Here is a 126,471-nt window from a genome sequence, read left to right on the forward strand (position 1 = left end):
AACACCGAGTCTATAACAGCTGAAATCCAGACTCTCACGGAACAGAAGGAGGCTTTGAACGAGAAGATCAATGAATTATTGGCCAAAGAAGACCTTTATTTTCCACTCAAAGAAAAATATTCGATGCTAATTGAACGAGCTGAGGAATTAAGGAAGCATACTGACCATCAGGCCAAACGTCATGAACAAGAAATGGAAGAACTCAAAAAGAAGTTGCATGTAGCACACTACAACACTATATCTGAGATGGAACAGAATCATGCCAAAGAAAAGGCAGGCCTACAAGCAGCCTGTGTCAAAGATCAGCAGCTATGCGCACAAAAAGAACAGATCATAGAGAGTCTGTCGCAAGACTTGAAAGAGCTGAAAGAGCTGAAAGAGCTGGAACAACTAAAACAAAAAAATGAGATACAAGAAGTGAAAAAAACCACACACGAGATGGAGGCACAAAAGCACAAAATCATCGTGGAGAAATTAAATAAACAGATAGAAGAACAGTCAGTAAAGATAGCCGAGACAGAATCGGTGACTAAACACAGAGATGGTCTGAGGAAACACTGTTATAAGCTATATGGTGAACAAAATGATATTAAAGCTGAGAACAAAAAACTCGAAAAGAAGATCATTGCCCTGGAAAGGAGGGAAAACCTTGCTCCTCTGGTGTGGTCATTAAGGGGCACTGTTGAAAATAAAGATTTATATATTAGAAACCTTAAAATGGAGATATCCAATTATCGCGCTGATTTGGACAAACTGGCAGAACGCTATGAGGCGGAAATATTAAACACAGAAATTTTGAGGAACAAACTGAACATTAAAGATCATGTAAATGATAACCTCAAGCTTAAACTTGGGCAGGAAAAGTCTGCTCACCAAAAAACAACAGAAGACCTAGCTAATAAGAACAACATTTGTAACAACTTAAGCGACAAAGTAAAGTTCCTTAGTTATCAGACCAAGGAAGCTATGCCTACCATAAGAGCTTTGAAGGACAAGAACAGCTGTTTAGAAACTAAGATAATGAGAATGAAGGCGGATATACAAGACTGCGTCCCTTTGATAACGAACCCCTGTGAATTAAAAAAAAAAATCAGAACTTTAAAAAAACACCACTTAGATTCTGATAAGGAATTTAAGGGTGATGAAACCAGGGACGCGCTCATGAGTCAGATTGACAGTCTCCAGAAAATGTTAAATCACGCTCAAAATACCATCAAGATTCAAGCCGGGACACTGAAGAGACTTGATTCTGAATTAACGCACACCCATGAGTACTTCACTCAAGAATTAAATGACAAGGTTAAACAGATATGCATTTTAGAGAAAATCCTCCGAGAAACAACTGAGCAGCTTGAAAAAGCAAGAAAGCCATCCTCCCAAAAGATAAAATCCTGGGTAAATAAAAAAGTCCTGCGACGTACCACAGTTGTACCAAAAGTTGAAGAGGAGCCACCAACACTTCATCCAGAGGACTGGCAGCTTCCAAGCTGTCCAAATGTCACTCCTACATCAGATGATAATTACAGTCTCATCTCACACGACGAGACAGACCTGCCATCTAACAGAGATGTCCAAATGGTTGTAGAGATTTCATCGCTCTACTTGGAGGACGGGGAGATACCAAGCGCCCCAAATGTCATTCCAGAGGGCTGGCAGCTACCAGGTTGTGCAGATGTCACTCTCCAGTCAGATTCGGTGACACCAGCATTACCCCAGCTGCCAATTCCTGCTTTACATGATTTTGGTGCTGAGGACACAAATGGGCTCCCAATAGTTGACTAAAATTCCTTTAAACCCGTCAATCACATCCACTCATGACAATCATCATCCTCTTTTGACTTATGACAGGACTGGACAATGGCTTCCCCTCTGGCAGCAGAGAGCAAGACAGTGGCATGAAAAGGCCTGTAAAAAAAAAAAAAGAGAGAACCTACTCCCAAAGGAGTGGTTCAGGGCAGCACGGGTGCACAGTGATTAGCACTGTGGCCTCACAGAAGGTCCTGGGTTCAGCCCAGTTCTTTCTGAGGGGAGGCATTATGTCCTCCCGTGTCTGCGTGGGTTTACTCCGAGTGCTTCGGTTTCCTCCCACACTTTAGGGTTATTTGATGTGGGGTTGTATGAGGCACTTGTTAATAGTGTACCTCGATGTACCTTGAGTAGAAATACCTCATACAACCCCGCATCATAAATATACTGACATAATATTGACAATGTATAGAGGTGTCACGATTCTCCAAATACACAATCTGATTTGGCTTCTCCTCTGGTGGCAGAGAGCAAGACAGTGGCATGAAAAGGCCTGTAAAAAAAAGAGAGAGAACCTACTCCCAAAGGAGTGGTTCAGGGCAGCACGGGTGCACAGTGATTAGCACTGTGGCCTCACAGAAGGTTCTGGGTTCAGCCCAGTTCTTTCTGAGGGGAGGCATTATGTCCTCCCGTGTCTGCATGGGTTTACTCCGAGTGCTTCGGTTTCCTCCCACACTTTAGGGTTATTTGATGTGGGGTTGTCAATAGTGTACCTCAATGTACCTTGAGTAGAAATACCTCATACAACCCCACATCATAGAAAACAGGCAGCACAGGTAGGTGCATGGAAATGACTGGAGGCAGCAAGTTACCATAAGGCATTCAAAATTCATAAAATAAAATTAAAGCTGCAAGCAGCGTTGAACAGGTCCTCGCACCCCTGCGCCACTTGGGGCCTGTGGCACCCACGACCGTGTTGCAGGACGCCGACTGGTCCACGAGGCACTGAATTTTCACATGCATTAGACACCATAAGAAACAATAGGGTCCTCGCACCAGAGGTGCTCAGTTTTGACTAATCAAAACTGAATTACAGATATCAGCAATGACGTCACTGAACTGACAATCGACTCATCACACATCCTAAATGACAATTACAGATATCTGTGATTCAGTTTTGATTAGGCGGAATGACAGTTAAAGATATCTCAAACACAGTGGTGGACAGTAACGAAGTACATTTACTTGAGTACTGTACTTAAGTACATTTTTTGAGTATCTGTACTTTACTTGAGTATTTGTTTTTTTGGAAACTTCTGACGTTCACTCCACTACATTTCAAAGGCAAATATTGTACTTTTGACTCCACTACATTTCTAGGAAGGTTGTTGTTACTTTTTGACTAAGCACATCGTTGTCAGCTGTTGGTGTTTTTTCTTTTCTAAAATGCAATTGGTCACATGATGTGTTCCTCACAGAAAGAAACCAATCACAGTAGCTCCTCTCAAATGGGACTGATGTTGAAACAGAAATACGTCCAGGTGCACTAACAAGTACAAGCAAGCTCTCCCTCTTTCATTAAAAAAAAAGTGGTAGTGGTGACGGCAGGAGAAAGACAAACTTAAATCTCAAGATGATATTATAATTATTAATTATTCCAGGTAGCATCCCATTCGTTGTTCATTATGACAAGGTTTCCATTGGATATTGGCTCAGTAAACAATACAACTGAACAGTGTTAGCAGAAGAAATCCACAAGAAGAGAAAGCAGATGAAATGGCGGTTGCTGTTATAGATAAAATAGTTAGAAAATGCCATGAAATAGAACGAGCATATAACCAAGGAATTTGTGGCAAACAAGTTTCGTTCACTTGAGGCTGGAGAAATACAGTTGCAGTGGTCGATGGTTAGATATGGCAAGCCGTTTTAACATTTAATAGTTAGGCTGGATATGTATTGCAGATATTCGTAATTCAATTCTTCCCATTTAAAAATAACATTTCAGATATCCACAGAAACATTCTTAGCAGGACAAATGACGTCACTTGTCCCATTCATGTATATGGGGTTTGTCATTACATATAATCATAATTAAGTTGCAGATATCCACAACTCACATTGCAGATATCTACATCTGAACTTTGACTAGTCGTAATTCCAGTAACTCTGCCAAAGTGTCTCTTCTGGGTCACTTTGCCGGTCCCAAGCCCGGACAAAGGAGGAGGGTTGGATGTAGAGCTGGCAATTCAACCCCACATAACAGTCTTTTCATTAAATTTGACATTCTAATATTTAACAATACAGGACAAAATTGATTTATGTAAAACGGGTCTAGACAAAGCATTTAAGTCATTAAGTTATTTTGAGAAGTGATGGCCTATTTCAATGGCAAAATAAAAACAATCCAAGACTCAATAAAAGAAAGTTCATTTGTAGTTCTAAACATATTATGGTTTTTTTTGTCTCTTCCACAACGTTATTCCTCTCTCCTACAGTGTCCATTACAATTACATGCAAATTGACAATTAAGGAAATTAGGTGATAATGTCATTTAGTTTCCCCTGAGCTCTTCATTTTCCTCCCACACTTTAGGATTATTTGATGTGCTGTTGTCTGAGGTAGTTGTCCATAGTGTAAGTTTAAGTCAACAAACTGAAGCTGAAGGTTTGTTTGAAGTGTTTGGCATAGCCGGTCTGACACGTTCACTATGTGAGAGACTAGTACCAATTATAAAGATATCTGAACATTTATATAATCATCACATTTACATCATGTTACATCATATTTGTCTTGTTAAACCTTTTCCAATGTTGACATCTTGTTATCTCGTATTTATCTTGTTTATGTTATCTTGTTATATTTTATGCTGTTTTTGTTTTGTTACGTCTTGTTACATCTTGTTACATTTTATTTGTCTTGTTACACTTTTTACACCATTTTCATGACGTTGTGTCTTGTTATATCTTGTTACTTCAGTTGTCTTGTTACACCCTTGATGCTTGTTTTTGTCGTCTATTATGCCAATTTTGTCTCCCTGCATTGCTTTTTATTTGCTTTAAAACTAAAGAAATAAGCCTGTTTTGAAAATGTAAGGAAATATAGGGAGTAAATTCAGTAACCAAGTATTTGTGCTTATTCACTTCCCATCCCTGAATGTAGTGAAATAAAACAATATCTGTCTCTGGAGAAGAAGTACTCAAGCAAAGGATAAGACCCCGTAAAATTGTACTTAACTTCAATAAAAATGTACTTTATTACATTCCACCACTGCGAAGGATGAGTTTGAATTTGGAGCTATTTTAATCAGACCCATAAACTTGGGAGAATAAAGAGGTTGAGCTTTCAACTGGTCACCATCTGGTTGTGTGTTGGATCAGCAGAACAGCAGAGACTCATGATCTCATCTGGTGAAAGCTGTTGATACGACCTAAAGTAACTCATGTGGCTCCATTCACTTGTTGAACCAGGGAGACCTCAGATCAGAAGTCACTGCTCGTCCTACATTGACAAGAGTCAGTCACAGTTATGCACATTTGTGAAAGAACTGAATGCATTACTATTGTAACTGTTGTTGTGACCTGTTAGTTCATTGCTTAAGATCTCAAAAACAAACAAACAAACAAAAAAAACTTCAGTGGTTTGTGGTTTTGTGTATGCAGTGTGCTGTCAGTGGAGGTCATTGTGCACCCCCTGTTGGTGAAACATTTTATTTCGCATGATATGACATTTTTTGCATCTCAGTTCCTTTAAATGCACAAACTATCATCTAAATGTAAACAGAAAAAACCTGCCCTATTATCTTAATTTAAAAAAACATTATTATTACTGTTATTTTTATTACATCAGCAAAATCAAAGTTATTAGTGGTTTCTAACTCCTAAAGGCTAAAGGTTTTATTTCAGGTGAATTTATTATCACTATATTACTACTATATTACTGCACTACATTATCAATAGTAAAACATGCCTGTAATTTAAATGAACAGCTAAAAACAGTAAAAGGCTTAGTTTATATCATGAAATTAAAATCTTCAGTTGTATACTCAAATACACCTGCAATGTATACAATCTGAAACATACAAACACAGACCTTCCTGAACTGCAATTCAGGAAGCGCAAATCATGAAGAAGCTGCACGCATACCTGGAATGGTTTTGTTCGGCGTAGTAATTATGACAGAACTGCCTGCTTTGAAATAAATTTTCCATTCAACTTTTATTTAAGTTTCTCTGAGAAGTCATTGTGGTCATTCCTCTGGTCAATCATTGGGTGACCCTACTTTACAATGACACCAAGCTGACGTCATGTAAAGTACAATTATACAATCTCAACAAACAGACTCGGCTAAAACAGTCACAGGCGGTTGTTAAATATTTTCCTACTGTGTTCAAGAGGTCTAAGAGTAATTTTAGGTTAGGGTTAGGGTTAAGCAGAATCTGTTAAAATAGTTACCATGGGAAATACAATCATTCAAATCAATGAACAAAAACATTTAAAACAGTCACAGACAGGTAGTGAACAGTTATTAAGTACATTTCTCAAGTGTCCAAGACATACAACAGTATTCAGTTTAAGGTCAGACTGCAAGAGATTCCATAAATCTGCTGCAGTAATACAACATTCGGTTCTGGCACAATGACTATGATTTCTGTAATATTCAACTACAAGTGCAAAAGTTTATTCTATTTGGTGACTTACAAGACTGCTGGGCACAGAATCTTCAAAGAAATTCAACAAAAATGGCATCTTGCTGTCTCCCATTGATACACCTGGCAATAAATGGTGCAACTACCTAACTAGTTTCTACTTTAAAATGCTTCTAAATATTAGTGGATGCATTTCTTAACCACATATAAATGCTTCCAACACATGGACTCATAGATGACTATACTGCCCTACAAAGCCAAACTGCAATAACTACACATTTAGTCAGTATTCAGTTAAGACCGAAACTGACTTGTTGACATTTATTTTGCCATGCAACGTTTGCGTATACCACCTGCTAAACCTAGCTTGAGATACCCAAGATTAGTCCTGACTGAAGCCCATTAACTGTTAAAATGTTAAAATGGATAAATATATCAATTTCAGTTAAGTTACATGTTGGTATTTTTTAAATAAGACAGAAGCTAAATCTAGTAATGGATAATACAAACAGCTAAAATAGTCCTCCTAAAAAGCTAATTAGCCCAATGCTAGCTTAGCCAAATAGCAGTAACCAGATTAGTTAGTGGAATTCACAACTTGGTGTGGTCAAGCTACTTTTAAATGACTTATTTAAACTTATTAAGGTGTTAATTCGTTTATTATATTAATTTCAAGGTAAGTATCATTATTATTTTAAAAAAATAGTAGAAGGAAAGCTGCTAAAACAATTTTTGTATGTTGATTTTTTGTTTCCCCCTCTGATCATACTTTCTGGGGTTTTTTCCAAAGGCTTAATCTGTGTCAATTGTGTTTTTGCAGTAAAATATTGAACACAAAAATACCTGACGTAAAGGAATTACATCCTATCCATCTGTTACAGTTTACCCAGTCAGCTTAAAAAAAATTTTAAACCCTTTTTTTTTTTCTTAACTTAAACATCTCTGCCTTTGTAGGGCAGCATAGATCAGTCTCACAGCAGACATTTTCACTTATCACAGTGGGAAAAGCACCAGGTGTAACTCATCAAAGTGTCTCAGTAAGCCATGTACAATCCCAGGGCTGTGGGTCTGACACACCTGAAGGGCATAACCACATAATTGCAGCAACAGTTACTTTGGCAAGTCTTCAGTGAAAGCTCTTTACCTCCCTGGATTTCCTTCCTCTGCGCCTCAATAATGCCCAAGTGGTGTCTCTCAATTTTGTCCATTTTTAACCACTAGATGTCAGTGTTGTTGCAGAAATAATTTCCATAGCCTCAACAATGATTTGATCACTTCATAATTTCTTGCTACGTTTACGTAATTATTCTCATAATTAATAACAACGATCGTGATGACCTTGATGATGACGATAGACCTTTTCCACAGCAGCCATTTTGACATGAAATAGCAGCATAAATACATGTTATTTTACCAGTGACACTAACGAAGACTCCCTTATATTCAGGTCAAACAGAGTCAGGGTGCTGCTGATGTGTATGTTGGCTCACTGGGAAAGCCCTGCAATGCTACACAGAATGGGACATTAATTAGTATCATTAATAACTCCGGTGTTTATTTCACACCAATATGGCTGCTGTGAAAAAAAGCTGAAAAGCACATTTGTTTTATTTTCTGGGTGAGATGCAGGTCAGTAAAAATGCAGAATGCTGATGTATCTGATTTTATTCTGTACCTGATTTCCACTGAACATGGACACTATTTGAGATCCCTTTGTTATAACAACTTGACATTAACCAAAGCAACTCAACCTGTCAGCGTCTTTGTCATATCGACTTGACATTATCAAACTAGCTGAAGTCCAGGAAGTTATTCATGACACCTTTTAAAAAAACATTTGACAGGGTGATAAAAACTTAGTGACGTTTCATGACCCAAAATCCAATCCAAAATCTACCACTTTACTTGAGGTCAAGGAAAACATTCATAACACTTATAACAATCAGTGTCAAAACCAACCACATACGACATGAAAGACATTTCACCACGTGGTGAAATGCCTTCATAATGCTGTTAAGAATAACTTCCTGAACTTGAACAACTTGATAATGCCAAGTTGTCATAACAAAAATATTACTGGCTCAATAGTGTCAAGTTGCCATAATAAAAAGTAATGTCAGAAAACAACTTCTTCAAAACTTCAAAACAAACAACTGCTGGTGAAAAGCCACATCCACCACAAGTATCACTAGTACCTGGGAACAACCTACCACTGAGAACTATAAATACAAAAAAATATAGTTCTAAAATTGTTCTAACTGAAGTGGATGGATATATGTCACCACCACAGCTATAAAGCTGCGGTCAGGACTCCCCCATCCAGCTGAGTCAGAATTATTTTAGAGCTTTATTTTTTTATAGTTAGTTATAGTCCTTGATGTGGACCGTTCTTAAGTACATAGCTTTTGCACAATTAACCCTATGCGGGACCTAATCTTGGGATTAATTATGGAGGGACGCTTCAAATGTATTCACAACTAGTTTTCCATATAGCCGTTATCAGTTTTGAATAAAAGCTTGTGCAAGGGACAGAAAAGCAGATTTCTGTCACTATATGCGATGTCACGTTTCTCAGCTGCCTTTTTATCTTCTTATTCTTGGTGCATCAAACTCTCTAAACTCTGCACTTTAATGTCACATCCTGCAGCTTTTTCAGGGGCAAATGTTAAGTAAATCTTTGGTGCTGCCAAAGGCGTGCACGATTACTTCAGGTCTTATCAGAGAAGAGGGTAAGAAAAGCAAAGGCAGAAAGAGAAAGTGAGGTCGGTTGCCCAAGAAGTTGGTATTAAACCCTCTAGGGGTATTCAATGAAACATCTGCCATGGGTGGTGACCTTTTTGAACCCCCCCCCCACCCTGCACACACCCCTCCCACCACGTTCCCTCTGCATTGAAACGATCCTCCTCATCAGTTCAAACGCTCAAGCAGTAGTGACCGACTGACTGACTGAGTGAGCACCGATATTTGTAAAAGCTTTATTGGACAACCCTGCAGAGACACCCCCCCCCAGTCCCCGACTGGCCTTTTTGGGTTTTTTTTCCCTCCTCTTCTCTTCTGGCGTGCGCGCGCTCAGGAGCAGCTGTCATTGGGTCGAGGCGGGTGCCCGCGCTCTGCATATAGCGAGACTATCGTGTTTGAAGATTGTGCTGCGGCTCCTGGCCATCTTGTATCACACAGACAGGATGAGACGCTGAAAAAAAAAAAAAAAACGAGAATAGGAAGCCCACGCTTTTTTCTTCCCCCCCTCCAGAATACGGTCGAACACCACAAAGGCTAAATTGAAAATCACGCCTGCCGCTGTTGTGTGCTGGAAACACCTCAAACGAGTTGTGGATTATTCCGAGGACATCGTACTGAAACCATGAGCTGGGGGTCAGAGCTATGGGTGAGTCTCGGTGCACTTGTGTCGTATGTTCGCGAGCCCGTGCGGACCTAACGGTTCCCCTCGTATCAAAGAAACGCGTGACAACACCGTGGAATGGAATGTTTGCCGCTAAAAAAGAACGCTGGTAACGTTCGATGCGCTGCTTTGCGGTCGTTCATTCTCTCTGACGTCAGCCAGCTAATTTTTTTAGCGCTAATAATCACTGAAGATGATTTGTGTTTTTTTTTGCTCCGTTCACTCGTGTTGCATTTCGTGTACAAAATGATGTGTGTTAAGTAGTTGACAAGGGAGGATACAGCGAGCTAATCATCCATTTTGGCTTACATTTGGGCATTTCAAACCACGCTTTGCACACACACACACACACACACACACCCCCTCACGATACAACATAACCGAGTTGTCGAGACTGTACGTTCATGATGCAGTGACACTTGGTCTGTTTTTGGTAACGGTTTCACAAACGTCTAACAAGCACGTACATTTACGTGCATCTCACAGGCTGTATCATCAGTAGAGGAAGCAGATGAGGTTAAGTTCTCTTATTTATCTGCACACACGCACACGCAAGGGGGCTACTGAAGCACTGCTGTTTCATTACAAACACTGGTACAAAAAGCAGTGATGGAGGAAGTATTCAGATCCTCTACTCAAGTAAAAGTACCAGTACCGCGTTAAGAATACTCCATTACTAATAAAAGCCCTGCATAAGACGTGTAATTAAATAAACGTATATATTATAAGGTTAGTAAAAAGAAATGTCTCATGTGACTCTTATGACATTATATATGGTATCATTAGTATAGTTAATATTATGACTCATATAGGGCTGCAACTAATGATTATTTTATAGTTGATTAATTGATTAGGTCTTTGATCTTTAAAATGTAAGAAAATGGTGGAAAATGTTGAACTGAACTGAAGGTGACGTCCTCAGATGTCTTGTTTTGTCAGCAACTCAAATATATTCAATTAACTGTCATAAAGGGATAAAGAAAGCAGAAAATATTCACATTTAAGAAGCTGAAAGAGAATTTCGACTTTAAAAGGAAAAAAAAAATACTCAGAATGATTGCTCAGTAATCAAAATAAATGGCAGTTAGTTTCATAATCAAATAATAATCATTGTAGCGATAATATTATTTATTACATTATGGGTTGATTTTTTGATTATTTTCTTCATTAATCAATTATTTGATGTTTGGTTTGTGAAAAATCTGAAAATAGTATAGGTTCATAATGTTTGTTTTTTCCGACTAATTGTACAAACCTCGAAATTGTCAAAAATACATTAAAATCATTGAAATAATCCTCACATTCGACAAGCTGGGACCATGAAATGTTCTTGCATGGAAAATGATTATGAATTAAGTAGCGAATTAGTTTTCTGTCTAATTGTCTCAGCCTGTTTTATGTGCAAAAATCTTAATTTGTAAAGTAACAAGGAACTAGTGCTGTCAAATAAATGTAATATTAGAGTAAAAAGTGCAATATTTCCCTTTCAAATGTAGTTAAGTAGAAGTCTAAAAGTAGCATTAAAAGAATATACTTGAATAAAGTAGTACCTCAGAACTGTACTTTGTACTATTGTTAGCCTTGATTGATCATTCCTTGTGAGTAATAATAGAAGAAAAGCTGAGGCCCAGTGACTTTACTACAATAAATTCCTGTGCAATGATGTCACTTTTCATCCCAGTTAAATTCACTTTTAAGGAATTAACTTCTTACAGGACAACCCAGCAGTAGTCCTTATCAAGCCAGCTACGATATCAGTGGTATTTCCCCATATTCAGACACACAGATACTCACACATAAACTAAGCTACAACATGGGAATAATGAAGATTACAGGACTGTGTCAAACTATTTTTACGACTTGATAATAGGCAGTTGTGGCCAGAGGAATTCCTGTTGTCAGAGGTTTTGTTTCAGTGGCTCGTGTTGTTATTTTGTTGTGGAAATGATCCACTGGAAAAGCAGTCATTCTGCTGTCTGTGTGCTGACAAACTGCCTGGCAGAGGTGCCGGCTTGTTGTTACAGGATTCCTTGCACGTTTATCATGAACGGCGGTATGTTTTCAGTATAGGCTCTGTGCACTTGTGTGTCAGTGTGTGTGAACATGTGTATGCTTGCAAGTTGCTACATGGAGTTCCCATTTGAACCTGCAAGAAGGGTTAGATTTGATTGACTTAAAGGGATAGTTCGGATTATTTGAAACGGGGTTGTATGACATACTTTTCTACAGTCACGTACGAAAGCTTTTTAGCCACTTTAAATAGGTCTGCCTAAAAATCCCTGTCAATTCAAATATCACTCTCTCCAAACCAATCAAACTTCACAGACAAAATCAGTAATTTTACCTCGCAGAACACAGAAGTTGCTGGTCTACTGATGCCTTGATCTGTTAGTTTTCTTGTGTTATTGTGTGACTTTGGTGAATCCTAACTATACTTATAAAACACCAAAGTCACCCAATATCACAAAAAAACAGATTGAGGCAGCAGTAGACCAGGTAAAATCACTGATTTTGCTTATGGAGTTTGGTTGTTTTGGAGAAAGCAATATTTGGCTTATATAATGGTGGTTTCCCAGCAGAAAAAGCTGCCTGATGGCAAAGTAAAGTGGTGAAAATATTCTAAGTGTAATATAAACTCAAACTAATATTGATTGTTTTAGGTGTACCTTTTAAATACCTTTTGTTGCTGACGCTGTCCACAGCAGTTCTCCAAACTGGGGCCATGCTGACCAACTAATACACTGACTATTGATAAGTACATCATACAGTCTCTCTTGAAATAATCCAAACTGTTCCTTTAAACTCGGGTTACACCCCTCATAGTGTAAATGTACAACAGAACAACTCAGTTTGGAACGGCAGACCACCTGATAGCAATATTTGCAGTATGGAGCACTTTTTTGTCTGATAAAACTTCAGTTTTAGCTAAGTCAATATTATGAGTTAGATTTTGTTCTTCTCTACCAGGCAGCAGAGGGGTCTGGAGATAGTTAAATCAGGGGTGTGTTTTCCTTTCTAAGAAAAGAAGGAGGGAGAGGCACTCCCCCAAATTCTCAAGTAATTTACCTGGTCCAAAGTTCACACAGAAAAAAAGGCCAGGACTCCACATTCTTTGCATTTTCCCAGTGATGTCAGTGTATTTTTGACTTAACTTCTGCAGTGCTTGAGCGAGACACGCCGCTGCCCAGGTAGTCATGCACAGCAAACATAGCCTGAAGGTATTCTACGGGCTTTCATGTGTACCTTAGGTCTGGAAAGCATTTGAAAGTTTTTTAAACAGACTGGGGTTTTGCAGAGAATAATGTATTACAACCAGATGCTTGCTTTTTTTCTTCCTTAGCAACCTGAATGGAATCCAGACACTCGTTCCTTTAATCTTGGTCCCTGCAACAGGGCGGCAGACAGCAACGCTCTACAGGTGGCTGTTGCCACTGGAGAATGCACATGTTGTCCCAAACCAGATCAAACAGCAAAAACATACAGAAACACCAGCGCTGTTACTGTGGCAGCACACACACTTTTATGCAGAGCAGAGGCAGGATGTTGTGGGTTAGACGTCAGATGTCTTGTTTTTGCCTGACTAACAGTCCAAAGGCAGATTATCAGTTTGCATTGATACAAAACAGAGATTACCAGCAAATCCTCATGTCTGTAGAACTGAAATGTTTGCCATTTTTGCTAGATAAATGACTAAAATGATTCATTGGTTAGTAATAGTAGTTATAGTTTTAATAGTGTCTGACAAATTTTCTTCAGATAAGCTGATTAATAATTTGACTTTTATGGTGTTAAATTGGCCGTCAGTGCATTTTAATCCACCTTTTATGCTGTTTTTAAAAGACAGTTTATGCCTTAAATTACCTTTAATGTTTTAAATTGATTATATCTTCAAATGTTTTTTCTTTTTTTGCACTTTGTGCTATAGCTGCAATTATTAGTCAATTCTTAATATTTTAGTCTTTTTCTTTAAAGAAAAAATGTATAAATTCTAGCTAGAAAGAGTCATTTAAAAGTGTATTATTATAATAATGATTATTATTATTACTTATTGTGGCAGCTTCAGTTGTTAGCCTGGCAAAGCCCCAAATTAACTGTCATTAAGACGTATCTGATTAGTAAAAGTAGTATTAAACTCAACATTACCTCTTGTGGATTTCTGCAGTTAAAATATTTTAGGGCTGCAACAAACAATTATTTACATTGTCGATTAATCTGTTGATTATTTTCTCAATTAATCAATTAGTTGTTTTGTCTATAAAATGGTCAAAAATGTCAATCAGTGTTTCCCCAAAGCCCAAGATGTCATCCTCAAATGTCTTGCTTCGTCCACAACCTCAGTTTACTGTTGTTAAGGAGTAATGAAACCAGAAAATATTCACATATAACAAGCAGGAATCAGAGAATTTGAATGTAATTGTTGCAGCGATAAATTATTTTCAAGGCCAAGGTTAGTTAGCTTAAAAAACATAGATGATGCAACATGACAGATGAAGGATTTGGCACCACATGCACAGCACATTTTATCATGCTCATCCTGTTGTTCCTCGTAGTGAACAGGAAGGTAAGTGATATTTCAGGAAGTGAAGTCACAGTCGAGCAAGAGTTTCTCAACCTCTCACGAACACCACTGCTTTGGTGCAAGTGCACCAGAATCAAATTGTACTAATCAAGCTGTTTGCATGACTTGGAATTTTGAATGTTGGGAAGGTTATGGCTGCAGTGGCTGTTATGTAGGCTCCAAAATGTCGAATGCCTTTGGTGCAACATCATAGCACTGATTATAGTGATAGAGACTCTAGGAATGTTTGCTCCCATCAAAAGTATGACCATCAATGGCCTGTCCTTGTAACATCACCAACAAGCTACCAACAGAAGTGTTACAAAAACATTCTTGCAAATGTTCAGTGTTTTAAATCTCACTCTTCTATTACTATTTCATTGTAGGAGACTGAAATGTACTGGAAAATGTCAAAGTTTTGGGGGAAATCCCAGTTCTTTTCATTTTGTGCAGACAGTGAATGAATAAATGCATCAGTATGCATCAACATGCATGCACAGCAAGGCCCCCTAAACCCCTTCCAAAAGAGGCACTATGTACAAATGCAACCAAGTAAGAAGGAAGTCAACTGTGGTGAAACATGTGACTGTTTCTAAGTAGAACAGGGCTCTGACAAAAAGAAAATCATGAACAACCATTTTAAAACTAACTATAGAAGCATTATACTCCAAATAACCATACTAAATCAAATAAGCTATGTTTGTTCAAAATTCTAAGACAGTGAGACCGTAACATCTCAGAAGTACTTCCTCTTGGGGCTTAGGGTGTTACAGCTGGTGCTCTGAGCAGCAGAGGTGCCACTAACAAGGCTAAGTTATTTTGTCAAGGAAGAGATTAAACAGATTAGTGGTTATACCATGCTAGGGTTGGGTCTTGTTGGGGTTTTTATCCAATATCAGTGCTAAAACAATACTTTTGAAATGGCATTGGTACCTAAACAGTGCCTGAACCAATACTTTGTAAAAAAAAGAAGCACAATTTGCAAATTTGTTCTTTGAAAGTTAAGTTTCTCTTCTGTGTCGCTTTTTGTGCTTTCAGGTGTCTACCTTGTTTTACTGTTTCTCTTTTGGCCGTTTAGGTATTGACTAAAACCCAACATTTCCTGTTTTTGCTGCTTCATAATAAAAGCTTTTAGATGCAAAAATAATGGAGGGACTTTTATTGCAAACAGCCACTTGACTCAATGTGGGTGTGCCACACTTTAGACTGTGTCAGCGTTTAAACTGTGTTTACGGTAGCTGTTAGCGAACAGAAGGCTACTTGCTGCCAAAGCTATGTTGAATCAGTGCTGTCGTTGTGTTAACTAGCGGTTTGGTGAAATGTCTGTAGCATCTGCAGCATAGGGCAGCTATTTCAATCAACAGCTCGGGCACGTGGAACTGAAATGAGGCACCGCATTGTGATTTGGTGTGTTAGGAACCATTACCATATTGGCACAGCGTTTTGGTAACCAACCCTTTACCACACGCACAACATTCAAAGGTTAAATATTAGCAGTAGGAGTGTAAATCACAAGTTTCATCATGATATGATATTATACCCATACTTTGGAGAACAATACAATATAACACAATTTGTTGATATCACAGAGTCTGCTACAATATGTTTTTGATTAAATTCGATTCACAAAAGGCAACTTAACTATTATTCAACAATTTTAATTGCTGCATTAAATCAGTCATTGATTAGGATAGATGAAACCCTCTTTAATCATGGAGACTTTTTTTCTGACTAATGATGACATTATTTGGATAGAAGAGATCTGTTTCCATTGCTTTATTCGTGCTTTCCCTGATGACGTATTAGGATTCGGATTAGGTTTCAATCTGAGTACATAGTATCTTAAAATTAAAAAGAAGTTGAGTCTTGTCCTTTACATTTAAGTGACCTCCACACTGTTCCACTCTGACACACCTTGAATGTTTCACTTCTCTCGTGTGGCTTATTTGGAAACTGAATGTCAGCTTCTTTTCTCACAGTTGTGTGCAGGAGTGTACTAAATCACCGTAGTCAGTAACAGTATATTTTCCCGTCCTAACTAATGAGGCAGCATGGACAAGGCTGAAACTTTATTCAAGGAGCAGCAGCTTAAGGTGAGTTAAACTGCACAGGTTTCTTCAGCATCAGTTTCAGAATAGTTGACAAACTGGAGAAGGAAATTGTCCTCTTATTCAGGTTATTCAGTGTCTGTGGAGGCATGAATATCTGTAGTTGTCTTATCATAGTGGACAGCTTTAGAGACTCGCTCTTCACTCTTAGAAATATGGGTTCCAAAAGGGTTCCTTCTGAAGGGCTGAAGTTCTACCCAGAACCATTTGCTTCTGAAGGACTTTTTTTTTTTTTTCAAAGAAAGGGTTCGTTAAAGATTCTTCGTAAGACTTTGAAAGACTTAGAACCTCCTGAGTTTGTTCTAGATAAAACCCTTGTAATATAAAACGATTCTCTGTAGAACCCAATGAGTATATTCTAGATGAAACCCACTGAATATAAGAAAAAGTTCTCAGTAGAACCCCCTGAGTGTCTTCTAGATAAAACCCTGGAAACAGAGAGGTTCTTGTTTGAACCCCCTTGGTGGGTTCTAGATAAAACCCCTGGAATATAAAAAGAATCTCTGTAGAACCCTCTTCTTAGGTTCCAGATAAAACTCTTTGAATATAAAAAGGTTCTTGAGAGAACCCTCTGAGCTGGTCCTTGTTGGCGCCCATTACACCGGATTATCTGCAGGACCTCTCATGGGGGGGTTCTGGGTGCCACCTTTCACAGATGGTTCTAGGTATAACCATTTATTCTGGGTTCCAGGTAGAGCTCTTTGAAAGGATTCCAAGCGGAACCTTTATAAAAGTTTCTAACAGGAACTGGAAAGGCTTCCCCAGTGTGGGCAAACCAAAGAACCCTTTATGGTTCTAGTTAGCACCTTTATCTCTAGGAGTGTTGCTTAAGAGACTGCTTTAGTTATAGTATTTTTAATTGTAAGCACAGGCCAACCTGTTAACCATCGCCCTCAGTGTAATTGAGAAGGGAAAGTGTCTTTGTCTGCAGAGACCTTCTGAGCGTCTCTTGTTGTCTCTTGTGTCGTTAAGTGGTGCTCCAGTCTTTGCCGGAGGGCACACAGACGGAAAAGTTCCGTCAAACCCTCATGGTTGTTGTTTTTGTGGATTTCAGTCATGCGTACACTGAGGTGAGATATCAGGAATTGATCTCCTGGTGGTGTTATCTCGAGTTCTCAACAGCCCATTGTGGTGTTAGAGTGAGATTTCCTCTGTGGTTTCTGCTGTTCTGCATTCTTAGAAATAAAGAACTGGAGCCATAAGGAGTTCTTTGGCTTGGCCCTATAGTAGAACCCTGTTTTTTTTTCCTGATGGAACCCTATTTAAAAATCCACTTGGAGCCCTTTCAGAGAGCACTACTTAGAACTCAACATAAAGAGTTCTATCTAGAAGCATCTGTGAAGGGTTTCACCCAGAACCCCCTATGGGAGGTTCTACCCAGAACCTTCTCTAGGAGTTCTTTCCAGAACCTTTCCACCTTCTAATGGTGTTAACAAGAACTCAGCCAGGGGTCCTACCGAGAACCTTCTTATATTCCAAGGGCTTTATCTAGAACCAACTAAGAGTCTATGAAGAAACCTTTTAAATTATGATGCAAAGAACCATATAAGGTTCAGTGGCTTGGCCCCATAGGAGAACGCTGTTTGGTTCCTGGTAGAACATTTTGTAAGAGTTCCCTTGTGAACATCTTTAGTTCTTCCTAGAACATAAAATAACCAAACAGAAAAGTTTATACCTAAAAGCATCTGTGAAAGGTTCCAGAAAAAGTTGTATAGGGAACTTTTCTATGGTATAATGGTTCCACCCAGAACTCTTTCTGGGAATTCAGTCCAGAACCTTTCCACCTTCATTGAGTGCTGATGAACTCAGCCTCAGTTTTACCAAGCCTCAGTTTTTATATTCCAAGGGTTTTAACACCCAGGGAGTTCTACCAAGAACCTTTTTCTATTGATAGGGTTTTATAGAACCCACCTACTGAGAACCCGCTTTTATTATGGCACAAAGAACCCTGGATGAACTGGCTCTATGGGTGAAAGATTTTCAACCCTTTTCAAGACTTACAAAGAACTTTTGACGAATACTTTATTCAAAAATGGTTCTTCGAAAGCAAATGGTTCTTGGTAGAACCTCAGCCCCTTGGGAAGAACCCTTTTGGAACCCTACCTTGAGTGAAGCGCGTATGCCGTCTTCGCTCAGACTCCCCCTGGGTCCGGCCTCATCCCCTGCCGTTCACTTGACATTCAGAGCACTTCCAGGATTGAAACCTGAGCTGGTTTGTTTCCTTCAGTCAGTGAGGAGGAGTGTGAGTGTAGCAGACTGTGACTGACATCCCCCACCCCCCCACCCCCATTAAATCTTACAATCACTGCCACCCACCTGCTGACTCAGTGGTAGCACCCAGAGACCATTTTCTCTTCACCTCTCTCTTTGAACCTCTGTGATGGTAAAATAGTGATGAATGGATCCAGAGCTGATCTATAGGCCCCTATAGACTAGTCCCTGGGGAGCGAGGGGCAGAAAGAAAAGAGGACGAGGGGGGCGGTGGGTTAGAGAGGCATTCAAACAGGGTAAGGTCACATTGACATATGTAAGACATGCAGATGAAATAAATAAATAAATAGACATTTCTGTTTTATCTGACCTTTTGTAATCTTTACAGACTACCTGCATTTTTAAAGGGATAGTTCTGATAATTTGTATGAGGAACTTATTTATAGTCAGTGTCTTACCTACAGTAGATGGTGGTTGACACGCTCCCAGTTTGGAAAAGCAGAGAGGAGTACCAGCACAGAAGCTAAGCAATGTGCTATGGAGAGTGTCAGCAATAAAAGGTATTTTAGCCACATAAAAAAGGCCCACCATTAAAAATCGATGTCAGTTGAAGTGTACGCTCTGAGGACTCAACAAAAAGGATTGTCCACTTGCCCGGGGCAAGTTAAATGTGATATTGAGTGAGTAAATCTGACATAAAAATGGACCGAGCGTTGGTAAAAAAAAGACTATTACTAACTATTAGACTATTCTGATAATTGCTTTTCTTTTCTTTGTGTATTGTCATATTAAACTGAATATTTCTGGGTTTTAGACTGACATTAAAGATGTCGCCTTAAACTGTAAAAAACTGGGATGGATTTTTTAAAATGATTTTTTGACAATTTATAGACGTATACAGAAGTGGTGAAAAAAATCAATAATCAATTATCACAATTATGTTATGGACGAGTATGAATCTAAGTATTGAATTCTTTTTTGCATTATTTTATTTTGTAAAAATGTTATCCCACAGTCAATGGAAGTTGAACGTCACGCGAGCGCACCCAGTTCCAATTCGTAGCGTAGTTGTGTATTTTACTGTACAGTGTATAATGATCTAATATATGTATAGTATATACATAGTACAGCACTGTATAAGTTTGAAGTTTTTAATATCATTACCATTATCATTACTATTATCATTATTATTACATTACATAACTATGGTGATAATTACAGACAGACAAAGATCAAAGACAAGTGCATTTTTAAAATAATTTAACCCTAATCCCACCACTTTTTTCTTTTTTGCTGATCTGAAAAATGATAAGCCTTCCATTTAATTGTTGTTGTTTAGTACAACTTGATCAGTCACAACACAATGTGTTGTGTTCATTTCTGTGTTCTACAGTATATAAGTTAGTAAAGCTACAATAAGTTTTGCCAAGTTAAAACAAATAATTCCGAAGTTACAACTACACTACACAGGAAGTGCTTTGAGTTGTTACTCAATAAAACAGTTAAGTAATTCAGCAACTGACTGTTTTCTTTAATGGTGCAATAACTTGGTGGTGTATTTTGGGTTACTGTTGTCAAATGGAAAATCAATAATCGCTAATCGAGAATTGTTAATAATCAAAAACCGGTTGGTAATCGAATCGGGACCTCAATAATCATAATCGAATCGGATCGGGAAATCAGACAGATTAACCACCCCTAATTGTATAAACAGTATGAACATGACAATTAACTGTAACTTTTGTTATTTGATAACCGCTAATAAATAAAACAGTTTGTGCAGGGGCAAGTAAAAGCCAGTTGTATAACTGGGCAGGTGACAAAAACGTTGAACCTTGGCTCCATTTGCCATCAGACAGCCTATTCCAATGGGAAATACCCGTTAAGAAAGCCAAATATTGCTCTCTCTTGCTCAACCAAAACCCATAGGCAGTATCATTCATTTAACCTCTCAGAACACAATAGTTGCTGGTCAGCTGCTGCCTAAATCTGTTAGTTTGTTTGTGCTCTTGTGTGACTTCAGGATATTTCAGCTTCACCAAAGTCACAAAATAACAAAACCAAGCTATAAGGTTGAGGTAGTGATAGACTAGAAGCTCCTGCGATCTGTGAGGTAAAATTACTGATTTTGTCTGTTGAGTTTGGTTGGTTTGGAGACCGCAATATTTGTCTTCTCTAACAGTGGTTTTCTGTCAGAAAAGGGTGTCTGATGATAAAGTTAAGTGGTTAAAATATTCTAAATATAGCGTACAGTTAAATTGGTTTTGATCTTTTTAGGTGAACCTAATCTCTTTTGTTGCTGACCCTGTCCACAGCAGTACACACCCCACTTTGGCTTCTCCTAAGTGGGTGACAACTACCATCCACTGTAGGCAATACCATGACTTTTTAGAAGTGCCTTATTCAACACCACTTCAAATTATCCAAACTATCCCTTTAATTTGGCAAAAAATACATCCTCTTGAACAAGGTTTGGTGGAGGTTTAGGCCTTCACAAAGGGAATGTAGCTGTATCTGATTTCTCAAATGTAACAAGTTTCTGACTGACTTTTGCTGCTTTTTGATGCTTTATACACCAAACGATTAATTGAGATGTCCTGTTTTGGACGTTTTCTGACCACAAGTGTTGTCCTTCCGCTTCCTCAGAACTGAGTAGCCGAGGATGGAGCTGTTTTGTCATCTTGTCCCTGCAAAGGTGACTCAATCTTTCCCACCACAGACTGTTGCAGCCTTTAATCTTCAGTCACTGCCTCTTCTGTTATTTGTAAAGTCGGCCTCTAATCACTGCTCTGACCGTGGACATTATTGCAACTGTTGAGTCTCAGTTACTCACATGAGCTCTGGCATATTGTCACCTGAGCCTCATAGCCTTCCATGTTCTGCTAATTACTGCTATATTGTTCTACATACTGTCACTGTTGTTTGTTCAGCATTGAGTTTCCCTCAGCAGAGTGCTGGAGAAACACTAGCACAGAGAATTGGCTGCACTGATAGCTGTTTTACGACTATTCAAGGTGAAGGATGGTGAACAAAGGGCTGCAGCCTCTTTTCTCTGCAACGTCTCCATTAACTACAAATGCTTTCAAGCCTAGTTGTACCTCATTGCCGGTCAAACTGTGTAGCTTGTAAACAAGTAATGATAGCGGAGATAGCATGCATATAGAAAGAAGAATTGAAATAATAAAATAATAATGAAAAAATTGGTATTTATTAATTGTTCAGCCTGGGCAATAAAACAGTAGTGATATGTATCATCAATAGCAATAAGAAAAGTAGCAATAAAATGTTCAGTACTTTCACTTAAATGCAAACCTTGAAAGAACATAACGAAGATGCACGGCTCATAAACAGCCTATAATATCCCTTGATAATGGAGCATGCAACACACAAATAGCCAATTATTTAACATTTTTTATGTCTATTAAGTCTGTATGCGTAGGGGTGTTAATCACGATTTGATGGTATATTGCTTTTTCGACCATAGTAAGATATTTTCTGATATTGCGAAGTCTGCCATTATCTAATTTTGGTTTGATTCACTGGATATGAGGTGAAATCATGTGCACATTTAACCGAATCAGTTACAGGAGAAGCTGCCGCCCCTTTCTTTTCTGCTTTCGGCCACAAACACACATAAAACATACCTTAACAACAAAAAGATTGCATCAATCAAGCATCAGTGGTATTAGATTGTTGATCGTTGAATTGGTACAATAATTGATCCAGAATAATGGGTTATAACACCCTAACAAATATAGCTGTTTCAACCTTTTTCCTCCTGGTCTAACAATGGCCAGTGCAAAATAAACGAAAACTTTAAATTTAAATCATGGATTTGGAGAATCGTGGCACCCCTAATAAATACCCAGCTCTACTACTAATACTTTCAAGCCTAAGTGTACTGTATTGCAAGCCAAACTGTGTAGCTTATAAACAAGCAGTGAGAACAGCGATAGCATGCACATAGAAATAAAAGTTGAAATAAACTCAAAAAATGTGACAGCACAGACGTTTGCTGCAGCTTGTGCACACACATCAGCTGCATGTGTGTGTATGCTGAAGATGCTACTGTAAATTTTATCGCCTGTGTTATATCAGTTGTCCATTTGTCCTCTTTTGTGGGGACTTTTCCGAGGAACAGGTGGGTTTGCTGCTCTGTTATTTTGCTTGCTGAAATCCCTTAGTTCTTTAAGGGATACCAGATGTGGTCAGTAGACATGGCCTGAACCTTTTTTAACAGTTAACTTTACGGCTGCTTAATGTTCAGTGATTCACAGCCATGATGAAAACTGGCTCGTGCAGCCGTGCAGTTACCACACATTTGTCTCCCACTGCTTGAAATTATTCTAACTGCTGGAAGAGATCGGTCCAGCTTTCACTGCAGCCCACTCTTCTTGCCTTTCTTTACATTTCCTCATTTTGCTCTGTTTCTCCTTTCTTTTCTCTGCTTGCATTGCACTGACTCACTGGCTTTCCCCTCTCCTGTAATTGCTTTTGTGAGGCTGATGTTAACGGATACAATCATGTGTGTTACTTCAATACAAAGCCTGTTGTTCAAGCTTAGATGTTTCCTCCCAAAGTGGAAGAATTAAACTCACATTTTTGTGAATATTGAGAGGCTGTGTGGGCTTGAGGAGGCTTCCTGGCAAGACAGTACATCATTGTGGTCTGTTTCTGCTCTCCAATCTGCAGGATGCTGCATCAAAAACCATTGTGCTTTAGCTGGAACATCTTACTTAAAGGGATAGTTTGAATTATTTTGAAGTGGGGCTGTATTAGCTACAGTAGATGCTGGCCCAGAGCACAGAGGCTGTGAGAATGAACTTCTATGGACAGGGTCGACAACAAAAGGCATTTTAGCAATTTAAAAAAGGTCCATGTTAAAAAAAAAAAAAGAAGATAGTTTAAGTATTTTTACCAATTTCCTTAACCATCAGACAGCTGTTTCTGACAGGAAAATGCAAATCAACCAAACTCTTTTTACTTTGCAGAGTATAGGAGTTTCTGATCTATGGATGGCTCAATTGGTTAGTGGTTTTTGTGTTATGGTGTGACTTTGATGTTTTAAGACATTCGCCTGGCTTCACTGAAGCCACAAAATAATGCAAACAAACTCAACAGATTGAGGCAATGTTTGACCAGCAACTTCCGTGTTCTGCAAAATAAAATGACTGATTTTGTCTATGGAGTTTGGTTTGTTTGGAAAGAGTGCTATTTTGCCTATAAAACAGCATTTTCCCGTCAGAAAAGGCTGTCTGGCAGCAAAGTAAAGCAGTGAAAATATACTAGATATAGTGTATACTAAAACTTATACTTACTGTTTTTTTTTAGATGTACCTTTTCGAAGTGTTTTTCCAGGTATGTTTAATCGTTGACCCTGTCCTCAGCAGTACATTGCTTAGCTTCCCAGCTGGTTCTCCTCTCTGCCTCTCTAAACTGGAAATGCATCCACTGTAATTCACTGAATATGAATAAGTACTTCATACAACCCCACTTCAAATAATCAGAACTGCCCCTTTAATGTTCATGATGCCTGACAGAGAGGGCGGAGGACTGTATTAGTAAATGGTTTTGGCAATAAGTGGCATTTTGAATTATATCCATCATTTCCTGTAGTGAGGTCTGGCTTCATTCAATATCAAAGTCTGTCTTCCTTTCAAACTTAATACGTTTCCATGTCTCCCGGAGTAGGTGTTCCCCCGCACTATATTGTACATTAACATGCAGAAAAATACTGGGTGCACCTGCTATGAGAGATCTTCCACGATTAGTAAGAGGAGTGCCATTTTTAGTCATATCCTGAGATGAGACGTCATGTCAGGGAGGAGCGAAAGTGCTGCCACACAATTTGGAGAAGTGAACAAACTGTTAGTGATGCCAACAAGAACTGGACCACCTAGAGATTACAGCTCATTTTGATGACACAGTGAAAGAATTTACAGTATGTATTCAAAACCCTGTGAGGCCTTCCCCCTCCAATAAAAAAATGATTGTGAATATTCTAGCATCAGCAGAAAACCTTTTGCTGTTTGCAAGAGAGAATAGAACTGTGTTCTTAAAGTCCTTGTGGGCTGTTAGCAGGTTAAAGTGTTGAGCAGCTGAGGAACTCTGTGTGTGGTGTAAGAGGAGGAGATGGAGTAATAAAGAGATAGAACATGTCTTCCATTACTGGAGGCTCTCAGGCTTTTGTTTGTGGTAAAATGTTCTCTTATTCTACAAAATCATTCTTCAGCAAATGTGAGCAGATAAGTTACCATACACTCTTTGAAATAAAGATGCTAACTAGAGCCATAAAGGGTACTTTGGCTTGTCCTCATAGTAGAACCCTAACTATTTACACCTGGTACTAACATGTGATCTGTATCCAAATAAGTTACCCAGATAAGGAAAAAAGCATGTCAATGTAAGGAGTAAATGCGTCGTAATGGGAATGTAATCAGATCTGGAACCCCTTCAGAGAGTTCTACCCCAGAAGAACCATTACACCAAGTTCTAGATAGGAACCAGTTTCTGAGCTAATTTAGTTTTGCTGGAAATGTTCAGAACCTTTCAAAAGTAGGTGTCTGAACCAGAACTGTGCTGGTTCCATGTTGGTGGAAAAGACGTAGCTGAGGTTTTATCCAGAACCTTTACGCCTTCTAAGGGTACTAACAAGGGGCTCTATGGAATTTATCTAGAATCCACAGAGGGAGTTCCACTGAGAACTCTTTTATGTTATAGTTCAAAGAACTCTTGACAAACCCTTGATTAAAGAGTTCTTCAAGAATTTCAACTGTAGAACGTTATGTGCCCTCTGTGGTTCCCATGGGAAAACTGCTATTTTTTTAGGTTCTAGCTGGGAACCAACTTTCTGGGTTCTGAATCAGTTTACTTTAATGCATAGAATGGTTCAAAAATGGGTGCTTGAATCAGAACTGGGCCAATTCCATGTTGGTGGAAAAGGCCTGTCAGAGGGTTCTGTCCAGAACCTTTCCATCTTCTAAGGGTCTTAATAAGAACCCACCCACGGGCTTCTAATTAGGACCTTTTATATGCTAAGTGTTTAATCCAAAACCAACCCAGTGGGTTCTACCAAGAATCCTTTTGAATTCCAGCAGTTTTATCTAGATCCCGCCCTGGGGTTCATTTGAAAAATATTTTATATGCCAAGAACCTTCTTATATTCCAGGATGAAACCCTGGATTTCATCCAGAACCCACCCAGGAGGTTTATTCTAGAGCCTGTTTATGTTCCAGTTGTTTCATCTAGAACCCAGACGGGGGGGGGGGTCTATCCAGAACACTTTTAAATAATAGTACAAGAAAGCCTTGATGAAAGAGTTCTTCAACGATTTCATCGATCCGTGAAGCATTCCTTTTTCCAAAAAAGAGTTATTTGGATGAAAAGGGTTCTTAATGGAACCCTTGATAAGCCTTTTCTTCAAAATATGGGCTCTTCATAAACAAGGGGTTCTGGGTAGAACCTCAGCCCTTCTAGAAGAACCATTTTCTCACTGTAATTTCAGAGTGTAGAGTTGCCCAATCCACTGCTGACTCCAAACATGAGTCCATCAGAAAACCACAGCAGCTACATGTTTATCTTTGTTAACATCAGAGGATCATTCTAGTGAAACACAATGCTCTGGTTTAAAATAGCAACCAAACTCATTGGCCTTACGAGAGCCATTCTCTCCTGCATGACTTTTATCTTATCTCATGGCACCTTTCTGCACTCTTTTCTGCAGTTAAAGTAGGTAAATACTGCATCAGCACCACAAACAAAGAGTATCACACACTCATGTGGTCTGACAGTCAAAAGAGAAATGTAATACACAGCTGGCACTAGGCCTGCCACAGTAGTAGGTGTCACCAGTGATACATGGTGCTCAGGCATACACTGATTACATTACATTCCCACCATGTCTGTTTGTGTTATAATAACGGTGCTACAAATGTAAACTGAATGTGTCTGCTCCGTCCAGCAGCAGCAGAATCACAGGAGTCAGATTTAAAACATAACGTTGTTGGCTAATTACAGCTTTACATGATGCTTGACATGGATATGGTTGTGCAGACTGAAATCAGCTGTGATACAATGCAAATTCTGTTGTTTACCACATTACCATGAAGGCGTCAGCTGGTAATGTTGTGTCTCAGCAAAGGCTAACTTGGCTAAAGCAAGCTAATTTTGGTTTAGCTGTAGATGACGTCAGCAATGAAAGGTACTTTTAGCCACTATAAAAGGTCCACCTTAATTTTTTCTATGGAGTTTGGTTGGTCTGGAGAGGGTGATATTTGGCTTATATAACAGCGGTTTGCCATTGGAAAAGGCTGTCTGATGGCAAAGTAAAGCAGTGAAAATACTCTCAATATAGCATACACTTAAACTGATTGATTTGTTGAGGGGGTGGACCGTTTTTAAGTGGCTAAAACACCTTTTAATGCTAACACAGTCCACAGCAGTTACCCCCTCTCTGCTTCCCCTAAATAGAGACATGCTGACCGCCATCTACTATAGCTAGTACACTGATTATAGATAAATACATCATACAACCCTACCTCAAATAATCCAAACTATCCCTTAACATCAGCGTTACTTTAAATATCATCTGTAGACGTTAGCTATAGTTGTTGGGGTCAGCATGGGGGATAGTTGACAAATCTGGCAACCAGTATTTGTTTTGTTCAAAGTAAGGGGAAAATCTTAAGATCAAAGTAAAAGCTTTAATAGCACAGATATTGAATATTATCGTTTATATTTTTTCTTGTAAAATGTCCGGTGTAATCTGAAACACCAGTGAGGTCACCAGTTTTTTTTGTAACTAGTGGGAAAATTTCCTCACTGTGGCATCCTATTTGGCATGTAGCTGAATGCGGTATGGTATGATTAGATCCCCAAGGTTATTTGAGTCTTGTCATCTGAGGCTAAGTTATAAACCTGTAGCTGCAGCGAGTGAAGAGCCGCTGCAAGAAGAGAAGCCTTATGTGACACTGACAGACAGAGGCACAGCTCTTCTTCACACAGATCTATTTATGAACTGAAACTGTAAGCTAGTATGACACTTTGGTGTAAGTGTAAAACACATAAAAAACAAATATGTTTAATGCAGTCTCTCATTTACTACCATCATGTTTGCCAGCAGACTTAATTATACGCCAGTGATGTTTGTTTGTAGGTTGTTTTTTTCCCCCCTCAATGTTAAGTTTCACAGCAGCTACAGTATGATTAAACTCAAAAGACTGACACCTATTGGCAGGGAAGTATAGTAATCATAAAGGTATTACTTTGAACATGTAGTTATTATGTTCAAATCATGGTAGTTCTTCAGCAGAAAACGTTGACATGAGACGTGTTACGGCAGCACATAGCTGAAGTGTCTGGGCAGGAGATTCACCTGAACCATGTATAGCATCGACACTATTAGTGGACAGCTGAGCAGGGGTGTCATTTACAGAAACACTCAAGTGTTAACATACCAGTTTCACCACGTTACACCTTTCATGCTATGTGTTAAAGTTTACCAAGTGGACGAGACCGTGATCTTGGCCTGTCTGATACTGGATGTTTGGGTCTCCTCCAGTTATGAATTGAAGCGAATCCAATTTTTGAGTCAAAACATTTCAATTCAGAACCATAAATCCCTTTTTATAGCATAAGTCTCACACAGATTGTTAATGTGAAAAGAAAAGAAGAAAAAAGTGAAATATAAAGTATTAATAGAAGCAAAAAAAATGGTATACACAGAAAAAATAAATATATATATACATGTCCATACAAAATAATCATATCAAACTACACAAATTGTTGGAAAATAAACTGGGATTTGTGTGCTGTAATTTCTTGTTGGCTGACACACACCAGTATGATTTATCTGCATCCAGGGAGTAAAAGGGACCGAAGCACACTGATTGGTTCACAGCCTTAAATTGTGCAAACAGATCAACGTTTCAACACTGCCTGTGTCTTCATCAGAGTCAGAGTGGGTTCAGTCGTGAGGCAAACAACATTAAGTGTTGCAAGATGCAAAATATAGCAATATGCAATTTTGAAATGATTGTATTTTAACATAAATTATAGTGCATACAGAAACAACCTGGGAAGGGGCCAGGATACCACAGAGTGGCAAAACTGTGCACCACCAAGTGCACCGTATACTACAGAGCCTCACCTGAGCGGGATGGTATCTGCTTATTTAACTATAGCTTATATAACTTATTTAACTGCTTATTTACACTGAATCAATCTCAGCTCATCAGACAATCTTCTTCAAGTTTTTACTTGACAAAATAAAAGCTCCAGACTGTTTCACAGCGCTCTACCAGCGGCTTGATCAGTGCAGTGCAGATGTGATTTGATTTGTGAGGTTTGTGGAAATGTCCGAATTATTGCACATTCAGCCTTTTTTTTTTTTTTTTTTTTGAATTATTGGATGTGTATCATACAGTTGTCAACATTATGGTACAACTACGATAATTATCAGAAATCTGGAAACGAATATTGACAACTATAGATTGCACAGAAAGTTTGGGTGTTAATTTGCTGCTTGATGCTTTGAAATGCGACAGACGCTTCATTGTGGTGTGAACCCTGTCATCATGCGGCGGCCTAGACAAAGGATTAGAGTACAAAGCTAAAAGTACCAAAAAATACAGGTATATGCATTATAAATTCAGTTCTTCATTTAAGCCAACGGGCCTAACACCGTGTCAGAAACAAGAGAACAAAAGAACATAGACCTCTTTAAAGTTACAAAGATAAACGTGCTGGTAGAAGCGTATCACAAGTGTGACAATGACAGATTCAGTTCTTCATTTAGGCCAAAGGACTCCACTGTGCTCAGTGTGTGAATCCAGTACGCCTCTCTGCAGAGTAACGAATTGATGCCACCACCTCGCAGAACTTTAATGATGCTGCAGAGCTGTGGTTAACCTGTCCATAATGTGGAGTGATGACATAATCATGAATCTGTTTTTAGGGTACTTATTGCAGTCTTATGTTCAGATATGCAAATGTTTAAATCTCCTTTTGTTTGTCCAACATAAACCAGAGCATAGAAACATTTCAGCATGAAGACAACATGTGTGCTGCTGCAGTTAATGATTTAATGGAGTATCTTTTACTGATATGTACATGCAAAGTACTTGGTGTCCGACTAGAGCATTTTGCACAGTTACTACAGAGGAAAAAACCTGTAGGTTGAGTAGACAGCCAGGAGACAGACTGACTGGAGACAGCTGGGTGGTTTTCTAGTGCCAGAATGAACCAGACGGTCTCTGCAAAGTTTGCTGCAAAGTTTGAAAGTGATCAGGAGAGAGGCACAGAGATTATATTATTTACAAATGGATCACTTCACTTTTGAGCACTTTCCAATGTTTAAGGGTAATATTTCTACATATATTTCTGCGAGGAAGTAGTTCTAAGTGTGCAAACACTCACTTTCAGTCTGTGTTATTGTACTAATATGGATAAATTTCTCCATCAATGCCCCACTTGCTTCAGTCACTGATATGTAAACAAACTTGTGGGATAAGAGATGACTCGTCTCAGGCTGATCTGAATCTTTTCCAACTTGTTCACTGATTAAATCAGGGATGAAATTGTTTGTTATTTTGCTGCACTTAAGATCTATTATCATTGCAGTTCTCTCATGTTGGCCATATTCAGAAAGTTCAAAGTTTGCCTTAATTCCTCCAGAGAATGTGTTATATAAGAGTTAAAGAGCTTTAGCCTCCAAAAAAGAACAAAAACAGCTCAACAAGAACAATGGCTAATGTGTCTTTGCTGCCCTAGCTGTATTAATCCACAGAACGGCGGCTTCCCATTGGGTGGTTAAGGTAGTTAGCAGGGAGGTGTAGTAATCAGATTAATTACAACGTCATTTAATCAAGTTCTGTGCTGGTTACAGCACTCTCTTTATGCTTTTTGTTCAGCCTGTATTTGGTGTGTTTGGGTTGATGAATATACTCTTGGATTACCAGGATATATGATGCATTTGGATCCAATATTTGCATTACTATCTACAGGATCTTAAATCTGCTAACACTCCTCTATTTGACCAAAGTCTGCTCTTTTGTCGTGTGTTACTCCTCTGAGATGGATTAACGTCGTCTTGGGCTTCTTTTTCTCTGCTTTGTTGTTGTTTGAAAACCTCGACCATGTTGCGTAGAAGAAGTGAGTTTTTCGTTTTCCTGGACACTGTGCGTTCTGTGAAAGTGGAAAAAGAAGAGCAAAAGGAAGAGCACCACATGACTCCTTATGAAGAGTATCTGCAGGTGCTCCTCCAGATGAAGATGACGAGTGCTGTAAGTGGACAGAAATGAATGTTGCAGGATTTTTCTTTCCATTCAGACACGCAGTATCATTAGTCAAGCAGAAGGAACAAAGGCGGTCTGTCAGTCATAGATTGTCTGTGGTTTATACCATTGTGTCGGCTTTGTAAAAGTAAGAGCTTGTTAGATGGCAGCTCGTACTGTCAGGGTGGTGCAGTAAAAGTTTCTTTTTGATGTCCATGAATGAGTTGACCAGCCTTCCAGTTACTGTGACTCACAATTGAGAGGCAGCAATATCCTGTTGCTAAACAAGGGTGGGTATTTCTTATTGAGTCATCTGACTACTCATACTCTTCATGACTACTAAAGGGACAGTTCGGATTATTTGAGGTGGGGCTGTATGCTGTATTTATCCACAGTCAGTATATTATGGTAGGTGCCAGTTGGCACATGCCCAGTTTGGAGAAGCAGAGAGGAGCACCAGCACAGAAGCTAAGCAATGCACTGCTGTGGACAGGGTCAGCAACAACATATATTTTAGCCACTTCATAAAGGTCTAGCTAAAAAAATCAATGACAGTTTAGGTGTACGCTATATTAAGAATATTTTTGCTGCTTTACTTTACCATCAGACACCCTTTTCTGGGAAGAAACCACTGTTATGTGAGCCAAATATTGCTCTCTTCAAAACAACCAAACTCCATTGGCAAAATCTGTAATTTTACCCCACAGACCTCAGGCATACCGCTGCCCTGATTGGTTAGTTTGTTTGTGTTATTATGTGACTTTCGTGTTTTAAGTAATTAGTTTGGCTTCACCAAAGTCACACAATGACAACAAACAAACAAAAACAACATAGGTCAAGGCAGCAGTAGACCAGCAGCTCCTGTTTTCTGTGAGGTAAAATTACTTATTTTGCCTATGGAGTTTGGAGTTTGTCCTGATACTCCTCTCTGCTTCTCCAAACTGGGAAATTACTGTAAAAAGTGGGTAATACATTGATTATAGATAAATACCTTATACAACTCCACATCAAATATCCCTTTATGTGATATGGACAGAGGTGGGGTGATTAAATAGCAGCTGGGGGTCGTGGACAGCCAGGCTCATAGAAGAAATGTTTTATGAGCGCAGGAGCATGATACACGTGTGCATACACCAACACACATTCTTAAATTTCAGACCGGTGGAGGCGTTGTTTCTATAAATATCTACATGGCATGCAAACAAGAGCTCTTACACATAAGGTCACCCACTGTGCCAAACAGCTGTTCATATTTTGCAGAAACTTGGTGTGTGTGAGTCTGTACATTTGTGTATATTTTACTGTGGGTATGTGTGTGTTTGTTTTTTTGGTTTGGTTGTGTTGGTCTTTAAAAGTGCAGTATTCCAATTCTGTAGAAAGGTAGTTGATTGTTAAGTCTGATTCCCAGGTCGTCAGATATTTAAAATTTTGGAAATGAGACTCAACAATCATCTTACTGACTTGTGATTGGTCAACATTTCCTGTCATGGGCTAGATTTTCTAACACATGAGGACTGAGCCAAGAGGAGAAGCAGTGGCCTAGTTTTCTCTCACACTTGAATTACAACCACTTAAAGTTCCCATGAAACGGTTAGTGGAGCGCTTATTGCTTATGTATCTCCTGAAAAAAACAGGCAGCTAGCCAGACATTGATTGGCCATCGACTGGTTTACAGTAGCCAATAGCACTGAATGTGCGTTACGCCTCCCTTCATGCTGCTAAAGTGGTCTATGGATGCAGAAAGGAGAATGGTCGTATTAGCTGACTCTTCCTGGACTTAGAGCTCCTAGTGAACACAGTTGGACCAGGACCAAAAAAGCCAGTGTGGGTTTTAACAAGTTCACTTTTTAAGACCTTTTTAAGACCATCATGAATGCAATTTTTGACCTTTTTCATGTCTATACTGGCAAAAAAAAATGTACATGCATAGTTTGCATAAGGGTTTATTAGTTCAGTTATTGTGGCTAACCCGAGCTAACAGCAGTTACGAGGTTACTTTAGCAACAATTAAAGCTGTCTGTCCATCAGGTAACTCTGTAAACAACATCAGTGCTGTATTCTTTGTCGGTCTGGAGGTTGTGTTCCCTGTAGGGCTGCTGTACCCAGTTCTGTTCACAGAGTAGCTAACAGTTATGATTAGCTGCTTTAGCAACATATAAGCTGCTCAGGCTGTCTGTCCATCAATACTGGGGTGGTTTTCTTGGTGGGTTTGGCTCCTGACACCCTCAGTCTGAGTTATGGCTAACCAGGCTAACGGCAGTTAATAGTTAGCCCCACCAGCCCCAGAAGCTGTGTTCATCATGGTTCACTGGGAGGGATTTAAAGCATTTCATTGGACACAAATTTAGTGACGCCATGAGTGCAAGATCAGTCACTGGTAGTTTTTAACTGTTTTCCAGGAAAAGATAAACTCTGAAATACCCTTAAAAGTACCTGAGAATATCTACAAAACAACTCTTTTGTTATTGCTGGGCCAGAGACGTATCACACAATACATATGTGATAAAAGACTTCATTGGAATTTTAAAAGTTATTATGAAACTTTTGCCCAGTGAAGTCAAAAATAAACTGCCTACCCCAGCTTTAATTAGCATACGAGACAAAAGTTTAACAAATCCTACGCTGCCAGATAGATCTATGTGCTTTGGTTTAAGTATAAATAGCCTGAGCCTCTCACACAGAGAAATAATTTGTTTGCATTCATGTGTTAAATCCTCATGTAGGGTGGGTGGGCAGGGGGGCTGACAAACCCTCCTCAACCTTTAATAACCCAAAGAGAAATAGCTGAGTGCAGCCATTCAGTGGTCGAGCACATGATCGTCAGTCTTTGTTTACGTGTGTGCACGAGTGTGTTTGTGTGTGTGTGTGTGTGTGTGAGGCTACTGTCCAGTTTTCCTGTGACTCCTCTCTGACTCGGGGGGTTACACCGGGCTATGGAGGCATTGTTCCGCCCCGCTTTCTTGCACAAAGCGTGGTGTGTGTTTGAGAGAGGGTTTGGCATCTCCCCCCAAATATTTGTCCTTGCTGCTGGACGCCCACTGTCCACCGCGAGACACACTGAAGCATTGCTACACTGACCAGCTCATGGACGATAGCAGATTTCTCTGCTTTTACTGAGCTTGCCGCTTCTTGCGTGTGCCTTCTTATCTGCTGTGGTCAGTAAGAAGCAGTTTATAAGGGTTTTGGAGAACAACTCCAGAGCCTCAGTTATTTTCTGTGTGCTTTATTCGGTGCGGCGGGATTAGTTTTGCGAGAACAATCGGGCTGTTTGTTTATTATTTGACCTGGCAGGACCCTCACAGCCTAATGAACAGTTTGGTTGAATGCAGTTTCTCACTGCAGTTTGGGGTTTGTTAGCTAATGAGGTTCCTGAAATAACTCATTCATCTTTGCCGTAATTATTCCAACAGACGAGAACATTTAATGCACACTGGATTTTTAAGGTAGTTGGCAAATAGGGCTGCACAATTAAATATAGTGTAGACCCATGAATTTTACATCATCATGACTTTAACTTTTTTTTTCAGTAAAAATAAGATTCAGTGTTTGTCCCACAACGGAGAAATTTTTATGAATGAATGAAAATTGTGATGCAAAAATGATCATTAGACTAGATGTGAATCTAGTATATATATCTGTCATGGTAAGCATCAACTTTCTTATCACATTGTGCAGCCCTATTTGCAACAAATTTTCTTTTGATCGATTATTAGATAAATCAACTAATTGTTGCAGCTCTGACTCCAGGTCAGTACATGCTCCCCCTTTCCAAAGTGAGGTATGTGGGGTTTCAGTTGGTCTTAACATAAGCCTAGACCACCAACTTAACCTGCTGTCTTTGCTCCTTTCTCAACACATTGAACCATTAAAAGAAAGACAAAAGTATCTATACTCCTCCTGTCCCATTGTCCTTCTTCCAGCAGAACATCTGTCCCCTCAGCCTCTGTCAGTTCCTCCCTCCTCTGGCGTGACATCTGCTTTTTTTTTTTTTTTTTTGCTTTTTTTTACCTCTGCAGATTTCCTGTCAGGGGACAGAAATCATATAGAAACCACTGACACAATCTGAAAGTTTGAAAAGTATAAAACTTACTTGTGAAAGCTTGAATTCAACTTTTGGAAGATTAAAAATAAGTTTTTAGTTTTTATTACTCCCAATTTCATAGACGCTATAAATCTTTGCACACTGTATTTGGCAGGATTTTATTTAAATGTTTAGAAGTTAACAGTTATATTGATCTGATTTGGTTTCATGAAAGTAAAGCCACAACTGCAGTTTATATCAGTTACATGTTTAGCATCAGTTCATTTCAGTGATGCAGAAACTTATCAGGAGCACTGTGCAGTGTGCACCCATCTGTGAAATCCTCAATAATAACGTCCATCTTGAAATCTGTTCAGTGTTACGCCACAAATTAAATTAATGTGAGGTCTGTTTATTGTGACCTTTCATGCTATATTTATCATTTGTGCAATTGTAAATATAATAAATATAATTTAAACTCTGATTTAAAAGGCATTTGCCAAAAAAAGGGTGTAAAATTCATGATTTCATTAAAGAAAAGTTATTTTTGCTCAGTTGCAGGCTCGCATAAAGAGGCCATATTTGGCAGTGAAAGGCAGAATCTCACAGAGAATCAGTGGAACATCACTGGCTCTTAAGCTCATAGCTTATTAAAGAGATAAATGATGTCAAACAAAATCGGGATATGTATTTTTGAACCAGAAAAAGACCAGCAAAAGCCCTGGTAAGACTGGCAACTGGAACACACAGAAGATTGCTTTAAAATGCTTAGAATTAATTAATTAAGTGTTAAAAACATAATTATCTACTAAAACCACAACATGAATAAACTTTATACAACCAAAAACAATTTTTATAGCCACTGCATGTATTTAGAGTTGTTTTAGGACGTTAGATTCACATCTGTATTTACATCTTTTTAACATATTAGTCAGCAATTTCCTGTCGTCTGTTCATTCCCTCAGTCGACCGGTTAAATAGTTCCTTTCTTCCTCTCCTCTCGTGTCTTTAATAGCGTATTGATTTTTGCTGTGATCACCAGAGCAGCAAACCGACCTCTGCAGAGGTGGCAACGCTGTAATAAAACAAGAAGTGTCCCCAGGAGCGTTTGTACGGAGGTTTTAAAAACGGTGCAGTCCTGTTATCACCAGGCACTCGCTCTGCTGCTGCTCGCTTCCTTTGCGCCTGGCGTCCTAACGCTGGATATGTCTGTTTTTTGATGATCCATGATCTCATTATCGTCCCGAAAAACAGAGATGACCACGACAAATGTCTCATTTAGTGGCGTCTGCATTCCTGCATCATGAGCCAGTTTGCTTGCGAGGTTGACAGGTGCATTATTATGTGAGACCATCTGTATTTATCCGGACATTTGTGGTCAGGTCACAGAACAGTTCCTCCACATGCTCCATTTATTGACAAACTCTGTGTCTTGGAAACCCACTAGGAATAAAAGAGCTGGAGATGATGAGAGCTACTTAAAGGGTACCTTCAACTCGGACACTGTTTTCCCACGTTTTTGTGTCTAAGTGTCTAATTGGGGACAACAAGGTTTGAAGCTGGTCCAGTATTGAGGGATGAGGAGAACCACTGACAGGCTCAGATTGTTATTCTAAGTGTCCGACAACATAATGGAAAGAATCCCTGCAGAGAAAGGCATTTTTGTTTAAGCATAAGATATAGAAACAGCTGTTTTATTGCTCTCACCAAACTCCCTTTGCAAAACCATAATTTTAAAATCGTCCTCTTCATTCAAACTCAACCGAAACAAAATAAAACTCACCAAAAATGTCTTGGCTCGTCATTCCACTGTTTCAGTAATCACCAACTCTTGTTGTTTGATAAAAATAAACCCTCAAATTACCATGTTAGATGTGAAAGTTTCTCCCCGCTGCTCCCAAGCTCCCTCTTGCTCGTCTGTGGATATTTTCACATCTAACGCGGTGGATTAAGGGTTTATTTTGACCAAACCAGAGCTGATGATTGTTGGAACAGTGGAAAGACGAAGCAAGACCTTTTCATAGAGTTTTATTTTGTTCCTGTTCTTGTTTGAATGAAGATGATGATGACAATGTTTCAGTTATAGTTTTGTAAAAGGAGACTGTTTAGTTTGGCGAGAGCAATAAAATGGCTGTTTCTGATTAACAAAACGTATGTTGCCCTTTCCAAAATGTTTCTCTCTGTAGGGATCATTTCCATAATGTTGTCAGACACTTCAAATAACAATCTAAGCCTCTTGCTGGTAAAAAACAAACACTTTTAGTGGACGCACTGTGATGGTGTGCAGATACAGTTGTGATAAGATTTGGAATATTAGAGAGCATTATTTTTCTTTTCATTTAAAAAAAAAAGTATTAAAATGATTATGGTGGGATTTTTGCAGGGATCTGTACCAAACAAAGATGTTTTTCTTAAACACACAATATGTAGATTCTGCTGCTTGGCGTCCTGCACATCAAAAAATGACAAAATGATGTAGAGTTCTTGGGGTTTTTGTCTTCACTTTTAAAACAACCACCACAGCTGATATGATATATCTGACATGACTCAGACAGAAATGTGGCGATGCCTGCAAGATAGTTCAGGAAGTCAACTCGAGCTGCACTGCCAATCACATGTGACATGCCTCACTCTCAGTGGTACATGCCAAACGCACCCTTCCAGTCTGGCGGCCTGTTTAAACTGCCAAACCTCCCTTTTCCTCTGCCTGCCAGTGCATTGCTGCCCTGCACTAGTGTCGCTGCCTGCCCTTTTAACCCCACCACCACCCCAGCATCCCCCTGCAGGTCCATGGATGAATAATGTTAAAGTATCTGACGTATCCAATGTATCCAATGAGTAGGAAATGCACTGTTACAGATTTCTCTGTGTTTGAAGATTGTTGAAGTGCACAAAATGACAAAAGTATGTCTCAGGTTTTTAGACATTTTAGTGCAGAAATGTTACATATTATAGCTTTAAGGCTGCAGAATATGATGTAAATGCCAGGACGTCCCTTCAGCACAACGCTGTTTTATTTGAAATTGTATTTTGACTAGGCTTTAGCAATATAGCCGAAAATCTATAATGATAGTGAAGTTTCATATTGGTCATTATCAATAATTGTTGATCATGTAGGTTGTGACCAGCGTTTTCTCCAAGAGGTGGAGGCAGCTGAAGTGATAAAATGAGTAAATATCACAATATTTTTGACCAGATATCATGATATTGCAACAATATTGTAGGGATGACTACCATTAAACCAATGAGATTCTTTGATAAATAATCATGTGGATATAATGACGAGGTGGGTAAAGACAAATAGGCAAAAAAAAAAATCAGAAAATTACATCACTTATATCACACTTATTCTATATCATGATATAACAGTATGCAAAATCTAACCTTTTCTCATATTATGATACGATATAATATTGATATATTGCCCAGCCTGACTTTTGACACACATTTTCTCTTTTGCAAATGTTGCACTTCCTGTGATTTGAAAATTGCAGTTGCGCTAAAATTTTTAAGCCCTAATTGCACAGAGGGGTTGTGCTGTAGCTCGGTTTTGCTTTTGCTCACCCTCAATGCTGGAACAATTTGGAAAATTGTCGTCACCCATTAGTCACTTAGAAACAGAACCATGGGAAAATAGGGTTGAAAAATGCTGAAGTTACCCTTTAATGTGCTGGCGATGTGTTTTGTAATTGACCTGACTATATCATCCTCAGCCATTTGCACAAAGACGTCATCATACTCTGTCATTTCCTTCTGATGTTGACCTGTTACCAGCAGTATTATTACTCTATGCTGCCGTCTGTGGTAGAAAAGAGAAGAATGGGACGCCTCATAAGACTCAACCTGCTTTAACTGCATTTGGTGTCAAGCATCTCTTATTTTTTCTGACACTGAAGAACACTCTGTCAGGCTACTGGTGTATTTCACACTCGAAAAGCTATGAATAGCAAGGAAAGGAAGGTATGAATATTTTATCGTCTTCAGGTGCTTGTAGGTGGGTTTCGGGGGAAAAATATTTTAGTGCAATAAGTCCAGTGGTGTTTAGATTCCAGTATTAGTTATTCTGTTGACGAGAGGAGAGAGAAAACAGAAAAAAAAAAAACAATCTGTGTTGCAGGGAAGCAGGTCACTGGGCCTTCAGTCAGTACAGGTCAGATCCAGAGATCAGATCCTGAATGGAAGCTAAATAATGTGCATTAGTTCAGATTAACTGGCAGTCTAATACATTAAACTGCACCATAATCTCCATCAGCAGTTGGGGAGGGATGTTGGGGGTCATGAGGCCGATCCTTAAACAAGCATGTGTTTGTTTTCTTACAGCACATGGACAACCTACATATATTTAGTAACTCTAAGTGTCTCCTTTGTTCTCTGTTTGAACCTGTTTCCCATTTCCTGGATAATAAAACAATATTTAGATACACGGTGCTATTTATTTTCTTTTAAGCACTACCACAATAGTGCATGCATCACAGTGAGTGGGAGTGTCCTGAAATAACAAGCAGAGAGGGGCTGGTTTGTCTCCTGAAGGGGTCTCCCCCCCCCCCCCCGTTCACTCCCTCCTGCAGGAACGAGGTCAGGTGTCAGGGGCCGCACATGACAGAGTGGAAGCAGGAGTTACTAGTCTTTAGTACAGGGGCCGGAGGAGGAGTTTTTACAGGAATTTCTTTGCAGGTTTTGAATATGAGTCTAGTTACTGTTCAGCCAACTGTGACACTGTATAATTTGCATGCGGTGCGCACATGCTAAGTACCCGGAAAGTGGATTAATTTTACAGTCTGAGTTTTGAAATTCATCTTCTCCTGCTGAAAATACTTTTCCCAAAATGAATGAGTCATATCTATTTGTTGCATCCTGCTGCTTTGAAGTTTTTACCTCTGTCTCTGGTTTGTAATAAAGCTGCAACACTTAGTTGATTAATAGATTAGTTGTCAGGTATTAAATTAATTGCCAGCTCTGTTTTCAGCCTCGCAAATGTGAATATTTTCATTTTTTTGTTTGTTTTTTTTTACTCATGTATGACAGTAAACTGAATTTATTTGGGTTGCGGAGAAACAAAGACGTTTGAGGACGTCATCTTGGGCTTTAAGAAACAGTGATCCACATTTTTCGATAATGAAAATACTTGTTAGTTGATTCTAGTTCAGCCACGTGGTATCCTGCTTTTCTTTTCTTTGCTCACAGATTCATGTCATTGGATCTGTTTTCTGCGGCCAGTGCCAAATTATTGACAAACTGAATAAAATGCCCAGGATATTTTACAGGAAGTGTGTGTGTGTGAGTGTGAATGGACACTAAAAGACTCTTGTCTGACACACTTTCACATAATGTGCTGTTGTCTCTGATATTTGCCTCGCTCAGATTCATAATTTATTAATCTGCTCTTTCTCTTGTGTTGTTGTTTGCAAAGATTCATGAGCTCAGAGTGACTCATCATAAACTCCACTTTATACAGTGTATTTTATATGATATATGATATAAAGTGAGGCGTTTAAGAGGTCCCTGCAGTGTAGGATATTCCCCCCCTTCTTAAAATGTAATCCCCTCCCATTGTAATCCCGCCTCTTCTGTCATTTCAACTCCTTTCAAGCCCCCCCCCTCCACCTCCCTCTGTTTTTCTCTCTCACTATCCTCCGCTCCCATCCCACTTTATTCCACCTTACGCCTGATGGAGCATTAAGCCTGAATGCTGTGGGGCAGCCGTGGCCTCAGATTCAGAGTGTGTCTGCGCGCGTGTGTGTGTGTGTGTTTGTGCGAGCTGCTGCTGCTGCATCGGTTCCTCCCCTGTGTGTGCTCTCCGGGATTCTTGCTCCTTCCAGACAATCGGGATTTACTTGCCACAACTGTGCAGTTTCTTTGTTACCGTGTGGGCGCGGGGGTCAGCGGACATTGTTCCCAACCCCGGCCACGCTCTCCCTAATCTGCTCCGCTTTGGACACCTGGGAAATGTTGGAGCGTGGATGGCTTCTGTAATCTAACCTCAGCCCTTTTTGTTGGGACATTTTCTGACTTTGGATATTTGAAAAGAGCACAGATTCCACACGGAGACACACTGGATAAGATGGTGCCCCTGCAAAAAAGGGTAATCTGAGTTATGTGTGTTGGAGAGAGAAGGAGGGTTTTATGTGTGTGATGTGGCTGCAGTGACGTGTGCTGATTGTTGTCTGTTTTCTTTCAACGTAGGTTGGATCCTACAAGTTATAGCCAAAGTATGGTGTCTTAGGTGCGGGAAATCCTTAAATATACTTGAATTTTAATTAAATGCTTTCAAGGTTAGCACGGTTCAACATTAGTGGGTTTTTTTTCCATTTGCCTGGTTAGGTAAGTGGGTCAGAAATGCCCCAAGTGAATGTTTGCTTACCTCTGCAGAAATTAGCTTATTTATTAGCGGTTATATTTAATCCAGGCCTATATTTAATCCTGTAAAATGTCAAAAATGTCTCATTTTGTCAGCTTAAAACCCCAAAATATTCAGTTTTGTATGATAGTAAACAAAGAAAATCAGGAAATTTCCATATATGGGAGGCTGAAAACTGCATGTTCTGCCATTTTGTATGAAAAATTACTCTAACAATTAATCAATTATCAAAGTAGACATGGCAAAGTGCCTGGATTTTAGATAAATTGGTTAAAACGCCTTGAAATTATAATAGCATTAGTTTCATAATAAACCACTCTCTCATTGAATAGTTAGAATTTTAGTTAAAGAAATAAAATAATTCAGAGAGAGATGAATTTCTTTGGCCTTTTGCAAAAAATGAAGACGACTCCGCTCGAGTTTCGATTGCCACTAGTGCTGCACGTGTGGCTGCGTTTAGTGTGATCTGTCAGTCTCTGTTTAGGTCACCGCTTCAATGAGCGTTGGCTTTTTAAGATAATCATAAGACAGGGTCAGATAGTTTTCTTCATTCAACAAATGGCTGTGTGTGTTAATAGATGAAATTTGTAGCAGTGATTCATTGATTAATGATTAATCATTAACATCCTTAATAATGTGGCCAGTATCATGAGCCAGGAAGCATCTCTTGACAACATCAGCCCCTCAAAGACATCCAACATAAGGGACAAGAGCTCAAAAAATATGCAAAATACAGCTAACTGCAAGGAATGTAAAACTTAAAACTATAAACCAGCACAAAATGACAATTACCAACATAAACCACCATGTGCTTAACAGACAAACACTAACAAAAACGACCATTAGCATTTTGTGACACAAACTAGCAAATCTAACAAACTACTCATTAAGCATGATGGGAAATGAGGGCTGTGTTTTAGACTGGGGAGTGGTTTTATTACGTGACGTCGTCTGTGGTGTGGCGTGAGTATGGTGGCTTTCATGTGCGATTGAGAACTGCTGGTTTATGGCACAATAACACCTGATTTAATGTGAAGAAGAAATGAAATGGGGCCTAATCATTTTGCGCATATATGTGGACATGAATGTGTTATTTAGGTGCTGGAAAAGCTTGAAAATGCGCCTTGAATAAGCTTGAAAAGTGCTTGAATCTGACTTTGGAAAAGTTGTGGGAACCCTGTAATTGACTGCAGTTTGATAACTTTAATTGGCACATGCAGCAGGTCTGAGAGTGAGCGGGCTCTTAGGGGATTAAAGAGGAAGAGGAGTTTGTTGTAGAAACAAGAAAAAACAGAGTAAAGGTGTGTACTGGTAGAGAAACAGAGGGGGGAAACAGAGAGAAGTAACGAGGCTGAGGATTTCCCTCTTGGTTTCAGTAAAAATTTTTTGGTTTTTATCTTGTCACTCTGTTGCTGAGTGGCTCAGTGATGAGTGATAGATCATTGAAAACGACTAACAATGCAGACTGGAAAGTCCCTCTCACTCCAAACACTCTATTGTTGTTCTTGAGTGCTTCAGTCGGGTCGTTTAATTTGATTCAGAGGTGTTTCACAGATATTCATCAGCGTCAGAACGACATGATGTGACCTTCAGTACATTGACCATTGATACATTCTGAGAAATGAAACTGCTAACTGGAACCACTGAGGACTCTTTGGTTTGTCCCCACTGGAGGTCCCTTTTTGGTTCCTGGTAGGACATTTCTATAAAAATTTAACTTGCAACCCATTCAGAGAATTCTATCTAGAACCCAATAATATACAAAGGGTTACACCTTAAACAATCTGCCAGAATCTCTTATAAGAGGTTCTACATATAACCATTCTGATGGTTATATGAAATGGTAATGGTTTCACCCAGAACCCTCTTTGGGGGTTCTATCCACATCTTCCCATATTCCAAGACCCAGGGGGTTCTACTGAGAACCCTTTTTAGCCCAAGTGTTTCATCTAGAACCCACCCAGGGGGTTCTACCCAGATTATTTTTTATATTCCAGTGGTTTGATTTAGAACCCACTTACGGGCTCGACTGAGAACCCTTTTCCACTCCAAGAGTTGCGTCCAGAACCCACTCAGGAGGTTCTACTGAGAACCTTTTTCTATTCCAGTGGTCTTATCTGGAACCCACTTGGGGTGTTCCTCAGAGAACCCATTTATATTCCAATGTCTTTTTTTTATCTAGAACCCACCCAGGAGGTTCTACCAAGTTCCCTTTGATATCCCAACATTAGAGCTCACTCAGGGGGTTCTGCCAAGAACCTTTTACTGTATCAAGGGTTTCATGTAGAACCCATCAAGAAGGTTTTACTGAGAATCCTTTTAAATCCCAAGGGTTTCACCTAGAACCCACCCAGGGGGATCTAGACATATATTTTATAAGGGTTTCATCCATAACTCTGTTTTCTTCTGTAGGTTCTGTGAGGTTGTGCTCTGGGTTCTTTCAACAATCCTTGAAGAACCCTTTCTTCCAAAAAAGGGCTCCTCGGATGAAAAAGGTTCTTTATTGAACCCCTGGTCTCACAAAGAACGCTTGACGAACAAATTCTCAAAAAAGCGTTGCTGGGAAGCAAATGGTTCTGGGTAGAACCTCAGCCTTTCACGAAGAACCCTTATCTCTGAGAGTGAAAATGTAACAACCGAAGTCAGCAACACTTGAGGCACCTCAGAGTGCTGCAGACTGTGTAGGCTAAAGGATCACTCTCAAACTTTATCATCACCACAACCGCTTCCTGTGAAATGAAATGCGCTTTTAGTGCAGACATGCTTCCAGCAGTTATCGAGTACACTGCGTGGTTTGTTCAGAGAATCAGAAGAACCTCATCGAACTGATGCTCCACATGCTCATGAACTGTTAGATGAACTGAGGAAAACTCCAGACATGGTGGAGGAGAGGATGGGGGACTGTTGGAGCCACACCAAGGTCGTGTTTTTGGTCCATCTTTACGCTCACGTTCTGTTTTAGAAGTAGCCTTATCATTGTCAGTTAATATCAGCTGTGGAGTGTACGTGTGTGTGTGTGTGTGTGTGTGTGTCTGTGTGTGTGTGTGTGTGTTTTCATCGGTATCCCAGCTGAAATTCTCTCCTCTCTGACCTCAGCCAACGTGAGGCTCATTTTTTCCTCACAAGTCAGGAACAAATCATGAATAAAGAGTTCAGCTCCAACAGCTGTGTTTGGTTATCAGTAGTGGAGTCTGCTGCTGCCTGTTTTTACTGCGAGCCTCTCTGTGACAGACCTCACTCTCAGGTGATATTAACTTGAAATGATTACATCTCGTGAGGACGGCGTCAGTCGTTCACTTGGGAGGCCGACTTTGAACGGGTTTAATGAATGAATTGAGGTTGGTCAGATAGTTTTGTCTTATCAGTGGGTGAGAACAACCGCATTGTCTGACACCTTTTTGCCTAATTCCTTTGGTTCAGTGGAGGCAGATGCACAATAGGGCTGCACAGTTAATCAAAATATTATCAAAATCTATGGTATGTTGCAATATCCAAGTTGCAGGAATTGCAGTGTTTTGATTAAAAAAAAAAACAGCTTTATAAGGAAGCACTGTGGTGCTGCAGAGATGCCCTGCTCTGCAAATTTCTTCTCCAGGTGTTAGGTGCATGTTTGTTTGGTACACACCCAAACAAATGTTGCATTATTTTTTTACTGGAAATTACAATTGTGATGCAAAACTTATGATTCCCACTAACTGAATCATATTGCAAACACAATATCTGTCTAAATAACTGCTATATTTTCAATATATATGTTTAATACTGGACCATGCGTTTATGCAGCTTCCTTGACTATATCCAGTGTGGTACTACATGATAAATTATTTTTATTTGATTATTGATACTGACTGATGCGTTGTATGGTATGGTATGGCAGTTGTGCATATGATTTAAACTTTCATTGCCAAAGACAATTTGTGCCATTTTTTGCACATGCTTTTGTCTTGGCTGTTACTTTAACTTGGTTTACTACTCTTCCTGTCTCAGTTTTTCTTGTAACATTAGAGTGGCAGAGTTAAATTCATCAAATCATAACATGCAAACTACTGCAATTAAAAATGGAAAGCGTTTAAACAGTATCACAAAACATAATATTGCAATACTGAAGTGCATCTTTATTTTCGTACCCCCCTGCAATACAACGTCCTCATCAACTTGATTTAATCTTTTATCTTTTATCTCTTCCTTTTTTCTGCATACTTGATGATAGATTTCTATCTCCCCTGTATTTGAATGATTTAATCATTACGTCTTTTTTGTCTTTTCTGCAGGATCAGTTTGACAACTTGGAGAAGCATACACAGTGGGGGATCGAGTATCTGGAGAAGTACACCAAATTTGTCAAGGAGAGGTCGGAGATCGAAACCAACTATGCAAAACAAATTAGGTGAGTGCTGGAGCTGAGTTATGAATCCATATTGAGGGTTGCGGGGCTGTAATTGGGGCGACTGTTTTCCATCCAGATGGTTTAGATAAAGAAAACCCCCCTCGACAGCAGGAACTGACCCACTGAAGTGTCCTTGAAACAAGAGACTACATCCTCACCAGCTCATTATGTAGCTGACCGTGACCTCTGACCTCCCTCTGGAGGGGGAAACTGAAGCGAGAACTCCCATATGGGAGGTAGTACATGAGTATATATTAAAGGGATAGTCTGGATTATTTAAAAGGGGTTGTATGCGGTACTTATCGATAGTCAGTGTTTTTTAGCCACATTACAAAAAGGTCCACTTAAAAATTTAATATCAGTTTAAGTGCACAATATATTTTGAATATTTTCACTGCTTTACCTTCCATCAGACAAGCTTTTCTGATGGGAAACCGCTGTTAAAAAAGCAAAACATCGTTCTTTCCAAGCCAACCAAACTCCACTGGAATAACTGCTAATTTCACTTTGGAGAGTTTCTTCTCTACTGTGGCCTCAATTAGTTAGTTCGTGTAATTGTTTGACTTTGGTGTTTAAAAAGGATAGTTTGGACTCACTGAAGTCACACAACAACACAAACAAACTAACCACTTAAGGCAGCGGTAGACCAGCAACTCCCATGTTCTGTGAGATAAAATCGCTTATTTTGTCTATGGAGTTTGGTTGTTTGGAGAGAGTGATACTTGGCTCATGTATTGAATTAAAAAATCCATATTAAATAATAATAATATTAATGATATTAATAATCTAATAAACTATCCCTTTAATAGAAATACATATTTTCACAGGCCTTGTGTCTCTTCAGAAAGGGGTAATTGCTTTATGCAAGTGTAGCGTTAAATCAACAGACCTGAAGAGGATTTCTGTCTATCTTCCCTCCATCTTTCTCTATTTTTTAAAAAAAATCTGTAAAGAGTCTCTCTATCTGCCTCTCGCTTTCTTTTGCATGCACGCTGTCCGTTGTTGTTGTTAGCTGCTGCTTCAGGCAAGAGGAAGTCAGGTTGTGGGGGGATGGGGTGGAGCTTGTGTTTCCATAGAGACTAGTAGGTATCAGCATTATCAACCCCACGTCTGACCCAGATTTGATTTTTTTTTTTTTCTCCAACCACAAGTGTCGGCCCCGCCCCCTCCATTTCTCCCTACACAAACTCTGTTTTGGTGCCGTCACTGATTTTTAAAAGCAGTGGTGGCAGCGTGAGAGGGTCCATCTCCTCAGACCCCCCTTCATACCCCATATCACAGTAGGAGATACCCCCCCAAATCCACAATCCTCATCTTTTAAAGAGGCCTGGCAATATGGCTAATGCTCTAAGTATTGACCCCAAGCCTCCATTTCATAGTGACTAGCCAATACCAATAGCAGCCCCTGGTAACACACCCTCTGCAGGCGGCACCCCTCCTCTTTTTGAGAGTTAAGTCAGCTTGAGATAATAGGACTAGTAGTCTGTATTTACACGCATCCTTTATCCTGCACGCACCCATGAACTTCTCATACTTAAATCCTCTGAAAAATTTGCCTCTCACTAAGCATCCGCAAAAATCTGAGTAAAAATAAATGTTCATAACTATTAGGCCGTATTCAGACAGGAAAACGCCAGTTGCTTTATTCACTGTGAACAAGAGGTGGGCTGTGGTGGTGGGGGCTGCACGGGATGCTGGGAAAAAAACACACAAAATGCCTTGTCATTTGATACCAAATTTTGATACCTGAGGAGTTTTCACAGTTGTTTATATTGTTACTTAGTCCAGCACTACACAGATTTTCCATCAGTTTCTTCATTTTAGTCCAGTTATCCAGGTTGGCTGAAGTGCTCAAAGTCTCTCCAGCTGCTTCCAGGTTTTTGAACAGCTTCTTCCTTTAAAGCGAGTAATTATTTACCCTGGATTTGCCAGGCTTCAAGTTATCTTCTGCACCAAAAATAGTGCAGCCAATCAGCAGGTGTGACAACAGTGAGAGGCGTTCATAGAAGTGACTCGTCTCGAGTGAACAATGGTGGCTCCTGATGAGGTTAGCGTAAATACCGTGATGGCATCAGTTTTATCAGAACTGGAGAGTATTTCTTCACTGACAGAAGAGCAACAGCTCATTTTGCTGTGTGGACTATTTCTCAAGACTGTGTCACCATCTTAGATTACATTTTGGTTGAGATGTGGACCAACATTTTAAAGTTTACGCTGTATTTAGAATGTTTTCACTGCTTTTCTTTGCTGTCAGCCTTTTCTGACAGGGAACTGAAGCCACCAGACGTCTTTGACAAAAACAGCAATTTTACCTTGCGAATGGGAGTTGCTTGACTACAGCGACCTCGATCAGCTGGTTTGTGTTATTGTGCGACTTTGTTTTTTCAACATGTTAGCTTGGATCTGGAGTAACGTTACTTGCTGTGGATCGAGGCAGCTGTAGTGCGGCAAGTCCCGTGTTCAGCGAGGTGAAATGTCAAAGGAGTCTGGACTGATTTGTTTGGGAAATTTGTTGCACTCTCTTGATTGGGACAATTGACGTGGATTTTTTTTAATTATTATTGGTTTGACATCTTTCCTTCTACACATATCCTGAAACATTTTTATTAAGAAACACAAAAACAAACAAGAAACAGAGTGAAACTAATGAAAAGCAAATGATCGATGTGTTTAGATTAGCTTTTGATCATGTGTAAAACTGGATCATTCTTAATTTTTACTCAGATTTTATCCAAATGTTTTGGCCCAAAAACATGCACCGACAGACTGGCTTTTGCATTTGGACACACACAAATATCCCATGATTCAATTAGTCAGCATCTGTCTACAGTATGTTTGACAAAAGAACGGGGGGCATCTCATCTTGTCAGAGCAGGTTGGCCTTTATTGAACTTCAGGCTCCACAGATGGTGCGGATGTTTTCACTCACTGTGCTTATACAGAGGTCCTGCTGTCACACTGGACACACACACACACACACACACACACACACACACACACACACACACACACACACACACACACACACAGGCGTAACACTTGTCAGAAAACGGCTAAAATGAGTATCAGGATGTACAGACAGGATAGGTTGAGTCATCGGGTTTTCCTGTGTTCATGACACACTGTGCGTCTTTGTTGCGGTGCTACTTAGCCATACCTCAGGACTAATTATCCTTAGTAATCAACTTAGCTCATGAAATCAGGTTTAATCTAACAGGCACAAACCTAAAGAAACAGAGAGCTGTTAGATCTAATAAAGTAATTGAATTGGTCCCTTTGATCTGGTCCTGTCTTCTCCCATCTTTGTTGTTGTTGGGTAGACTTTAACTTCTGTTCTTAACTGTCCTTACAGAAGTAAGACGACCTTTCACCGAAAACATTTTGACGTCTTAACATGTTAGGTACAGGTGTATTTAAGAACATCCCATATAACTGCTAATTTCACAGCTCTAGTTTTGTTAATGCTGCCTTACATGACTCAAGTCAGAGGACATTTGGACTTTTTCTCTTTAAAAAAAATGACTCAAGCTGCAGGTGTACTTAAAGTGCATTTAAAGTGAAACTACTGAATATTTTATCGAAAAGTTTTCTCATTGCGAATGATGAAGTGTCCGCAGGCCTGCCTCTGAGAAGACATGATTGTAAAAAAAATGGACTTTTCACAATAATTTGATTAATAGACCAAATGATTGATGGAAAATATATTAAGCAGATCGAAGATGAAAATATTTCTTAGTTACTAGTTACTAGTTATTTTGGTGATATTATTTTTTCATACCTTCGTGCCTTCCTGACACTTCACATGGGACATATATGACAGGATTTACGTGAAAAAACAAATTCTTAAAACCTGTTGGCGGTCATTATAACATATATGACACTATCTAGCTAATTTGTGTTTACAAGACAAGTCTTGATGGGTTTAAATAATTAATAAAGTAATTTAATGAAATATTATATAGGAGACAGGTGCCCTTATTCCATAGATTCTTGCCAAAGCATCCAATAACTCTTGTTGCCATGGATACCACCACATCATTTGGCTGAGCAGAGATGATTTACAGATGTATCATGTGGCTAATAAACTGCTTTTATAATTGGAGGATGTAATCTCAAAATAAGGCTATATGTGGCAACATTTTGTTGATTTAGTCATATTTAGTTATTATTATTATTTATTTTCTGCCTCCAAATAATTCTTCTGTTGACTGAGTTCCCTATTTTGATGAATATATTTCATTCAACAGCTGCAACTTACATGTCTCAGATAACTTTATTCACAATGACGGTACTGAAAATCAGACTTTTTTTTTTAATACCCTGGTATACCGTAATACCTTGATACTGCAGAGGCCTAGCAGTTACACGTGTGTTTTCCCTGCTGCTGTGAAAGAGGCCGACAGAACTGGGTCAGTTAGACTCGTAGTAATTATTGATCACAGCTGTGCAAGTGTAACAGTTATCCATAAGTTTTTAAAACAATATTGAATAACCTACATTCCTCGTGAACTGAACGTCATGTACGGCTATTTACACCACTTTGCACCATTTCTATCACCATACCAACCACACACACCACTCTAATCCATGAATAATCCTCTTCCACTGCACTGGTGTAAACATGCACAATGCTTCAGTCTCGTCGTTGCAGGGTAGTGCATTAATGCCTCCTCCTCCTCCTCCTCCTCCTCCTCCTCCTCCCCCAAATTCCAGTCTGGCATAATCCATAACACAGTGGGAATAAAGTCCAGCTAACAAAGGAGACTGGGTGAGGGTAAAAAAGTGTCTGTCTTTACTGTGGTTACAGTATCAGGCACTACTGTATGTGGAAACTGTTCCAGCCAGACACAAATATACGAAAACACTCCCAACAATCCTTATTTAATCCTCCCAATTAAGTGCCTGCTGCCGCCCTAATTTTACCCTCAAGTTTGTTGAATATGTTACTGAGGTGAGCGGGTAAATACAACCTGACATTTGACACAAGCCTGTGAGTGAATGAATGAGTGAGTGGGAAGCTGCTCTATACTTAGAGATGAGGTGAGAAGGACATGGAAAGAGAGATAGACAGATAGATCTGCCTAGCAACAGTGCAAACACCACCAGGGAGGAGAGGAGAGGTGTGGGGGATGTTGGCAGAGAGAGCTGGATGTAGTGTAGACGCACATTATTACATGTAGTTTTTTTTTCTTTTACATGTGCATTATTTATTTCAGCAGGAGTTTTGCATGCCCTTTTACAACATCGAATGAACAGCGAATGAACTCACAACAAAGACTGTGACCTCAACCGACTGTTATCAGCTCTTTGACAGCAGAACTGCTTCATATTAATCACTTATATCTTATATGAAAAGTGGACAGGATTATTGTGTTCAATGATGTGCATTTAAAAAGGCTGTCGCAATTTTCCAAATCCACAACTCGATTTGACTTTTGTTATTCAGGTCAGGTTCAATTCCATTTTATTTAGTCTTCAGATCAATTCAGATGTTTGGTTTCATGCAGTCACAACTGTTGTTTACATTTTCAAATTCATTCTTTAAATTCTTTAAATATAGTCTATATGGTACCAAGTGTGATTTTAAGTTAAGAAGTTTTACAGGAAGGTCCAAAAACAGTTATACACTGTGAGATTTTTTTAGTCACAGACTAAAGTTGACCCACGTGAAAGAAAATGTTGCGATGTCTTTGATCGTGGCTCCAAAACAGTGGTCCTATGTCGCACTGTGAGAGAGGATCGAAGACGCCCGCAGTGTTGTGATCAAAGACAGCCTGGGACAAAATTCAGACAGAAGTGTCTGAAATTTAGGATAACTATCTCACAATGTGAGTGCTGCTACAACCTGTATCCACCAACCAACCATTAGGAACGCAGCATGAAATGATGCACAGACATATTTTTATCCATCAAATTTAGGAATTTGTTTTTTTTTTTAGGGTGATGATGTCATAAAGTATGACAACAGACATTTAAAGCTTTGTAAAACGTGAAATTAAAAAAAGCCCTGATTTTGGTAAATGCACTGCTACACTCTTAGTGAAAATACGGACTGCTTGTCCTGTCAGCCTGCTTTTTGTGTTCTTACACCACTTGCTTGTTTTTAACTTGACAACAAAGCTTTTTAATTAGTCAGAAGATCCTGAAGGCATCAGTACACAATGAGCAACCAAACCCATCAGAACGTGGCGCATGTTATTATGTTCTGCTGACAGAGGAGCCATCGAACATCTGCATCAGCAGTGTTGAGTGTGTCACACTGCCATGATGAAAGACAACATGATGACATGACGAACTGTCGCCTGTCAAACGACACAACAGTTGCAAGGTTGAGAGAAGGACATTGAAAAGCCGCCGTAACCATAATAATACCCGCTCAACCACAGCCTGTAACATCTGTTATCCTTACATTTTTCATTTTTTCCTCCTCCTCACGCTGCACTCATGTCGTGCCACTGACATGCGGCCGGAGTCAAAACAAGGCCAACGGCTGCATGAGAAAAGCATGCTTGTTTCTGGTGACTGCTCCTGCATGTATGCATACACTCCTGGGGGCGATGATTTATGACCTGAAGAGAGGAAAGGGGACGTAGTAGCGGGAGCAGAAAGCACTCCGCCGGATTGAATGGTGTACAGGCGGGTCCATAAGGGCAGCGTCAGGGAAACATAATGGGGCTGGTGCAGACTGTGCTTTCAGGAAAGATACTGTAAGAAATGTCTGACAAGGCTGAATCTTTTGTCCCCGCAGGAATTTATCAAAGAAGTATCAACCCAAGAAGAACTCGCGAGAAGAGGAAGAGAGCAAGTAAGTTCCTACACACAAAATATATTAAGAATATTTGAGCATTTTGGAAAATACACACATACAGGTTTTAGTGTCTATAAGTTGTGTATATTCTTTAAAATCCAATGAAAATCCAGTAAAGTTGGGGGTAACGTTTGCCATCTTGTATCTATATTTGTGAAATTTCCAATGCAGGATCATTTTACACTCAAATCTAATATTCTGGTTAGTTTTGCATGATATATAATCATTCATTAGAGTCCAAAAAGTAATTAAATTTATACAATAATAAGATAAGTGCATTAAAGCTAAATTTGCAGTTGTTTTAAATAAAATATTTGGAGGGCTGCAGATTTGTTGGATATATATTCTGAAACATTTTGATATGTACTTTAATATTATTGGTGATACATAATTTGTATGGTATTGTCCCAAAGTGTTTGGGAGTGTTCCTCTGACATCACTTCCTGTGTCTCACCAGGTACACCTTCTGTCGAGCCTTCCTGACGACACTTAACGAGTTAAATGACTACGCGGGTCAACACGAGGTCATTGCGGAGAACCTGACGTCTCAAATCATCGCCGAGCTTTCGCGCTACCTGCAGGAGCTCAAGTCTGAGAGAAAATCGGTGAGGCGTCTTGTTTTATTTCTAGCTCTTTATCCGAGTTTCGTCCCCAAACATCATCATCTTGTTATTCTCCTCATGTCGGTGCTTTAAATCAAACATTTGCTGGAGAAAGTAGGACATGGATTCTGTGAAGGAAAACAGAAACACTGGGCCTAAAAGAAATTAAGTATCCCGTTCCCTCTGCCTGCTCTATTCTGCATGAGCTGAGGTCATCGCGGAGTAAATATAGATACACCCAAAGGCTCGCCAGAAGTGCAGAACGTGACTGACTGAGTCCTTTTTATGGAACAAAGTCGTCGTCTCTCTATCATTACAGGCGTATTTCTCTCTTTTAAATCAACTCACAAAAGATTGGTGCACCACACACTATTCTTAAACGTTGAAGTCACTTTCTTTTCCATCATGAAGTGATTCTGGACCTGCTTCTGGATTCGCAGATAACAGTACGGTGCCCATTAAATCCATAGAGTTTGTGGAGGAGCAGAGAGAAAACTGCCCAGCTAAAAATCTGTCACAGACTCTGGTGTCACGGAAGTCCAGCTGAGGGAACTGGAGTGGAAAACCAGAACCAGAGGGCTGCTCAAAGGCACACTGACCTTTTTTTCTTTTTTTTTTTAAGAGTATGTTTTGATGTGCACAGATGGTGACATCCGTGTCGCTGCACTCGTTACTCTACCTAAATACAGGGAGTCCTGGGTGACATTATTAGTGATCAGTTTTGATTTTCAGCTCGGTTTTAGTTGCAGCAAACCCAGAGAGACAGAGAGGAAGGGGATTTCCAGCAGTTCTGAGGGGGACTCATCCACCCCCTCCAGGCCTGTTTTGCTCTTTTTTGATTTGGATGGTTACTGTAAAAAAAAATCATACAGGAATTTTGTGGTATCAACTTTTCTCATTAATGTAATGTAAATATACAAGTTTTATTTGTTTAAGTGAAACATCTAGTATTTATTATCAGAACACTTCAGAACTTATAAACATGATTCTTCTAACTTGAAGTAAAGTGGGGGTTGGAGAAAAAATCCACTCACTTGAGTATCATCACTCTTTTTTTTAACAATTCCTGAATTGAGTTTTTAATTGCTAAAATGATTTTATACACATATAAAAAGCTAGGGCATAATCCGTCATATATAAATAACTGCCAGCTAGTCCGTTAGCTTTAAGCTAACACATAATGGGAATTACTATAGATGTGCTAACAGAATTTAGCATCTAAATAATAGACAATAATAGTAATATTATCCTAAGTACACTCCTAGATATAAGGAGTTCATCCTGAATGGCTGAGGTTCTACACAGAACCATTTGCTTCTGAAGACTCTGGGTTCCACTTAGAACTTTTGTCATTTCAAGAACCCTTTTTGGAAGAAAGAGTTCTTCAAGGATCCCTACAGTCCTTAAAGAAATCAAGGGTTCTTTGTTCCATAATGTGGAAGGGTTCTGTCTAAAACCCCCTGGGTGGGTTCAGGACAAAACTCTGTGGATATAAAAGGGTTCTCAGTAGACCCCCTGGGTGGAACACTCTTTGAAGGTGGAAAGGCTCTGGACAGGCCCCCCAGAGAGGTTCTGGGTGGAACCATTACACCACAAGGGTTCCACCATTTGTTGGTGAAACCTTTCACAGATGGTTCTAGGTACAACACTTTGTGTTGACTGCGAGGTAGAACCCACTAAAAGGGGCATTAACCTTTATAAAAAGATCTACCGGGAACCGAAAAGAGTTCTCCTATGGAGACAAGCTAGAGAACACTTTATGGTTGTAGTTAGCACCTTTTCTGTTTTCTTAGAGTGTAATGGATCCATTTTCCTTCACACATTTAATATAAAACAACATGTGCACTCAGATTTTAATGCATCTATTTCCTCTGATCAGTGGAAACAAACTAACAGCTGCTGACTTTACATTTTTAACTCAATCTGTTGTCTGACTTAAACACTGAGCAGCTACAGCAACCTCAAAGGGTCAAAAGTCAAACTCAATATTCCTATTTCATTTAAAAATGCAGCCAGAGGCTCTGCCTTTGTCTGATTCAGTCCATCATCTTATTTTGTGTATTATTTTCTCACGGCACCAGCTTGTTGAGCAAGAACAGCCAAATCTAGCAGTTTACTTCAAGAAGTATTTTGTATACCACTTTCACATCCAGTGCAGCAGTGATGCTGCTAAAATAAAACACAGACTGACTGACATGTGATCTGCATTGTTTTTGGAATATCAGTTATGATATTCAGTCTCCAGAAGTGTATGATTCAACTGTTTCACATGGTCTGGTGTTAAAAAAGTAAACAAAAATCACAATAAATCTTAATATCGACTTGCAATACTTTGTACAATTGCAATGCAAAGAGAATCAGCAATTATCAAATTAGCTGCTTTCCCAACATGCAGTTTGAGAGTTGAAACTCTCTTGAGACTTTTCTTTTTTCATAGTTTGAAGAAAACATGTATAATAAAAACTTTACTGTAAGACACATTTAAAGACAAGTCATGGTTGTTTGTCTTCGCAATAATAAAAACACTGTTAACCATAATGAGGTCAATCTAAAATTTCACGGCAGCCTGAACTTTTTTTAAGCTAAAATGAATAGCTTGTTTTTTACAGCATCTGGGTCCATGGACTCCTGCTCCCGAGAGTCTGCAGGATGTCACTCTGACATCTCTCTTCCCCTTCATTTTGCTGCACTTTTCCTTTATTTTATTTATTAATATCTCTGTTTCTCTCCCCTCTGTCCTTCTCGTTATCTCCCCATCACAACCTTTGCCCCCGACAGTTTCTCACTTTTCCCAGCATCTTTTTGTTTTTTGTTTTTTTTTTGTTTTTTTGCAGCTGAACAGTTTATCATGTGTCTTCCTCTCTTGGACTTAACAACAGTGTTTCCTCAGTTTGCAGTGCGGGGGGTTTCCCTTCGTAGCATGACCCCATAATTTACAGCATCTTTTCAGAACAGAGACTCGTTTTATTTAAAGACATTGAACAAATAGTTTCTCAGCCATACTTAGAACAGCGTCCTCATAGAGTGAATGCAGCCCATTAATTTTATTTATTTATCTGTAAGACACACTGACTCCCTGCACTCTGTCATTAATGATGGAGAAAGATGCTCTTTGAGACACTGAAAAAAACTACTAAGAATAACAGCAACACCAGCCTACAAAGAAAAGATGTCAAAATTGGCCTTTATGATTTTCTTTGCACGATATTATTATTTATTGAGTTTTTCAGTACATAATAATATAATATATGTATGTCTGCATAATAATAAAGATCAGATCAGATGAGATTTTATTTTATTTTGAACATGTTAAAATAAAGTAGAACCGAATAGAAACAGTAATGTGGACAAAAGAAAAGATTTAAAAAACAAGGAATACTATATGACAAAAAATATAATCAATAGTCTTTATTTTATTTTATTTTATTTTATTTTCATAATATAATTATTTTTAAATCCATAAGAAGAACATATATACCTAAACTATGACCATATATAACTGTGAGGACGAAAAAACATTAAGCAGAGAGGGATGAATTAGCCAAGCATGCCAAGCATGTAGTTAATGGCAAAAAATAAAAACAAGGAATATTTATAACAAATGTCAAGAATAATAATAATAATAATGTATCTGTAAAATAAGTACAATTTGATCCACAATTTACAGTTCATTCATTGAGACATTCTCCAGATATTAAAAAGAAAGTAAGATTAGTTTGATAAAAACAAAGGGACTAGCATGTTCAATCCTCAAAATTGGCCTTTAATTTTTACAGAACATTCATATTTTAATAGTTCATCTATAGAAGAAGTGTAATATTGTGAGAGGCGTTTGTAAAGCTGTCTTGACTCATGCCTTCCACGGCTTCCCATCATTCCTTTCTCTGGTTTCATTCACATGAATTTTTAAGCAGCACTCAGAGCTCTTCTCTGTTGTAGTTTTCTGATTTGTGTCCGTGTCGGACAAAGCCGTGCAGCCAGACCCAGACAGTGGGATTAGAGGAGGGTCGGGACGGGCCCCTCCTGGCTTTACAGGGAGCTTATTGGACAGGTAGAATCCGAAAAATCCAAACTATATACCGGGAGGAGGGAAAAAAAAAGAGAAGCAAAAACTCATTAGTTTCTCACGTGGGGTTGTTTTGTAACTCTCCCCCAGTGAACCTCTTGCTAAGCTCAGCTTGGGGTGGCAGAGGAGACGAGGCCAAGAATGTCTGAAAGGATTTTATTTGAGAGCAGATATTCTTGTTTTTACAAAAGCAGAACCTGGTTTTATGACAGTCTGCTCAATTTAAAGGGATAGTCCAGATTATTTGAGGTGGGGCTGTATGAAGTACTTACTGAGAGTTGGATTATTACCTACAGTAGACAGCAGTTGACACACTTACAGTTTGGAGATGGGGTCAAGCTGCAAAAAAGGTTCCACCTAAAAAAAAATCAATATCAGTTTAAGTATATGCTATATTTAGTATATTCACCTCTTTACTTTGCCATCAGACAGCATTTTTTGAGAGGAAACTGTCATTATGTAAACCAAATATCGCTCTCTCCAAACCAACCAAACTCCAGAGGGAAAATCTGCAATTTTACCTCACAGAACACAGGAGTTGTTGGTCTACTGCTCCCTTGATTGATTAGTTTGTTTGTGTTATTGGGTAACTTCTGTGAATTCAAACTATCTTTTTAAAACACCAAAGTCACACAATAACAAAGACAAACTAACAGACTGAGGCAGCGGTAGACCAACAACGCCCATGTTCTGTTGGGTAAAATTGCAGATTTTGTCTATGGAGTTTGGTTGGTTTGCTGAGAGCAATATTTTGCTTATATAACTGTCTTTTCCCTACAGAAAAGGCTGTCTGACAGCAAAGTAAAGTGGTTAAAACATTGTCCACAGTAGTTCATTGCTTAGCTTCCACCAGTACTACATCTGTGCCATTTTCCCAAACTAAAGGTGTCCTGACAGCCATCTACTGTAATTAATACACTGAATACTGATAAGTACATCATACTACCACACTTCAAATAATCAAAACTATTCCTTTAACATGTTTTGCAAACATATTTCATTTAGTAGATTCAGATTACGAAGACACAAGAAGAAATATGAAACTATGTCATGACCTCAACGAGATACCATTGCTTGTTTATGACCTAATGGTATAATAGGTAATGATGAAGAGCAGGCAGGGTTAATATGGGATGAAGAGCCTAAGTCTCACTGGACTGAGATTGTGCTGAGGAATCATAATAAGGTGTTCGGTCAGCACAGTGGTGTCCTCATCCTCACCAGACCTCTGATCACAGGGCTTAGTATCCTCTCTAATGAGCTCTGATAAAGACCCTTAAACACTCAGGCCTCCAGAGACAGCCCGTTCACCATTAACAGTTGAAACGGATGTCACTACATTTACTCTGTATATTGGATGTTTTACTCATAGGGATAGTTCAGATTATTTGAAGTGAGGTTGTATGAGGTACTTATCCATCGTCAGTGTGTTACCTACAGTAAATGGCGGTCGACCATGGAAGATAAGCAATGGTTCAGCAACAAAAGGTATTTCAGCTACTAAAAAAAGGTATATTAAAAAAAGTCAGTGTACTCTATATTTAGAATATTTTCACCTCTTTACCGTAAGACAGCCTTTTCTAACACAAAACTGCTGTTACATAAGCTAGACATTGCTCCCTCCAAACCAACCAAACTCCGTAGGTGAAATTAGTAATTTTATCTCGCAGAAGACAGGCGTTGCTGGACTGTCACTGCTTTGATCAATTAGTTTAATTGTGTTATTGTGTCACTTCTGTCTTTTGAAAGGATGGTTTGGTTTCACAAAGTCAAACAATAACATAAACAAACTCACAGATCGAGGTAGTGGTAGAGCAACAAGCAAGGTAAAATAGCTGATTTCACCTATGGAGTTTGGTCAGTTGGAAGTGAATGATATTTTGCTTACATAACGGCTGTTTCTCATGAGAAAAGGCTTTCTGATGACAAAGTAAATCAGTGCAAATATTCTAAATATATTAGTTAGCTAAGATAGCTTTTGATGCTGACCTTGTCCACAGCAGTTCATTGCTTAGGTTGCTGCACCAGAACTCCCGCTGCTTCCTCAAACTTGACGCGTGTCGACCACCATGTACTGTAGGTAATACGCTGACTATGGATGAGCACCTCATACCCCACTTCAGATAATCCGAACTGTCCCTTTAAGGAGTCCGCTTCTGGGTTAGTTCAGTGTGTGTTGTTTTGTATCCATTTGCAGCCACAGCACAGCACATAATTATATCTTTTGGTGTTGAGGGAAGCTCTATCTGTCTTATTCTGGTAAGATGTGACATGTCCAACCAGCTAGAAAAAATGAAAAAAATGAAAAAAACAATACATCTTATTCAACTGGCAGGGCGAGGAAAATAAGCATTGCATTTAGCGAGAAGTCAGCTGAAAACCATAATGCACTATAAAATATCTTTAGGTGGGTCTGGCAGAGGATGGAGCCCTCGTTTATCCCTCGGGGGCAGAGCAGAGAGCCGCAGTGTAACCGTGTCTCTCCACCGTGTCCTCACATGCCCTCTTGTGTTGAGTGGAAAGACAAATAGGAGGCAGGGTGGGAGAATTGATCATTGGATCTTCCCATCGTCGCTGCGTGCACGTCTCACTCCAGAATGCAATATCACTCCATTTGAACCGCCGCCTAATGGTTTAAACATGAGGACAAACCTCTCAGTGGAGCTTTCATGAGGTTTAATCATCTCTTTACTCTGCAGATCTTGTGTGACTCGTGGCTGTTTCTACTACCTAATGATTATATATATGTTGACATCTGTACAGGACTGCAGGTGCGCATTCCTACGAGCCAAGTCACGTCGATGAATGACTAACAGATCAGCTCGTGTGTAAGCACAGATGTACATGTGCACCTCTTCACATGAGTAAACTCAAAAGCGCTAACGTGGCGCTGGAGCAAAGTTTTCGTTCCTCTCTTATTCGTCAGATGGCAGAAGGTGTTGGCCTGTTGATTTTCTTTCCCCTTTTTTTGACCTCATGTCTTTGTTTTGCTCAAAACCTATTAGAAAGTTTCTGACTGTTTACGCGGAGTGGACAGATTGTGCGTCACACAGGGTGTATGTCTAACACAGGCTCATCAGAGCATGTCTGACGCTATTACTGGAAAGTAAAGATTCAGATAAGGTAGACAGACTAGATTGCAGCCACTGTACTTCATGCTTGAGACATGTGGTCGACTGATGTGGGTTTTTTAATGGTCGATGCCAATGGTGATATTTAGAGAGGCGGTCAGCCGATAGCTGATACATAACAATACATTACACACATTACAATACAATTTACGTGGTTATCTTTGCTGGGAACTTGTTTTAGATAAAATTTTTATTGATTGATGAAACAAAAAAAATAATTGGGTTATGTTGTAGATTTCAGAACATGGCTGATATTTAAGGGAGAGCAGGGGACAGTATGTCAAAAGTGTTACTGTGGTGTGTCCAGCGTTTGCGGTGCAAGGGGTCCACACAGAACTTCATGAATCTCTGCAGAGGCCTTCGCAAACATTGTCAGTTCTGACTCTATGATTGGCTAGTGCAGCGTTTCCAGATCGTCAGGGCCCACCGCCCTGCATGTTTTAGATGTTTCACTGCTTCAACACACTTTATTCAAATGATCAACTCATCATCAAGCCTCTGCAGAAGCATGATAACAACCTGTTCATTTAAATCTTGGAGCAGGAAAACACCTAAAACATGCAGGGGCCTGGGGACCACGATTGGGAAAAGCTGGGCAAGTGGTTGCTATGGTAGTCGGTTACTAGGGAAGTATTTATTCACACAAGCTGGCAAACTGACAGCTTATGACCTGCATACATGCATCGACTGTGCTGCTGCCACATTTAAAATATAATATATTTCATGGGAGTGAGTAACAGTTTTAGAATGTATTTTCTGTCAGGATGGAGAAACATTTAGAAAACACAATGGTGACTGAGGAAATTTAGGCAATCGGTTACAGCAGGATGCATGAGAATTATAGTCCAGGGCTCCAAATTTGACTTTTCACCACCTTCCCAAAACTCACAAGGTGGAGCGCTAACCTCACAGCAGCCACACTGATGAGGCTGCCCAAAGATATGCCTGCTCACATTTTTTTTTCTCTGCTCCATAATTGCAGGCACTGGCCGATGCTGATTGTCTCAAAATGCCAGATAATTGGCCCGATTAATCGATTATCTGTCACTACTTGAGATGCCATAATAGATAATATTCATGTGGTTAATATTCTTTTTAGCTTGATGCAAATTTAAATTTAAAATAGTCTACAAGTATAAAAGTAAGAAAACACTTAGAAAGCAGTTAGACTGAGCACAATTTATTAATTCATCATATCACGAAAAAATACTGCGTTTATTAAGGGTCATTTGAAGCCATTAATCACATTCTTCAGTGACAAAATCGTATTTTAAATGGCGCTGAAATGTGTTCCTCTTTGAGCTGTGCATTGTGAACAGTGCTAGCAGCAGCAGCCTGCTCTGTTTGCAGGTTAATGTCGGTGTCTGTGTCTGTGTCATGTGGTAACACATTGCTCCAGTCGAGTGATTATACAGCAACAGTTTAATTTTCTTCATCAAAATACCAACATGAGCATGAGTCAAAGGAAAGTGGAAACAGTCACATACTTTCAAATTAAAAGTCCCTGAACAAAAACATCTGCATATGAAGAATTCACAACTTTCAAGTGGGGCTATGTTCCTGTTTGGAGGGTCTGACACCTAAAACAATGGTACATTCAAGTGTAAATGGCTTTTTGCTAGAATCACTGTTTGTTGTTTTGGAACTATTCAGAAAATAATACATGGGCAATGTGCAGGACCCAATAACTATAATCGTAGATTAGCATTTTCCCTTTATGTGTATGAAAATAAAGTGAAATACTTCACTCTGTGGGTCTCATGTTTTGCAACATGTTTTTTTGTAGATCCAGGGTTTATGTCCCCTTGTGGACGTTCTGTTTCTGATCTATTAGGTATCGAGTGTAACAAGTATCATTTCACTCTCAATGGTTTTCGTATTGAGTTCAATCATACTAAACTAGATAGGTATTGTGACAACCCTCGTCTGTGTTTATGTGCTGAGAAAGATTCTGTCTGTTGGAACTGTATTGACTGAAATCTGCCAAAACAGCGTTCTCTCTAACTTTATCTATTATTACATCAATGTCCTTAAATTCTGACATGCCTCGGTTCTGTTTCAAATGTTATAGCACCAGGAGGTACTCTGGTGGTCTGTGTTGGATCAGCGACCGGCATGAGGAATTTAGTCACAGCCCAGAGAACAATCCTGCGTCTCATTATAAAGTAAATATTAGATCTGCTGCCTCTGATCTAATGTGCTTGGATGGATAATGGTCATATTTTCCAATCCCACTTTTATTAGGCGACAGCTAATATATTGATGTAGTTAAAACCTTGGAAGTCCAGGACAAGAAGTTGTGCAGCTCTTTCTCTCCCTCAAAGTGTGATTCCAGTGTCTGAGTAACTGAGAGCGGCATCTTCAGGTCGCCGACCTGTTGAAGCACCCCAGATGTCCCTGACAGTGCCAGCAGTCACGTGCTGTTACCGAGAGGGACGTGTGCGAGGGAGATGGGGTGTGTCCACTCCTCATCAGGCCAAGGGTATCGCTGCAGTTTAAACACAGAGACGCTGTGCAACCCTGCAGAACATCTGCGGCATTTATACCTGCATCACAGCTGGCTGTTTCTCGCAAACGATGATGCACTCCTTTTTATCTTGTTTGAAAGTGAATGAGCTCATGTGTCTCGGTTTGGTAACACAAACACGATGCGGTCGGTTGATTTTCATCCTCCAGCAGGGTCCTGTGAAAATGGTGGAGCTGTTTGGGGAAGAGTGTCAGCGAAGTTTGTTTATCTCCGTCGTGATGGAAGATTTGTTGATGCATACGGCATGAGATGCAGAATATTTTTTAGATATGTTGTTATGGAGACAAATATTTGGCTGAAAACATTCACCACGGTAACAATGAATGTCGGTCTGGTGCTGTGTGATGTGAAAAGATTTTCACTGTATCTTATCCTCATTTTGTGAGACATATTTTCAAAGTTCCTCACCAAATTGCATTGTCTTATCAAACAGGAATCTGAAGGTCAGGGTCTTAAAGGGATAGTTTGGATTGTTTGACGTGGGGTTGTATGAGAAGTACCAACAAAGCAGCTATGCAATGAACTGCTGTGGACAGAATCAGCAACCAAATGTATTTTAGCTGCTTAAGAAAGGTCCATCCAAAGAAATCAATAAAAATCATTTTGTACTGCTTTACTTTGCCATTAAAGAGACTTTTCTGGCAGGAAACTGCTGTTATATGAGCCAAACATTGCTCTCTCCAAACCAACCAAACTCCAGAGGCGAAATCAGTCATTTTACTTTGCAGAACATGAGAGTTGCGTGTCGACCGCTGCCTTGTTCATTTAGTTTGTTTGTGTTATTGTGTGACTTGCAAGTAAGAGCCAATCTTTTAAAATACAGAAGTAACAAAAATACACAAGGGTATGCAGCGGTAGATGAGTAACTAATGTGTTTTGCAAGGTAAAATTACTAATTTCGCATGTAGACTTTGGTTGATTTGGAGAGAGCTTTTTTAATTGCTTTATATACATGATATTTTTTGACATTGTAAAGCCAAAACATCAGATTATTGGATTTTAGAAACCCTGTGTGTGACTTTGCTGGTTTTAAAAGGTTGGTTTGGATTCACCAAAGTCACACAATAACACAAATAAACTAAGAGATCGATTCAACTGAAGACCAGCAACTCCTGTATTCTGTGAGGTAAAATTGCTGATTTCGCTTATGGAATTTGGTTGGTTTGGAGAGCGTGATATTTGGCTTGTATATCAGCAGCTGCCTGTCAAAAACATCTGTCTGACAGCAAAGTAAAGCGGTAAAAATATTCTAAATATAGGGTACACATTTTTTAAGGTGGAGCTTTTTTAGGTGACCTAAATAACGTATTTGCAGCTGATCCTGTCCATCCCATGACTATCTCTTTAACAGCAGCTGAAAAAAACAAAGTGCCTGGTTACACATGGGTGCATCAGGACTTCCACATTGTCCCGTTTTCTGTTCGAGCTCAAATACTTCCTCTGAAACACTGGAGCACTTCCTTATTTTACTCAGCTTCCCTCGAAACTTTGGGGAATGAGAAGTGCGACTGCCTGAGGTAAACCAGGGCTCATTCTCACTTACTACTCTCATGTTCTCATGTTCAGCGTCACTCAGGTGAGATTAAACTTTCAGACCCTCTGCATCGGTCTTAATTTCACATCTCCTGCTCGTGTGTTCGATTTAGTACCCGGAATACTGAGGACTTCCTTGTGCTGTCCCAAAGGCTGAAATTCGAGAGAAGTACAAGCAGCAGCTTTCTGTTCTTTATAATGGCCTGTGTCTGTTATTGAATGAATGGCAGCATCGATATTCAGCTCAGCTACGGAGCCGAGCTTCCGCAGTCTGCGTAACCAGGGGATACCTCATTGATAGTCAAGTCTTTATATCATTTTCATTTTAATTTTGAATTCTTTAGCAGATTAATGTGACCGCAGGCTATTATTTGTGTGCTTTGTAAGTCATCAGAATTTAGTTTCAAAACAACAAAAGTTTAAAATTGGTGCTGGATGTTTCCAGGGGATCTGGCAGCGATCCATACAGAGAGATGTGCTCTGCCTCCGGGCCAAGTGCTCCGGTCCCCTGCAGGGAGACAGGCCAAGTGAGGCCTTTTATGAAAACACACAGCGTTTGTGTTGTGTGAGTTCAGACCAGCAGCTGCCACCTCGCCCCGTCTAATATGCCACACTTGGCGGTGCCAAAATCCATTTTAGCCTGTCTGTCTCTCCCTAGATTACAATATCTGGCTCCTGGTACGCGCGTTTTATCTCGTGGTTTGTTCACTGTTAGCTTCTCGTGTCACGTCCAACCATTATTCTACTTTATCAGTTTGTCTTCTGCTGTAACAGTTGTGACTGTTATGTTTCGGTTACTCTTTGTCCTGTTTGTTCAGCGGGCAATAACAAACCTATGAAACTGTTAATACTGCCAGTATAACAGTTTGGACGGTCTGTAGGTGTGTGTTCTTTATTAACAAATGAACTAAATGCTCCCAAAGACAGTATTAGCATGTTTATGTTAAATAGGTAGTAATTTGATTTGATGAAAGACATTTCATGAGTGCTGATGTAAAATATAACATCAGTGGGACTTGTGATTACGTGTATCACTGTTACATTAACATCACCATGTCTAACAGATGGAGAAAGGATAAAAAAAATCTTGTACCGCTGTCAGATCGCTGCCACACTTTTTTTTTAATCTAACAGAGTACACAATCGCAATTTCAGTCAAATCAATCATAATATGAGGCCTAGTATGGAAGCAGTTTTACAGATCCATCTGGACGGCTTAAGGACGACTTTGCTGCAGTAACGTGTCAACCTCCACCAGGTGGTTAGCAAGCTAACGTTCAGTGCAGGAAAATGTTTATGTTGCTTGCCAACAGTCCAGTCCAGTGGTGGAACTGTCATAATCTCTTGTCACTGGGGATGGGCAGTACGACCCTAAAATAATATCACAGTATTTCCGGCATGATGTGATAACAGTATTCTCGATGATGCGATGAAATACAGAAAATATTTTTGTTAAGAACTAAGTCTTCCACCATAATATTGTCATTATCACAATATACATTTTTTATCATGAAAAAAATATGATATAGTATGAACAATTCCCTAGTTGTTACTTATTAAAGTTAATTAAATGTCATCTCATGCTGATAACTGATGGGAACATGAATGTCTGCATTGCGATTCTCAAGTATTGCAATTTGATGTTATGATTTATTGTGATTTCTCTTTGTTTTTTTAACACTAAGCCATGGGAAAAAGTTAAATCATGTCCTTCTAGAGTCTTTACATCATGAATCATATTTCTGAACACATTGCACTTCACATGTCTGTCAGTCTTTCAGTTTTATTTCAGCAGGATCATTTTATGTACTGCATATAAAAGAAGAAAATATTTGGTCACGATGCTCATTTCTGTTAGCCTGTCAAGGGGAATTCCAATCACATGTTAGCATTGAGCTATCAGCCCATGTCCATCCTCTGAAATGTGATTCATTGCCTTTTGAACTAAATATATTTTTTGTACATCTTTCACATTTCTCCTTTTTGGATTTTCTTTTAAAAAAATTGTGCAGATATCACACAGGACTGTGTGTTTTTTTTAACAACACAAACCTTGCCGTTGGCACCATGACATGTGACTTTGCAGCTTCATAAAACCAGCGTCTGTTATTGCTCCTTTGGTTGTCAGTGTTACTTGATCTACAGCATATTTGACCTTTTATTATATCACTGGAATCTCCGCTCAGTATAAAGCCTCCATTCAGGGGCTTTTTAGTTTTGGTGCTGAATGAATGTTGAAATGGTGACTCTGTGTATCGAGGGTTGTAAAACACACATTGTTGGTGCAGCTGTATTGAACTGGTGGTCTGTGATCTGCTTCAACTTTAATCAAATCGACTTATAGCCGTTTGCTCGAGCTCGTACAAATCTCTGAGAGTTTAAGCCGGTACTCGTCATTTTTAATGTAGCTACAGTATAGGGTCTCTTTGAATTGCCCTACTTTCTGAGTTCACATTAATACTGTCACAGTGTGAGTTATATTCATAGAGTTTAATGGTCTGGATGAGAGTCTCAGTCCAGCTGCTTCTAATTTATTATCCCTACAATGTCAAGGTCAGGTTCACCTGCTTTTAAATCCCTTAAGCTTATGAATACTGTGATGATAATATTTTTTTCCTCTCCCCCATTCTTCTTACAGCACTTCCATGATGGGCGAAAGGCACAGCAGCACATCGAGAGCTCGTGGAAACAGCTGGAATCGGTGAGTGACCCCATTAATGTGCAGGAACACTATTGTTCACCAGTAGCAGTTGCCATTGGTCACAGTGGCCCAAGAGAGACAAAAACTAGAACATAATAATAAGCTCATGTCATAACCAATTATCTCATGACTTACTTCTGCAGATTACCAAAGCTCCTCTGCAACTTAATTTCAAGTGTGATTAATAAAAAAAAAATATGAAGCTCCAGCAGGTTGAGTTTTTGAATAGATCAGCATTATTAGCTGGAGAAAATCTATTTATTTAAAATTAAAATCCATCTAACACCGGGCCAGGGTTTCTACAGGTTCTTAAAAGTCTAAAAGTCAATAATCTGAATTGAATTAACTTCTTTCTTGCTTTTCAATGTGTTTTTGGGAAAAATTGTATTGATCATGCTATAACAACTACAAGACAAAACCAGTATTCACCACTAATGCAATCTGTTTGCATTCTTTTTGCCAGTACAGACATGGAATAGGTTTTTAATTGCATTCATATTGGTCTTAAAAATGTCTTCAAATACTTTAAGAAACCTGCAGAAACTCTGAGGGCTGTTACAGCAGGTAATACCAGAAATCAGTTTATATATACGTCTAAATCCGTAGATAATCGGCAATATTAAGAATTACTAAATAAAATAAAATATGACGCTCACTGGTAGTCAGAAAGCATTTAGAAGTAAAATAAAGTTGTGTCTGCAGGTGGGGTACAACAAGCTGAATGCAATATCAAATCTACTTACCGATTACGTTTAGCTTTCGTCATTTTCAATTAAGTTATATAACTAAAACTCTGAAAGATTCGATTGAGATCTATTGTATAATCAGCTTTTGTTGGCTTTGAATCCAGGAACTGTTTGTAGTGGCAGCTTAATTAATGTTGGGTACAAAGGAGAAAGGGCAGTACACTGTTAGGCCAAATAAATAGTAGGTAAATAGTTTCATTCTCTTTTTAAGGAAACGTTTCAGACTCATTTGTGGCCTGCAGTGGTGTCTGAATATTTTTGCCTGGATGTGTGCACAGTTAGTCCCTCGTCTAAAGCCTAATTATCTACAACCATTAGAGACATACATACAGCTTCTCCAAATGCTGGAGATCCCACAAGACAACAGTAACATTTAGCTACATGCTCTCAGGTTCTATAGATGTTCATCAAAGCATACTTTAAGGTCCACCATTGCAGAATAAAGGGATAAAGACTGATGTGGACTGTGCTGAGATGGTCTATTGACCTTAATGCGCTCAAGGCCTTCAATCAGTCATCAACATTAACAAACACCACATGATGCTGAAGCACATGCTGGAACTGAAACTCAAAGAGGAGCCGTGTGACTGTAGAATAAATCATCATCAAAAGCTGAGGGAGAACAAACAGGAGGTTGCAAACATTAATTTTTCTAAGTGGAAAACAAAACATCAGCAGCGGGCCGTGAACAGAGCCCTGAGGGACGCCCCTGCTCTGTCTCCACTAGAAACCTCAAACAATGCGCCTTTTCTTTTGCTTTCTTTTGGGCAGAGTTACATTAGAGAGATAATGATGTCATGATTTATGTTGTTCTCTCCTTGAGCGGCAGGCTGATAATACCAAGAATGTTACAAATCTGAAGGATCTGATAAGCAGAAATAGAAATACAAAAGAAAGTTGCAGTTGAGTGTCACTTGTGCATCCTTGAAGTTGTCCATCATCGGCCAGACTAACATTAATTTACAATACATCCCAAGTTTTGTTACTGTAAAAACCTAGATAAGAGCAGATTCATGAGTATGTTATGTTTAAGTGAAGGAGCTAAAAGAGAGATTGTGCAGAACACCACTTCTTATCTCCGCCTGGCCCCTTTGACAGGGGAGAGAAACAGTGAGAGAGAGAGAGAGATGCATAACTGCCTTGTCCTCCTCAAACTTCTCTGCACGTTCAATGATCCCATTGTGTGTGAGGCAGAGAGGCATAGTTCAGAGTGCACGCTGGCCCAACAAACACTGATTGTTCCGTCAGAGGGGTCGAAAGAGGGTTGGATGAATGGTTGTTTTTCTGTACACAAATGACCACTATGAACATTTGTTTAATCTGCAGGCTGCAGACTTTGACAGACCCCCGTCGTCGTGTCAGTGACAAACTGACCTCTGTCGGACACAATGCTGCGCCTGAAATCTATATGACGCATATGTACATGTTGTGACGTTCATTACTATGCTTATTTAAAGGTCAAATTATGTGGTGTTTCCTGCTACAGCTCATGACAGGATACTGATGCTACGTGTGTGATCATATTAAAGGGACAGTACTTATCGATAGTCAGTGCGTTAGCTACAGCAGATGCTGGTCAGCAGGCCCCCAGTCAGGAGAAGCAGAGAGAGAGCTACCAGCACAGAAGCTAAGCAATGAACTACTGTGGACAGGGTCAGCAACAAAAATGATTTTAGCTGCTTAAAAAAGGTCAACCTAGAAAAAATCAATATCAGTTTGAGTGGACACCATATTAAGAATATTTTCATTGCTTTACCATGCCATTAGGCAGCCTTTTCTGATGGACAACTGCTTTTATACAAACCACATATCACTCTCTCCAAACCAACCAAACTCCATAAGCAAAAGCAGTAATTTTACCTGGAAGAACACACAAGTTGCTGATCTGTTGGCTGCCTTGATTTGTTAGTTTGTTTGTGTTTTTATGTGACTTAAGTGATTTAAAACAGATGTTTTCAAATCAACAAAATCCCACGGTAACAAACAAACTAACAGATTGAGGCAGCAGCAGACCAGCAGCTCCTGTACTCTCTGAGGTACAATTACTGATTTCGCCTATGGAGTTTGGTTGGTTTTGTGAGAGCAATATTTGGCTCATATAACGGCAGTTTCCCCATCAGAAAAAGATGTCAGACAACAAAGTAAAGCCTGGAAAATATTCTAAGTATATTGTACACTTAAAGTGATATTGATTTTTTTTAGGTGGACCTTTTTTAAGTGGCTAAAATACCTTTTGTTGCTGACCCTGTCCGCTGCAGTTCATTCCTTCCATGCTTGTTACCCTCTCTGATTTTCCAAGCTGGGGTTATGCCAACTAGCATTTCCTGTAACTTATACAGTGACTATCAACAAGTATTTCATTTAACCTCATGTAAAATATTTCAAACTATCCCTTTAAATTGGATTGTCTCTCTGTTTTCAGTGTAAAAGAAGGTTCGAGAGGGACTGCAAAGAGGCAGACAGAGCGCAGCAGTACTTTGAGAAGATGGATGCTGACATTAACGTGACTAAGGCTGACGTGGAAAAGGTATGTGTCATCTCAGTCCCGTGCAGCAGCCACCAATCACGCGAGCTCGTCCTGTCCTATGCCCTCCATGCTTAAACACAACTGCCTGGCCTTCCTCACCCTCCCACCTAGCACCATCCCCCTTTTCTCTCGCCATTTTCATTTACATCTCTGTCCCCCTCCAGCCCTGACTCCTCATTCCACTGAGCCCAAACGACAGCAAAGATTGAGTGACCGTGTGTTTGATGCCAGGGACTGTGTGTAAAAGCTGGCATTGTCTCAGCAGCACAGTGATCTGCTGCTAAACAAAGCTGATAGCAGCGCCGAGTCCTCATTATCACTGTAGAGCAGCCACCCAACACTCTGCTGTGCTGAATGGGCCCTAGCAACAGAGAGGTCTGTGTGTCCATGCTGGTGCTTGTGTTTTTACGTGTGTTGTGTGGATTATACATATCAGTTGACTTCAAAATGAATCTATACTTGTTCTATGCTTGTCTTTGCTCCCATTTTTCATGAGCTGAAGGACATGAACGAAGACTTCTTCTCTGCACACAAAAGGTTTATTTCTTTCAAATTTGTTTAAATCTGTGGTAATGACAAGATAATGCATCCTCCTGACAGGTGAGACATATAGAAATGCTGATTAAACAGCATGATCATTGCACAGGTGTGTCTTAGACTGGTTGCAATATCAGTACACTCTAAGATGTGCAGTTTTATCTAGAAAAAGAAATTTATTATGCACTGAACTATGGCTATTTTACATGGGGCTACCGATATACAGATATTTTGGCAGGTGTAAGACCACACATACCTCAGGCTTACATCCTGAGTGCGCAAACATCAGCATGGTCTGTCTGAAATGAGCTTTGTCTTAAATTGCCATTTTATTCAGTTTTAAGGGACAACTTTTGATACTCTTTTAGATCATTTTTGTTTTATCCAAATACTGTAACCCAGTAAAAGATTTTTACTCATCAGATGTTTCAGTTAGAAATTTGGAACCAAACAGCCCAACTGCAGGACTGCTCCCATCTGGAGCTAGCATGATCAGGTTTGTTTTTAGCCTGGTGGCTAAGGCCAGCTGGCTTTTTCACTTTTTTATTGACCATTTTAAGCAGTTTTACTGTGGTATTTTTGTCCTAGGTGCTGACACTTTCTCCTTGGGTTGTTGTAACCATGCAAAAGGATTTTTACTAAACAGATGTTTGGATCTTTTAACTTTACAACCGGCTGTCGACTCTCAACTGCAGCTGCCTTAAGCAAGTTTGTTTTTAGCCAGGTGGCTAAGCTAGGCTAAGCCAGGCTAGCTGGTGCTTTTACTGAGGATTTTAAGAAATTCTACTGTTTCCTTGGGTTGATTACTGAAACTCAAACAAAGCAATATTGCAGCCCTGTCTTTTTTCAAAAGAAAACTGCACATTTTAGAGTGGCAACCAGTCCAAGGCAAACTGTGTTATAAGTAAGGGATAATGGACAGTGAACAGGTCATTGCTGCTGCTACGTGATGAGATCCTGCATCACACTGCAATAAGTAAGGAATACACTTTACACTTATTTCACAATAATGACCTGCTCACTGTACATTATCCCACTTATTACATGGTTACCTACCCAACAAAAAACAAAACAAAACATAATTTGAAACAAAATATTAATTTTAAAATATATTTTTGGATTTAAAAATCATTCCATGATGAGTCCATGATTAGGATTGCATCCATAGCAACGGCCTGCTCCTCATGGCAATGGTCTATTGTAAAGAAATAACAGACCTTAGAATGTTGTAATTGACCAATCAGAACAGAGCTTCTCTACAGGTGGAGGGATTATCTTGGTAAAGATAATCTTATATGGATTTTAACAACATTTGAGAGAAATAAACCTCTTGTGTGCACAAAAGATGTCTGTGATCTTTTACATCAACTCATGTAAAATGAGAGCAAAGTCAGAAGTGTTGTGTTTATATTTTTGTCGTGCGTGTATAGTTTGGTCTCTCTGCAAGCAAACGTCCTCCTCCATACATCAACACATGCAGCGTTCATCTGATTTTCAGGAATTGTAGACCAGAGCCCCCTGGGCCTGTAGCTGATGTCATTTCCTGTTGTCATAACCAATTAAATGAGCCCTCAAAATTCAGCCTTTAACCCACACAGCTCCCACGCCCGCAAGGCATCATGGGTCAGCAGCGCGTGCTCCTGCTGCTGCATCAGCTGTTGGAGCAGAGCTCGGGCTCCGAGTTGACACAGTTCAGACCCGATTATTATGCAAATATAGGCTGGAATAAAGAGCCTTTCTGCACTCTGGACGTACAGCCAAAGAGCTACAATAGGCTTAGGCTAACACTGAACTCAACTGGAAAGACCCGGCCGGCACAGCAGCTCAAGAAAGTAGTGTTGAAACAAGAGTGGTGTTGTGTCTGATTACAGTTATTTCATTTATTGAAGCATGAAAGACTCTTAGATTACACAGAATTCACTGCTCACATTTAGTTAATATCGCTGCTTGTGTAAAGCAATAATGTAAACAGCTCTTTAATACGTCGGATTCCTCAGAAATGGAAATGTTTTTGCTCGTTTCATCAGCAAAATATGTACATTTACATTTCTGCAGGCCATTTTCTGTTGGCTGTTAGTTTCCATTTATGTCACTGAAATAAAAACATTCTGACTTTGAGTATTTGATACAGAACAGCTACTTACTATTAAGCAAGAAAGCACAAGAATTACCACATTATACTTTTTTCTTTAAAGGGAAAATGCAGAAGTTTTAAATATGGGCCTTATTCTCATCATTTTGGCCAGTCTGACTTAGGGTTGGGCAATGAGTTTTATTTATTCTGTTGAGTTTTATGATGAGTTAAAGCTACAGTTAGTAACTTCTGTAAAAGTGACTTTTTGTCATATTTGCTGAAACTGTCACTGTATCCTGACAGTGGTAAATGAGACAGATAATATGAGTAAAAAATCCAAACAGAGCCAGCTTCCAACCCAGAAAACGCCCACCAGCTCCACTGAAAGAACTAAATATTACAAAAAGTTATTTTTATAGAAGTCACCAACTGTAACTCAACAAACAGAGACAAAATATATCTCACCAAAACGGCCTTGGGCAGTCTTTCCTTGATTCCAACGATCACCACTCCTGATTTAGTCAAAATAAATCTTAAATCCACGAGTAGGTGTGAAAATGTTCTGGCTCTAGACGCTGTTTTCCTCTTAATCATTCTTGCGTAGGAGGAGGAGGAGGAGGAGTGGCTCTCACTCGTTCAGACCATTAAATCAGCCAAAACCAACAGTTACCAAAAAGAAATCTGGCAAGAATCGGACAACGCGATTAATATCACAATACAGGGGATACGATTCATACAATTCAGTATTGCAGTACTGCGTGCAAGGTGTTATATTGCTATTTTTTTTTAATCTAATTCAAAGAAAACTGACATTGTATAAAGAACACCACCGTATACATAAAATCTGAGTTTAAAAGTTAAAAGCTGTTGAAAGGCAACAGCTGCTATGAACGTAGGAAATAATCTAAAAACTTTTGTTATGAATTAGAAAATAGTTGTAGTTAATGGGCCGAAACAAATTCAGCCATGTGCACAGTCCTTTAATTTAGAAACACTTGACACAGCTTTAAAACTCACGAATCATTCCCTGTATATTCCTGAAGAAAGCTGTACAACAAGATGCTGTGGCAAACATTTCGATGTACCTTTATATTCATAATGAATATGTATGCTTCTCAGTATCTCGCCCCGCTTGCCAATGTATAGGTCACTGCAGAAAATATTCGCTTTCTCATTTGCTGCTCCTTTCTGTGTGGGTTTTTTCACTGACCTCAGCTCTCTTTTTCACCTACTCACATTTCCATTATTCAGAAATGAAAAACTTATAATAGAAAAGACTGAATTCCTTCAGATCAGCGACTGTGGAAGATGATTGGATTTTCTTCCCACACATTTTTTTTTTTTTTAATTCTTCTCTTGCGTGTTTTTCCAACAGGTCACTTACTGGTGTTTTGATGTTTTCTCACATTCTATCTGTTGTATCAATCGGCTGTGATTTTTGAGCCTAGAAAATGTGTGAGTGAACAGATGTATGAAAAAAGAAAGAGGGAGCGTGTGTTTTATTTCTATATATTGTCTGTGAGTCTGTTTGTGGTTTAGACACTCGAGCTGCGATGCCACAGTACTTCTCCACCTGCTTGGTGTTAAGATTTCTTTCGCTCAGTCATATACAGTCTATTGAAGTGCTAGCACACCTTTGTCATCACGTTTACTACATCACGTTGAAAGTAAAGCAAAGGTTAAGTGTAGTTTTGAAATTGCTTAGTTTGTAATAAACATATTTGGACATAAAACTAAGCCGCTGAAAACAACAGATCATGAGTCTCAATGTGTCTTTGTCTCTGCAGAGTATTTATCACCGGAAGGGGTGACATGTCACAACTTCAGCCTAGTTTGTGTTTGGTTTTAAGCCACAGTTAAAGGCTTGGGGTGTAAGTAGGTCTGGGAGACAAAGAAATAAAGTTTAAACATGTTTTAGGCATAGTTGTGTGTGTACTTGTTTCTGTGTTTTGCAGCTAAAGGCCGTCTTACGATTTGACAAGTGACTTGTGGAGAAATTAACTTTCTCATTAAAGGGATAGTTTGTATTATTTGAAGTGGGGTTGTATGAGCTACTTATTCATATTACCATCAGTAGATGGAGGTCGACACGCCCCTAGTTTGTAGAAGTAGAGAGGACCACCAGCGAAAGCTAAGCAATGTACTGCTGTGGATGGGGTTAGCGTCCAACATGGGTTCTAGCCACCTAAAAAAGTGTGTGTTATATTCAGATTATTTTCACTGCTTTACCTTGCCATTAGACAGCCTGTTCTCACAGGAAACAGCTGTTATTTAAGCCCAGTGTTGCTATCTCCAAACCAACCAAACTCCATAGGCAAAATCTCACAGAACATGGGAGTTGCTGTCATACCACTGCTATGATCTGTTAGTTTGTTTGTGTTATTGTGTGACTTTAGTGTGTTCACAGGTTAGTTTGAAATAACCAGTGTCCAACAATAACACTAACTAACCAGTTCACCAGCAACTCCTCTGTTCTGTGAGGTTAAATTGCTGATTTTGCCAATGGAGTTTGGTTGGTTTGGAGACAGCAACACTGGGTTTAAATAACGTCTGTTTCTCGTAAGAAAAGGCTGTCTGACAGAAAGATAAAGCTGTGAAAATATTCTAAATATAGCTTACACTTCAACCAATATTAATATTTGTAGGTGGGCCTTTTTTAAGTGGCTGAAATACCTTTTGTTGCTGACTGGCTTCCTACACTGGTCCTCCTGCTGCTTCTCTAAGGTGGGCGCTCACCGACCTCCTTCGACTTTATGCTTCGAATAATCTGAACTGTCCTTTTGAGTTGCTTGTCAGCAACAGTAAATTGTCTGTGATGTGACGTCTCCATGTAATGCGAAAAAAGCTGCTGTTTGTTGAGCTGAGGTTTTGTGGTTTTCTCTGCAGCTGAAGCAAACCTCTAACTGTTCCCTCTCCTCCTCTGGCATACAAATCCCTCAATTTGGGGTTTGGATTCACAGCCCAGATATCCACAAAGCCTGTTACACTTCTGTGAGGGGACCCCTGGCCCTCACACACGCTGACAGATTCTCTCTATTCCTCTTTGTCAGAAAGCATAAAAAAAAATAACGCAGTGCCCCACTCTCCACTTCTGCTCTGCATGAGTGTAAGAGTGGTTTAGTATTTTAGTGGTGATTGTGTTTAACATAATACCAACTTCCTCTTTTGAGTGATGACACACGTGGTGGTCCAGGAAGTGCATCTATGGCAACTTCTTGTTTAGCTGGAAACGGCTAACAATCCTCTTTTTGTTTGTGTGTGTGTGTGTGTTTGTATATCTATTTTATGCCATGCCTTGAAGCGAAGTTCCCACAAGGTAGGTCCAGCGGACAGAGAGTCTGTTATATCTGTGGGAACACACACACTGTCTCGACTTGTGTCCCGATGAACACACACACACACACACACACCCTCTCCTCCCGCGGAGTCTGACACACACAGTCTCGACCAGGTCCCTGTTAACACACGCCCTGTCCTGTCTGACTGTGATCTGCTCCCTGTACACACAGTGGCTTGTCTCGCTGTCTCCTGCCGAACACTTTCTCACCCTGAGGTTTATATGTGTCTGATGCAAGAAAATTTAAATCAGAGAAATGCTGAATATGTTGCACAAGGCGACAGCTTTCATTCCAACTTTCATTCAAGTTTTCTTTTTGTTCCTCATCTCATTTTTATAGGTAGATGCAGGGCGTCCCTCCAAAAACTTAAAATATGTCTGAAAATACACATGAATCTAACAAAGCAAAGATAAATTACCCTTATACACACCAGGTAAATCAAATTTACCCATGAATCCTCATGCTATCATGTGAGCCAGCTAACCTTCTAAAATCACTGTGGCACCTATCCATAACAACAAGCTAGTTATCTTTGTTGAAGCATTTACCAGTTCGCTGAATTATTTCTATCAAGTGTATAGTCACTCTTTTAACTTCAACAGTCTCACCCTCAACCTTGGAAACCGCAGGCTAACGTGCAGAGAGTGAGGCCGATGGAGCTAACATTAGCCACGCTACAGCTGCTGCTCACGTAGCAGCTACAGGTCAACACAAATGAGAGAAGACCTGAAAATTTTCAGTGCAAAATATGTAGTTAGGAGGTCCTTGTTCTGTCTGTCTATCAGCTAAGGGCTCCATGGCCGGATGCACACTGAAGACCCCTGCTTTACATATAATATTAGCCAATATATTGGTATTTACTCGCTAATATCCAGAAAAATCCAGTGTTCAGAGCATTAAAACACAATAATAAATGCAAAAAAACAACAGCAGTAGCAAATAGACGGATAGACGGATAGACGGATAGACGGATAGACAGATAGACAGATAGACAGATAGACAGATAGACAGACAGATAGATAGATAGATAGATAGATAGATAGATAGATAGATAGATAGATAGATGAACACATGTATTTGTACATAGAGGAGGTGTGAAAAAATAAGGTAATTTCCAGAAAATGACAACAGGATGTGATGCGGCTGCAGGCACAGCAGCTTGTTACGAGGTTTCGATATATGCCAAGTTACCATGGCGATGATGATGTGTGCCCTCATCATTTCCAAACGCGTTCAGCGCTCTTTGCATGCACCTACACCAGCAGAGCGGCTCATATCCATAAATGCATGCTCACAGGCCCTCGAGCACGCAGATTTTAAACAGCTGCTCTTTCACATGTGCTTTTTAGCTTCTCTCTGGATTTCACATTCCTTTTATTTTGTAGGCTGTCTGACTGCCATTTTCCACCAGAAGTATTAGCCGTCTTCCCTCCTCCTCTGGAAATAATGCACCTTTGTGTCTGACGAGTGTCTCCGCTCAGATGTCCTCCTTTTCTGCTAGTATTATGTCATCTATTACTTGCCCATATGCGTGTGAGTGTGAGAGACTCGGCTCTTGCTGAGTGGAGCGTGGGTGAAAACTGGAAGAGGTCCTTTAAATGTTTCCCTCAGGACGATGACAGATCAGGGTTATGTTTCCTCCGCTGCCCTGCACAGTTATATGCAGAGGTGGGAAATAAAGTGCAAATACTTTGTTACTTTATTTAAGTAAAGTTTTCAGGTATCTTTACTTTATTTTTCTGGCAGCTTTTTGGCTTCTTTCACTTCTTGCATTTTAACATAAAAAAACTCCTTACATTTTCAAAACAGACTCATTACTTTTTGTTTTGATGCATATTAGGGGAATTATTGATTATTTTTATGTTGCATTATTGTGCAATTTTCCCAACATCAAGACCGATTTCCATCGAAATGGATGAGGACACATAAAAAATAAATAAATAAATAAAATTAAGACATTTTCATTTCAATTCTGCTCATCAATTCCTGCAGTTCACTTGTGCTAATTTCAGATTAAACTGTGTACTTCTGGCAGCAAATTTGACGTTAGCTGTAGGGCTGCAACAGACCATTATTTTAAGAGTCGATTCATCAACTTTTTTCTTAATTAATCAATTTTAAAGTGTCATAAAATGGCGAAAAATATCAGTCAGTGTTTCTCAAAGTCCAAGATGATGTCCTCAAATGTCTTGTTTTACCCACAACCCAAAGATATTTTGTTCACAGTCAGAGAGGCGATTCATTTAATGATCGATTAATAATCAATTAATCATTGCAGCTCTAGGTTGCAGACAGAGGACCAAGATCATTCTCAGGTCTCAGAGGGAGGTTTATCTGTGTGTCGTCTGTATAACCATGGAGGGAGACATTGCTACACTGGACACTGGACCTAATTAATATGCAGTTTTTAGCTCTACCTTGCTGTTTGGACCGCTGTACTCATTTTTGGATGTGCAGTTGTTACACGTTGTTCCTTTAAAATCAATCAAATCAATATCCCAAGTTGAATCAAAACTTCTACTTTTACCAGAGACTTTTTAGAGAAATCTTTGTACTTCTAGAGTAAAGAATGTGTGTATTTTTGACACCTTTGGTTATATGTTTGCAGTTTTTTCTTTGCATCTGCATTCAGTCGACTAGATGCAATCAGGGGGTCATAAGGTGACCCTTTGTTACAAATTACCCAATGAAAACACTATTTATGTGTGGACCGGCCTCAGATCTGATGGAAAGGGGAAACAGATATGAGCACTTAGCTACACACATACACACACACACCCCACATGCTGTCTAGCTGAGATAATCTCATCTCCATCTGCTTGCCTTGGATCTGTAATAGGCTGCTCCTGCTGCGTTTCTGACTGCCTGCCTTAACTCCCCGAGACTGAACTAGCTTAAAATAATCAACATTATCAACAGCAGAGATGCGCCAGACTGGGCGGGCAATCAAAATCCAAATCCCTCCATTCCTGCAGCCGGTGCAGGCTGTTGTTGCTCTTTGTATATGTTTGTCCTGGCCTACATTCAGTACAGTCGAATGCCAATGGCTGCTGCTGCTGCCTGACTCAGATTTGCACCTGTGACCGCGCGTCCACGAGCTCTATGTTTATATGTGTGCATGCATGAACACTCGTATGCACATGTAGGTTTTTATGCTCTGGCTCCGTGTGTGTATGTGTGTGCGTGTGTGTGTGTGTGTGTGTGTGTGTGTAACCCATATGTCTGTGTTAATCAGGGGACACTGAGGTTTAGTTAGGAGAGCATGTCTCTGATGTGCATGTTTGTGTTGTGCTTTTTTTTTCCTCAGGCACGACAGCAAGCTCAGATGAGGCACCAGATGGCTTCTGACAGTAAGAGCGATTACTCCTCCTACCTGCAAAAGTTCAACCAGGAGCAGAATGAACATTACTTCACAATTATCCCCAACATATTCCAGGTAAACAAGGAAATGCAGATAATTGCACTTAGAGTTGAGTGTTTCCCGTAGATCGAATTCACTGACAGGTTGTAAAATCTTGGAAAATGCTTGATTTTAAAGGGATAGTCTGGATTATATAATGTGGGGTTGTATGAGGTACTTGTTGACAGTCAGTGTATAAGCTGCAGGAGATGCTGGTCAACACGCCCCCAGTTTGGAAAAGCAGAGAGTAGTACCAGCACAGATGCTAATGTGGACTGGGTGAGCAACAAAAGATATTTTTGATACTTAAGAAAGGTCCAGCAGAAACAAATAAATATCAGTTTAAGTGTATGTTATCTTTAGAATATCGTCACCGCTTAACTTTGCCATAAGACGGGCGTTACTCACAGGAAACTGCTGCTATATGAGCCAAACATCCCTCTATCAAACCATTCAAACTCCATATGTGAAGTTACTTGGTCCACTGTTGCCTCGATCTTTTAGTTTGCTTGTATTATTGTGTGACTTCAGTGAATCTGAAACTGTTTAAAACACCAAAGTCACACAGTAACGGATATTTTGGTTATACAACTGCAGTTTCCTGTCAGAAAAGGTTGTCTCATGGTAAGTAAAGCGGTGAAAATAGTCTAAATATAGCGTGCAAACTTTAAAAAAAAAAAACATTTTGTTGCTGACCCCTCCCACAGCAGTATATGACTAAGCTGCTGTGATGCGTCCCTTCTATAGATAATACTTTTGACAAGTGCATCAAATAATCCAAACTATCCATTTAATTGTCATGCTTTTAAGGTTTGGAATATGCTTACATTTGAATATTCTCCTTGAAAAATGCATGATGAAACTGAAAAGCTTTTAATAATTGAAATGAAACAAACCTGTCGTCATATTTGTCACACATAGGTGGATAAGTTAGCAAAAATCAAATAATCATGATGAAGACAGAATCAAAGTTAATATGAACAACCGGTAAAATGAACAATATATGTTGATTTCTTTGGGTATAAAGGAATTTGCGGTTGCATAGAATAGTTATAGTAGCAATTTAGCGATGTGATGATAATAGTTTTCAGAGTCTGGTACCTTGAAAGTATTTGAAAAGTGGCTGAATCTTACTCTTGAAAACTGTATGATCCCTGTATTTAGGTCACAACCCAAATACACTTTTGTATTTCCGTCTTCCAAACCTGTGTGCAGTTAAAGTGCAGACTAATTGAAAAGTCTGCCAGAATGAATGCATTCATATGCAATCATTAGTCAGTTAATTTGCAGCCCACTGCCCCCCCCAACTTCCCCTCTGGGTCAATGGCTAAAAATAAACTCTCAACATGCGAGACACGCTGAGGGTAACAAGCCGTCATTTTGAAGAGTGCAGTTGTTATTTTGTACAAGCCATTTGGTGCGTTATATTTTGACAGATGGGAGTTTGATGTACAAAAATTTTGTTTGTGATCTTTGAGTTTTCTCTCCTCACTCTAACGCCGTTTCTGAAAGTACGGTCAAGCATTTAACAAAGATGTAAAGTGCGTATGAGATTTCCCAGATGGTACGACAGATCTTTGATGCTCTGTATCAAACGACAGCCCTGCCAGACAGCTTGACTCCAAACTCACAGCCCATCATCTTCAACACAAGCTCTGCTCCCTAGATTTCCATATCATGATTATAGTGACCAGAATTATCACGGTATTATAAAAATGTGCTTAAAATGTTCAAAAAATGTAATGATACATGCACTGAAATCATTTAACCAACATTAATATTGAAAACCACAAATCAAATAAGCAGTACTGAGCACTGTTTGTTTCCATAAAGATTAAAATAATAAAATAGCCACAGTCTGTCCTCTGTGATGCGTCTCAGTCGGGCTGTATGCAGTGACCACATGCACACTTTACATAAAGGCAAATGCAATGCAGTGAGCCCCACAATAGACAGGAGTCTGTAGTTTTTCTCCTGTTGGAACACTTTTGAAATGAACAAAATATGTTGGTTTGGTGTCTAAATTATATAACGTGTCACTGTGTGCAGTGGCAGACTAGAGTCTGTAGCAAACACATGATGCATGATGTTACAGCAGCAGAACTGAGCAGAACAATGTAGTGTAGTATTTTTTTATAAGAGCTGAAAACACCTAAAGCCTCAGTTTACATTATTGACAAGCTTTTAGCAAATTAGACAGACAAACCACGATATTTCCCCCCATTCTTTGCATTTGCTATTAAGTCTTGTGGGCGATGGTCACAAAGGTGACACCTTTGTAGTGACCTATTTCCTGCATGTTCTGCAGACAGGATGATCATCTTCTATCAGTTTTTCCTCAGCACTTTTATTAAAGCCAAAATATGACCACAATTCAGACTTTGTTATTTTAGACGGAGACTCATGCTGCATACTGGCAGGCTGTGGCCGACTCTGCTGCTGGACAGTATTTACTGTGTAAATGTGTAACAAATACTGTGCAATTTAAGACACAGAATTGAATTTAAATTGAAATATTTGTACATTTGATAACTTTACTGCCCACTCACCTTTATTCTCTAACGCAAGCTGGTAAAGCTCGAATTTACGTATAAATATGTGTCCATTTTTATGCAGAAACTTCAAGACATGGAGGAGAAAAGAATCGAGCGATTAGGGTTGTGCATGAAGACGTTCGCAGACGTGGACCGCCAAGTGTTGCCCATCGTGGGGAAATGTTTAGACGGCATGACGAAAGCTGCCGAGTCCATCGAGCCAAAGACTGTGAGTATACAGAATAAGATATGTGCACATACACACACACACACACACACACATACAGCACCATATGGGACATATTACTCACTCAGCCAGGGTGTCAGTCACAGCCCACACACACCAACGATTAGGCTGTCATTTAAACAACAAGTGTACTTTCTGAAAATAAAAACAGCCCACCTGTGAAGAACAACGTGTTAAAGCTGAACAAAATGATTCAATTTATGTTTCCACCTCCCCTTTACACTAAGAACACCAGTGAGATATGAGCACATAATTCCCGCCTGAGCGCCTCCGAGGGCTTTGTGTCGCCTAAAAATACACACTCTCCTCGACAGTAAAGGACAGATAACTTCCATATGAACACATGGATGTTCCAGTCAATGAGCTAATAGCTGCAACAGCCTGATTTTCAGCCATATATGTTGCTGGAAATCGGAGGAAAATGGTTGGAATCGTGGAGGGAATGACTCGACACATTGCTCACAGTATATAGGTTGTCTGCCCTCTTCCAAAGGACTGTCCTCTCTTCATGCACACCCTCCTCAGAGTGGTGCAGAGTTGTCTCTGTCGAGCCTGGCTGCAGTCCATTCAATTTAAAGGAGTAGTTTGGTATTTTGGGTAATGCACTTGCTTTCTGGCAAGCTATATGATAAGATAATACCACTTTTGTGTCTGCATTTTGACTATGAAGCCGATTTGGGTTAGCTTAGCATAAAGAGCTTTCTACAAGCAGAAAGCGTTTTTCAACATGGACCTCATTTTCCCACATTTTTGTGTCTAAGTGACAAAAAGGGACAGAAAGTGTTTGTCTTTGCTGCTGACAGGCTCAGATTGTTATCGTGTGTGTTTGACAACATTATGGAAAGGACTGCACCAAAGATAAAACTTTTTTTTTTAAAGAGTAAGATCTTTTTATTTAACCAGAAACAGCTGTTTAATTGCTCTGGTCAAAGTCAAAGTAATTTTACCATTGTAAAAGACACCCAAAAGAAAACATCAAATAATTAACTCTGGTTGTTTGGTCAAAACAAAGTCTTCATTCAACACGCTAGCTGTGAAAAATATTCTGAATGTACACGCTGTTTCTCCTCACGGCTTCTCTGATGTCCGACCTCCCTCTCGCTCCTCTCACAATATTTTCACATCTACCTTGGTGAATTAACAATTTATTTCAATCAAACAAGAGTTGATGATTGTTGGACCAGTGGAAAGATGTGTTTTATGATGATAAAATGACTGTTTCTGTAAATGGAGTCTACTTGATGTGAACACAGAGATAACTTGGTTGTTTCTGGTTAAACAAAAAGCTCTGTCTCTGTAGGGATCCTTTCCATAATGTCGTCAGGCTCTTGGAATAACAATCTGAGCCTGTCAGTGGAAAAAACAAACACTTTTAGTGGATATACTTTGTCGGTGCACAGTTGCTTATCAGGATTAGTTTGCAGCCCATTTCTCAGCTGAGGGCTGCAGCGTTCTCGCTCAGTATTGGACCAGTTTCAAAAGTTGTTTTTCCCCTTAGTCACTTAGGCACAAAAACATAGGAAAATACAGTTCATGTTGAAAAATAATGAAGTTACCCTTCAAAGCGCTCCAGTTAGGTTTAGGATTTGTTAAATCCTTTCAAAAGCAGAAGTGAGAAAAAAAATGTCATTTTACTTAGGGTAATATTATGTATTATAGTATTTCTTGGGCAGGATCAGTTGCCAGGCAACCAGCTGTGACTCCAGGAAGTTATGGCCAAAAAAAAAAACCCTTGGTAAAACACAGAACATCATTTTACATTTTGGTTTTTGAGCAAATTAAACGAACAAAATATAACACGTTGATAAGTGAGGCTCACTTTTTCCTGCTGTTTCCAGTCTTTGTGCTAAGTTAAGCTAAACAAGCACTGGCTATAGCCTTGCATTGAGTAGATATGAGGGATATGAGAGTGGCTATAAGCTTCTCAGATAACTTTTTCTCAGATGGTAATTTCCCCAAAAATACCTGAACCTGTACAAGAGGAAGTTGACTCACTATGTTTACTATAGTCTCAATTTTCTGTTGAATAAAGCTCCTGAGAACTTTTCTATTTTCGCTTTACACACTTCTTTGAAGCCAGCATGCAGACGCTGGCTTAAGTTCTGTCCCATGATCTCTGCTTATTATTATTTATTATTTGGATGTTGAAATGGAAGGCAGCATTCGCCTACGTTAGGAGAAAATGAGCAGTGTGATATATGGAGATGTCACATGTTGGCTGCCTGCCGTGTGACAGAAAGCAAGTTTATCCCCAGGGATCATATACTATGTTGTGTGTGTGTGTGTCTAGTCTGGCAGTGTGTATGGCTCAGCTCCAGGAAGATGACTCCAGCCTGTGACTGGCTGCTGCAGTAAACAACGACGGGGAATAACAGATCACATGCTCCTTCCCTCTCTCTGTCTCTCTTCCTCTCATAGTCTTCTCTCATGTATACATTCAGTGCGCGGCAGCAGATCTTTGACCCGTGATCCTAACTCCAACCAGACCCTCCACTCTCTTATCAGTTCAGATAGGCCGATGCACGCTGCGCTTGATTAATGCGCGTCTTCCTGTGTCTGGTGAGCCTGGCTCTGTCCCCGACCTCCGTGTTTCTGTCATAACTCCTGGCTGACAGATTTAGGTCTTTTCCTCTTTCTTCTGTGCCCCAAAAACAGCCTCTCTCCCTCTTTTCTTCTCATGACGCACTCATGAACTGTTATCAGACTCAAACTGCTCTATTGTAAACAAGAGAGTCACCAGGCCTCTATTGTGTTGCATCTTATCTCCAGACCTGCTGATTAGCAGGACAGTTTAAATAAACAGAGAAGCTTTTAGTCATTGCTTTTTATTTTATGATTCTTCCTTTGATTTTTATAGATCCTCTCCTCTCAGAAACCTGTTTTTCATGTTTATGTCCCCTAAAATGTCTGTATTGACTTGTATATGTACAAGAAGTGTTTTCACATTTCTCTGCTGAAGGGGGAGATGTTTGCGCACTTCCCTGAAGTCTAAGATTTAAACGTACCCCGAGCAAGCTTTATTTGTTATATAACAAATTATGAAAACCAGTGGCTTTCCAATATGCAAAAGCCACTTGGAAATAAAACCTAAAGCCTCCAGCACAGAGCGGACTTGTTAATACAGTGCAGTGTTCTGAAAATGTGGTAGTTTACACCAATTTGACCAGACGAAATGACTGTGCTCATTTGTATTTTAAGGTGTTACAAATTATATCCAGCCACAAAAAAGCCAAAGTGAGTTAGCTGCTACAGTTGCACTTCTGGTATCGATTTAACGGCCAAAACAAAAAAGGAAGTGAGCGTAGGGAGTGTCAGTGAGTGGAGTGAGAGAGCGTGCATCCATGGGCAAACAAGGTATATACTGAATAAGGTGAGGGAGCGCTGGTAGCAAGAAAGCTGGTAAATCAGAGAAATAAAACATTATTTTCTCATCAGTTCACAGCGGTTATGTGGCTAATTGATTCTGTCTGAATGTGGCCAAAAGCCTTGTATCATACAGTTAGGCTCTTCCTCAAGCAAATTGATCCAAAACATAGCAGTCTTTTTGCATACTTAAAAACATGTCTGGAACTTTAAATTAAAAATGAAGCTGTCACTGATCGCTGCAACCTCTCTTCCCCCGCTAGGACTCGAAGCAGGTGGTGGAGTCCTACAAGTCCGGGTTCGAGCCCCCGGGCGACGTGGAGTTCGAGGACTACGGCCAGGCCATGAAGAGGACGGCGTCTGAAACCAGCCTGTCCAACTCCAGAGAGGGGAAGGAGAAGCCTGTTGGCAAGAGCAAGGGCAAACTGTGGCCTTTCATTAAGAACAAGAACAAGGTAACACATGAATGCACACTCCACACAGAGCCTCATTTACACTCGAACGTGCAGATTTTCCTCACGTGGAGGTCACCTTGCACTGCGGGGGGAGGACTGGGGGGGGGGTGTTAAAGGTTGTATCATGTTATGTTGGTTCTGTCTCGCACAGTAAAACAGTGGCTACAAGAAATATATGTGTTCAGTGTCACATTTGTAGTATTTGTTACATTTCTAGCACTGGTTTATGTATTTACTTTCATTTTTGTGTAGATTCTTTCACTTTATTTAAGCTCAAGAAAATTTGTTGCTGGTTCATGTTACTATTGCCATTTTTGTTGTTATTATTCGCCACCCGTTTTCCCCCTCCCCCGGCAATCACCCTCACCGATTTTGGAGCCTCCCTTCTGTAACACACACTAATGCATTTCTACCTTCATCTCGTTGGACGGACTCAACTGGCAGACATTAACTTGAATCTGTAATAATAACAGTCTCCTTCAGCGTGTTTTCCACTGACTGGTGATCATCCTTGAGTAGCCTCCTTCGGTTTTCTGCCTCTGAACAGCAAAACTGATCTCTGCCTGTCCTCTGGGCTGGTGGCACTGTGGTATTGAATTAGACCAGAGCATGAGTGAGTAACTGGGTGTGTGTGTTTGCGTGTGTGTGGGAGAGAAAGAAGGGCTGGAAGCTAGTGTGTCAAGAAGAAAAACCCCAGAGTACTCACTGTATCCACTGTGTGCAAACTCCCAAAACTAAGGAACACTTATTCCGAACAGTATGTTTCGATCTTTGCTTGATGTATTCTGGATTACTTTTCTGTAGAAAGTATTTGGGAGCGCAGAGAGAGAATCATACAGAGAGGTATTTCATGCATAATCGCACACAAGCATGCAATTATTAGGAAGTCCGATACTGCCAGGAAAAGAAAAAATATCCACATGGTAAGTCATAATTATGAGATTAAAAATCATAATTATGAGATAAAAGTCAAAATTGAGTGATACAGAGTTGATCTTATGAGATAAGAAGTCATGATTAAGTCAGTAAGTTAAAATAAAAAGTCATAATAATGAGATAAAAAGTGAAAACTGTAAGAGAAAAAGTCAGAATTATGAGATGAAAAGTCCAAATTATGAGATAAAGGTGTCAGAATTATGCAATATAATATCATAATTATGATAGAAAAAGTCAAAATTGAGTTATACAGTTGGGATTATTGGTCAAGAAAATCAGAATTATGACATAAAAAAAATAAAATTATGAAGTAAAAGATTTATGAGATACAATTAAAAATGAAATTATAAAATTATCAAATAAAATTTCATTTCATTTCATTAAAGATAAAAAAAGACCAAATTATGAAGAAAAGAAGGTGAAATTATGAGATAAAAAGTCAAAATTACAATCAAATCATAATTCTGAGTTTTAAAAAAGTTGTAATTATGAGATATACAGTTGGGATTTTACAATAAAATTAAAAATATGAAATAAGAACTCTAAATTATAACTCATAGTATGAACTAAACAATCTTTGTGTTATTGTGAGATGAAAAAAGTAAAAAATTATGAGCTAAAAAGTCAATTGAGATTTTAAAAAAGTTTAAATTCTGATTTAAAAAGTCAGAATTATGAGTTATAAAGTCATAATTTTAAGATAAAAAGTCAGAAGCCAGAATTATGAGATGTCAGTTATGATATAAATCTCTTTAATCTCATAATTGTAACTTTTAATCTCATAATTATGACTCACCATGGGGATATTTTTTCTTTCGCTGGCAGAAATGGGCCTCCATACAATCATAACAGAAACACAAACCAAAATAAAACATTACATTGATAATTCAGGTTAAAAAAAAGCACCATCATTTCCTCACAGGATCAGGGTTTTTAGTGATTTTTCAGTGTCTTTGTGTCTGAGAGAAAGCTTTCTGGATCACTTGGCCATGCATGCGCATCGTGTGGCGTCTCAGAGCTCATCACCGCTTCACTCTTTAACTCCTCAACTACCGGTTGATGAAATATGCAGTCGGACGTTTTAGGACAGCGATAAGCACTTAGATTTCTCTGATGATGACCTCAAATTCAGCTGCTGCTGTCCTCGGGGATGTGGTGAATCTCTCGTCCTAGCTGGCATGTGATGAGGTCGGGAAAGAGAAAAGGAAAAGGGTTTCTTTCCAAAATGGAAGCCTGCATGCGCTTTGACTGAAACTCTTTGCTGTTTGCTTTGTTGCAGCCGCTTGCTTTAACATGTTTTTACGCTTTCCTACTCACTCTGGTTCTTTTCTTCTTCTTTTTAACTGTTATTTTTATGTTTTATATGTTCGACTTTTTGTTTCCCACAACATAACAACTGATACACTAGGTTTGACGTTCCTTCGGTTGTCTTTTATGTTCTGTTTGGGTTTTCTGTTGTGTGTTTATTTTTTAATATTTGTAGGAGGCTTATTTATTTCGTTTTGTGTTCCCTCCTCCTTTTTCCTCCTTTTTTCGTTGGATTCTTCTCGCCCCCTTCTTCTTCTTCTTCTTCTACTTCCATGTTTTTCCTCCTCTTCCTCCTCCTCCTCCTCCTCCTCTCCGTCACGGCTCCCTCTCTTACTGGTAGCTTATGTCCCTGTTAACGTCCCCCCACCAGCCCCCACCTGCCCCCCCAGCCTCATCCCCGCCCTCACCCTCTGCTGTTCCCAACGACCCCCAGTCTCCCAAGCAGCACAAGGAGCCCCTCTCCCACCGCCTCAACGACTTCATGACCTCCAAACCCAAAATGCACTGCCTCCGGAGCCTGAGGCGAGGGGTAAGTGTGTGTGTCCAGCGAGCTTTCGTGCACGTGTGTGTTTGTCTCTGGACCTGTATCTGAGCTGTGTACCTGCTGCGCTGTATGGGTTGAAGAGGTCTTTGTAACCATGCTTTCAAAGGTCATAATGCCTACATAGTCCCGTCATAGAGCAGGTGATTGAACATTACCTCTGTTAACCGTAACTGAATGCACCTCTATGTAGGCAATGTGACCTCAGTTAGAAAACAGCGTTCTCATTGGCTCATTATAGTAGGGATGCACGATATTCAATATGCAGATATTTTAAAACTCATTTTACCCAATTACCAACTTTTTTTTCCCATCTAATGAACATCAAATCTGTTTAGCTGAGGAATTAACATATTTTTCTGCCTACTCTTATTGTGATGGCCCACTAGCAGACACAGACGTTAAATACAAAGCTTTTCAAAATAAAACACAGTGCTTCTAAACACAAAATATAATTCTTTTCAACATGAAATACGATGCTTTTCAAAATAAAAGCAATACTTTTGAAAATAAAACCTAATGATTTTTAAAATAAAATACGATGCTTTTCAAAATAAAATATAATGCTTTTCAAAATGTGTACATTCACGTCTTTCTTCTTCACTAATTTGTCACAGTGATCAGAATGATGGCGCTTAAGATGGACAGTTAAATTTGTAGTGTTGAAAGCCTGTGATCCAGGTCCTCCTCACATGACCTACGCTGAGTAAATCTTCAAAACACCTTCAAACTGCACACACATTTGTGCCACGTATGCATAATTAAAACATCATCATATCAGCAGACATATCCGCATTTTGATATTGATGACATGACAATAATATCGTGCATCTCTACATTAGAGGTTTAATTCTCACGTTTCTCTTTAGGACTGTTCTCAGAATGACTAAAGTGTTAGAATCAGTGAAAACCAGCAGTACAACAGACCTCTTACCTGCACTCATACAGTGCTCAGCCTTTTTTTTTTGCTTCTCTAGCATGCTTATGTAGCGCATAACTCTGAATCCATGGTACTTGTGTGACTCACCACCACCGGTCTCTTTATCTTGTCCCCTTCATTCTCCATATTAACTCTGTGCTCACTCACAATGACAGTCCCTCTCACCCACCTTCCCCCTCTTTGACAGAAATTAGCGAGACGCCTGAGCAGTCTTGGCAGCATGGAGACTGCAGTTGCTCCCTGCGCACTTCTCTGTAGTCTATGCTGGAGGCGGATTGTTTTGGTTTTGGTTTTTGCATAAGGAAAAGAACATAAAGAAGAAAGTTAAAGGGATAGTTTGGACTTTTTTGGAATTGTGGGTGTATGAGGTACTTATCCATAGTCAGTATATTATATTGCCTACAGTAGATGGTGGTTGGTCTGCTCCCAGTTTGGAGAAGCAGCAGGAGTACTGGTGTTGCTGTGAAGAGGATCTGCAGCAGAATGTACATTAGCCATCTAAAAAATTCAACTTTAAGTGTATGTTATATGTACAACATTGTCACTGCTAGAGAGCCTTTTTTGACCAAAAAACAAAACAAAAAAACACTGCCATTACATGAGCCAAACACAGATCTCTCCAAAACCACCAGACTCCTTTGGCAAAAACAGTAATTTTACCTTGCAAATCACAGGAGTCGCTGATCAATTCCTGCCTCAATGTGTTAGTTTGTATGTGATTGCAGGACAGGATAGTGTTTCCTCCAGCAAGTAGTCCGACGTTTAGTCACAACCAGCAGCAGCCCGTGTTGAGTCAGCAGCCAACTTCAGCTAACGTTATTGCTTTCTAGAGATTGTGGGATTCCCCAAACTGAATACTTACCACAAAAACAACCATAAAATACCCTAAAAACACAAAAACGCTTTGCTAGCACCGTCTTGCTGTAAATAAGGTCTGCTGAAAAACTACATGTGCAAACTTTACATGTATTTTTAAGCGAGTAGTGCCTGTCAGGATTAGTCCAAAAGTCAAAATGTATTGATAAAAGATAGATGTAATAAATTCTAAATTCACAGCAAGTTTTTAGCTAACTAAATATTCTGCTTCAATCTATATTGGCTGCTGTTTAACCTTTCGAAAACATTTTCACTATGGTCAAAAAGCACACACACAAAGGAGCCTGCACCTGTATTAAAGGTCTGTCTGACAGCACCATAAATTATATTAGTTATTCTATAAATTTTACTTAAATAACTGCAAGAAATAGCCCAACAAGAGGTCATAGTCTATATAGGCCCACTGTGGTTTGTGAGTTATTTTCGTGAGAAAAAAAGTTTCAAAAAAATCTTTCCCTCACGGCAGAGTATGATGATAATGAGCACAAACTCGTCAACTAGTTGACTAGTTGACTATCAAGAACACTAGCCGGCACTGTGCATCATTGTAGATTAGTCGTTCATGTGTTTTTATTTAACATAGAGAAGGAAATACTTCCCCTTTCCCTGCAAGAAAGCAGTCTGTTGTTACTGCAGTGAAACAGCTGCGGTTTAGTCCAATCAGATTGTGGCTCATTTGTCAACAGCCACTCAGGGACTCTGCTATTTCAACTATTCCTAGGTTGGTCCCACTTGTATTTGTTAACACTTTACTGGTTGCAGTGCCATTGTTATTGGGTGAAAAAAAATCTGGACTAGGACAGTCAAAGGACAGGTTCCCTGATGGTTCTGTCTAGCAAACCATCTGGCACTCATGTTGATTTTTTTAGGTGGCTAAAATACACTGAACATGGGTAAGTATCTCATACAAACCCACTTCAAAAATCTGCCCTATTCCTTTAAACCTCAGAATATGAGCTCAGTTAATGGGTTGTGTATATGGCAGCAGGCTGACTGAGTCGCTCCGTGTTGAAGTCCAGTGGAGTAATTTTAGAAGTCTTCCTGGAGGTCTGGTTTTATCAGCACCAGCTCAGGGTCTCACTGGGTGTCATCGCCAGTTCCCGCTGTAGGAGTCCAGTGTTGTCATGGAGTCACTGGGCCGGGGCAGGTCACAGCACGCCTTCCCGTCATGCTCTCCCACCCTCCAGTTCTCCCTGACCTCAGGAATGGGCGGCAACTCACGTGTTCCTTCCGGACGCCATAAATATATATATAGCTTTTGTTTATGCTCATATTTTGAAAGGGCAGCAGCTACTCAAAGAAAAAACATTAGTATGAATTGGTGCTAACGTGACGTCTGAAAAGGCGACAGAACAATACGGTGCAGCGCTGCAGTGTGTGAGCACATTGTAGAGGAAATGATTGAAGGTCAGCTGAAAAAGAAAGGGGGAAGTGTGTATTTTTTTGTAGCATTGCAAAGATCCAGCAGGAAGTGCACGATTCTGAAAGCGGAAGTGCTGAAACAGCTCTCGAGAAGAGTGATAAAAAATGCGCAGGGTTAAAAATCAGATGCTTTGTTTTTGAGCGCACACAGATTAAAAAGATTGAAGTTTGACCTTGCTGTAGCATTTCACAGCACAATAATAAAGTATGAGAAGTTAGAAACTGTATCAGAGAAGAAAAAAATGGATTTAAATTAAACCAATAAGGCCTTAAACTTTACTCCTCTCCATATGTCATGACAGCACATTAAATTAATTTGTGCACCTCTTCATGTCTCATAGCAGTAACCTATTTATGTTTCTCATGTATATAGATGTTGTTTGATTTAGGGTTCATTTCAGTTCATCAAATCAACCATATCTGATAGGTGACTGAAGGGAAACAGAAGGTGCATGATTAATCCAGTGAAAAAAAACAACAAGTCTTTTAGGGACACCAGCCCCACTGTCTCTCTGACACATTTGCTAATGCCTCTGAACAGCTGCTGGTCCAGCGTCAGGGCGATTCCTCAGCTCGTTCACAAACAAGGCTGCATCCATCTGGTCCGATCAGGCTAACTAGCAACACTTAATCATTAATCACCAGCACAGGTTTATTTTTAACAGGGTATCTGCAGGTCTTGGAAAGTTTTTAAATCAGTTTACTCTTATTTTTAATTACATTGGATGTTCGTCTGTGCCTGCTATAGGTATTTATGTTGGTTACAAAATGTTTTTGCATCCAATTGCAGGCTGTCATAAGACGTTACACGCTGCAAATTAAAAGTGAAATTGGTGTGACATTTGATTGTGAGCGAAGGTTCAGTCTTTCTTTTTTTTTTTTGTGGAATTTCAGTAGTTAAAACAGCACAGAAGATCATTGTGATATACTAGGAAAGGGTAGATTTTAGCAAAAACAAAAAAGTAAAGGCATAACATGCAGGATTTGTCAGGGACCCTTTTGGGTCAGTAAAGACGACAAGATAATGAGAAATTAAGAAAATATTGGCAGAGGGCAGGGTCTGTGCAGATGCAGATCATGCAGATCAAATGGTGTTTTGTTTACCATGTTCATGAGGAAAGTCCACATGAACTCCGTCCTCATCCCATGTCGTAACTACACGTTCACAAACTCCATTTGAAGGCAGCAAGACACCACACCTTGTAATAGGTCATAAATAATTATTGAGAGGGATTATTTTTATATGAGTTTAAACATGTTTTAGGAAAATCCTGCATAGTATACCTTAAATTAGATTAACTGACTCATTTTTTAATTGGTTAATCAATCCATTTTGCACCACTAATCTGGGTCCATGTCCTGTTAATTTAGCAGCAAGGCCCTGTGTCCATATAGAATTTTTTTCTGAGGGCCAGCGTCTTTTTTTCACTTGTTCCCAATGAAGACAGAGCGTCTAAGGTAGCATATTGCTGACTAAAGAAAAGTTGTTTTCTGCTTTTTTTCTGGCAACCAATGGAGATGCGGACTCATCACCATGGTAACCAAGAAAATAGAGTAGAAACTTATTGTGGCCCTGTCTGTCAGTATAAATCATAACAGAGTCAGAAAAGCCAGTTTGCGAGGTCAGATTGGACAGACACTGAATGCTGCTGCTGCCGAGTGCTGTGCTTTTATCACCCTACGCATTTTTAAACTTACTGTTAGCTGAGCAGTTAGTTAGTAGTTAGCATAATAGCTAATTTAAATCATAATGTCAAATCCACACACAGCGTTTTATTTCTCTCACTGTATGTAGACGCTTCATCCCAGCCTTCTGCCAGCAGGTATCTGCCAGAAAAAACATGCTATTTGGACACAGGGTCTTAAGAGTCATTATTTTATGATGCTGAGGAGTACTGAAAAATTATAGTATAATAATAAATTATTTTAGGACCATATCACCAAGTATGGTATCATTGTGAAACAGTTATTCAGTTACTTTCTGCCAGGTGTTAAAAAGTCATAAATTTACCTTCTTAACTTAATCCTGCAGAAACCCTGTTTAAAGATTTAACAAGGCAAAAGCTGAGATATGAAAGATAAAAAGATATAAAACCCGCTTAAATCAAGAAAATACAGTTGTATTCTTCCTGCGCCTCCCGTGAGGAGAACATTAGGGCTCACATTAGGGATTAGAGTAGCTGTACCGGAGGAGGTGGGGTGTTTGTGTCTCCCTGCGCAGTTGAGGGATGTCTTCCCCTGCAGGAGAGCCTTTGTGTGCTGCATATTAGCTGTCTGATCCATCCACTGTAACTGTGTATGTGTGTGCGTGTTCAGAGAAAGCGTATGTGTTTTGGGAGTCGAATTAAGGCCGCATATATACAGTATTAGAGCTTTAAGACGTCAGTGCTGTTTTCTGATTGACGAAGCTGTATTCTCTATTCTGACAACCACCACAGCAGCAATCCCCGCGCTCGCTCATTTGTCACAAAGAGCTTATGAAGAGGACTCTGGGTCGACCCACATATGCTTTCGAAGCAAGGCAATACGTTGTAAGTGTGTGTGTGACGGGCGTGAGCGGCAGCGGTGTACCAACGTGGAGTGAATGAGCGCTGAATGTGTGTCTGATGAGTAAAAGCCATGTACAGCACGTACAGTAGCCTCAATAATAATATTTTTTGTGTGAGAGGAAATTGTTCGTCACAGATAATGAGGCCAAATTTCCTCTCACAAAGGAGGCTAGTGTCTGTGTCTGGCTCCTTATTGATCACATGGCTCTGGCGCGTGTAGAACCGGGACGAATGATCGGAGAAGATGATGACTTCATCCCACATCACATGTTATCAGCTTGAGGTTTTTTGTCGCTCGCAGCCGATTCAGGGCTTCCCCCCCCCCCCGCTGAGCTTCTACCAAGGGGTCAATTCACAAAGTGTTACAAGCACCTGAGGCAAGTGTGGGGGATTATGGGTGTCGGGATGCTCTCCATCCCAACCAGCAATCGCCCCCGTGCTGGCTACTAAAATCTCTGTCTCTCCTGGATGTAATATTGGGCAAGGTGTTGGTAACACTTTGGGGCTGGCTTCAGCCTACAGTACCCAGAATTCACCCCTTCCAGGGCTTTCTTTGTGCTGGTGTGCCATACTGCAGTGATGTTATTTGTCTGTAAGGGCTGCAATATACCTGTATATCTGTGTCTGTCTGGGTGGTTGGAAACAGTTCAGGTAGATCTACCAATTATCAAACTTATAGCACCTAAAGGGACAGTTCGGATTGTTTGAAGTGAGGTTGTATGAGGTAGTTATCCATAGTCAGTGGACAGACGCTATATTTTCACCACTTCACTTTCACCTTAGCAGCCTTTTCAGACAGGAAACTGACAATATTTAAGCCAGCATCGCTCTCTCCAAATCAACCAAACTCCATAGGCAAAATCAGTCATTTTACCTTGCAGAACACGTGAGTTACTGGTCTACCGTTGTCTTCATCTGTTAGTTGGTTGTGTGTTTTTGTTTGACTTTGGTGTCTTAAAAGGTTAGTTTGAATTCACCCAGGTCGCACAATAACACAAAAAAACAGACAGATCAAGCCAGCCGCTCTCATGCTCTGCGAGGCAAAATTACTGATTTCACGAATGGAGGTTGGTTGAGCGAGCTGAGCGTGCTGACCCTGTCCGCTGCAGCACTTTTCCCTACTGCAGGCAGACGATGGATAAGTACCTCATACAACGTCACTTCAAATAATCTAACATATCCCTTTAAGAAAGCCAACTTCAACTTCACTGAAGAGTGAAGAAAGAAACACATTTATCATGCAACTTACTCCTACTTAAAGCGAAGTGCAACTGTCAAGTGATTGCATGATTTATCACGTGTATGCTCAGAGCAGGAAAAGCCAATGAGAGACCACATCTGCCCTATTCTTTAAAGAAACAAAAGTACTTATTTGGTGATGTTATCCTGCAAAAAAGATATGCCTGTGATTTTTATTGTTCAGCTGACTTGTAGTAACGACAATGTCATATATTTATGATTTATAAATCAGCATTAAATAATTGGAAATCGTCAGAAAGGGAGACAGAAAGAAAGCCAAACTGGAGAAGTAAAGAGATTCTGCTGTTGGCAGATGAGGTGCATCAGAGAAATCATGAACTGGGAATAAACAACACTGACAAGTGCAAACTGTGTGGATGCATGGACAGTATTTACAAAGAAAATCAATGCCAGCCTTATTTTTTCTGTTTGCATACCTCATAAATGCTAAAACCAAGGAATAACAAGTGGTGTAACATCCTATCAAATGCAAGTGAAAGTCTGAGAAAGTGTAACCCACATCTTTCTCTGTACTGCAGTCATCTAAGATCTGCTCTGAAACAACTTCAGGGACGTCTAATTGTGGTTTTCAATGGCTGATGGTGATGACAGTACTTAGAGAGCAGGGTGGCTTATAGCCAACGTATAATGCTGATATCAAAACAAATATAAATTATGAATAGTTCCATTATTCCATGCATATTAGTACTATATACATAGCTATCTTCTTCAGCTATCTTCTTCTAGCATCGTGTTGAGAGAAAAACACTGGATTATGCTGTTTTTTTAGAATGTGCCTGGTATTAAAGGAAGACAGCATTATGCATTATAACTGCATTATTCTATACATTATAACATAACACACTGGCTGTCATTTAGGATGGGAGGAACATGTTTAAAAGGAGATGAGTAAATTTAGGCAAATGTTTACAGCAGCCTGCATGAGAGTTAAAGCCCAGGGCTCGAAACTGACTTTTCACCAACATCCCAAGTCGTGCTCCAGTGGAGGCACTAACATCGCTCCACAACAGCCTCACTGACAAGACTGCCTTTAAACAGCCGACTGATTAATCTGTCTATCACTACACTGGAGCTGTCTCACATTTAAGAGCATTTTGAAGTTGTAAGAAATCTGATAAACAGCCTTTACTCAAGTACTCTTTCTTGAAGTCCAAACTTTTACTGAAGACCAAAATTTCACTCAGATTTTAGCCAAGACTTGATTTTAAAAGTCTGTAATTCTCTTATACCCACTCTAATTAAAATATAAACGGAGTCTTGCAGGATCTGCTCAAACCAGATCATAACATGGAGCTTGTAAAGCATTTTATTAGCCATACTTCTACAAAAAAAACACCCTGACTGGCATGAATGTATTGTTTTTTGTGCTCTATAGTGAAGCTTTACACAGAGGAAATATAGTGGTGGGGAGTTGAGAGAGAGAGAAAGGATCACAAGGCGTCATAGTGAAGACCGTTATAGTAAGAGGCCATTTCAGGTGGATGACTCGATTAGTGGTTTAAAGTGAGTCGAGCTCCTCAGTGCACCAGCCTGTGAGCCTCTAACAGGATTACAAGTCATCTGCTCCGGCTCTACCGGCCAATGGTTGTTAACTCTGCTCTCTACTCTGTTCGTTGTATTCAAAACATAATCCAACCATTTGAAACCATTCAACAAATGATCTAAATAAGCCGTGAAAACACTTTCACAACCATTTTCTTTTGTTCTTTTCACTCTATTTGCCTTTTAGTTCATGATTACTCTTATTTGTTTTGTACATTTCTTCAGACTGTCATTTGAGATATATATTTATATAGACCTGGATAGATTTTTCTTGATAGTTTAGTGTTTGAAGCGTCTCTCCAGCTTGTCTTGTGTACAGTATCTGCCTCCATGTCAACGTATGGATCTCTGCTAATGTGACACATGCTTTTGGCGCCCTCTGCTGTCACTTGCGTGCCATTGTAATGGCAGCAGAGAGGGATCAAAGAAGTAAAGGGTACATCCATCCCTGTCGCAGCCACTCTCCCTCTACTTCTTTCCTTACATTTATTTTCATCTGTCCTCCCTCAGTGTTTTGTTTCTCATTCTTTTTACCTCATGCTTGTGCAGTGGGTTGGCCTTTTGCCAACTTGTTTCTCATTTTTTCATTAATCCATCATATTAGAGACGCTAAACTTCACCACATTGGAAAAGAGTGGCTGAAACTATTGCTGAAAGAGCTTTTTTTTATGACATATAAATCCAAATCCTGCAGCCGTTAAGCGGTATACCCTCTTTCCCTTAAATGGTGAAGTTTGGCAAAGCAAAGCGTTATCATAAAATATATGTAGACAATTTGTGTTTGAAGGAAAATGAAACAAATGGCCGTAATATTCTCCTGATGTTGACTTTTTGTCTCTTTCTCTCCTGCTCCTCGCCATTTTTCTCTCCTCTCCCCCCCCATGAAGCTTTCTCTCAAGCTGGTAAGCATGACCGTATAACCGCACGACCATAGCGGCATGACCATAGCACGCATGTCACGTCCTCCCAGTAACTCATTGTTAATAACGATCTGTACGCCGTTATGTTTTTGTTGTGCATTGTTTTTATTAATTTGTTTGGATTTGAGTTTATAATTTACAAACCCCAATTCCAAAAAAAGTTGGGATGTGTGTATAACATGATTGAAAACAAAACGCAATGATTTGCAAAAACTTTTTGACCTATTTTCTGTTGAATACAGTACAAAGACAAGATATTTAATACTCAAACTGATTAACTTCATTGCTTTTTGTAAATATTTGCTCATTCTGAATATGATGCCTGCAACATGTTCCAAAAAAATGGGGACAGGATCATGTTTATTATTGCAATACATCAACTTTTCTTTTAATAACACTATTTGGGAACTGAGGACAAGCTTGATATATGACTTCAGGTGCTCAACAGTCACATTTTGAATGGGAGGCTCTTTTACTATGAAGCCATGCTGTTGTAACACCTGCAGGATGTGTCTTGGCATCGATTTGCAGGAATAAGCAGCAACGCCTCTGAAAAAGACGTCTGGATGGCAGCATATGTTGCTCCAAACCCTTGTGCTTTTCAGCATTAATGGGGCTTTCAAAGATGTGACAGTTACCCATGATGCCATGGGCACTAACACACCCACCCCCATTCTATCACAGTGTTTACGGGCAACGGTTTTCTGAAGTGTTCCCGAGCTCATGAAATGTCCTTTATACAATAATGTGGGATTTATATGCAGTGTTGCCTTTCGGCTTGTCTCTGGATTCTCACATTAGAAGCGCAAGTGTCCCAAATCAGATATTTTTTGCTGATTTTTTCAGGACAGTGTTTACAGCACAAGTCACACGGAATCAGATCTTTTCAATTCTGATTTGGGACACTTTCATGAGTGGCCCTTAATCAGATACAGGTCTGATCTCCTGCAGGCATATTGAAATTCATATGGCTTTTAATCCCTGAAGTGTCCTGCCATGAGTTTCCTCTGGAAAGGTACTGACAGATGTAGGCAAAGTAGGCTTTGACATCATGAACTTTAAAGAAATCTGTGTCTGTGAAGCCATTCGCGTCACGGTCCCAGCTGTCCTGGCTCTGATTCTGCATCCACACACTCCTCTATACAGAAGTAGCAGCCTTTGCTACACAAAAAGCCATAATTAAAAATTTTGCTCTCTTTCTTTGATGAATTTTCTGGCTTCCACTGCACATCAACTTATAAATTTAGCCATAAACACTGACTTCACTGGCCTCCATAGTTACTTTTGTACAGCAGTGTGTTGTGTAGGAAGTCTTTGTAATGTGTTGGGGTTTTTTTTGTTGCTCATACTGGAATCTGATTTTGGCCACATGTTAAAAATAGTGTGAATGGCCAAACAAAAGAATCAGAATCAGAATTGAGCACTAAAGCTTGCAGTGGGATTGTAGCCTTTATTACGTGTTGAGAAACATTCATAAACTGCTGGATTTAACTTGTTTTTGCTTGTCAAAGACTGAACTTTTGGAGGATTCCCCTTTAATACCCAATCATGATACTGTCGCCTGTTACCAGTCAAAAAGTTTACCTGTCAAATGTTCCAAGCAGGTTTTTTCTGAGCATTCAACAACTTTCCTAGTCTTTTGTTGCTCCTGTCCCAACTTTTTTGAAATACTTAACAGACACCAAGCTCAGAATGAGTGTATATTTACAAAAAAAACAATAAAGCTTAACAGTTTGAACATTCAATATTTTGTCTTTGTACTGTGTTCAGTTGAATAAAAGTTGAAAAGTACTGCCAAATCATTGTATTCTGTGTTTAATAATGTTTTACACAGTGTCACAACTTTTTAGGGAATTGGGGTTTGTCATTTTTGCTGCGTGACACAACGATGGACCTCAGACTCATGTCGTTGTCTCATTTGTGTGTTATTTTGTTGTTTGTGTGTGTGTTCATGTCGTGGTTGTGTTCTCGTCATGTCTCTCCCCAAAACTGTGTCTGTGTGGTCTCTATGGTGCAGATCACACTCAATTCCCACGTCCGGAATCTCATTGAGGTGATCAGATTTACTCTATGTTCTGTATATCGTCTCGTAGTCTGTCTCGTAGTCCCTCTTGTCTCGACAAATTGTATGTCCTTGTAACAAATACTAATCTGATCATACAGTACGTAGCAGTTTCTCACTCATGTCCTCACACTGCATGCAGATTTTTATCATGTTTATAGAATGGTGTTCTGTAAAGCTAACTTACTGTAAGAGTAATGTATGACTGCAGGCCTCCACAGAATGTTAAAGGATTATTTCAACATTTTGGGATACGAACTTATTCCTTTTCTTGTTGGGACTCAAATGAGAAGGTTGACATCCCCCTCTTAACCTAAAATAAGCAGATACTTAGCTTAGCTTAGCATTAAGACTGAAAACAGGGGACAGCTAGCCTGTTAAAACCTTTAAATCTCAGTTATTAACATGTTATATCCTGTTACTTTCTACCACTTTATTCAAATGGCTAAATTCTGAGTGTAAATGTATGCTAAGCTTTATATCAGGGGTCTCAAACTGCTGGCGCGAGTACCAGAAATGGCCCCCTCTCCCTCTTCCTCTGGCCTGTGACATGATGTCAAATATATAATATAATTCAGCTTGCAAACTTATTTTAATTGATTATTTTTTCTGGTTGTTTCATACCAATTTCAGTCCAGGTTACCTGTTTCCCCTGCGTTCAGTCTTTATGCTAAGCTAATCCGACTACCAGCTAGCTTCATATTTAGCGTTCAGTCATGAGAGTGTCTCTCTGCAAGAAAGCAATTAGGTGCGTTTCCCAAAATGTCAAACGTAGATGAGGCCTTGTCATGATTTTGTTTTTTTTAAATCTACACCTATAATCTATAAATCAATACAGAACAATCAATTTATCATACTACAAACAACAAATTATTAGTCTGCCCATAGTTTTAGTTTACATTTTACGTAGATTATAGTGTTTTCTTTTGTCTTGGGGTACATAGAGAATGTAAACACTAATACATGACTCCTGTGCTGTAACTGATCAATCAGAAAGAAGCATGTCTCTGCATGACGATTGACAAATCTTTGTTATGTTGCATGCCCGGTAAGTGTTGCGTGCTGATACAGGGAGAAAGGGTAAGGTTGCCACGGTAACCTAGCTGCTGTGTTTTTGACGTGGCTCATGTGCAGTGAAGTCTGTAGCTCCTGCAGTTTTATATCCTGTGGTGCTGCTGTGACCCATCTCAATGAGATCCCGTCAGGCCTTCACCTACTCAGTCCATGCATTTTCTTACTGAAGCAACAGGGCAATAACACAATTTTCTCTTTTTCCCCACTCCAAAACTCAGTGACAGACTCTATGGAGCCCCAGAGAGTTCAATACTAAAAAGATCAATAAGATTTATTTATACCATGGTCTGGATGAATACTCAGTTCTGATTGGCTGCAGGGTGTACATTAATTCTTGACAGGTGACGCTGACAAAGTCATTCCTGTGCAGCTGTCTCTTCATCGTTCTAAATTAATATGCTGGCTGCAAAGTATCAGCCTATATCTAAAATCAGTAACCATAGCAACAGGGATGCACTCAAAGCCTCTGTTTACAATTTATTGCATCACGTTAACAAACAACAGGATGGCGACTGTAATACACAAACGGCAAGACGCCCACTACTCCTCTGAACTTACAACAAACTTCACAAAAAACAATCATGTTACATACCGTTAGCTAATCTGCGTGCTACTTCAGGCTTCATTTGGTCATGAAAACACTGATGTTGATTTGAGAGCTAGCCAGTCTTGATATTAAACATACTGTCAAATTAATGTTATTGACTCTGAATCTTGCTAGCATAACGTTAGCTTTCTGACTTACAGTTGAGCTAAAGGCTTCTACTGTATGAAGTGAGCGGACTGGAAATATCTGCTTTTGCCACGTCGTAGCCAAGGTTCATCTGTTTCCCAGAGTAGCGAACAACATTTACGTTGCATAAGAACCATGTCGGACGGTAATGATCATTCCAGATATTAGATAAACTCTCAAGCATTACCAGGAGAACAGAGTTAAGAAATTGATTTGAAAACACATGAAAATGTAAATTAATGGTATTAATTTTTTTTTCTTTGACAAGCGACCATGGTATAAGTGAGATAATACCCTTGCAGTTGGCATAATCAGGAATTTAATGAAGGCAATGCAGAGGCCATTAATTCCTGATTATGCACACTTGCAAGGGCATTATCCCACTTATACCATGACATGTTGGTCTCCACGTCGTCCATTAATTCCTAATAAAGGACACCTCTTTCCCCAACATAAATACTTGATGAAGTCTAAATGTACGACATTATAATGTGGAACTCATTATCATGCTTATTTCATTGTTATTATTTCTCTAATAACAATGTTTAATGTGCAAAGCCGGTCGATAAACAACTGATTGATTTCCATGAAATTGTGTACAGATGTTTATGGTCCCCAGAGGATGAATCCCACTGACTTTTCACATAGTGCCAACATCAGGTCAAAGATTTTATTTGTTAAGCACTTTTTGCACGTTTTTGACCAACTACCTGCAAAACTAATGACCGTACAGCCTCAGCTGTTTGTTGTGTCAGCAAATGTTGGCATGCTAACACACGAAACTAAGACGATGACCATGAAACATAATATAAACAACATAAACAAATAAATAAAATAGATTTTACTTTATTCATTGATGTTAGTGTCTGTTTGCACCCGGGTGAGAATAGCTGTTTGCACCCAACCACCTTAGTTCAGCTGTAAGTAGCGCCGAATTTAGTGCTAACAAGAGGCTACATCAGGTAAATGGGTTAAGCACAGGACCAGGACCTTCTAGTCCTGTGGCCACATTGGCTATTTACACCCTGGGTGCAAATAGCACTACTGGCTAAAGACATCTGAGTGTTCGTCTCTGCCATTCTAGGATATACACACCCGGGTGTAAATAGTCACACTGGTTATTTCAGCGCGGGTGCAAATAGCGTCTGCCTTATTTATATCAGAAGTATGTATTTGGGACGACGCAGTGGTTAGCACTGGTTTGTACCGACTGCACAGTCCAAAGTCATGCAGGTTAGCTGGTGACTCAAAATTGCCCGTGGATGTGAACAGATGTATAATTATGCATTTAATTTTGAACTCTTTGGGCCTCCATACAGCCGGCTTCAAACTGCTGATACATTTTGTTTTTCAGAAAGTTTGACAGACTGCCGAGAAGTATGACTCATCAGTTCAGTGTTGCAGACTGGAAACCTTCTCGTCAGGAAATATGACCCTTGGCCGGCCAGAAAAACTCTCACTCACTTTTAAGAACACGCAGTCCTGTTAGAGAAGAGTCAGACAGCTTTAGAGCCATTAGCCAGCTCACACTGAAACACTATATGAGCAATAATAGGATGTTATAGTTTATTACATTTCCGATGGTATCACAGGGAGCACTAGATTAGGCATGGCGACTGAATAGGTGAAAGGCCTCGAGTCTATATACAGACAATCATCCCAACTCTCAGTGAGTGTGTGTTAGAGAGCAGCTGCAGTATCTCCTTCAGGTAAATTAGAACGTAACAAGAGCTTCATCAGTGGATCCATTTATCCCTCAGTCTTGGCTCACAGGGTTTACAGCAATAGAGGAGGGGATACTGCACCTAACTAGAAGAGATCCCTGTTAAAACAGCAACACAACACATAACGAATTCCTATTGAAGTTTTTCAACATCTTATGACTTTTTTCCATTTCTTTTTTTCCACCTCTCTTCTCCCCCTCTGCTCTCTCAGGGCTCTGGACCAGAAGACTTCAGCCACCTGCCACCAGAACAGAGGAGGAAGAAGCTGCAGGGAAAGATAGATGAGCTGAATAAGGACATTCAAAAAGAAATGGACCAGAGGTATCTTTTAAAATGTGTTCATCCTGTTCAAGGGATAGTTCAGACTCCATTAGCAAAATCAGTGATTTTACCTCACAGAACAGGGTCGTCTGTGTATTAAACAGTGAATTTGCATTCACCAAAATCATACATACAAAAAAAAAAATGAGGCAATGGAAGATCAGCAACTTCTGTGTTCTGTGAGATAAAATTACTGATTTCACCAATGGAGTTTGGTTGGTTTGGAGAGAGCAATATTTGGCTTATATAAGAGCAGTTTTTCATCTGAAAAAGCTATCTGATGGCAACATGAAGCTGTGAAAACATTATACATATAGTGTAGACTAGAGTTATTATATTTTGTATTTTATTGTTATTTAATTTTTAATATCTGTCTGGTATTCAGTTTAGTTTTCGCCAGTTTCTGGAGAAGGTTTGAAAATGTTAACTTTAAGATTATTTGTATTAGTTTCGGTGTTAGTTTGTTTTGTTTTTATTATAATTTGGGGGGTGTTTGCAAGGGCAAGATTTAAGAAGTTCAGAATAGATATTACAATACAAACACATGACTCAGTCTCAATAAAATATCCCACAATGCCTCCTCACGTTTGTTGTGTTGACAGATTTGACCAAATTCACAAAGAATAAACCTAAAGATATGTTCTGTTTTGTTTTTGTTTGTTTTTTTCAGATAGTTTTCTGTTTTCTAAAGTTCAGTTTTTTTATTCCAGTTAAAAATATGTTTTTTCACACCTAGTTTTATTTATTTATTTATTTTTATTTTAATAACCTAGATGTACACTTAAACAGATACTGTTTTTTTGTCTCTGTGCTGGTGCTCCTCTTTGATTCTCCAAACTGGGATGTTAATTGAACCCAACTTCAAATAATCCAGACTGCCCCTTTAATGTGCAACAAAGACTGAAAGACTTGTACTGACATCAGTGATGTGCTCTCTCTCTCTCTCTCTCTCTCTCTCTCTCTCTCTCTCTCTCTCTCTCTCTCTCTCGCAGGGACGCTCTAACTAAGATGAAAGATGTGTACGTGAAGAACCCACAGATGGGAGACCCGACCAGCGTGGACCCCCGGCTATCAGAAATAGGCCAGAACATCGAGAAGCTCCAGTCTGAAGTTCAGAAATTCGAGGTTAGTTTGGGTGCCAGTCTGAGCTCTCGTTTCTGCGTGAGTGTTAGTGTTGGCGAAGCTTTCATGTTTGGTTTATGTAAGACAGTAAATAATGAGGAGTTCAAACGCACGGCTCCAGCTGGGGTAAGTTCCAAAGAGAGTCTGACGCTCGTCCATATTAGGAGAAGACGTGATGCAGCTGGAGGGAGGCTGCCTGAGAGAGGAGTCCCAGAACAACGGCCTGGTTTAACCCTGTAAATAAACGGGAAACACAGAGGAGTGTGAGGCAGAGGTGTTCCTCCTGTGAAGGTCTTCTGATTCACAAACGGAAAGAATACCACGATGCTGGACATACAGCCTCAATATCAAAAAAAGGCTGGGATGCTGTACCTATATTCAATTTTGTAAATATACACTCCAGCATGTTGCAAAAAAGCATGTTTACCACTGTGATACACCACCTTTTCTTTTAACGACACCCAGTAAACATTTGAGAACTGAGGAATTATGAAGGTGAATTTTTTTTCTCCCATTCTTACTTGATATGCAACTTCAGGTGTTCAACAAACTCTCTTGTTTGTGCTTCATAATGCACCACACATTTTCAAAAGGAGACAGGTCTGGACTCTTCTAACTGCACTTTTTTACTCACAAACTCACGCTGTTATAACACGTGCAGAATGTGCCTTGGCTGAAACAAGCAGGGACGTCTCTGAAAAAGACGTGTTCCAATAGACACCAGATGGTGAAATCCCTAAAATTTCTTGCAGTTTTGTGTTGGGAAATGTTCATAAACTGTTGGACTGTTTGCGGTTAAAGACTGAGCCTTTGGAGGATTCCACTTCAATGCCCAATTAAGATACAATCACTGTTACCAGTTAACCTCTTTACCTGTGAAATGTTCCAAACAGGTGTTTTGGTGCATTTTACACAGTGTTCCAACATATTGGAATCGGGGTTGTAAATTTCGAGTTGTTAAGGAAGGAAAAAAGACGAGCCGCAGCAAACAGAAACATAATGATTGCGTGTGTTTCAGGGCTGGTTAGCAGAGGTGGAGGAGAGGATGCCATCCAAGAGCGACACACACCGCAGAAGTGGACTCTATGAGACCCAGAACAACACGACAGTGAGCAACAACTGTGCGCAGGACAGAGAGAGGTATGGTATACTCTGACAAAACGAACAAACGTCAGACCCCCAGAGCTGTTACGCGCCTCATTTCTTCGAAAGAAAACTATGTATGTTTTCACAGTCTATTTACTGTGTGTGTGTGTTGGCCCTTGAGCAGCCCGGATGGCAGCTACACAGAGGAGCAGAATTCAGAGACTCAGGTCAAAGCCAACATCAACCCCAACCCCAACCCCACCTCCACCACGCCGGAGTTCGACGACGAGTTCGACGACGAGGAAGTTCTGCCCACCATCGGCACCTGCAAAGCTTTGTACCCATTTGAAGGTAACTGAAACCACAAACGTCTGAAGATGCAAAAGTTGTGCGGTTGTTACTATTTGGAGGCAGGGAGCAGATTTCTATGGATGCTGGGCAGGAATTTGGTCACTCTGAATGAGAGATCAAATTCCTTCACACATTTCCTCAGAAATGTGCGGAGGCGGTGGAGTGAAATGAAGTAATGTCTCCAGTACACTATTTTTTTAATCCTTGACTGCAGCTCTGTGTGCAAATCAGATGTGGTAAAGAGCTCTGAAATGTTGACCTCTCGATGAGAAATGGATCAGTTAAAACAGGAGATTCCTTCCTTTCTATGAGAGAGTGTGGACATCATAATGGTGAAAAATGTCAGTCAGTGCTTCCCAAAGCTCTGGATGATGTCCTCAAATGTCTTCCTTTGTCCGCAACCCCAAAAATATTCACTTAACTGTCAGAGAGGAGTAAAGTAACCAAATACTTTTTTATATTTATTAGTTGTATGATAAATATCTGTCAAACATTTAAATTTAAGATGTTGGAATCAGAGAATTATTTTTACATGACTCACATCAATAATAGTCAATTAATAATCAATTAATAAAAAAAATTGTTTCATCATTGCAGCTCTAAGTTGGTTTAAATTTTGAAGGGTTTCTGCAGGTTCTTTAAAAGTCTATATCCAATTCAAATATCCAATAATATACATTTTATATACAATAATATATATATATATTCAATATCTTAAAATGTCAAATGATATTAAAACACAATTTTGACAGATTTTAAAAATGGACTGAAGTATGAAGTTAATGTTACTTTCATGAAGCTGCATTACCTTCAGCTTTGTTTTTGTATGTGTATTTGGGGAAAAAATGTATTGATCGTGTTGTCACAAATACAATAAAAGGTGACGAGTTGGCTAAGGTGGCATTTCCTCTCATCAGAGTAAATATCTACTGGAAGTATAATGTTAAAATTGTTTATGTTAATGTTACTTTCATCTAATGTGGATAAGTGAGAAAGTGCTTTTTTCACTCCTGATGTGTCTTTTAATACATGAAAAACACCACATGGTCGTATTAACAAGGTTAAAAACATGATTTTCACTGGCGGGGTCTTTAAAATATCTATAAATGCTTACACCTAATTTTGTTTCTACAGTAAGACAGTCGTTCTCTTAGCTGCTGTTGTACCAATAAATAATACGTTCTACATCACTGGACAGATTAGGTGAAGTGTGAAGAAGTGATTTTATGCTTGACTGAGTTCCAAACTGCTCTGGTTTTATATGTATTTTTATTCACAGAGGAAAATTATGTTTCTCACAGTCATCTTTTCTTTGTCGTATGAGAAAAGAATGAGATTCTTATTTTGATCTTACTGAAGTCTCATCTGTTTCTCCTAACCCCCCCTAAAAAAGCAAAAAAAAAAGAAAAGCAGGAGATCTTTTGCTGAGCTCAGAGGAGTCTCAGAGCTTTCTGCTTGACGACCGTTTGGGGCAACAAGACTTTAATTTGACCAAATTTAAGATCTCATTTAAGACAGTTTTCTTTTGGGTCTCACTGTTATCTAAAGAGCTGATTGTTTAAGACAACATCAGTGCTGTGAGACAGAAAAACACTTTAGGACCTTTTAATTGAGCTCAAATTATTCTCGGACCGAGATAAGACAGAGGCTATTTCTCAGGAGCCGAATTTAAGAAGCATAAATGATGAAATTCTCATACTGGTCTTAAATTGAGCTAATTTATTTTAGGAGACACAGTCTAGACGAGATCTTATTTTGAACTTTTTGAAATATATTGATTACATTTTCTTACCACACACCAGCTGCGCTTTCTTCCTCTTTACTTTCAAATCTAATTTACAAATTAAGCTTTCATCTGCATGAAGTCAGTCAAGGTAGTTCCCCCACATGCACAGGGTGGACTCATCCTCTTCTCTTTCCTTTTTTCTCGCTTCTCTTTCCCTCGTCTCGCAGGTCACAACGAGGGCACCATCGCCGTGGCAGAGGGCGAGCTGTTGTATGTCATAGAAGAAGACAAAGGAGACGGCTGGACACGAGTGCGCAGGAATGAGGACGAGGAGGGATACGTCCCCACGTCCTACGTCGAGGTCTTTTTGGAAACAAATGCCAAAGGTGCTATGACATACATTTAACTCAGACTGTGTGTTTTTGTTGTTTCAGTCACTGCTTTACACGTGGGGCAAGAGATTAAAGATTGTTTCTGGTTGCTCAGATAAGAGACACACACACACTTCCTGTCTCGCGCCGAGGGAATCAGATTTGTCCATTGTGCCTCGTGACATTTGGTCGTGGCAGATAAGTGTGAGTGTGTGTCACTGAACAGGAACATTTGTTCAGGAGGAAACAACACTGACGGCTGAAAGCCGAGCCAGGCGGTGGATGTTGTGATGAAAATAAGCTTGTAGTTCCTCACCTCACATTCACTGCAGTGCCACCTAGTGGTCGTACAAGATAAAACACCCACAGTCACAGCTTAGCATGATGGGAAGAATCACCCACTGACAATGATCACATGTACACTTCAAACACACAGTACTTGATTTTTCTAAATATATTTTTTGTTAAGATTTAAACTCATATTAACATGCTTTTAATCAAGAGTCTCAGTCTATCATTGCAGTCAGTATTAGGGATGCACGAGATTAGATTTTTGCCGATATGCTGTTATTTTCCAACTAATTTTGGCCGATTGCAGATTCCGATATCAGTATATGCACTCTTTCTTTCTAGATGTGGGACGTAACAAAGTACAAATACTTCATTACTATACAGGTATCTGTACTTTACTTGAGTATTTATTTTTCAGACAACTTTTTACTTTCACTTCCTACATTTTAACACAAACATCTGTACTTTCTGCTCCTTACATTTTCAAAACAGGCTCGTCACATTAGGTTGAATGCATTTGAGGGGAATGATCCCCAACATCAAGGCTGATCTCAGCCTAAACGGACGGGACAATAACACGCGACAATGCCTCGGCGTATTCATCAGTGCGTATTATACACGAGCATGTAACAAGACGAAACGGGTAGAGAGGAGACTCTAGGCGTCCAGAGGAAAGGCTTAATTGTGTGTTCTCGTGTAATGTTTCAAGTTTTGTCGCTGGAACGGGAAACTCGTTGCACATTGGAGCAAAGTTAATAGTCATTAATTTCAGTACTAGTTTTAGGTTTTTTACACTTTATTTAAAGTTAGAATGGTGTAACAGTAATATGACGCAAGTTTCGTTTAGCTTTGCACAGAAACAGCTGATAGAAATGTCCTTCAGAGGGCGACTTTTTACTTTTATACTTTGAGTACATTTCAGAGCCTCTGCTTTTTCACTTTTACTTGAGTAACAAAGTTGAATCAGTGCTTCTACTTTTACCAGAGTCTTTTTTTATATTAGTACGTATACTTCTGTGTTATTATACCAGCGCTTGTGACGGTCCACTGGCAGATACAGACATAAAATACAATGCTTTTCAAAATGTACACAGTTAATGCAAAATAAAAAAAAACAGCTGCTGACAGTGATTATTGTGGCCGAAACAATTCACAAAAACAATCCTGATAGCTGTGGAAAAACTTAAAAGTTATTGCTCTTGTCTCTGTTTTGGCAAATGAATTAAATTCAAAAGAAGTTTACAGGGAGAAGGAGAGAGAGTCTGTGACCAGAAATGTACAAAAAGTGTACAAAAAGTGCAATTACACTTAATGGATAGTGAACATGCAACCAGAAGAACTGAGAAACAAAAGATCATTAAGGCCTAATGATATGATCGCGTGTTAGTCACATTTAATTCACATTCAGTGGATGAGAGTGGCCACGTCACTTCCCTCGACCTCGCCCCCTTTTGGGTGAAAACAAACGCTATCAAAGTGCAGGCACCAAATTGAAAAAAAAGCTAACGTCATTTGCATGCACGTTAATGCTTGTGATGTTGTGATGATGTTGTGTGAATGACATGACCTGGAGATTCAGTAATGTGCTTGTATATGTCAGGATATACCACCTCTGACCACTTGATGGAGTCGTTCTTCCATTTTGAATTAGGCAGACACTCATCAACCCCTGTTTCTTCATTTTTTCTATGTAACAGGATGTAAGAGGATTTGAGCGCCCAATAGCTCAAAAATGATGAACTGATTAACTTTTTTTTTTTACTTTATGCTTTTAAACTGGTAAAGACGTCTGAATTTTTGTTGACCACCAGTCAGATTAGAGTGTTTGTTTTCACCCAAAGAGAGGCGGTTCCTGGATTAGTTGCTCTCACCTATAATTCATCTTTTAAATCTCACAGTTATAATCAATGCCGTCATGTCACATTATGCAGACAAACTCGGTAGAGTGCGGATCTCCACCAGGCAGCCCTGCTGAAATCACCAACATTTTGAGTAGTAATAATTACAGCAGTAGCTGTAACAGATTACATTACAATTACATTCTTTTTGTAATTCAGTAACATGTAACTAGTTACATGTAACTTATTAGTCACCAGCACTGCTAGTAGGTAAGCCTTGTTTTTAGCCTAGCAGTTGTTGGTGACTTTCAGCCCCTACCTACTGGCTGGTTAAGAGGAGTGAGTCAGCAGTTGGTGTAATACAGGTTATATTTAAGTTTTATATAGGTTTTTCATGGTTTTACAACAACTGTGAATCACCGCAACCACAAGAGGTCTTTGAGCATAAAGTCATGAATGTGCACAAAACATTTTGGGCTGATGGGTCCAGTAGTATGCGAGATTAGCTGCGGACAAGCTGCACACACACACACACGCACACACACAACCGATTGCATGATCTCCTCCGGGCATAAGCATCATCATGTCGGCAGAAATGTTCATTTCAGGCCGATACCAATATTTCATTTTGAAGCCTTTATCGGCCAGTGATGTGCCGAAATTTCGTGCATCCCTACTCAGTATGGTTATAAATAAATCAGCAAACTCAGCTGAGTGAATGTATGCAGCATCTGAAGTGAACATCAAGTGAAAGTTGAATCATCACGCAAGTTATTGTGTTTTGTTCACTTGTTGTACCTAAAAGGAAAAGCATGCTCAATGTGCAATCATGCAAATGTAATTTAAATCTGCTGTAAAATATAAATATTAAAAGATATTTTTGTAGGCTAAACAGAAAAATAAGGAAGATAAAAATCACCCCTGAAATGTTGCATGCTGTAGATTAATCATAGTGCTGTTACAACATGAAAACGTTGTGAAAGTAATTATTCTGCCCTGGTTTGGGGTAATTTTATAAATTTATTGGTCAAATTAGTAACTAATAGCCCCCTTAAAATGTGTTTTCTTTTCTTTTTCTGATCCACTTTTTGATAATGAGAGTGTTGGGCTGTTCTGGTCCTTTTTTCCAGGCCAGTGGTAGAGGAATAAGGGACTGAGAATTAGCTGTACTAAGCTATATGGTGAGACTGGGCTGAGATATGGAGCTGGACGTGACTTTAAAGCTTTGTGGTTTCTTGCATGAGGTCTCTGAGCTGCACCTCTGTGAACGGTGCATTATTTTCTAACCGTAAAAAAGCATGTTGTGTGTACGGCCTCTGTCATTTCACTGCCACATTAAGACATTCTGTGCTACTTTCCAAGATTGGCACCGACTCAGAAATCATCTCTTTCATAACTCATTACGTAAGGCTTTGTTTAACTTCCCTTCGCACTTTTTAATCAGCTTTGATGGCTCGTTACTGCCGCAGCATGGGGTTCTTATGTGCAGGATGTCATTTCACATCAGAGCTATAAATACACATTTCATGCCTCCTGTAATTGTTGTTAAAGAGCGTTTTGAAATGTGATGCATGAGGCGGCGTTTGTGGGGTTTTTTTTGTCCTCGTCATGACATGATTTCAGCACGTTGTGACAAAGTGAAGTGGCTGCATTCTAACATGCATTCAAGCCAGATGAAAAGTGGAATGAGCTGATAAAGGATAAAGGGATAGTTCGGAGTTTTTGAGGTGGGGTTGTATGAGGTACTTATCCACATTTAATGTATTATTTACTGTAGACGCAGGTCGACACGCCCCCAGTTCAGAGGAGTACCAGCGCAGAAGCTGAGCAATGTTCTGCTGTGGGCAGGATCAGCTACGAGGCGGATTTTACGGGGTTCTTATGCAACATGGAATTTGATCTGAGAAATTTCCAGGTCTGGATAAGTACGGGTAAAAAAAAATGACAATAGAGTATGGAAAAATACTTGTTTCTAGACCTATTCTGTTTTCTAAAACATAAAATTCTGAATTTATGATCATACAAATTTCATGGCATTTGAAGCAGGCAGCCAGTGCAGCCAGATCGAGCTTGATGTCACTGAAAGCAGCACAGCTCTGCCTGAAGTGCCTTAAAACACAAGACATCCACAACCAAAATGTGGCAATGTCTTTGAATCACATATATACATGGTATCACAAATAACAAAACATGTATGAGTTGTGCAGTGATGTAGTTATCACAAAATAAACCACAACCTTTATGGCTGTGTTCATCAACAGCGAGTAAACAACGCTGCAAAGGCACAATGATATTATTTAACTTTTTTTGAAACTCATCTAGCTATTTGTGCTCAGATGTGAAATGTGGTCTGAAAAAACCTACAGAGAAGTCTGAAAATTTGAGCATGTTACTTTTTTGCACTCAACCAAACTCTATTGGCAAAGTTAGTAATTTTAACTTACAGTACACTTGATTTTACTGGTTCACCACTGCCTCAATCTGTTGTTTGTTTTGGTTATTGTGTGACTTGAGTGTTTCAAAAGTTTAGTGTGGATTCACCAAAGTCACAGAATAACCAATTGTGGCTTGGATAGGCCAGAAACTCCTGTGTTCTGCAAGATAAAATTACCGATTTCTCTAATGGAGTCTGGCTGCTTTGGAGAGAGTAATACTTGGCTTATATAACGGGCGTTTGCAGTCAGAAAAAGCAGTGAAAATACTCTAAATAGAGTGTACACTTAAACTGACACGGTTTTCTTTAGATGGACCCTTTTTTAAGTGGCTGAAACACATTTTGTTGCTGACCCTGTCCACAGGAGTGCATTGCTTAGCTTCTGTAATGGTAACCCTGTATTGTAGCTCATACATTATATCAGTACCTCGTACAACCCTGCTTTAAATAATCCAAACTATCCCTTTAACTGCTACATCTTTGGGTTAATGGAGGTCTTTCACACGTGGCGATTACATTCACGCTGACACCACAGTATTGTCTGTCATTTTAAAGTAGTTTCATATATGCACTGACTTCTCTCTCTTCCTCCTCTCCATATCTGAGATTTGGGGTTGCTGTCTGTCTGTCTGTGACTTGATTTTCCTTTAAAGCTATCTAACTTTTCTTTCTGTCATTTTTTTTTTTTTTTGTTTGTTTGTTCGTATTTTTCCTTTTTTGAATTGCAGATTCCTAAAAGTGCGAGGCTGGCCGAGGAACGGCAGGGCAAGCAGCCTCGGAGAAAACCACCATGTTCCTCACGTCACGCGCTCACAGAGACAGAGACCGAGACGGCCGATTCGTAGAACGCATCTCAATTTTGTCCAAACCATTGCAAAAAAAAAAAAAAAAAAGCTAACTTATCGGCAGTGCTGCGCTTCCTCTGTGATGTGAAGCGACGATAAGAGAAATCCATCTAAATTTTAGCGCTCATAACCTTTTCCATTCTTAACACCCATACAGCAGTCACAACCACAGTATACAATTTGCTTTTTGTTGTTTTTAGCTTTGCTTCTTCTTAATGGAACTAACTCCGCTTGCAAACGCGCGCGGTCATGAACGTGGCTGTTGGCTTCCTCGCTCTGAACGCCCCCCTTCCTCCCCTGTTTTTCCTTACCTTTGCCCCCATTGCACACACGCACGCACGCACACACACGGCAGAGGGTGTGGTCAGAGACAGGACGGAGACCAGCGAGGAGCCTCTGCGGACAAAAGGCGAGCTGTCATGCCAAACACCTTCATCCAGCGGTGTGTGAGTGTGTGTGTGTGTGTGTGAGTCATGAACTAAAACAAGAATCATCCGCCCACATCTGGAGCTTTAAAAAAAAAACTCATGTTCACCCTTCGCACTAAAAATCAGCTCCATATCTGCAGGTTTTCACCCAACAACAGAAGTGAAGGTGCTCATCGTCTCTCTGTGCGTTCTGTGCTCCTGTTTGATCTGAATGCTTGTACGCTGTTAGAAATAAGGGTTCCAAAAGGGTTCTTCCTGAAGGGCTGAGGTTCTACCGAGAACTTTTTGCTCCTGAAGAACCCTTTTTTGAAGAGAGGATTCATCAAGGGTTCTTTGTAAGAACAGACAGAGTTCTGTCTCCCAAAAAGATATAAAAGGGTTCAACGAAGAACCCCCAGGGTGGCTTCTAGAAAAAAAACATTGGAATATAAAAAGGTTCTCAAATAAACCCTCTGGGTGGGTTCTATATAAAACAGTTAGAATGTAAAAGAGTTCTTGGTAGAACATCTCAGGTGAACTCTTGATAAAACCCTTGGAATAGACAATGGCTTTTGGTGTCATGGGTCTTAGGTGGGTTCTGGATAAAACAATTATAAAAGGTTTCTCAGTAGAACACCCTGGGCAGGTTCTAGATGAAATCATTACAAGGTCGAAAGGTTATGGATAGAAACCCCATACAGGGTTCTGGGTGGAACCATTACACCATAGAAGGGTTCTCTTTTAGGACCTTTCCTCTTCTGGGTGAAACCTTTCAAAAGTGTCTCTAGGTATAACCCTTTATGTTGGGTTCTAGGTAGAACTCCCTGAAAGTGTTCCAAGTGGAACCTTTATAAAAAGTTCTACCAGGAACCAAAAAGGGTTCCCTACTGGGGACAAGCGGAAGAGCCCTTTATGGTTCTAGTTAGCACCTTTATTTCTAAGAGTGTGTGTGCGTCTTATTTTGAAGGTCTTGTGTGTTGTGTCACCCCCCGTGCGTATCCACGACCAGCTGGAGGGAGAAGAGATGGCTGATGGGTAATTCTCCATCACTCATCCAACAGGTTCTTGTCTTGTCACTGGTGTCTGTTCCTCTTTCTGACCACACTCCCTCCCCCTCCCCTCCCCCCACCTCCACGGCCCCCCCCCCCTCCTCAAGGCGGCTCCCTCGGCTGCTTTGTTTTTGCCACAGCTCGGGGCGGGGCCCCTCTCAGCGTTGTGGTGTTGCTGCATGCTTGCCCTGTCTTCCTCCTCGCCCCCCCTCTGCTGGCAGCCCGCAGGAGTAGGAGGAGGAGGTGGTGGTGGGGGTGTTTGGTCATCTTACGCCCCCCCTCCCCTTCCCTTTGCCTCCAGCCTTTCTGTTCAGTTAACCCTCATTGCCTGGTCGTACTGTTTGAATTAACCTGAATGCTACTGTTTGGGTTCAGTGCCTGTGGTTCATTTTTTTTTATTTTTAATATCTCTTTTTCTTCTGTTGGTTCAGAAAGCATGATTTCCTGTTTTTAACAGCGAGTGAGTGATCTCCTCCTCCCAGTGTTCCCAGTTTAACGGGACAATTTGAATTATTTGAAGCTGTTGTATGAGGTACATATCCATAATTAGTATATTAACAGACGCTAAGCATTGTACTGCTTCTAAAAAAAAACTCATTTCGAAATAAATTATGCAATTCAAAGCTGACTCGTATGAGCCGCATACATAACTTTGGTCTGATGAATTCAAGCGCTGTAGTGCTGGGCCAGTCAATACATGTACAGTGCATCTGTGGGAAACACTTCATCACAGGTTAATTAGGTCACTTTTGTCTGGCAAAATTAAGTGCTGTAGTGCTGGGCCAGTCAATATGTGTAGTGTAGATCTGTGGGAAACATTCCATCACAGATTAATTAGGTCACTTATATCTGGTGAATTCAATTACTGTAGTCCCGGACCAGTCAATACATATAGTGTGTATCTGTGGGAAACACTTCATCACAGCTTAGTTAGGTCACTTTTGTCTGGCAGAATTAGGCGCTGTAGTGCCGGACCAGTCAATACATGTAGTGTGTATCTGTGGGAAACACTTCATCACAGCTTAGTTAGATTGCTTTTGTCTGGTGGAAATAAGCACTGTAGTGCCGGGCCAGTCAATACATGTAGATTGTGTCTGTGGCAAACGCTTCATTTGCAGATTATTTAATGATGTTACCGAGTAAACAACAGGTGTGCTGATTGTGTTTGTAGATTGAAGTGAATCACAAACTGTCCACTTGAAAGATCGCTGCGATTGAGGGTATTTTAAAGTTAAAAATTCTCATAAATTGAGCTGAACTAGCCTCTTATAATGAACCCTGTAAACCACATATACTAACATGTGAGTAGGTGATACACTGACTGTCGATATGTACCTCATGCAAACCAACGTCAAATAATCCAAACTATCCCTTTAATCTAAAAACTGTCAGTAAAGGACGATAGGGACCCAAAACGTTGTTTTCTGAGCGATCTTATGCATAGGTAGGTCATGGATGTCTTGTGCATTTGTTGTACTGCAAGTACACAGTACAGTATGTATGTAAACATGTTAGTGTTGTATGTTTTTGATCAGAGTGTCTAACGCAAGTTGTTGTTAGTTTACAGTTAAATCACCCTGTGGAAAATGTCTCCACTCGGTCCAAGCAACAGTTTACCCAAAATTAAAAAAGAACCTATGAAGATATGATTTACACCTTGTTAGGATGGTCCACTTACTTTAACTGTCTACTGTATATGAAAATATACTGTGATCCACATGTTTCCTGTGAGTTTGTGACTGAAATGAGACCCAGAATCACCTTCTGTGGGCCTTAAGAAAAAGAATCATGCTGATGGTAGCTGTCTGTGGTGAAAAGGATTAAGATGTGATTATCTCAAAAAGTTTGGGGGCAAATTTGCAAGTTTTTTTTATAATATAATCAGATGAGAGAAATTATGTCCACTGATTTCCCCCCACCCTGCTCAACGGCACATAATGTATGTGATTTTAACATTTTTTGTTTTATATTTGATGATGTTGAGATTTATTTCTTTTTTCTTTTCTTTTTTCTTTTTTTTTTTTTTTTAAGCTGGAAATCTGTTGTTGCTTATTCTGCCTGAACTGCAAATATGAATTAACAATTACGTTGTTTTTGGATGAAGCCATTGTTGAATATTCATCTGATGCAGAATATAAATGGAGGAACTTATTGACCTTTTGGACTCTTGATGGAAGGAATGATCAAATCCCTGCTGAATCAAGCTTACGAGCATCATGTTTGCTTTTCCACCACCCATCTCTCGATACGTCAAGATATCAAACAAGCCACTTTTTGTTTGTTAAATTGTTTTAAGATAAATCTGATGAGGCACAGATCACCGCTTTGAAGGCAGCAGCAGCTTCACCTGCCTGCCTCACCACAAACCTTCTAGTCGACGCCCCGGAATAACCTGCCTGTACAGTGGAAAACGGCACGTTGGAATTAGAGAGAATATATATGAATATATAAATAAAGTTTAAAAAGGAAAAACATCTATTTTAACTATTGAGAGTCTTACCATTACTTTATCTGCTTTGCAAAGTAAGACTTCTTTTCCTTTGTGAGGTCTACCAAATGGTGTGTTTTTGCACTTTTTCGTTTGTGTTCCATTTGGTAGCCCATGCTTGTGTTTTGGAGCACTGAATACTTTGTATTGTGTTTACTGTGCCAATTAAATATGCCTGGAAAGTTAATGGCGTGTTATTTATTTGTGTCTGTGTTTGCTTTCTCTGAGGAATTAAAATGCAATCAAGAGCTACAGTCCCACAGTGTCAATAATCAACTGGAATCTTAATCATCCATGATTATTATTAATTCTGTGTTTATTAGAACACAGTATAAATGTTTGTAGACTGATCAAGTGTGATGATAACGATTAAGGGTTTAATTAAATGAAGATTACTCTCAGCACAAACAGCTCAAATGTTTTGGAACTGAAACTTATTTTCATTATTGGTTAATCAGTTTTAATGAAAGTATTACTTGCTTACAGAGTCATTATAGTTTGTTTTTTGAGTCTTTTTTTTTTTTTTTAACTTGTATTTTTTACTTTTGTTGTCATTTCAGTTTAGCCTCATTTAGTTCCCAGAGAGGGTTTACTCATTTCACATGAATTTTGTTTAAAAATGTTTAGTTTGAGTTTCATTTTATTTTGTTTTGTGGGGTATTTGTCAGGGGCGGCATTTAAAACACTTTGTGGCAGATGTCTCAGTAATTGTATGCAACAACACCTACTTATGCTTGTTGACAAATATGACCAAAACTGACTGAGGACATTTCCTGTATACTTTTATTTTACTTCACTATGTAAGTGCTATCAAAAATAATAATAACAACAGCAATTAGGGATCTTATATATGTAAGAGCATTTTTACCTTTATTCTCTTATCTGGAGGGACAAATTGAAACTTATGGAGGCCAACAAAAGCCCATAAGCCCAACTTTGTGCAGCCCTGATCAATAAAGTTAAAACAAGTAATGCACAAACTTGTTTACTGATTTTAAATTCACAGCTGTCTGCAGCTCACCTCGTGTTTACTTGGTAGCAGTAGCTTGAATTTTGTTCAGAAAAAGAGCATGAATTAAATTAACAGTCTACTCCAGCCATCACTTAGAAATGCTGCGGGCCAGTTTGAAATCTGAAAGTCTTCTGCTGCCCACCAAAATCTTAAATCACAATTCTGATCAGTAAAGACTAATAGTAGTAAATGTACCAATGGCGAGATATAAGTTACATTCTGGTGTTAATGTGATCATCAGATAAATGTCGAATAACATCCAACATAAATCCCTTGGCTTTGTTTTTATTAGTTCTGATCGCTGCTTTATTTTTTAAAATCCTAAATATAGTATGGTAATTTCAAACTTACAAAACTGAAATCTAAAAATGTTTTACTATTTTTCATGACCTCTGAAGGTCCAGCTGCAGAGCCTTCACTTTAGGATTCACTGGTCTTCACTACTGTTGACTGTATGAAGCTGCAGTAAGAAAACAAGATTTTGGTGCAGTTCCTCCTGTTGGCCATTAGATGGTAGTCACGTTCCACCAAAGGTTCTAACTTTGGCAACTTCAAAGGCAGATCCAAGAGTGCTTTTCTTTCTTAAGTTTTATTTTTTTATTGCACTATTTTTCACCGACAGTGCAGCACTTTTTCAGGGACTGACATGAAAAAAACACCAGAGGTGATGGTTGAATTTTGGAGATTGCGCCTCCAAAAGACTCGTACGTCTGTGTCTGGATTCTGTCTGCCTTTATTTTTAGTCTGTTTGGGCTCACTAATGGAGTGTCTATTTTCTTGTCATTACTGGTGCTGTTGTTAGATTGCATTTGACCATCAGACATCGCAGCAGCAGTCACATGTATTGATCTGGCCCACAGACAGATCTGGATTGCCAATTGATTGTGGCCCACTGAGCTGCAGCTGTGATCACTCCCAGTTGCCCCACACAAATATGCAGGCGCATGCTGTGTAGCAGATGCAGCACTCACCTCCTCCAACACGCTCTCAAACAGCCTAATTGGCCTTTGCTCCCTGGGACCCAACAAGCTGCACTGTGCTGCGGCTCCAGAGGGCGAAACAAAATGAATTGCTTCAGTGAATCCTGCGGGGCGAGTCAGTGAGTTTCCCTCTCCAACATGATTCAGAGCTATTTTCACTTTGCTCTCTTAATTGGTTTATTTGGCAAAGACAGTCCTCTCATCAATTTACATTATCTGCAGGAGTGAGGAGTCATCTGGCCTGTTGTTAAAAATAGCAGCAGTGAAATTAATATTTAAAGGTATTTAAAAGGTGGGATTTTAATGACACCAGTAGCTGTTAACTGAACTGTAGTCAGCGTCCTGTTGCTTATGCTCTTGTTCCGTGTGAGCGAGCACGATGTGACATACACCAGACTGAACCTGATTAACCGGCATCACGTTGAAAGATGAAGTAAGTAAAGTTAGGCTTGAGTTGTGGTGGAGGCTGGTTGTTTGCTCACATTAACGACTGGTGTGGTGCAGTACTGAGCACCACGCCAAGATTCAGTGCTGGTCTGCAGTGCCGGGTATATGGGACAGCAGCTGACTCCCGAAACCATAGACAGTAGAATAATTAGTGGATGAAGACACGAGTTTGGCATTATGGGGTTACCATCTTGGTGCAACCAGGGCATGTGCAGCATTGACAAACCCATGGAGCTGGTGGGTGACGTACTGCAACTTGGTCGGTGTTTGGTTTGGCTCGTCTGTTCAGCAGGAAATAACGGTGGCATGACTGGTTGCAATTTTTGTACACTAAATGGTGCTTCTGAAAACATTTTAAAAATAGGCGATGCAGTAACAGAATTTTGATCCATATTTAATCAGCACTGCCCGGTTGGATCTGAGTTTTCAGACTCAGTTGAAAACCGGACACCGTCTGGTAGCAACGTTTTCATGGATGCATTTCGGATCTTTCTCAAATTGCAACTGAACAATACACTAAACTGTTTCTTGAAACATTTATGCAAGATACAAAATGAAGATACAAATGCTTCAAAAACACTGCAACTGCGGCTCCAAATGGGAACTTTTACAAAGAGAAGTGCAGACCAGGAGGAGAATATTTTGAACAGCGGTGCAGAAAATGAAGTGGACAACAGTTAACCAAGCACACCTGCAAGTGTCCCATCACCTGCGAGCACGAAGCGACACAAAACAGAGAGGTGGTGCTGGGAGGGCTCAATATTTTCTGAGTTGATATGCGGTGTAAAAATGTGTGACAACCAATCAACTTCAACCAATCAGATCAATGAACCATATGACTTTAGAGAGGAATAGGAGAGTTACTTTGCAAGGCAGCTGGACACACCTAAAACCACGCGTGTTGCTGCCAGTAGTCCCTTCTAGGATGCAGACTGACTGTACCACTTAGTGCAAACACAAACTTGAAACCTGGCAAGATGGATTCTCTCGAGATCTTGCAAATCCAGCTGCCTCGCAGGGTAATGAGTCTCCTGGGTCAAAACAGTGATGTGATATATTTGATACCGAATCTGATTGACTGGCAAGATGTTTGAAGTGAGGTAAGTAAAGTTAGGCTTGTGTTGTGGTGGGAGCTGGTCCTTTGTTGACATTAGCGGACTGTATTTCCAAGCTAGCATTAGCCAGCGTTGCACACTGTAAGGGGAACTCAAGAGAGGCAAGGCGTTTACATAGAGGTCAGTAAGGTTGACTCATTTTTAAATTACATTACAATCCGTTGACTCATTAGCATAAGAAAGCAATTAATGCATGTCAGTTGCTTCACATGAATATTGTTTGCAGTATTTAAACTTTATGAAGACATTTGCAAACATGTACAACATCTTTGAAGGAATCAGCAGACAAATAGAGTGAAGTAAGAGGGTTGGAAAACACAAAACATTCCTGTAACGAGTGGGCACGTAAACTAAATTTAAGCTGGCTGATGACCAACTTGCCTTAGTCCGACACCTTGAAGGGTTTACCTCAGGTCATCCCTCAGCAACAAACTCCTTCCGTAAAAGAGGACACTGCTTACAACTGCAACACTTTGAGGATTGATTAAACCTGCCTCAGACTGATCTTCCATCTGTCGCTGGGCCCAAATAAGTCAGAGAACAATCTCTGCAGACGGATGAGTAAGTATCACTCGGTCACTGATGAATCATTCACACCTTTGCAAAAAGTCTTTTAAGTATTATTGGATCCGTAGAGGCAAGTTTCAAGATGTTCACCGTTTTAATTAAAAATGACTTGTTACTTGAGGCACGTTTAAACTAAACTAAAAGTGTCAGTGTCTGGCAGATGTGGAAAGCAGCCAGGTACAAATACTTTGTCACTGTACTTAAGTCGACTTTTCTGGTATCTGTACTTTACTTGAGTATTTATTTTTCTGCAGACTTTTTACTTTTACACCTCACATTTTAACACAAACATTTGTACTTTTTGCTCCTTAAAAAAAGGCTTGTGACTTTAATTTTAATGCGTTTGAGTTCAGTTTTATTTTGCATAATTGCATGCCATGTTCCCAACAGGACTGATTTTAATCTGGATGGATGAGACAGTAACAAAATCAGTACTTCTACTTTTACCCGAGTCTTACCTGAGTCTTATTTTTTAAAATACAAGTATCTGTATTTCTGTATTAAGAATGAGCGCATGTTTGCCACCTCTGGCGTCTGTGGTTCAGGCATTTTACTGTGTGCAGCAGAAGACTCGTAGCAGAGTGTCCAGCTCACAGTTGTTGTTTTCTTTCCTCGGTGTCCTCAGGTTTTGTTGCACCGTAGAGTCTGAACAACCTGCAGACAGTGAGAGGAAGGGGAGCACACTGAGCTCCATCTGAGACAACACATCCTTTCTCACCTGCAGTACGGCACACAGTGCGTACGGCGCTTGACGGCGCTGACAGCCGTCACTCAGCACAATCTCCATGTCCAAAGAAAAGTAAAGAAGAAAAAAACATCCTTGATATTTTTTTCTTTTTTTTAAGCCATGCAGGCAGTATGGCTCCAGGGATGGCAGTATCGGCCCGTCAGTCAGTCTGTTGATTAGGATACTTTGGCCAAGATTGAATCCCTCAACATCTACTGGATGGACTGCCGTGACGTTTTGACAGTCAGTGGTACCCAGAAGATGAATCCTGCTGTTCTTCTTTTCCTCTAGTGTCATCAACAGGTCAAATTTTTCTATTATCCTGTGAAATATATCAATAGGTCAACATTTAAATCCACTGAGTACTTATCCAATACTGTGGAACTAATGACACTTGCATCAGCTTCAAATGTACTTACTTGGTTCTGATATTAGCACACTACTATGCAGAATGAAAAGACCATCTTTTCATTATGACTGATTATGTGCTACCCTGATGAAGAAGTAGAGTTGATAGGCATGGGTCTGTTTATTTGGCTTTGCTTAAAGAATAAAGTTACAGTGTCATTTCACCAGAAGATGGAGTGCCTTAGTTTTTTTTTTTTTTTTTTTTTTTTCCTGTGGTCGTCTGCATAACTCGGGCGAGACTTTCTAAATTTTATCTTCATGTTTATTCCATGGACATATAATTTGAACGGTTTATCCGCCACTTTACAGCCGCTCGACTCAAGCTTTGTTGAGCTCATCTTCAGTTAAAAGACATTTTTTGGAAACACAAAGCCCTGCCGAGTCAAATCGAGTCAAGCCGGGCCGGCTCATGTGTGTGGAGACGAGGTCCAAGTACAGCGGATTGTGGACCTCACATCTTAATTTTATGTTCATACTATACTTGGGTCCATCTGTACATTGATAATACGCATGTTTTAGGGTTCTTTTTGTACTCATAACTCCACTATGAAGCTTTGTTACATAAGCCAGCTGCCAGAGGTGATGCTACGCGACTTGGACTCGAGTTTGACTCAAACCACACATTTCATGACTTCAGAGAAAAGGATTTGACTCTTCATTGGGATTAAGGCCTGATCACTTGAAAGATTTAAGGCCCTTCCTAAGCCCAAAGTGGAAGGATCTTGGCAGGACCAGCAGCATATTCAGACAGTCCCTAAAACTGTCTGTCACAACCAACTATTCCTGAAAGACAAAACAGAAGGAAACCATGAGAATTTATGCATCAGTGACTCAAAGGTTGAACTTGCACCAGCTCTAGTTAGCATCTTTAAACTATCCACAAATAATGAATCAACACAGTCTGGAATAAACACTGTGAGCTACTGTTTCGTTGTTTAGGGTTTTTTTTTTTCTGTTTTAAGGTTGTAATAGTTTTTTGGCTGGTCATGGCGGTGTGTTTTACCTGCTGGTTTCAGTCTGTTCCATTACTGGTATGTTCCTGTCTGGCCTGGTGTGAGAGCAAGCGGCCTGATGGGGAAAGCACACCTCTGGAGATCAGCCCAGTCTGCCCCGTCATTAAGGGCCGGTGGGGGCCGACATCTGCCTGTGAAACGCATCAAGGCTGTCACCTCGTGCCCTGTATGTGTGTGTGTGTGTGTGTGTGTGTGTGTAATGGTAGAACAGCAGTCTCGTTCGTACACAACTTTTTTGTTTTTGTTCCTGGACTGAAGTTAAGATTTTGTCTTGCAGTGTTTGCAGTGCATTTTTTGAAAAATTTTCAAGGTTTTTTTGATTTTGACTATGATCAAAGTTTATTAATGATGATGATTAAAGGGATAGTTCGGATTTTTTGGCGGGTTGTATGAGGTACTTACTCGTAGTCAGTGTGTTACCTACAGTAGATGGCAGTTGGCACACCCCCAGTTTGAAGAAGCAGTGTAGGAAGCTAATGACTTTCAGAGAAGAATAATGAACATAACAAAATAATGAGTACACACTTTTTTTGCAAACAGATGCCTGCAGATGACCCATAACTGACACTTGAAACTCAGCATTAAGCCTTGGCTAGTCCCATTTGAAATGTATCTAGCCTACAACAAAAATAATAAGTATGTTAGTGAGGCTGCTGACAAAATGTGCCCCTTTTCTTTAAAACTTTCCATATGAAACAAGAATTCTTCTTTCCAGGACGTCTAAAATTGGCTTTTTTCCCCTCTTACTCTCCATTACTCTCTCCATCTCTCACTCAGTGACGAGATCTGAGCATGGATATATTACAGAGAGGTGGATACATTGGGCACGAGCAGCTCTCCTCTGTGTCATGAAATAACATCTGGTGTGTCTGTATTGTTGTCCGGATGGAAACAGTAGAGTCTTAGCGTCGTAGGGCTTATGCACGCTGTATATTGACAGAACTTTGTCATAAATCAGGACAAATATGGAAGAATTGTGATCCTGGGAGGAAACAGAGAGAGTGTGATGAGTTTCCTGGGAATATTGGCAGGGTTGGTCGGCGAGTATGGATTTGTTGCAGACCCTGTTCACAGCAGTACAATTGCTTAGCTTCCTTGCTTGTACTCCTCTCTGTTTCTTCAAACTGGGGTTGTGTCAACCACCATGTACTGCAAATAATACACTGATTATGTGTAAGTTCCTCATACAAACCCACTTCAAATAATCCAGACTAGTCCTTTAATATGATCCCATTCTATTCATGTTCTATATGCAGTGTTAGCCAGAAGACCCTGAGGGCCTCGTGGACCTCTTCTCCAGCTCGTCTGATGTTTCAGCACAGACACAGTACAGGTGTGCAGAACGAGGGAGGTTGTTATTCACAGTCTTTGTGATGGCAACGTCAAATCAAGCCTGGAAAGAGTAAACACCTTTCAACACTGTACAGCACTCAGCTGCTGGCCTGTCGCAGCTACGTCGTCTTCGCTGGAAGATCTTCAACTCTGGTGAGTATTTTCTGAGCCAAAATATGTCGAATTCATCCACAAAGTCTGAGAACTGTGGGAGAGGAAGACACAAACCACCAGTCGACAAAAGAAACAGTCTCTTGACAGCCTGGGACGTCACAGTCACAGACAGGCATGCTCATTAACAGAGGTGGCAAAAGTACACATCTGTGACTCAAGTAGAAGTACAGATACTTGTGTATAAA

General features: G+C 39.7%; 1 protein-coding gene across 2 annotated transcripts; it reads left to right on the plus strand.

Annotated features, from left to right (window-relative positions):
* The first annotated feature begins 44,089 nt into the window (after positions 1-44,089).
* fnbp1b (formin binding protein 1b) lies at positions 44,090-109,194 on the plus strand. Of its 2 annotated transcripts, XM_084746693.1 has the most exons (18): positions 44,090-44,239; positions 45,591-45,706; positions 52,455-52,511; positions 52,972-53,119; positions 67,012-67,074; positions 70,243-70,347; positions 79,604-79,732; positions 82,313-82,459; positions 86,104-86,295; positions 88,880-89,068; positions 94,757-94,849; positions 98,557-98,571; positions 100,607-100,642; positions 104,394-104,503; positions 105,496-105,628; positions 106,644-106,765; positions 106,896-107,062; positions 109,016-109,194. In XM_084746693.1, exons 1-18 carry the CDS (start codon positions 44,198-44,200, stop codon positions 109,192-109,194), a joined length of 2,043 nt encoding a protein of 680 aa, XP_084602819.1. In that variant the 5' UTR covers positions 44,090-44,197. The 2 variants fall into 2 exon arrangements, with proteins under 2 accessions (XP_084602819.1, XP_084602818.1); XM_084746692.1 differs by lacking the exon at positions 94,757-94,849 and having other exon boundaries at positions 44,091-44,239.
* The last annotated feature ends 17,277 nt before the right edge of the window (positions 109,195-126,471 follow it).

This window comes from Lutjanus erythropterus, chromosome 20, assembly GCF_056507025.1.
Source record: "Lutjanus erythropterus isolate fLutEry1 chromosome 20, fLutEry1.hap2, whole genome shotgun sequence".
Lineage (NCBI taxonomy): Eukaryota > Metazoa > Chordata > Actinopteri > Lutjaniformes > Lutjanidae > Lutjanus > Lutjanus erythropterus.

Excerpts from the sequence above, each read along its gene's own strand:
- fnbp1b (XM_084746693.1), top strand. The coding sequence starts at position 44,198 with ATGGTGGAGGAGAGGATGGGGGACTGTTGGAGCCACACCAAG. Across the intron at positions 82,460-86,103 it reads AGTCCATCGAGCCAAAGACT|GACTCGAAGCAGGTGGTGGA; the intron begins GTGAGTATACAG and ends TTCCCCCGCTAG. Across the intron at positions 107,063-109,015 it reads AGCTTTGTACCCATTTGAAG|GTCACAACGAGGGCACCATC; the intron begins GTAACTGAAACC and ends CTCGTCTCGCAG.